The sequence below is a fragment of the Phyllostomus hastatus genome, unplaced genomic scaffold (assembly GCF_019186645.2).
Source record: "Phyllostomus hastatus isolate PE091 unplaced genomic scaffold, TTU_PhHast_1.1 phas_scaffold_21, whole genome shotgun sequence".
In the NCBI taxonomy this organism is placed as follows: domain Eukaryota; kingdom Metazoa; phylum Chordata; class Mammalia; order Chiroptera; family Phyllostomidae; genus Phyllostomus; species Phyllostomus hastatus.
The window spans coordinates 15044762-15166657 of NW_025334017.1; the positions used below are offsets into that span (position 1 = coordinate 15044762).

The 121896-nt window shown below is 40.8% G+C and overlaps 1 protein-coding gene across 2 annotated transcripts; it reads right to left on the reverse strand.

Moving 5' to 3' along the window:
- Window positions 1–55940: 55940 nt before the first annotated feature.
- On the reverse strand, window positions 55941–106661 carry TRPA1 (transient receptor potential cation channel subfamily A member 1). 2 transcript variants are annotated; one of them, XM_045861250.1, is made up of 28 exons: window positions 106582–106661; window positions 103199–103359; window positions 97232–97391; window positions 94647–94822; window positions 90490–90597; window positions 87523–87631; window positions 87181–87326; window positions 86576–86712; window positions 83834–83882; window positions 82388–82487; window positions 81625–81725; window positions 80457–80626; window positions 80207–80371; window positions 78532–78649; window positions 77229–77395; window positions 75522–75615; window positions 71724–71783; window positions 71094–71186; window positions 68460–68530; window positions 67732–67894; window positions 66881–66970; window positions 65261–65430; window positions 62973–63102; window positions 62384–62566; window positions 59596–59664; window positions 59030–59143; window positions 57351–57448; window positions 55941–56799 (listed from the first exon to the last, which is right to left on the reverse strand). In XM_045861250.1, exons 1-28 carry the CDS (start codon window positions 106601–106603, stop codon window positions 56601–56603), a joined length of 3423 nt encoding a protein of 1140 aa, XP_045717206.1. In that variant the 5' UTR covers window positions 106604–106661; the 3' UTR covers window positions 55941–56600. The 2 variants fall into 2 exon arrangements, with proteins under 2 accessions (XP_045717206.1, XP_045717207.1); XM_045861251.1 differs by lacking the exon at window positions 66881–66970.
- Between the last annotated feature and the right edge of the window lie 15235 nt (window positions 106662–121896).

Here is a 121896-nt window from a genome sequence, read left to right on the forward strand (position 1 = left end):
GGTTAAGGACAGCGTGGGCTCCACCAGCTTGGGCAGTGGCATGCCAGAAGACCCTATGCTGTTTTCTGAAGAGAGAAAGATAGTTTGGTTGAATTGCACCATATTTAACATTTACACACACTCAGCCATAGAATTCCTAAATGCCTTTCCCTGCCACCATTTCCTGAGGCAGGGAAGCATCCTTCCCAAGGCATCACACGGTCAGTGTCAGGAGCTCCTTCCCAGGCTCCTCTCTCTCGAAGAGCTTCTGTCATACTCTTTTTTTTTTCCGCTCTGTTTTTTTCTTTTTTTTCTCACTTCTGATGTAGATTAAAGTCTGCACTCACAGCTCCCTCCACTAGTTTAAGGATATTTGATCCTTCAGTATTTATCCATTATTGGCTCTGTTTACCCAAGGGAAAATTAAGTGCAGGGTCTCAGAACAGTGAGCGCTTTAATACGCAGATGCATACGCTGATCTCTGACAGATGTTGGTCCCTGGGAACAACAGAAGGGGAGCTACGTCATTGGCTTGGGAAGCTGCTTGTGCAAACCCTGATCCTGCAGGTGCCCGGGCAGCGTGGTTGAGCGGCAGCGATGCTGAGAAAAATGTCTGGTGCAGCGACAACTCCCCAAATACACAGTTTTTCTCACACATGCCCCAGCCAGCTGGTGGGGGGTTCTGAGCAGCACTGACTTGTAGGGAAAATAGTGGTTCTAAGGGGTTTTGAATTTAAGGATTTATTACAGGACTTTCAAGTTTAACTTTGTGTTTTCTAAAAGAAAAAGAAAGAAACCTTGTTTGTATTTGTCACTAGGTAATCTGATTTCTAAATCTACCCACGCGTGTTCCTTTTCTCAGGCTACAGGGAGTATGCGGCTGGATGACGTGGGTAAAGGGACTTCTGTGCATGTAGATGGGAGCTACATGTGAGTGAGTGTGTGTGTGTGTGTGGTCTTGTGTATATTTGAGACAGAAGAAAGCCCTGCAGGCAGGTTTTTTGGTAAAAACTGTTTGTTTCTGATTTAACTTTTTTTCTGTTTGCTGTTATAAGAGCTCCTTGGGACCAAGGCGTCTGTCATCTTTGTGACGGTGCCACTTTTCCGTGGCGCTGTGTGAGGCGCAGACCGCCCCGCTGCCCACAAAGTGCCTTTTGGGGACCTGGCTGTATTATTCACCTGGGTGTCCCCTTTACTTAGAATGGTGCCTGTTGTGCTGTGGGTGGCCACGCTCCCACAAAAGCACAGTCCCGACCCAGGCAGGGGTCCCACGCACCCTATGTACTTGCTTCTGTGGATCTTTTTCCAGAAGGGGAAGAAACCCTACATGGGCAGTCATGACCTTGAGAGTCAGTGTGAGAACTTTAGGAAAACATTCCTTTCAATGTGTGTGGACACTCGTGTTTTTAACCACCACTCATTATTGAGACAGCATGGTGGAGATTACCATCAACATCTCATCCGATGCAGGCACCCTCCCGGGATGATCGCCATTAGGGTCCTGAGATTTCACCATGAAGAGCAGCAGCCCTGGAACCAGTTGGCCTGGGTTCGAACCCACACTCTGCTGCTCCCCGGGTGACCTTGTGACTTAGCCTCTGTCTAAATCAGTTGTCGGTATGGGGATTAAATTAGTCATTGTGTGTGAAGTACTCAGAGCAGTGCCTGGCGTCTGTTATGTACCAACTACATATTAGTTATCAGGTTTTGATACTGAGTTTCCTCCAGTGACCCAGAATGTGGCATTGTCCTGGGTTGGAGCTTTCTGAGACTCCAGGTCTCCTCCCCACCTGCCTCTCCTGTCCAGCCTGGATCTGACTCGCCATCTCAGCTCCCCTCCACGCTGCTGCGGCCTGACTCCCAGCCTCTCTCCCAGTTTTCAGTCTGGACACCAACCCATATTCCCACCCAGGTTCCTGCTAGTGCTGATCGCCCACTCTACTTAGGTGGTGCAACTTCAAGTTGCTGAAAGGCTCCTTCATTCTTAACTTAGAGGACTTGAATCAAGTCTCTCCTCTCTCAGGGGGAGCCAAGGGCTCACTTTTTAAAAATATTGACTAAGTCCCTATTAACTGGAAGGCACTGTTCTTGGTGCCTGGACACAGCAGCAAACAAAGTGAAATCCCTCTGTTCACAGAGTTCCCATTCTAGTGAAAGGAACAGAAAAGTAATAAACATATTTAATTGAGTGTCAAGTTTCTGGTGCACCCAAATTTTCTTAGGGTTGCAAGGTAGGTACCACAATAATCCCTGCCTGAGGAATCTTTGGCCCTGTGAGTCCTCTGATGCCTGTAGAGCCCAGGACCGCCTCAGTCATTTGACAGCTCTTTCCAGCCAGCAACAGCCACCACACAGGCCAGTGTTCCTCCTTCTAGGGACATGTCTGCAGTGCCTGCAGAGGTACAAACTTGAGCTGGGGCTGGCGGAAGGCCGATCCGTGACTCCCAGGGCATCACATCCCCACAGCACTGGAAGTCAGGGGCCACGGCAGAGGTGGTGCAGCACCAGAGTCATGGGTTCAGCTCTGGAGGCACACGGAACTGCTTCAGTGTTCAGTTTCACCACCACTCACCAGCAGAACCACCATTGACAAGTTACCTAATTTCTTGAAGTTTCAGTCCGCTCCTCTTTGTAATGGAGACAATACAGGGAGGGGCAAAAGTAGGCTTATAGCTTTGTGAAAACTAAATTAGATTATGCAGACCAGAGTTGACACAGTACAAATAAAGTGTAGCTGATGTTTAAAGTGTATGACCCAACCCAGCTTTTCCAGGGAGATTCATGACAGGAATACTGGGTCTCCTTTTTGGTTCTTCTTACATTTGATAGTAAAATTTTCAAATATTTCCTCCAAATAATTGCTTAGTAGTATCTCCCACAGCATCATGATGACTAAAGCTCTTGAAGTTTGCTTGTATGAGAGTGATTTCACAGTAGGAGGGTCTCTGTTATTACGCCAGGGGCACGCACCAATGCATCGCAAGCAGGTGGAGGTCCTTTGCCGCCACGTTCTGAAGTCTCGGTCCTCAGCATTTTCCCTTGTGTCACATGTGACTGCTGACTTTCACATCCAGCATGTCCACACTCATACATAAGCTCTAATGTGGCAGTTATAACTCCTCCCCTTTCTATCCCGTCCAGCCCACATCTCAGACTGCAAGTGAACATGGTCTTACCATAGAAATAAACTCGAAGCTCCTCAAATTAACTGCAAAAAGCAATTTCTACACTCCAGAACCACTTGCAAGAAATCACTTGCAAGAGAATTTATAAATGAGTGTGATTTGTCAATGGTTTTAAATTGCTATTCCAGTCAAGTTTACCAGCCATGGATTTGAGTAAATCAAAAACAGTTCTTGAATAATAAACCAAATTAACTTTTTGAGCTTTTAAAGAAGTAAAGACACCCAAATAGAACTAATGCCTTTCCCTTTAAATCTTAGTGTGTATGACTTTAATTTAATCTAGACTCTGATTAGTATTTGCCTTTCTATTTAGTAGTCATAGCTATCAGCAGTGAACCCAGAGATACACTTATCAGGAGTAAATTGGTATGAATGGATCTGAAAGTAGTGTTGGCCCCCAGGATGTCAGTTAATCAATTTAGACCTTTTAAGAAGGCACAGCTTGTGCCCTACCTGGGCTGCTGCGAGCAGGTGGGGTGGTTCAGGAAGCAGTGATATTGTGTTAGGCCAGAGGCAGCCCCTGGGTTGCCTGGGAGTGTCCAATATCTTAGGCATCATCTGAGAATACGCGGAGCAAGGCTAGTCCTTAGGGACGAGGCACTCGGGGAGCAGGCTGAGGGTTGCAGAGAGTAGTTCAGAGCAGGTCTTTACTGATGGTGAGCAGCAAGCATGAAAGGGAAATCAGACTGACACAAAAACTGGGAAAGGGGAAATGCCAAACCCGAAGAGCAGGCAGATGCCAAATATTTCACCAGGGCTGGCTGGGCCCATGCATAAACCAGGAAATGAACCCTAGTGCTGGCTGCAGAGCTACCAAGGTGCGTCCTAGCTTAGACTGCCTTGACCCAGGGGCTATCTTACAGGTATAGCAGGATGCACATTCACTCACATACTGCTAAGCTGTACAAGGAAATGCCACATCTTTATTTTTGTCAGCTGATACAATCTCTGGACTGTGGGATGGTCAGGGCCTTATCATTAAATCTTAAGCTCACTCTCTTCCACTTTAATAGTTTGAACTAATAGTTTCTTTTCAATAATGCAATCTATGAGATAAACATTTCATTGAGAGAACTGTGTTAGTTTGTCTTTGGATGTGCAAGAGGGCCTTAAGAACTTGTATCCCTCCTCACAGATAATAGTGAACCAACTATATAATTAGGGCATCTCTACCAATACAGATGTTTCATGACTTCATTTCAGAATCCCCTTCTTCCCTCTTTCCACTCCCTGGAGCTTTCACCCTCCTCTCCTCTCCCACCGGGCTCCAGTCTCCATTCTTCATACAGGAGTCTGGGCTGGCACGTGAGTCCTCGGTACACGGTGGACACTCCTCCCAGGAGGACGTGCAAGAGGGGGCAGTCTGAGCAGACACAGGTTTATTGGAGTAGAATTTTAGGCCCCACGGTTCAAAAGTGAAAACAGTTTTTTTCTGTGCACTTCAAATGTCACTACAGAACAGTCTCACAGGCATAACACAGCCCTTGGTATCAGCCGCGCTCTCTTTATGTAGCTAGACCATATGTGGTCCGTATTAGGCTCCAGAACACCCTGGAAGGGCATTGGCAAAGATGGAAAAAAGAAAAGTCCCCAGTAACTGCAATATAAAATAATCTATACATAATATTATATACAATTATAAACACAAATATACACTATTTATTACCATGTTAAACTATTTTGCTTGTTTTTGTTTGTCTGTCTTCTTGGGCTCCTCAAATAGTGACCTTGGCCTGTGAACTGATTTTGACGAATGAGTTGGAAATGGCAGGTGGGTGAAGGTGAAGTGCCCTCTAGTGGAACAACTCACAGGAAAGGAAGCTAAAGAGGACAGAGCTGCACCGCCAGGGAAGGGTGGAGGCCCCTTGTCTGAAGCCCGGGGTGTGTGTGGCAGTCCAAGAGGGAAGGCCGGGAGGCAAGTCGGCAGCAGACCATGGAGGGTCTTACAAAACCCACCAAATTCTAAAGATGTCAGAAAGCCCCAGAACCATTTTTTCAAGGGAAGATGGCATACTTTCAAAACGCAGATCTGAAAATAATTCTAAAGGTGGCATAGATGCTGGGAGAATAATAGTAACTATTGATGCTTAGGGAATCCTCATTCTGTTCCGGGATCTAGCCTAGGCACTTGTTGTATGTTACCGTGTTTTATTTTTGAAGCAACGTAAGAGGCAACTACCAGCACTCCCTCCTTTACTAGAGCCCTGGAAAGAAGCTGAGATCTGAACTAGGACCAGCAGGCAGAAGAGTCCTTGTGTTTAACCACGGACAGAAGTGCCTCTTCAAAGGGAAGAGGGGCTGGACACCAGATGAAAATAGCTTTAGTTAAAAGAAATAGTAATCTAGGCCAGTGATGAATCAAATACAGGGAGAAATTTAAGAGATGTTTAGGAGACACAGTTAATTAGGTGTGGTAATACACTGGGGATTGGTAGAGAGTTAGGTTTAGATGTCTACCTTGGGCAGGCAGAGGTGCTCTTTGCAAAGACAAGGAACAGGAGAAGATTCTGGGTTTGGGATGGAGAGGAGATTTCATCCTGCATGGGAATCGACACAGAAAGCTAGTCATGTTGAACCGTGTGGCAACGTGATGTATCCAGAGTTGGGAATACACACAGGCAGGATCCTTTCTGCTTGAAGAGGACTCAGACAAATCAACTGAATTTGAAGGATATGTAGATTTCCTCCAGTTACCAAAGGAAAGGTTATTGTAGGTTTAGGGAATTGGTGTACAAACTCGGTGTCAGAAAAGCCAGGAGAGTTCCAGGGTGTGGTGAGAACCTGGGCAGGGTGCAGAGTGAGGAGCAGGGAGTGGGAGGCAACGAGGCTGGGAAGGTGAGTGGGGGGAAGGGCATGCAGGGAAGGGCCACTGCAGGTCTTCTAGCCTCTCATCACTGCAAACTAGCAACAGATATTCTCGTATAAGTCCCAGGGTCTGTCAGGGCCCAAGTATGTTGTACCTAGGGAAGGTTATAACTGAGAGAACATGCAAAAGCTTCAGGTGAGCTCTCAGGAATCAGAAGGGACCCTGAGGCCTGAGTTCGCAGGCCAGTCAGCCCCTGAGGAGCTCCTGGTCTCTGCTGAGGACTCCACCTGGCACTCTAGCCCCAGAATGGGCCTCGGTGCTGGCTGTCAGTCAGCAGGATAGCATTTTGCCTGGCAGTGTGCACCCTGGCTGAGAAAGTATGCATTTGGAGATCTGGTGGGCAACAGGAGTCACTGTTTCCAAACTCCCCTCTAGGTCATTGTGTCTCCTACAGAGTGATGTACACATAGAGCTGCCACTGAGGACACATCTAATTTATGGAGCACCTTATTATCCCCTGCAAGCCACCATGAACATCAATGGCACTTTCTCTTCCCAGTCCCACCTGTGCCTCAGTCCCTCACGTCTCAGTTTGGAACCTTTTCTGTATGTTTTCAAATTTCATAGCAGTGCTCTGTGCTGGTATCCCAGCACTTACTATGCTGGATTAGCCATCTCCTGGATTATATGTCCCCTTGTCCAGATTGTGATCTCTGTCCTCCTCCCAGCCTCTTGCTTCTATGTCAGTTACACCTGGAACATGACCAGCCCATAGTGGGCACTCGCTGCGTTGTTACTGGGAGCAGTGGTGTGTAAGAAAAATGGAAGCCCACTTATTTAATGCATAAATTTCTCTCAGTGCAGTTGTTAACCCACTTTCCTTCTCTTCCTCCCCGGGCCCCGTAGTCAGAAGCCCCTCACTGCAGGCTTTGGGAACACCATCCTTCCAGAGCAGCCTGCTTGGTTACCTGCACACAGGACAAAAACTGCTCCTACTCCCACATTCCAAACGACAAGTTTCCTTGGTTACGGATGAAATGTGCTTATTTGTGGAGGAATGGCTGCTATGGCTGCTCTCGGCATTCACCTCTGTGAGAAGAAATGTTTTAATAAGTAAGACACATTGAGGTCTATAATCTGTGAAATAGTTTTAGCCCAACTGGGGCTTTGTGTCCTTAGTTCATGGAGGTTGTGTGAAACAGGGCACACATATTTCAGTAGTGACTGTAACCCCACTGAGGAAAGGAGTTTTTGAGTTGTGTCTTTAACAATCACTATTGCATAGGTGAGGACAGAGGGAGAACACAGAGCGGTCACTTAACAGATGAGAAGGTAAAACTCTCTTCGCCTGAAATAGTGGAGTGCGTTTACCCCTCTTCCGTGTGTGTGTACACAGTTGTGTGAGGTCTGCTCCCTGTCCCCGTGTTCTCAATGAGAAAGGAATGCTGGCCCTGGTGAGGGGGTTCACCCCAGGTCATCCTTGCCTGATATGCTACTTGTTATGGATGGAAGACTTTGCAGGTTCTTTACCCGGACGTAAAGACACAGGGGAAGGCGATTTTGACTAGTAGTCTTGACAGTTAATTATTAGAAGGTGCAAGTTTTGTTCTGAATGTCTGAGTCATCTTAGATGGAGTGAAACAGTGGGATTCCCAAGGGGATGGCAGCCCAGTTGAATTGTGAAGCATGAGAAGCAGGTAGCAGGCATAGATTGTGGGGGCGAGTATTCTAAACATAGGGCACAGCATGTGCAGATACAGAGAACAAGAGACCAAGCTGTCCCACTCAGAAAAGTACTTCTGAGGTGCTGAAACACTGAAAGTAGTTTCAGTAGGACTAGAATATAATGTAAGGATGAGAGATACACCTGGAGAGGGGGTAAAAACCAGACAAGAAAGGACCTTACTCAGTCCCTAAGGACTGTATGATTTATTTTGTAGTAAAAGAGAAGCCAGTTGAAGATTTTAAGCAGGAGAGTCACATTGCTGAGTTTTTTATTATAGAAAGATAATTTTGGCAGTGGAGTGGGTGTGTATCTAATTGAAGCTAGACTTGAGAAGACCCAGCGATGCCACATCCAGGTTTGCACACCAGAGAACATTCTCCACATGTGGGAAAGAGACACAGGCAAAGAGATTCATTACAGCCTTCTCTTCAGTAGCAAAAAATGTGAAACAATCTAAATACTCAGCATCAAAAGATTAAATCTATCCAATGCTGCAGAGTCAAACAAACAAATGTATTAACACAAATAACATAAATGTGATCTTTTATGGCAATACAGACTGATTTTATAATAATGTTGAACCAAAAAAAACACAAGAAAAGTGAAAATTTTTACATGGTACCATTTATGTAAATTTATAAAACACACAGAACCAAATAACATCTGAATACATGTATGTGTAAGTTGCAAGTAAAACCTTTTGAATGAACTGGGAAGTTGTACACCAAGGTCATGCTAATGATTGCCTCAGAGAAGGGCAGGGAAGGAAGTAGGGTTGAATAAAGATGCTGAACAAAAGAATCCCTAGTTTTATCTGAAATTCGATATTTTCTTTTGTTTTTAAAGGAGATTATAGGATTATATTACATATGTAATTGTCCTTAAATTATAATTAAGGAAAAAAAATCTGATCGTATATATGATGCTGTGTTAATAGGTATTAATTCTGGATTGTGGGTGTTTGTCAATTATACTTTACTTTTTATTTTTATTTTTTAATTTTATTTTTAGTTATAGTTTATATTCAATAATATTTTTATTAGTTTCATAGTATACAGTATAATGTTTAGACAACCATATACTTTATAAAGTGTTAAATTATACTTTATATCATTTGTAGCTGAAAAAATAATTACCTCCTTATAAGTATTTAAAATAGTGAGTGTAGGGTGTTTGTGTCTGTGTGTGTCAAAGAGCAGTGGCTAGAGAAATGTGAGTGCCCTCAGAGTCTGATGACTGTAAAACCAAGGGATAAGAAAGTTCAAGAAGAATTATCAACAAGGTCAAGATTACAACCAAAAAGAAATGAATCAATCTGTGATTTGGCAGGTCCTTGGTGGCCTTGTTACAGGTGATTCCAGCATGGTGATGTGCGTGGAAGCCGTGTGGCAGCTGACTGAGAGAGTGGGAGGAGGTGAAGCAGAGGTGGCGGTGAGTTCCGTCTGTTCTCAGCAGCAAGTACCTGGAGAGAGGGTATAGGTTTAATGAGGGTGGTGGTCACTTTTTAGAGTAGGGAACCTGGATGTTGTTCATTTGAAACAGGAAAAATACAATGAGTAGGGCAGTCAGAGGTACAATGGAGAGAGGAGGTAACTGGTGGGGCCATAGGGCCAGGAGAAGAAACGGAACCTGTGGTGGGAAGGCAGAAGGGCGCCTTCCCGAGGAGTGGAAGTGGAGAGGAGTCAGTGGAAAATCAGTGTTTGCAGGGGAGAAGTATGGGATGATTTCAAGGAAATTCAGATCAACAATTTCAATTTTTTTTTTACCTTTTTAAAATTTAAGTATGGTTGGTATGCAATCTTGGTTATATTAGTTTTAGGTGTACAGTATAGTGATTTGACATATTTATACCTTACAATGAGACCACCTCACTAATTCTAGTAATCATCTGTCACTGTGCAAACTTATCACATTATTGACTCTTCTGACTACAGAATATTATCACTTGTGTAGAAAAAGTGTCTTCAAAAATGTATATTCTTGTACATAGATAACTGTGTAACTATCTTCTTGTCATTATAAGAAATAAGTAAAACTAGTAAAAAATATTCTGTTAATGATACCAATTGTTTTTTCTATAAGCATCATGAATATCAGAAAGACAAATTACCAAGTAAGAGGTATGCTTTTAAGTGATTGGCCCTTAGATCCTGGAGTTTATGCCTGTTCTACACTGACATGTCATGTAGGAATTAAAGCAAACATGCGGTGTCTGCCATTGTCATAAGAACGTGAAACTACTTGAGACAACTACAGTGTTGCAAACCCCTTAAACTATCTACAGTGCCTCCTCTTTCATCCCTACTGTGATGAGTTAATTTGGTATTTTACGTAATTATCTGGGTTGATGGGTATTTTAGCATTTTATTATGATTCCTTTCTCTTAAAATACAAGCATACTTGCAATAATTATCTATTGACTTCATTCAGGTAAGAATACTAATGGAGCCCCTAATATCACAACCTCTTATAACTTTATGTTCATGGGGTCACAAATTCCAGGATTGGAAGAAATGTTACATGGCTTCTACTCATCTACTTCAGCTTCCAATCCACAGGATGAGTCCTCCCCGTCTGCTGAAAACCTGGAGGGACATCAGATCCACAGCAAGGGAGTAAGGAACTGGCAACATTTCCCTCTTGCTCTAGCGAGGCAATCCTGTTTGACTTACTGCCCACTGATGAGTGTGCTAAGAGCAGCAGTAAGCATTTGTTTCTATTTATGCAGCCAGTAGTGGCTGGGCGTATATTTATGGAATAAATACAAAGTTATATAGGAAGTGGTTCCTTTCTTTGCTGACTAGGAGCTTTGAGTTAAATAAGGGAGAAAAGCTTCCAGAAATCCAATGAGACACCCAAATACCCAGTGCCAAGGTAGAGCATATGTTGGGAACCGCCCTGACTGGTATTAGAAGCTGAGACCCCCGCCTAGGCTAAAGCTAAGGGAACGCCCTTGGAACCGTGAGCCGGCAAGGAGACAAAAGGCTTATCTCCCTGGCAGTAATGCTGTTTCTGCTGCTGAACCCCAAAAAAGCTTGGTCGGTTAGCCAAAGACGGGTAAGATTCCCCACGGGGGAACAACCCAAGCCAGGCACGATCATTTTGGGAGGCCCCCCAAAAAGAAGGACTTGGGGGGCTGCAGCAAAAGTGGGTGATGGACCCTCACTCCTCGGCTTTGACAAAGTCTGAGTTCTCAGCGTCCGGAAGAAAATCTCCTTATCTCTCGGTGGCTTTAGTTCCCGCGCTCCACCTAAGCCTGAAACAATGACGGGGAAGTACAGCTCGGTACTGGGAAGTGCGGATTTCCCGGGGTGATCAGGCCTAAGAAAGAACATGTAAATTACTGTGAAACCTTCTTTGTCCAAGAATGCTCTCAGTTGAATGAGGAGGGTCTTAGGAGGAAGCTAGTTTGTTCCTCAGCCTTACAGCTCTTTGACCCCCAACTCAATAGACCGGCAGAGTTCTTTGTTTTATATGTTCCTTACTTCCCCTAATGAGTATTGTACGTTACCTGAGTTATTATGTAGCATGAGCCCAATAAAAGCAGGTATGGACTGTAAATCGGCGCGCTCCCCACTAGGGGGGTGGCCATTCTGTCCCTACTTCCCCACAGAAACTGGTTTGTCTCTGTGCATGTGTGTTTTTTCTCGCGTATTGTCGAGCCATCCACAGTGTGCCGTGGTCACTGCTAGCCGGTGACCCACGCGCAACATGCTGACTAGGAGCTTTGAGTTAAATAAGGGAGAAAAGCTTCCAGAAATCCAATGAGACACCCAAATACCCAGTGCCAAGGTAGAGCATAGCTCGTTTTATAGTCCTACAGCAAGTATGTATTTGTGGACACATACGTTGCTACAAATATGTATACCTGATGTTGGGGAATCAGGAACTCTTTTAAGAGGCAGTGGGATTTGAGTTGGACCTTGAAGATTGGACCAAATAGGTAGTTTGGACATGGAGAACTGTGGGAGAATAGCGTCCAGAGAGACCTCAGAGAGAACTAAGGCCCAGGGCTGGAGCAGGTCTGGGAGCAGAGAGGGCTGCAGCTACAGATCTGGAGAACTGTGATTGGAGAAAACCGAGCAGACATGGGTGGAGGTCAGACTCCGGAGGCTCAGGGATGTGGGCTTTATTCAGGAGACAGGAGAGATACCAATACACTTTAGTTTGCAGAATGACACCACGTACTTCCCATTTCATATGTTTTTTCTTTCCAAACAAAAAGGAAAGGTAAATTTCCCTTGCTCATTTACCCCGTATCGGCTAGATCACAAATTGGGAAGTGGGCACCGACTTTATCACACTCTTTGCTGAGAAAGGAGGGAGTGTAAGTCTTGCTTGTGCAGGAGCGAGCTGAGTGAGAGGGCCTTGCCCCGGGATGCGGGGTCTGCCAGGGAGGACGGTGTTCGTGCCTTGCCCACCCTCTCCACAGTCCGACCCTTGAGCTACACTCACACTTAATATGACTTTTTAAGTCAAGAATGTATTTATCTGTGTTTATCTGTGCTAAATCTGACTAACTGTGTTGTATTTTTGATTACTGCTTTTGACATCCACTCACCAAACCCTTTCATTCTCAAAAAGAGAATTTATTCTGGGGGTGTCTCCTAGTTTTTCTTGTTTCTTGGGTCTCTGAGTAAAGAGCTATGCTGAATTAACATATGTCATGACAATACCTAACTGGAATCAGACTGAAAATTGAACAGTTTGAGGATAAAATCAACAGTGACACCACAGAAAGTCACAGATTTTTTAATGTTTTAGCACAAAGAAAAAGAGCAGCAGCAGAGACTTTTAGGAGACCCACAATTCTAGCCCTGTCTCTGGATGTCCTGAGGATGTTTGGTAACTTGGGTTACCATTTCAGTTCTCTTTACACTGAAGAGGTATCTTATTAATTCATTAGTGAATGATGGACAATTTTACAGAGCTTCCAGCTGTTTGGAGTATCATTTTAGTCATAAGATAATCTAAATTGCATATTCTTGAGTGCTTCTGGTGAAGGAAGCTACGTGGACAACAGCCCTGCTGAGAAATGACTGCGCTTCCATCCTACCCAACTGCCTAACAGTTTCAGTTTCCAACAAGCACGTGCGTTGCTGTTCCTGAAAAGGAATCCGGGGGGAGGTGGAAGGCAGGAGAGCAGCAAGATCCTTACTTCGGGGGTTTAACACAGGACCAACATGTCTTAAAATAATTGGACTCCAAAACTTAAGTGTAAAAAAGTAAAAGTGAGTCAGTCAGATTTTCAGTTAAGAAGTTATGCTGTGAGTTGGTAACACACCAACTCGATTTGCGTACGAAGAACTAAATTTCTTATACATTAGTTTCAGCCAAGACCCCCACTAAATTGTGCTTCCAGTCCAATTGCATTGTTCTTTAAAGCAAATCTGTTGGTTTAGAGAAGCAGAGGTTGATGGCAAATTGCCCTTTTATTTGGAAAGAGATTTCATACTGTATTATTATAGAGGAGGTCTAGGTAAGTTGCAAGTTAGAAATTTTTTTCTGATTGTTCAGACATTTGATACAAAAATATTTTATTATTTTTTCATAAGAAATAAAGTTACCTTGTTAATAAAGGCTAATTAGTGAAGAAGGTGGAGATACATCTTTAATAAATCACTTTTTTAGGATGGAACAAAGATTGCAAAGCCAGGAGTTAATTGTGCACAAAAGCACCATCTAGTGATCAGAATGTGTAACTGCATGCATCCCTAAGACTCACTATCCATAAGAACAGAAAAGCAGAGCCCGTTAAAACTCCAGATGCAGGGTCTGGCTCCCATGTACTCACTCTTCTACCAGCGTCAGTGTCACTAGAAAATGGGAATGAAGAATAATTTGTCAGCGACTTAGTTTCAAGTCCTACCCTTTCAATAAATTCTTAGGGTTTTGTGATTTTATGTATCTTGGGTTTGTTTTTTAAGTTTTCATGCTCTTTTCCCCTTTTCAAATGAACAGTTTCAAAATCATCTTATAATCATATTAAATTTTAAATGACTGATAATTGGCCTAAATTGTTCTCTTTCCACGATCTGTTTGAATTTTGAAAGACAACAATCTACCAATCAATAGAGTGACTATGTGTTAGTAAGTCTGTAGCTATTTTTGATAAAGGAAAACTTCTTAACCATTTAAAATAATTAACCATTTATAGCATAATATTTCATCTGAAGGATGGCATAGTCATTAGAAAACCACTTGGAAACATCAACCAGGCATTTAATTGATGGCTATTAGTATATTCTATTGCTGAAAAGAGCATTACATGTAAAGCAAAACACTACAAAGTTAGTGTTTAGGCATATATGGACATTATGTATTATTATGTTATTTTCTTGTGCAATGCTGCAGCTCTTTGTTGCTGCTTCATACCCAAAAGTACAGCTTACTAGAAGCTAAAAGATGGCTTATGCCTCTTATGAAGAAGAAACAGATTTCATCTAAGAGTTCATCCAGACAAGTGTATTGTCACTTTTTTCCAGGCTTGGATTTTCATTTCCTACCTGCTGTACAACATGCCTATTCACGATGGTTCTATACACTTCTGTGGCTTAGAGAAGTGTCATTTTATCACCAGGGGACATCCCTACTATTTATTAAGAAAAGAGTATCCACAAACTAAATGTCCAACAATAGTGGAATGATTAAATAAAATACAGCATATCTGTATGCTGGACTACAGCATAAAACAAGTTGTCTAGATATTTAATGACACAGAAAAATGCTTCCAATATACTTTTGTGAATTTTTTAAAACCCTTACAACTGTATTTTAGTTTGATCTCAAGCTTGAAAACATAGACAAATTTTATATATCCATAAAAAATACTAGAATAATAAAGTAATTATTAATCATGGTTACCTTTGGATGGTGGGATTAGGAAATTTTTTTTGTTCTCACCTGTCTTTTCCTAAATTTTAGCTGCTATTTTGCAAAATTGTATTAATGTCTTCAGCACTGGTCTCTGTATTCTTGTACTTAACCTTGTGATTTTGTAGTTCTCCAAATGCAAAGGGATATGTATTTTGGCCATCCCTTATATTTGGGTTCACCCTTGTGACTTGCTTTGGTAGATGAAATGTTAGCAAGCATGTCACTGTGAGCTAAGCCCTGGACAACAGTTTTGTGGCTGGGCATGCCCCCTTGGACCATGTCCACAAGACTAGCCTAAATGAGCCTGTTGGAGGGGGATGATGCAGGCATAGAGCAGAGGCAAGCAGAGCTGAGACCAGCTGACCCCTGCCTCCCTTCATGTCTTAGTCTGCAGCTTAGATTTTTGCGGTTGTAGCATTATTGTATGAGTAGCTATTCAATTTGTTATTATTACAAGGAAAATGCTATGTGTGTGATTCAAGCCAGTTGTGTCCGGTGCAAATGTGGAGCAGAAAAGAGAGACCCAAGGATGGAACAGATGTCTCCTCACTGCAAAACACACAAAACAAGGCTTATTCTGAGCCCATCTTCCTCACTCCCTTACATGGTCTTCTTAGACAATGAGATCTTAAACTCTTTGAAATCTGTAGTCCAGATGTGGAGTGATTGCAAGGACTCTGGGTCAACTCAACTCATTTACGTGCTTTTCCTGGGATTTTTTCCTTTGCTTTTCCTTTTAGTCATTAGTGGGGCAATTTATCAAGAATATATTCTTTGTCAAAAACTTCACTGTATTATTTTTCTGTTTTTCATGCTCCAATTTGCACTTCACCCTTCCTTCTCTCTTTTCTGTCTTCTCCCCTCACTATGGTTTTCTTTATTACAATAGTGAAACAACACAAAGAGGCAGCAGTTCTAGAGGGTTCTTGTCAAAACACATTTTCTGGAACAACTCAATTTAATACAGGGCTACTACCCTACTTCCTTTTTCCCCAAAGGTGTTAGTCTCATGTGCCATCCTTTGGTTTATGGGGACTCCAGTGCCTTTACAACCAAAACTTGATGACAGTGACCAGCCATGCTGAGCGCACTAAATCCACTCACCAATCCACTTGCCTCATGCCAAAGCAAGTAGGGTTGTAGTAGAGGCAGAGGACTCAGAACTAAGGCAGCTTATCCAGAGTGGGTTTTGAGAGATAACTTCCCGCAGAGAGCCGGGTGTTAGTCCTGGTCCTGGGCCATCAGCTGATACCGAGGAACCAGCCATGAACCTCTATGCCCTTGACTCACAGAGGAAACTGTACGTCACTCAGGACAGCACAGAGAAGCAGCAGCAAAGGACAGAAAATGCCAACAAGGTCATCATGCACCTTGGAACATGCTTACACTATTTGGCCTCCCCTTTCCCCCCATGCACTCAACCTCAAAGGACTGAGTGCAGGGAAGGAGTCTATCCCGCCACTACTCCAGGCCCCTGCAGCCTGTGCTAGTTTGGGGAGGAGACAAACTTGAAATTAATATAAGGTTCAAGTTTTTAAAAATAAAATAAATGGAGTACACTTTAAGAACTAAAATGAAATAGTGTTAATAAACTGAAGTGACTTAAAAGAGGGACTCAGACTGGAACCATTAAGACTGCAAGCCAGCTGGAGCTGAGTTTTGACAGAACCCAGTTAAGAGCAGATGCTGGAAAACTATACCATTTCATGTTCAAACTTCCATCCAGTTGAGACAGGTCACTAAACCAGCTTCTGCAGCTTACTAACCAGAAGACTCGGGACAGGAGGAAGAAGACACACTCAGATGCTGGCTCTTTGACTGTGCAAGGCAAGATGGCCATCCCCTGCACTTCCCTGCCCCTCCATTACTCCACAGACAGGGCCACTACTGTCTTCCTGGGCCTCACTTGCCAGAGAAATGACAGATAGGAAGTGACTTTCCCTAACCAGTTAAACAGTTCACAACAATGATATCTGCATATTCTGTTGACAACAGCATGCAGACTATTTCTTCAATGTAAGATAAGGTTGATTCCCTACTGTGTGGGCAAGAGGTCTTCCATTTGGTGCTTTTTGTCCCCTGCCCCTTCTAACCCAGGGCCTCTCTGATGGAACCCCTCCTTTGCAGCTGTCTCTACGCACTGCCTCACTCCCCTCCAGTGGCTCACCTCCTGGGCGGTCCCCACTTCAGGTGACAATCAGAGAGGCCTTGCTACTGCTAGATTAGACCATGGGAAGTAGCCATGTTCTTCAGTCAAAAGTCAAGTATTGGCTTGTTTGTACGCTTTCACCTAGACCCTTTCACTGACCACACCCCAGAGCAGCGTGGTGGGGGTTTTGTGCTGTGTGAAATAGGCCACTGTACATTTAATCAGAACTGTGTTAGAAAATGTAACATTTTAAGAGACCTAATGAAAATCTTTTTATCACTTCAAGTTTCCTTTTATAATACGAGAAAGTACCTGTGGTCCATCTTTGTTTGGCAAACTGGGTTTTTCTTTGTTGTGTTTTGTTTTTAGCTGGAGTCAAGCAGAGCAGTGTCAGTTTAGTATAGTTGACTCTAAACTCACGTATCACATGAAATACGATTGCATGGTAAGTTGAAACATCAATAAAAGAAATAATATTAAACTGTCTTAAATACATACTAAACCCAAGAAACTAAGCCAGGAAAGTACTCACGGGCTTAGTTTCAAATACTTGATAACCATTGTTCAAAAGGAGCTACTTTAATTTACTTCAGGTGTTCTCAATTCTCAGCAATTAATGTTCTAAGTGAGAGAGAACAGAGGTTCACCTTTCAGGGAAAGTAAGTTCTCTGGAATAGGATAGTTCTCTTTAAAGGTCATTTAGCCTCAGCTTCCAAGTGAGCCCGTGTGCTGCTCGCTCCTGTCCAGTCCCAACTTGAAACACTTAGAAAGGTCTCTTTCCTTCTTGTTCAAGTCACACATCCTAAAATCCTGCAGCTGTTCCCCCAAGATTGCCAGCAAGATAAGAGCTATAAAACTCAAACCACGAGATACAAATTTTTGCACATTTTCTCAGTTCTAGCCCAGCAAAAATATCCTGCCTCCTTCCCTGCTTCCTAAGAGCTGTTGCTCTGTGGGGTTTTACGACTGTTCCCAGGGAAAGGAGAAGATTCTGCAGATGAATTGGGCTTACCCTGTGTCTCCATGTCTTTAGGACTGAAATTTGCCTGGAGTTGGGGGTTGGTGGTGGACTTAGTTTAGCAATGCTGTGTTTGTTTCAAAGGACAGCAAACGCAGGAAGGGCCATCTTTGAAGTGAGTGGACACAGAGCACCCTTTTGCTTTTGCCAGTGAACAAAAGGACAAGCTTTCTAGTTCTAATGGTTTGGGCTAATACAGTGTGAAAAACTAAATATAGAATACTTTTGTTAAAATCAGATTAGACTAATTCTATATGAAGTGCTTTAATGAAAAATGTTTAATGGTTGAAACACTATACCTCGGGAGTTAAAGTGCAGGTGCAAGAATGATATTCTACCCTCCCAGGAGAGCAAACTAGAACACACTGTGAAATATCAATTAAAGTTTATAGTTGCCTGTGTTGGCTAAATGTCTTTTTCATGGGAAATTTTCATTGTCTTATGCAATGATCATTTTGGGTTAAAATATGTGCTGAATTATGTGGGCATTCCAAGTTATTAAGAAATGGATTTATTTTACAAGCAGGCTGTAAGCATTCTTTGCTGTTTTTATGAGGTCATCGACATGACTTTTAAATGGGGCTCTAGGCCAACTCTGATTCTCACATCAGTTCATTAATTCACACAGCTGTCTTTGAACACTACAAGCATAATATATACTGTAGACAGAGGGCCAGGGAGGGGGTGGGGTGAGATTTCAAGGCCGTATTTCAGTCCGGAGATCCTGCTGACATCATAAACTATGAGAAGACAGCTTAAGCTGTTTGGGGAACCGCAGTAGCCCCCCTGATGGAAATATGGCTGGTTTAATTGATTCTTTTTCGTTTCAGAGTATACAGAGTGGGGACACCCAATCGTTTTTATTCTGAGCAAACTCAGAACATGAAAGGCAGGCACTGAGGGAATGCATTAGCAGGGAAACCCAAGGAGCAGCCTAAGGTGTGGGGATGGATTTGATTGTGTTAATGATGCATGAGCAGCCACGCTGACATGTGAAGGGCATTGGCGGGGTGTACCACACTGTGATTTTGTTTTATAGGCGATTGTGAACTCACCATCTCAATGAAGAGTTTTTCCAAATGACATGTGACAAGGATGATACGTAGTGTGAGTGAGGGGCTGGGAGAACTCTAAAGAAGGTTTCTCACCCTCTCTGCACTTCCTGGGTTGTAGCAAACATTGAATACGAATGACTGACATATGTGGTGGGACTTTTGGCAGCTTTTTCCACTTGGTCAGAAGGAAGCATTGCTAATATCTGTATTAAAAACTCCTCCTGGTATGTACGAGCCTACATGCGGGTGGGTTGGATACCAAACTGAATTTGGAGGCAGCGTAAGCAAAACTAATGTTTATGAGAATGTCCTGGTTTCCAATGCCTCCTTCAGCATTAATATGATATTTTTAAAAAGGATATCTGTAGTTTTATATCCTTTAGATTCCAAATTTGTTTTGGTTGCCATGGGAAGGTGGACTAAGCTTCTCAAAATAATTTCAGTTTCACAAATAAATCCAGCCACATTTTTGTGTCTTTGGGTGGAGAAAAGTTTCATGAAATGTGACATTTTAAGTATGCTGTTCAGTAACTCTCCATTAAAACATTGACACCTGTGTGCATGTGGGTATTGAGATTTGGTTGCTCTTATCTCATTTGTATACATAAATGCCTTTTTGTACCTGTCACCTGGAGCTCTGCATGAGAATCAGATGTGCCCTTAAAGGGTGTAAGACTGCTAATGCATGAGAAAGAGTGAAAAAATCCAAATTTACTTAAGAGATCCAGGTTGAATCTCCTCTAGACTTTCCCTACATGCTTTTCGTCCCCCTCCTATACTTAATTTTCTAAGAACAAATGCTGTGGATTTTTCTCTTAGAATCATGAAAATGTGTAAAAGCATGCCATGTTGAGCAGGATTGTCTCAGTCTGTTCAGACTGCTAGAACAGAATCCCGTAGACTGAGTGGCTTAGAAATAACATTTATTTCTCATTATTCTGGAGGCTGGAAGGTCCAAGGTCATGATTCCCACAGATTCTGTGTTCTGTGACAGGCGATTGCCTCACATAAGGCCTTCTTGCTGTAACCTCACAAGGGGTGAGAGGGATCTCTCCAGTGTCCCTTTTATAAGGGCACTAATTATATTCACGAGAGCTCTGCCCTCATGACCTAATCATTCCCCAAACACCCCCTTCTGATACCATCACCTTGAAGATTAGGAGTTCAACATATGAATTTGATCTATAGATGGAGGCTCAACCGACAGGTGACAGTCCCCAAACGTCACCTGAGAGAGAGATTTCAAGCTGGGAGCCACAGCTCCGCACACAGCAGCCCTAGCCCCATCACACCGCTACAACCCCTCCCACAGTGTGGCAGTGATGACAAGGCACTGGGGGTTCCCTGTGGAGAACATTTGAAACCTGAAGATGGCAGGTCCGCCCTTCGATAGGCTTGTGCTGAGAAATCCACGTGAAGTTAAATATGTTGAAACTTGTTTTAAAAATATGTTTTGTGTTACATTAGTGTACATAAAGTGTGAATACAACCTATAATGGGTTTTCATTTGTTAAAAGAATATTTTCAACGTTGTGTAGCAGAGTTGGCAGAAGGATGCACTAAATGACAGCTGTTGTGGATAAAAGAGACCAGCGGTAGGCAAAATTGGGCAGTTTTAATGAAGAAGTAGTAAACTTATAAACTAGATGAGGGAAAAGGAACTAAGAGAGAAAATTACTCTGAGTAAGAACTTTAAGTATTCAGCAACCAGCACTCAGAGAATTGGTTGAAATCAGGAACCAATCTTGCTAGGTTTCGGAGGGCCAAGCCCTCCAGAGTTAGTCATTGGTAGGTGTTTGGAGTGGTGTCTGTGTCCTCACCAAATTCATAGGTTGGTGCCCTTCTCCCAAGTGTGGTGGTATTTGGTGGTGGGGCCTCTGGGAGGTATTTGGTTTAGATGAGGTCCTGGGGGAAATACCATAATGCGATTAGCATGCTTGTAAGAAGAGAAAGAGACCCCAGAGCTTTCTCTCTCTCTCTGCCCTGTGAGCACACAACAAGAAGACAGCCATGATCTTGGACTTACCAGTTTCCTATGAGAAAAAAATGTCTCTTGTGGAAGCCAGCCAGCCTGTAATATTTTATTATAGCAGCCTAAGCCAATTTGTTCCAGTGAATGAGTCCTTTTTAAAAATATATAGTTATTAAAAAAACTTTCTCTCCCTTTCCATTCATGTTTCTCTAAAAATCAATAAGTATATCCTCAAGTGAGAATTATAAATAAATACATAAATACATAAATACATAAATACATAAATAATGGAGGATATTTTAGAACCTGTGGATCCTTAATGTTTTCACCTAGTAGATAAATATGGTCTTTACCTTGGTGAGTAAAAGTTGAAGGTATTAACGATATGTTATTTTCTTGTGAGAGTGTATTATACTTATTCAATAATGATTGAAGCCTGTTGTTGCTCCTTGGGTATTGATTTTTTTCCCCCGGATAGAAAACTGACCTGAGAGAAAGATTCTAAATATTGAATAGATTCATATTGTGACTAGTTTCTATTTCATCTATTTCAACTAAGGCAAATAAGTCCAAGTCTGATTTCAGATATTTTTATGTAAGTCAAAGTCTAAGATTCTTTGAGACTAGTAATATGTCCTACTGGCCAGCTATTCCTTCTAAGATTAGATTGTATTCCTGGTGATATAGCCCTCCGATTCTTTCTTAGGAAAAAAAAATAGGCCACTTTAGATAATCCCATTACTTTCTTAAAAGGATTTTCTATTACTGATTTTATTTATTCTCAGGAGCATCTGGAAACTATTCAACCATTGAAGGTGGCCACGCTGATCTGCTGTCTGCAACTGTGGTTCTGTGGCTGGGCCGGCAGTCCAATCACCAAGGCCAATGGGACTTCAGCCTCCACTCACTACACAGGTCTCTGTGTTCCCTTAATTACCTAGTGTTCTCTAGTGTTTTCATGGCTTCTCCTCACTGTTTCCTGAGCCATGGGGAGCAGTGTTAAGTAGTGGTTAAAAACATGGCCTCAGTTTAAATGCTGGTTCTGCTGTTTAAATATTCTGTAACATTGGGAATACCTTATTCTTCGCCTATAAAATGGGCATTGAAATGGGATTATACCTCATGAAATGGTTGTGAGAGTTAAAATGGACAGTGTATGTGGAGTACTTGCACACCGTCAGAACTCAGTAAATAACAGCTCCCTTCTATTCTCCATACCTGGAACCATTCCTTCTGTTTGCTTTTTCCTCAACTTCAACATGAAGCTGACCTCAGGTAGCAATTCCATTGGAACAAATATTACAAGTGTTCACACATAGATATTAATAATTAACAAAACTGAGTTTCAGGAAAGTTATGCAACTTTCCTAAGATGACAGAGTAAATGGCAAAGTTAAGGATCAAGCTCAAGGTGGTTTGACATCAGTGTCCATGCCCTTGACCACTATACCAGACAGCTTCCCTGGAGCTCTGCCAAGCCCACACACCATGGGGGATTTCGTCTCACGAGAGAGAGATGGCAGAGCGAGAAGAGTGGATGCCGAACAGCCAAAAATAAGCAAATGACCTTTATCAAAGGATTTAGAGAATCCTTCCTCAAGAACAGTGAGTGAGCACAACCATTTCTAGATGACACTGAATATTACTGACCTTTGTTATTTTTGACTTTCTGATGAATGAAAACTGTCACTTTGCTATTTGTATTTCTTCTTCAGAAAGTTAGGTTTGATGTTGACTGATTTCTAAAGCCCATTCATGCAAAGGAGTTTTGTAAAGGAAAGAGTTATCTTCTAGAGAAAATGAGAAAATAACTTACTAGTAAATGTTATTTAGATGGCTTAAAAATGGGATTTTGATATACCAATTATTATTCAGGAGATAGTGAGCAGCTGCTTTCTGACTAATGAAGTTAAAAGGACAGAAAATATATTTAGTATGTTTGTTGCATGGTTTTTTAAGTAAGATAAAAATAGAGATATTGAGAATCCCTCAACCTTACAGTAGGTTCCCACAGATCTTCACCAAATCTTAGGTCTCTGGTCACTGGAACAGTATTTGTGTCAGTCATTCTTGTCTTTTAGATAATTGTGTTTCCTGAAGTTGTGCCATTTTCTAAACACATTACGCTCTCATCACTGGGACCTGAGCAGACAAATGTGTATATTTTGGGGATTTGTTTTACAGAGCTTGAGGATGACACATGATGCCCAAGGTTTGAGACCTCATTCAAACATGCATATATGTTTTACACACTTGTGTAAATTAGTATGGATCTATGTAGATCTTTATCAGAGTGTCCTGTTGGGACAAATGTAACATTTACAGAAGTACTTCACATACTAGAGCACAAAGTGATCTCAGAAAATAAAAAATTTTTGTTCATGGAGATAGACTGTATTCTCTGAGTAAAGTGCAATTATGTAACTAATTAAAAGATGCTCTCCAAATACATTAGGACTTTTACAATTATGTCTAAGTAATTCCTAAGTCAATGAAAAGATTATAATTGAAATCTTACTTTTGAATATAGAAGAAATTCCAAATAAAATATTTACATATTAAGCCCACCCATGTGCTAGAAAAATATATCAGAACCAATTACTATTTATCATAGGAATACAAGGATCAATTAAAATTAGAAACTCTATTAATACATTAACAATTAGTTGGAATATTGCATTATTAATTAAGAAAAAATAGTGGCCTATTAGGTTAAAAATTGGGGGGAAATTGGCTATCATATGGAAAAAATAAAACTAAGTCCCAGATTCACACATATATAAAAATAATCTCCAAATTGTTCAAGGGATTCAACTCGAAAAGTAAACTTTAAGAGTTCTAAGAAAATACAGTTAATTTATTCATGACATCAGGATAAAGAAAGATATCTTGAATACAACGTGAACAAAACATAAAGTAATAAAGTAATAAAATTTACTATATGATTATTTAAAAAACAGATGAAATGAAAATATCCCACTATAAACAAACAGACATAAATAAGTTACCAAATGGGAAAGGGTATGCATGTAATTAGGAAAAAGGAATTCTTATAAGGAAAAACTTTTGAAAGTCCACAGCCCAGCTGGAAAACGGTCAAAGGGTCTGAATTTAATGACTAATGTGCTCATCCTCACTAATTATAAGGTACATATGAAATAAAATAGCATGTGATAAAATTTCACACCTACCAGTCTGGCAGAAATCTGATACTACTAAATGTTGATGAGGAAGTGGGAAATAGGAACTCGTTATACTGCTAGTGGGAATACAAATTAGTGCCATCACTTTGGAAGGCAATTTAGGAATATCCGCTAAAGTGCAGAAGTACATACCTCAGCTACCAGGAACTGGTATTTTTGTAATAAATCTTGTAGGACTATTTGATTCTCAAATCCACAAAAAAATACAACTTAATAAAAATTTAAATGTTAGTGAAAAATAAACAGAAAAACAAAGGAAGATGCCTGGAAATGTAGGCTAAAGCCAAACTTTGAAGCCTCTTAAATATCAATCTTTGGAATTGGGTCAGGTGGTAATGTTAAGCCACAGAATGATTTTTAACAATAAAGTAATAAAACCAAAGCTATTTTTGAAGACTCTCTTGCCAAGATGTGGAAGATGGTTTGAGGCAGTCAGTGACCAATAAGGAAGCGTTGCCTGCATTATTAGTCCAGGAGTAGACTGTAAGAAGCTTAACTGGGAGTGGTGGGAGGGGGGCGGGTGTAGGGGGTGGTGTTAGTAATTGAGAACATAGATATCGATTTCAAAAATATCTCACCCGCTGAGTCTACCTTTCTGTTTGCTATCCTGTATTATTGTTAATCTCATACCAGTCTGCTACCTCTGCCCCACTAAAGACAACCTAGTTCTCACTTGTCCTACGGTCCCCTCAGCCCCTAGAGCCCCCACACCATTTAGGACAAGGTTGCTTTTAAAATCATTGCCTAATTCACAAGCATGTCTTCCTGGCCTTTCCTGAGGGAGGCCTCTATGTCCAATATCAATGATCTCACTCTCTTGGAAGATAACTTTACTGAGGTCCCATGGGCATACCAGAGACAAAATTGACCCTTGGTTTTCTATTTATTTTGGTTGTATGAGTACTCTTGGTGATTTTCCTTAAGAACTTGAACACTTACATAAATTAAGGACAATCCCCATGATTAAAGCTATCACTTTCACAAGAAACAGTTAATATCCTGTGACTTAACAAATATATTTCTAGATATAAAATGAGTTTGAAAATATTCCTTTCTCTTCAGCTTTTTAGAAGAGTCTGTGAAACATTGGCATTAATTCTTTAAATGTTTGGCAGACCTTATTTTTAAAGATGTTATCTGCACTTAGCAACTATTGGACTGAGGAAGTAATAATAGCTATCTCACAGCTGTTATTATGAGAAAATATATCTAAAGTCCTATCACTGTATCTAGAATACAAAAGCACAATTGAAAGTAATTTTTCTTCCCCTATATCTCAGTAGGCATGAAGAAAAGCTCAATAAATGTTCATAGAATTTTTAAAGCTTATCTACACACACAAAAGTGATTTATGTATTACTGTAAGAATAAAAACCTTAATTTTCATTGGTATCTGAAAGTAAATAGCTCCTGATAATAAGCTTCCAACATTTTTACAAATAAACTACATAATTACTTCTTATTGTATAAAAAAGTGACACTAAAAATACTTTATAGTAATTTATGACATTTACAAAATTAAATTAGGATAATAGGTTTTTACTTTTTATTAGTACATTAACATATTTTCCAGGCTAGCCTTAAAACTTTAATAATGTGATTTTGTGAAAATACGAGGTCTTTCCAGAAGGTATCCAGTCATGTATTATAAAAAATAGAGACATTTATTAAAGAAGATACAAGATACAAGAAACATTGTACATAGGACAATGATGCCTCAGTCCCCTTCAAAGTAGGCACCTTGGGACCTCACATAGTTCTCCCAATCATCATCAGCTGCCCTGTTGCATTTTTCTGAATCTCATGTATGGTCTGAAATCTCTTCCCTTTTAAAGGTGATTTTAGTTGTGGGAAAAGCCAGAAGTCACAGGGTGCCAAATCTGGGATGTAGGGGGACTAAGCCACCTGGGTGATTTGATGTTTCACTAAAAAACTCTGCATGAGACATGATGCATCAGCAGGCATGTTGTCGTGATGAAGCCGCCAATCACCAGTTGCCCATAGCCTTGGCCTCCTGAATCATCCAAATAGTTTCCAGGGAGGAATGTTGAAGCTTAATGCACAATGTGATGTGGATTCATTGCTCTACTCACTCAGTAATTTTGAATGTGTCAGCCACACAGCACACACGCTCACTCAAAGCTGTCTACTGCCCCCACTGACTAATACAGTGAAGTCATCATTGTTCATGCAGGTGCACTCCAGTCCACTCTGCTTGGCTGCCAGGTTACATCGATGCCATCCTAAGCATTCTCATTATATTAATAAGTGCTGAACTTTTTCTGGATAGACCTCATCTATTGGAAATTGTTCAATAAATACAGGAAATACACATTTTAGCATTAGAGTCTACATTGCTGCAAAACCCATGAAAGCTCTTCTCCTGGAAGGCTTCAAATTAGGGTGATTCAGATCACTGAATGTTCTGATTTTAACAGCAGGTTATAATTAAATATTGTTCTTATTTGTAATATTTAGGAACTACCTAACAATATCAGTTTTATTAATGACTATATAAAATGCAGTATGATGAATGCTTTAAATTTATAATTTCTTTTATAATAGGATTGATTTATTTATGTCATTATTATAAGAAATTTGATAAATTTTACAAAATTTAAGTTGATTTTTTTAAATGCCCAAAATAACCAAATAAGCAATTTTTATTTGGTTATTTTCACAACTAGAATGTTTTCTAGATTATATTAAATTTAATTTGGATTATTTATAACATAGCTTACTCAGATAAATGCATTAAAGTTACATTTGTTTATATAAACACTCATTAAATTAGTTTTGATTCATTTATGGTTCTGTGTAGCTCTGTTACATTTCTCCTCACTTTTATAATGAGATGCTTACAAAAGAAGTGTTATTAAGATAAAACTAGAAAGAACCCAAGTGAAACTCACTTTATATGAAATTTGCCCTTGCCTTATAAAATTAATGACTGTCAAGTTTATGACGCTGACAGTATATGAGGTGTTGGCTGCGGAAAGGGCTGGGTGTTTTCACAGGTAGACGAAGGCACACACAGACTGGGTGTAACTTGATCTAAATGGAATTTCACACTGAAAGAAGTAATTTATTGCATATTTGACCCATTAGTTTTGATAAAGCAAAAGTATTCTGGGAAAAAAGCACTCCTATAAAAATACCTCCTATAAAAAATATCTTAGATGAATGTTCTTGCAATTTTGACTTTAAGCAAATTGCTTTTTCTTAGTTCCTTGTCAAATAAAATAATTCTCCATCAGAATAAAATGAGATTGCATGTTTTAAATTTTAATTGAAGACGAACTTACTTTGGGTCAAAGATTGAAGCTTATTTTGGAATTTAAATGCAAATTATGTAATTGAATGTAAAAAATAGTCTATAACTATGATCAAAATTGTCTCTCCAAATTAACTCGGCTTGTGGAATTTGACACAAATCCTCTTCCATATTGTTGGGCTGACTTCTTAAACTGGCACATTTGTCAATAATTTGAAAGATTTTAAATAGTCTTAATGAAAACTTTCTGCCCCTCAACTGTCTTCCATTAAATCTACCACAGCGATTGGTATCTATCATTATAGATCTTTCTCATTACTTTAATCAATGACTTAGTTAAACAAGGTGACTTCCTACCTTGCCTTCCCTGCTAGAAATTTGTGTCTCCTCAGCTCCTCTCTCTCGCTAATACTCTTTGCATTCAGTTCATCACAAATACCTCCCAAAGGCTGGCCTCTGCTCTTCTAGCCATTTTCTGGAGCCCCTGAGAATCACATCTCTACTCTTAGGCTGATAAAAGGCTCCTCCTAAGTTCTCTCTCCCTCACCTCCTCTTTTTGGCTGTACTTCTATTCTGCTTAGCTGAAGTGGGGGGGACTGCTCACCAATCAATATTCATCTGTTCATGTCCAATGCCACCACCTCTGTGAAGCCTTCCCTAGCTTTTCTGTGTTCCTGCAGTCTATTTCTTGCAGTATGTAGTATGTCGTAGCATTGTAACTGCACCCTCCCCCCACTAGACCAAGCTGCCTGAGAACATTGATAACTACTGAACTGGGTCACTGACATGGCTGCATTAAGTATCCCTGTGCCTCAGCACACAATACCTGGTATATAGCAGGTACTCAAAATATGTTTGCTGAATAAATGCTAGAACCACAACTCCAACATTGGGAGCAACTACCTCCAAATACTGTGTTTATCAGGTCCATTTCTCTGGCATTGGAAGTACTGAGTAGCAAGCAGGCATGGGGGTTTGGGGGACCCTGATGGAGCAGAGGAGAAGACAGCAGGAGCTGAGGAGGTCATCAGCTGCACCTCACCTTGCTCACAGTGGGGCAAGGTGTCAAATGAAAAAGAAAAAAAAAGACCAAAAGAAAGAGGAAGGGAGGGAAGGATAGGATATTGCTGGACACTCCCATCACTAGGTGACTGCTTCATGGATAAATACATTTTTAAAACAATAATCTATTGAGGTGAAATTCATATAACATAAAGCAACCATTTTAAAGTGAAAAATTCATGGCATTTAGTACATTCACAATGTTGCACAGCCAGGAGTGATGGAAATGTTTTCGAACCAGATGAGTACACAGTTTTAATCCCTCCTACCTACCATCACTTCACACAATGTCTGTCAGTAAATGAAGATACACCATGGCTATCCTCACTCTCAGTCTCAAGGCAAATGCACAGCCAAGGTGTAATCAATGCGTTCAAATGCCTGTGCAATTTGATTTCCACCTGGTATGATTCTGGTGTAATTGTGTGACTCGGAGAGGAGCTGGAAATGCAGATCATGGGACTACACTAGACCAGGACTGAAACCTACGTTTCTGCTCTGAAGTTTGGGACAAGGAATACATTCATTGTGGCTCTTCTCTGTTTCATGTCAGATGAGGGATGACACACAAGGAAATTCCCTTATTTAAGGGAGCAGCAGTGAGCACACAGCATGGGAGTAGTGTAAAATTATGCCAGGTTAACCTCCACCTGACCTAGGTGTGTGTGTGTGTGTGTGTGTGTGTGTGTGTGTGTTACAATATATAGCAACGTTCTCTCTTCATAAGGATGGCAAATGTCAGTAAGTCTAGATATTTGCAAATGTGTAGTTATGATTCTTCTTCATGTTCTCTATTATTAAAATACCCAATAATAGTTCCATGCAGAGACCAACATTGACTAGGGTAAATACAAACATACATAATTACAGTCTAGAAATCTAAATATCTGGAATGTGATTAGCGCAATCTGCAAGGTACTGAGATCATGTGACTATGGTCTGTATTAGTTGATGGATTCCGAACACGGTAAATGGTACGAGAGGGGGGATGTCAAATCTCAATATTACAACTGGCTCCTGTGCTAATGTCTTTTATTCTTTGGTATTTCCTTGGCTTTATATTTAGATTACATTTTTTTCTGGAAGAAATTTATTTTTTAATGTTTTTCCTGCAAGTGTGCATTCTGACACAAATACCTCTCAAACCACTAGGAGTATCCTGTCACCAAAGTAAGACTGGCCTCATCATTGTTCACAAATGCTTGGCCCAGGATAATTTTAAGCGACAAAAGGGAACAAGCTGCAATGACCCTCGTGGACAGCAGTCCAGTGCGATGGAACTAATGGGCTGTTAGGAGATTTATCCTGAGCCTCAGTATGTGGTTTCCTTCCAATAATGTCATCTGTTGCTTGCTCATTTAAAGGCACAACTTCAGCAGTGCTATCAAACCAAACCACATGTTCTAGCTCCTGTAAGAGTTCAGTGCCTCTGAGTATTCGCTTTGTTTTCTTAGTGACATCAGTTTGTTTCAACATTCCCATCAGGTCTATTTTGAGAGGAGACATAAATTAGGCTTTACCTGTTTATTCTGAGTTTCTTATGAGCAGAATGTTGATGAAATAATCTTTGAAAATCCACAAGATGCTGCACACTATGGTAGCACAATCAAGTTTCTCCCTCACTATCCCATCTGACATCCTTCTGAAAAAAAGAATGTTTTGGGCAGGAGACAAACACAAGGGAAAGGAGGGGTCTGGGGCTGAAATTAGGGACAGATGAGAACCCCAGCGCTGCAGTGAAATGTATCTGCTCACTCGCACGCACAGTGTATGTACTGGTTCTCAGTCTTCCAGCTTCCTCTACTTTCCCACCCCATTTGCTTCTCCCCGCAGCAAGGTCAGCTGCTCCGAGGAGCAATTTATAAACTTGCAGCTCATATTGTGGTTGCAGTTCCAGGACTGACATGAAATTAAATCAGTCCTGAGTGCTGTAGGATACGAAAGCTACCTTCCGTGTGGACCGAGCCCTCCAGGCTCCTAATAAATCTTGGAAAGGTAGCATTCCACCAGCAACTGCCCAGTTTCTCCCCTCACAAAAGAACCTTCAATGGAAACAATGAAGTTTTCTTCGAGGCCGAATTTCAGACCTTGGAGAGAAAGGAGTACAGGGAAGGCACATTCTTTTCAGCCCCCTCGACCCGCTCTGGGGCAGGCCCTGGTGAGACAGTGTTAAAGGGGCGTCACTTACTCCTCCTTGCTCCCATGCCAGGGCCACGCAGTGTGAAAACACCCAGAAAAGTTGACTGTACCCCCAAAGTTTCTCTATTGTCTTTCGAGAGCAGTCTTTAAAAAGTCAGTGAGCCTAGACCGTACCTTTGCTCCAAGCGTGTCACCCCTCAATTTCCAGCAACCCCGAGGCTCATTGCTAGAGGCTCTCCAGCGTGGCTGAGAAGGAACCTGAAGGAGATACTGTCAGATGGTTAACGCCAGGTTGTGCAGATGGTGGCTCCCGTTTTCTGCTGTTTTGAAATTTAATCTTGAATCTGTAGTCAAATCTGCCTAAAATCTTGGGACAGAGGGTCAGTGACCCAGTCCTGTGCAAAGTGTTTTCTAGGCACTAATATTTAACATTCTCCAAACCCCTCTGAGTGAGGTGTTATTATGATTCCCCACGATGGTTAATTTTATGTGTCAACTTGGCTAAGCCACAGTACCCAGCATACCCAGTTTTGGCCAAACACCACTCTGGATGTCACTGTGAAGGGATGTTTTCGATGAGATTCAGACTTCAGTCAGTTGACTTTGAGTCAGGTTACCCTCCGTAAGGTCCGCGAGCCCATCCAGTCACTTGAAGGCCTCAAGGAAAGAATGTCCGGAGGAAGAGGGAGTTCCGCCCCCGGACCAACCGCTTCTGGACTCAGGCCTCAGCATCAGGTCTCCGGCCTGCCGGTCTGTCCTGCGGTCTCAGACTTGCCAGCCACGTGGTCATTTGCATCAATTCCTGAAAATCAATCAATCAATCAATCAACTTCTCTTCACTCCCTCCTCCCCCCGCAAGAGATTTCTCTGGTCAACCCTGACTAATAAATACATCTCCATTTTTTGAAGGCTGGAACAAAGCCTCAGAGAGAGAAGATAACTTGCCCCGGCCGCACAGCCAGCTAGCCAGCTAGCGGCCAGCAGAGCGCAGGCTGCTCTTCTCGCAGTGCTGTCCCCCTTCCGATCAAACTAGAGCGCGTGTTCCCTCCCAGCCCGCAGCCAGCAACCACCTGAGGGGCATGTGAAGAGTGGGTTGTGTTTAATCCTGTCAACGGTTTATTGGAAAGCTTTTCACTGCAGGCCGTGTGAGGGAAACCGATTTGCTGGGATGAATGGGGCCACCAATGTGTTATTTCCCTTAATCTAAACAGAGCCTCAGGCACACTTCATTGATCACGCCTTTAAGCTGAAAGGTTGCCTTAATGCTGGCCAGCAAATATTATGTTTCTCAGGCAGCCCTGTGCTGTCAACCACATTTCCTGATCTACTCTGATTAGATATATAAACAGCTTCAGTAAAACAGAGCCCGAGCTTTGCTGTTAGAAATAGAAGATAAGGCTTCCATAAAGATTCATCAACAGGCTGACTACGTTAGGCCTGGGCCCTCAGAGCTCACAGCTGCTTTCTTTTTTTTTTTTTTGCTGTGTAAGAAGGGTCGGTGGGCAAATAACCATGATTTATAATCACCTTTTCATAGTGGCTGGTGCTGCAGCTAGGGGACACTTTGGGGAGAAGAAGGAAGGGTTAAAATAATTGAGCAGGATCACAAAGTGGTCTTGCATGGGTGACCCCGTATATGATGATATAAAAGTAACTGTCATTTTATGTCTGCTAAGAAGTATCACCCTGTCCCAGCTGAGGACGGGAAAGTGGACCGAAGGTTTAGGTGCACAAGGCTTAGGAAGGAAGAATCCAGACTCCCGGAAACTCATGAATTAGTCAATTAGGAAAATAAAGCCATCAAAGGCAAACATTTCATACCCGCATACCTTTATACCTTCCACATGCCTGTTTCAGATGCATCTTATACTATAAACAAGTACAAGGCGGGAAAAAGTTTAGGAATTTTATTATAAACATGTGTGTTTAATTGGTATGAGTTTCAAAATACTCTTCTAACATCTGTGCCAAGGATGGACTACGTGACTGAAAGGATTTTTTCCAGCTCCAACATCTTTGAACAAGAATATATATAGAGAGAAAAAATATGTATATTTTCTATATATAATTTTAGTATTTTTTCCAGAAGCATAAAAATGGTTACTACTATCAGTTTCAAGGAAGAAAAAGTAAGGTGAGAATTACAGAACTATTCAAGCTCTGGTCAGTGTGGCCCAGCTGGCTGGAGCATCACCCTGAAACCAGAAGGCTGTGGGTTCGATTCCCAGTCAAAGCATATGCCTGGGCTGCAAGTTCTATCCCCAGTCCAGGCACAAGTGCTTTCAATCCCTGGTCCAGACATGTATGATCCCTGGTCCATGTGCATATGGGAGGCAACCAATCAATGCTTCTTTCTTCCATCAATTTTTGTCTCTAAAAAACAGTGAAAAATATGTCCTTCAGTGAGGATTAAAAAAAAAAAACAACCATTCAAAATTGCTTGGTGGGAAAATGTAAGAAGTTAGGCATACTGGATGAAGTTTTAATGTGTTTTGCTCTTTATATGTAATTTCAAAAGGATGTTTTGCTCAAATAAAGAACGGATTACTGTCCACTTAATGATCACTTACGCATTTCCTAAATTAACCAATACAATTTCTACTCAATACTAAAAGTAATTACTAACATTAATTGAGCATTCACTGTGTACCCAGCACTATTCTAAGCACTTTATACAAAGTAGCTGAGAATTTTTTTCAGCAACCAAAGAGTTGCTGTTTTTTTCCCTCTTAATCTTCGCCTATAAAATTACACATACTAAATTTAAACACTTCTTGAAATAAAATAATATTGTCCCAGGTTAATCCGTGGTTTGGGTTAATGGCAAAGATAAATGTCTTTATTCTCCTAAAATGATAGCTTTATTTTCTTGGAATTATTGTAACCAGTGGTTCTTATGTTACTGTGCATGAAAATCATGTGAGAAGCTTTTAAAAAATCCTAGTTCCTGGGCCATATCCCCAACTGCTGACTCTCTAAGGGTGGGACTCAGGAATCTACATTCTAAAGAGGAAGCTGCTATTTTTATTTCCTTTCTCAGAAGAGGTAACTAAGTCACAGAAAGGTTAAATAACAGCCTGAAGTTGTACTGATAGTAAGTGGATTTGCTAAATGCAAACATAAGATAATTGTAGGTTTTTTAAAAAAAATTTTACTTTAGTTGGTCTTAGTGCTGTTTTTGCTTCTATGACAAGCAACATATTTTCTTTGCACAGAGCTAAATGTTACTTAGCTTTAAATAACATTTAGAACTAAAATGTTATTAGACTGCATTGAAGATACATGGGGGAACTTGAGCCAACCCTGAGACTTCCAGAAAAACAAGTGCATATGGACTGTCTTCCACTCCTTCCTTTAAATCAACTACCCTTAGGCCCGGTTTACACAAGCAAATGGATTTCTCCTCTTAGAATAAATGAGGGAGCCCCTCAGACCTATGTGGGTCCCTGCGGGTTTATGAAAAGGCTGTAGAGAGAAAGGTCTAGGACCATCAGTGTCTGGGAGGTACAGGCAAGCCTGAATGGAGAATCGGGAGCCCAGGGTGCTACTCCTGTCCCAGTCACTGGTCACTGCGCACAGCCCTGAGCAAACCTTAGGGCCTCTCTGAGATCACTTCTAGCATTGTCTAATGAGGAAGTCCACCGCTTCCCAGAACAAAGGCTCTGAGCAGAGGTTGGGGCAAGCATTTCATGAGCCCACTTGGGAATAAAGGCAAATTCTTTGAGAGAGACAAAGTGAATGTGATAAAAGTCAGGCGTGGAGAACCTTAGAAAAGCTTCTCACCTCTAGTTCAAACGGGCTTGTTTGATGTGAAGAAGACACAACGGTACAGCCGCAGGTGTGGGGAAGGACGGTGCACTGCAGAACCAACTTTCTGTTCAGCAAGTCATTTGTAAAGTGCCCACAACATAGTTTCCCATGTTTTCTAAGGCAACAAATTCCGTATTATAAACATCATGCTCAAGGCCTTTTCTGTAACAGTAAATTTTTTCCTTAATTTTGTCCTAATTCCCAAGTCCACAATGCAGAGATAAACAGATCTGGCCTTGGACCATTTAAAGCTCTGAAGTATTTCTATATAAACCCAGGAGCATTTTAGTGTGTCCTGTGCAGGGTGATACGGATCGGGTCCCTCCATGCTGCAGGGCACTTGTTGGTTGTAATTTCCTGTTGATTTAAGGTGGAAAGAGTCATGCTACTGCAGACTGGAATCAGACCTAGGCTGTGTGCACCCATAAGAGCTGAAGTTACAAGGGCCTTCTCCGTTTTTTAAACAAGCTGTGTTTACTCTAACCTCTACTGGGTTTAGCCCAGCCTATTTCCTCCTCATGTTTATGCTGCCTTGTGCTATTTACATATTTCTTCCAAAACCCTGATTCCAGCTATGCACATTGTGACTTTTTGCCTCTATAAGGTAACACCTTTTCCTTATATACCTCATCCCTCACAGTTGCTACCTGTGGTATGGCCAAATTCATTCTCTTCTACCATTCAGTCTGTTGACTACCTATTAACATCTCAAATGAAAGTGAAGTATACAAGGATTTGATTTATGAAAGAAATAGGACAATTTTCTGCATTCCCTCCTTTACAAAATGCAATTCACTCCACCCTACCTGTTAGGTTTAGTTAAATTGAAAGAAATGTCATCTCCCCAGCTGACGTGTGAGTAACTGGACTAGTGAGGCTGAGCTTTCACCATTATTGGCAGAGCTAGGGGCCCCTGCCTAGCTGAATGACTACGCACAAGTGTCTTTTTGCCCGGCTTCTTAATATAATGCCTTTCAAAATGCAACTGTGATTAGTGATTAAGGCTTTTGTCCTCAAATCACATACCCAAGAAGTGCTCCTTTTTGGTTTCTGACTAATCTTCCTATTTTCAGATGCAGTGCTGACTCATCTTGCTATTTTCAGATGCAATGCTAGGTGGACTTACAGAAATGCAAAGTACAGAGGTAGTTTAAGAATTAGCAAACAGTCCCTTAATGGGAAGTTGATCTAGCACCTAGGGCCATCCATGTCAGTGGGTAGAACACGTTGTGTGAAGGTATCTTATAATTTTATGACTAGCTCTGTGAATGAGCCCGTGCACAGTGGCAGGAGATACATAGACCAGAGCTTCTGGAAATTCTAAAGAGCAGTTAAGTGATGACCCTTCTTAGTTTCTATTTTTCTGTTTCTGTTCTGATTCAGTTTTAACTTTTACCTTAACTAGGGTATTATAGACTTTTATAGAGCCCTGAATATTGCTCCTCTAATCCAGTTCTTATCAGCCTCGGGTTCTGACATTTGGGAAGCAGTTCTTTGTTGGGGGGGCTGTCTTGTGCATTGTAGGATGCTGGGCACCATGCTCATCCGGTGTGAGTAGCATTTCCCCATGCCAGTTGTGACAACCAAAATGTCCCTGTCCCCCGTTCTTTTCTCCCATTGGGCACTACTGTTTTAATCTTATATTTCCCAGGTCATAGAGGGCAGTGTAGGGTGCAGGCTGCATCTCCACCAAGTGGGTAAAGGTAGGTACTTCCTATGGGCCACATGTAGACCCTAGAGAAGGAAGTCAGTCACTATGCGTTTTGTATAAGACCCCTCTCTGGAGGACTTCCAGCCCTGGATGAGGCACCTTGGCCAAAAAGGCTGGATATGTGATGTTACATATGGAAGGTAAGGGGAGGGAGACAAAAACCACCAGCACAGGAGGAGACATAGCCTGCACCAGTGAGCTGCAGTGAGAGGTCCCCAGTAGAGGCCCGAGAACTCACAGTAGCATCCCATGGAAGAGTCCACTTTGGATGTCCACCAGGGCACTGGTGTTAGAGCTGCACTTATCAATGAAAACTCCTTTCCCTGTCCCTGTGGGAACCACAGGCAGCAGACTGAACATGGAAGGACGGGCTGATGAGACCAGGGAGGAGGGACCCAGGATGACACATCCTCTCCACACCGTGGCCTTCTCAGGCCAGCCTGCTAGGACAGGGGAATCATGTTACATTTGGTGAGAAGCATTCATTTTCAGAGTGAACTGTTTACTACCTAAAAGCGACTAAAAGGTTTTTACCAATGAGGGAAAAGAAATGAGTCCTCAGTGTGCCTTTGTAGGGTCAGACAGAATTAATTACTTTCACCTTGTAATTTACCCAGTCTTAAATACTATGATAGCATGTTCCCAACTTTGAGGTCCTCAAACTAAATGAAAACGATGCACACTCTGCATTAAATTGCCATTATGAGATGGAACAAACATTCAATAGGAAAATAAAATGCCATAAAAAAATATTGACTCCTTTTCACAAACGGCCTGAAGTTTGCCCCAGCCCCACCCTATTTTGGCTTCCTCTCCTGTAAACCATCGGCTTTTCTGGGTATTTTGCTCTTGCTTCATACATTTCCTTTGATGTCTTTATCCTGTGGTGCGCAGTGATGAGGCACACTGCTGTTCCCTGCTCTTTCTAGACACGGTGGTGAGGGGTCAGCCACAGAGCTCCTGAATCACCATCATCATCATCATCATCATCATCCCCTGTGAGAGAACAAGATAATTTTAAGGGGTGTTCAGATAAGACATTAAATAATGTCAAGTCACACACTGATGAAGTTATTTCCTTTGAACTTGATTTCAGTTATTCTAATGACCTCCCGCGATAACCTCCCGAATGTTACCAAGCGTCACTAGTATATTCATGGACATTTAACCTTCAAGCAGATCTCAAGCTCAGAGCTGGAATTTAGTAGCGTAGTTTTGTTTTTGTTGCACTTATTTTATGATCATTTTCTATTTACTATAAACAATATTGATTGGATTAATGGCAGTGTTTAAAGTGTTATTTAGAACTGTGATTTTCAACCAGTGTGCTGCAAGAATTTTTTAAATGTACCATACCTGACTATCTAGACAGGGGCACTGACCTCTTTTCCCTTAGATTGTCAAGTAAAAAAATGACAACAGCCATCACAATAGCCGCCTCATGGGAATGAGTCAAAATTATACCTATTTTTCTTTTTCAGATCAACAGAAAGTATTTTTTGGTGTGCTGCAGAATTTTGGTAGTTTATGTGTGCCATGAGATGAAAAGGATTGAAAATCGCTGCTCTGGAATAATATTATTTATGCATATACAGTGAGTCAATTTAAAGAAATGTGAAGTTATTGACAGGACAGGTGGGAGATGAGGTCAGGCAGAATCCTGATGATGACTTCTGTCTGAAGTTTGGGAGAGTGCTGCGGGGCTTTTACTTGCGCTTATCAAACCTCAATAATCCACATGTTTCTGCTAAAAAAAATGCTATGCCACATGTCGGATCCCACCACCACTGGCTGGCCACCTGATTGACACAGATGGCCTAGCAAGTAATCCCTCCTGCATCAGTCGGATTACAGAAGGGGAGAAGAAAATGACACCCGCTGGTGACTACATGACCCCAGTGCCAATGGCTTTGATTCCCTCCCCTAAGGGCTCCCTCAACCTGGTTGGCAGCTGTTGTACCCTGTTCCGCAGCAAGGTGGAGCCCCTCCACAGGAGACCTGGGCTTATCTCCAGTGATGCACAGGTTAATGGCAGGGGCCCTGGGGGAAGGACTGTTTGTAACGTTTGTTGATTTCAGTGGTCTGATACTACCGCTTTAGCTGATTGTGAGATGGCTGTTTAAAAAGGGGCTGACAGAATTCCCGAGAATTTAGCAATTGCCTCTGGGGAGCCAGCAGCCGCAGGCTCCAGCACACCAATGTAAGTTAGCTCCACTGCCAGTGTTTGATCACGTGACCAGCCTCACCCTTGTTTGTATTTCCTTCTAAACTTTAAACTTCGGGAGGGAAAAAACCACATCTGTCTTATTCACGTGGTAACACCAGGGTCCCAACACCTAGCAGGTACCCCACAAATAGTTATTGGCTAATATGTACTGGTGGAGGATCTGAAGTTACAAGGAGTTCCCTCAAAGGCCCCAGTCCTACAAATCTTAAAGATTTCTTGTTTAGGAATGTCTGAGGTTTTTCTGCTTTTGTATTTCTTTTTTTCTGAACAGCAGATCTGCATGGCTCCACAGTTTCAGAGAGCAAGTGCCTGTTTCTATGAGCCTGCAGTGAACAGACCTGAAAGGAACTAGAGCAGCAGTGGCCAATCGGGTCCCTAATTCAAGGGCTCCTGTGCCCTGCAGCCTGCCCCACTTGCCAGTAAAGGCAACCCGCATGTAGGCCACCCTCCTATGTAGTGTCCTGCAACCTCTTCGCTCTTACAAGTTGTCCCCAGAGTCGGGAGCCTGGACTGGCAGCCCTGCCCCATTGACAGCTGGGGAGAATTCCTGCCTATGCCACCCCTGAGTGGGGGACTGGGCCAGGCAGGGCAAGGAGGCATCAGGCTCCAGAGAAAGATATGAAGTCACAGCTTAGGGACCAGGGAGGTGGTGCACTGCTCAGGTGCTGCAGCTGGCAAGCAGCAGGAGCACAGGTCGTTGGTCCCCCCAATCCCCCAACACACGTCATCTCCTGATTCAGTTGAAAGTTCACCTAAGGAGCCTAATCACCACAGATGTTGGTAGTGACAGCCTGAGGTGTACATAGCCTCACAAAGAGCCCTGTATTACCCTCCCCGTTCAATTGAGGATTGGTGACAACCTTTCCACTTGAGGGCAGCAACCTTCAGGGACCCACACTCACCCTTTGGAGGTAGTTGCTTCAGTGGCTTTAGGCAGCCTGTTCTTATCTCACCTGTCTGATTATCCTGCCCTAATTGCAGTATGTGATTCTGTGCAGCACTTCTGTCCTATCTGTCATGGCTTTGGAGTCACAGAAACCAGCTCACAGGACCTGGTGCTAGGCAGGACGAGTCCTCCAGCCTGGAAACCCAGCCTGGAGAAACCCACTTCTTCCACTCAGCACCTTCAGCCTGGCAGCTGAAGAAACTCTGATGCCAAGATACCTTGGTTTTATTTCCAACTCACTAATGGACTGCCTGACTTCGGGCAAGTTACTCATCTTCTCTGAAAATGGATGGAGTTGGACCAAGTGATTATTAAGGTCCCTTTCAGCTCTGATGGTTCAAGATGCTAAAATTCTACTTCTTGAGAATATAAAAAGATAACACAATCCCTTCCTTAGGAATATCATACACTTTTAGGGAACAAGTCTAACAATTAGAAAATAAATGCCACAGGCTTGCTTCATGTATGACAAAAACAAAACTAATAAAATATATATTTTAAAGATTCAGTATTTATTAAGAGCCCTCTAAGTACAAAGCATTTAAAGCATTTGACTAGGAATTGAGGACAGCAATCAAATAAATTTTTTAAAAAGGATAAGATATGACCCTGTCTCCAAAGAGCCCACATACAAGGTCTGTCTGGAAAAGGCCCAACCATTGCTAATATAATGAGAACGGTTTATGTGGCATCTATGTAATCTGGCAGCCAAGGAGAGTGGACTGGAATGCGCATGTATGAACAATGATGACTTCACTGTACTAGTCAGTGGGGGTAGTAGACACTGTTGAATGAGCATGTGTACTGTGTGGCCATTACATTCAAAATGACTGAGCAAGTAGAACAACAAATCTGCACACAATTTTATGTTAAGTTTGAACATTCCTCTGCAGAAATTATTTGGATAATTCAGAAGTCTTCAGCTCTGAGCAGCTAATGATTGGCAGCTTCATCACAACAATGCACCCACTCATGCATCAGGTCTCATGCAGTTTTTCTGAAAAACATCAAATCACCCAAATGACTCAGCCGCCCTAAGCCCAGATTTGGCACGTCACTTGTGGCTTTCCCCAAAACTAAAATCACCTTTGAAAGGGAAGAGATTTGAGACCATCAATAAGATTCAGGAAAATATGACAAAGCAGCTGAAGGCAATTGGGAGAACTATGTGAGGTTCCAAGGTGCCTGCTTTGAAGGGGACTGAGATATCATTGTCTTATGTACAATGTTCTTGTATCTTCTTCAATAAATGTCTCTATTTTTCATAGTACATGGCTGGATACCTTCTGGACAGAACACACACACACACACACACACACACACACACACACAATCTTTTTTTTGTAAGGACATTTGCACCATGGCATGTAATTGTAAAACATCACAACACAGGCAGGACCAAAATTAAATGAAGAATAGAGAAACTGATCGTGATACAGAAAATGGAGACAAAACTGTAGTTGCCCTTAGAGAAGGGAGAAAATATGCCCTTATATTTCATTTGCATTTTATCTGAAACAGTGAAACCAGGCAAGAGTGGATCAGGTGATTTTTTGGTTTATGTCAAGACTCAAGGCAATTTAAGTATGCCCACAGTGTTATTATTAATGACACCCAATTTCTGTTTTATGATAAGTACTATCATTCATTGCCATCTAGTGTTAACCAGATGAATGGATTTTTTTCCATATCATTTTCCTAAATTCCCTTCCCAGCTCTATATATTCCGATTCAAGTGGAGGATGCACATCATTTCTTATGAATATCTGGCCTTGGGCTATGATACCTGAGTCCTGAGAAACCCTATATTTCCTGCCCGCTCCGTGGCCCAGAGTCTCAGTTTATTCTCAGTTCATCTTCCCTGGCCCTTCATAATGGGTACCAGTGCTCTTCTACGAACTTTTCCTTCAGATGCCATAATCTCATAGAGCTAGATGTATTCATCGCTGGGCAGAAAATGTGTAGCAGAAACAGAAAGTCTATAGCTCACAAATAAATTGGGGAGATGACTAAGAACATTACTCCTTTTTTTTGCAAATGAGCTTAAACTTCCACTTTGATAAATTTTCAAGTCAAAAGAAGCCTCTCAACTCTATCTTGAATACTTCAGTTCCCAAGCCTCTGAAATATTTTGTAAAAACCAATAAAAGGTTTTTAGGCAAACATCAAGGGAGACATTCTCATATTTGTCTTGTAAGTTTAGTAATTACATCTCTACATACATACAGAAAAGACCTTTGTTTCAAAGGTCCCAATCGCTCATATAAAATTCCTATTATAGTTTTGGTGAACTTATTAAACAACAAAATCAACAAAATACCATACTTAGACAATTTATAAATAGAATTAAAAAACAATATACTCATAATATTCAAATTTAAATCTATATTTATAAAACACTGTCTTAAGAATTCTATCAAACTTTATTTTGAGTAATTTGTATAATTCCTTTACAGTAGTGAAACTAAAATGTAGAACATTCAAAATCACATTTTAAAAGAGATAAAAATTATTGCTGTGTTCCAGGATCTTCAGAAGTAAACATATCGGGAGGTTGAATGAACTTCTGTCCTCATAATGAAGGAACAGAAAATGGACCCAGCATTCAGCAGAAAAACATTTCCTGCTCTAACAGATGTGTTGGAGCAGGAAAATCTCTATTCTCTTCACTTAGTCCATTCATTCCTTTCCCCCTTACTTGTTTCATAGTAAGGAAGCTTATCTTTGTCGAAGATGGGGATTTTCATCCAAACTCTCTCTTACGGCCTCCTTAAAATGTTCTTCAGTCTTCTAACATATTTGTAAGGCTGCTTTGTCTCTAACCACTTGAGACTGGATTTTGATGCAACTTCTAGAACCTGGAATAAATCCTTCTTGTAATGCCATCCACTGGTTCAGCCATGGGTGGTGTGCTAGACCTTCCCAAAGCAGTTGGAGGTGTGATGTCAAGCTTTCCAGAATTTTGCAAGCATCCACCTACTCCCCACTTTTTTCTCCTCATTCTCTTTATCCCTGAGATTACCAGATCACAAAAAAAAGTTACTAACTAGTTCTTTTTTGGTTAAGCATATCGGTGGCTGTGAATCAGCAGCTACTGAATGGTTCAGGGGTTGAGCAGAGAAGCTGTGGTCTAAGTACTTCCAATAAGCATAATGTAGGGAGAAAAGGAGAATGCTCCAGGAGTGATGGGTAGGCAGGAGAGGTGAGGTGGCTTCCTCTAACCTTTCTCTCTCTCTGAACTTCCAGACTTTGCTGCAGGAGAAGTTCTGCTAATAGGGAAGGAGAGGGTGAGGGACCTGACAGTGTCACATCTGCCACGAGAGAACTGACTACTTCCTCTACCGCACTGGCCTTAGGTGAGCTCTGCTTCATCGTTTAAATATTCTGGCCTAAGTGTAAGCAAAATCCCTTGACTCAAAAACTGGCTCACAGCTGAAACAGGAATAAAATGTCCAAAAATAAACTATAGTAAATTCTTGGGTAAAAAGAGAAACAGACAGAGTACCGTAAAACTAAATAATTTGGCTTGCAAGAAAAAAATGCTTGCTCTCTGGGGTCTTTCAACTGTTATCCCATTGCTCCTGAACTGGCAGAAAGAAAAGAAGACCTTGCCTAGAGTATGTCATTGACCAGCGTCCACTGAACTTCCTGCAGACTGGTTTTCTCTTTAAGACTGGCAGGCAGTACAGACATGGGCCTTCTCTGAGGTCCTGCTCTCTCTGTCCCGTTGTCATGTGTGTTACCCACTGGGTCCCAGACAGGAGTTCGTTTCTTTCTTCATTTCTAAGGTACAAATATAACTTTATAAAAGGGTCCTTTTGAGTATTCTTAGAAGTTGGGGCAGGCTTCAGCTCATCTAGAACTTTTGTCTCTCTTAAATATTTACTCTGGTAGTTAGGAATATGTATTTCTCTCAAAAAGTGATAAAATGTGACCCATGTTCGTTAAAGAAAAATTTTAAGCTGAGGAATTTACTTTTGAAGTAAAGTAAGTTATTCATAGTCCTTTCTTTATCCACCCTGTGAAAAATGAGCGAATGATAGAAGAAACATTTGTATATTTTTTCCTTATCTATCTACTTATCTAACCATCCGTCCATGTATTCGTGCACCCGTGCATCCACCCACTGCTTAGGTGGGAGAGCAGACATCCTTCCTTTTGCCTGCTTGGCCTCCCCTTGGCTCTGACAGGAGTTGATCACAGGGTATCATTGTCCCCGTGGAACCAGACACGTGAAGCAGCCTGGCCAGTCACAGTTATTCATCACCCTGGCCGCAGTGAGCGTGACCGGTTTTACTAAATACACATTATTTTACTACACATTGTTTTATAATGTTTTAATAAACATTACTTATCTTTGTCTAATAACTTAAAACCATATAGTATACTTTATAATACATTGGTAATAAAGAGAACCATTTAACATGTGATTTTAATGTTTTTATAATATGCACACCAGAAAAAATTAAACACTGCCTATTCAGGAAAAGAAAGATTTTAAAGGTGTCTCAGAGACCCGGTCATTTCCCTTATGGCTTCTGGGGTTCGTGTTAAAATAATAAAAGTGGTCCCTATTCCACGATAATGAAAATATTTATATTGGGGTTCCATTTTTCACACATAATCTTTGCCTACCAGGGATTTTCCCTTTTAATAAAAATGTTAATTTTACTAAAACCAAAAAACACTCAGTCTCCTTTTATATTATGTAGTCAGACACAAAAGGCCACATAGAGGTATAATTTCACTTACATGAAAAGTCCAGAACAGGTAAATCCAAGGGCAGAAAGAGACCAGTGGTCTCCAGGGACTGAAGCTGAGGGGAGTGAGGAGTGACTGATGACTGGGTGCTGTGTGTCTTTGATGAAAATGTTCCAGAACTAGACAATGGTTGTGATGTGATGGTCGTAAAAAACTGTGAATACACTCAGGGCTGCTTCAGTGTACACTTTGAAGGATCATGAAATTAAATTATATTTTATTTAAATTAAATTATATTTAAGAATAAAATTTATTTTAGTAATTATTATGAGAAAAATCTAGGAAACCTTTAAATATATGTAAGATAAAAAAATTAATGAAATTATAGGGGAGGGGGAAAGAGCTCTCTGGTGAGGCAGCTCCTCAAACTGCAGTTTAGGGCTGGGTTCTGAAGGCCTGCGGGAGCTGAGGCTCCTCGCTGCTATGACGTGGATGCTCTTGAGCCTGACTGGAAGCTGTGTCTTGAGCTTGCTCTGGCTCCAAAATTGGAGTTGGCATGTGTGCTTGTTCTATCTCTTAAACTTGAATGAAAACTCCAGCTTGATCCTGCTCTTGCTCTGTAGGTAGAGATGGTGCAGGTGGTTGTTCCAGAGCTTGACCTCTGATGAGAACTGTCCTCTGACTCTAAAAATGAAACTAATGTAGTTGCTTATTGTAGCTCTTGAGCATGAACGAGAGCTGTGAATTGAGCCTAGTCTGGTTCTGCAATTTTATCTGGCGTATGTGTTTGTTCTACCCGTTAAGCTCAGTGGAGAGCTCTGATTGAGCCTGCTTTTGCTCCAAAGCTTGAAGTGGTGCAGATGCTTGTTTCAGAGCTTAATCTTGAACAGAAATATGGCTTGAGTGTCCTCTGAATCTAAAGATGAAGCTGGGATAGTTGCTTGTGGCTTGTTCTAGCTCTTTAGCTAGAATGAGCATTCTGGCTTGAGCCTGTTCTTGCTCTGACGCTAGATAGAGATGGTACAGGTGGTTGTTCTAGCTCTAGGGGTTGAATGAGAGCTGTGGATTGAGCCTGCCCTGGCTCTGGAAACAAAGCTGGCATGTGAGCTTGTTCTGGCTCTTGAGACAGAAAGATAATTCTGGCTTGAGCCTGGTTTTGAAGCTGCGGGTGGATCAGATGCCTCTGTTTTGTTCTTGACCTGTAAGGAGAGCTGTGGCTTAAACTTACACTGGCTCTGAAGGTGAGGCTGCTGTTGTTGCTTGAGTCTGCTCTTGTTTTGCAGTCTGAGCTGGTATAGTTGCTTATTCTAATTTTTGAGTTTGAATGAGAGAGATTGCCTGAGCTTGCTTTGGCTTTATGTGGAGCTGGCATGAGTGTGTATTCAAGATTTTGATCTTGAACAAGAGCTGTGGCTTGAGCCTATTTTTGCTCCGAAATTGGAGATGGTGTGGATGACTTCTTTACCTTGTCAGCTTAAATAAGGGCTATTGCTGCAACTCTAGAACTATAGTGGGCACTAGAATTGCAGTTGGCATTAGCTCTTGAGATCGTTCTTGATTGGGATCTGGAGCTGGTTCTGTAGCTCCAAGAAAAGAAAATATTAACAATATGACTGCCTTTGATGTGCCTTCCACAGAGAGAAAATCTCTCACACCTATCAATGATGTCTCAGTTCAAGAACCCACCCCCAGGAAGTAATCTGAGCCTGCTCATTGCTCCTGGCCTAACCCCTGCTTCTGAAAGCTCATCTCTGTGTGGCCCAGTGCCATCCCCTCCATACATGCCCATATCACCCACCCTGAGTCCTTCCCGTCCTCTCTGTGGACGAGGTACTCAATGGATTCAAGGTACTCCCGCTGAAAGGAGAAACCAGGCCTGGTGCTCCAGGGCTTTCCAAGCCTGGAAAGCTGAGCTCTGTGTAGGCCAACATCAGACAGGGAAATTCTGGAGGCTGGAAAAAATCCTCAGGGCACTGGTCCAGCCAGGTGCCCAGGATGGAGGAGATGGCCCTGGAGATAGACGAATGGGCAGCAGTCTGAGGCCTGGCATTTCCCTCTACACAGCCCTCACAGAGCATCTCTGTGGGCCCAGGGGCCTGTGTCTCCTGCCCCTGTGAACCCAGAAGCCAGTGCTATCTATCTTATACCCAGTAGCCTTATCTACCCTCAGCCAGGCAGTCCCAGCAGCTACAAGCCTGGCCACCCAAGAGGGGTGTAACTGAGAGCTGCTGATTAATGGAGTGACCACTTGTCTGCTTCTTCAGAGAAGCCTGACACACTTCTCTGTTGGTCTTCCTGTATCCTCTCCACTGGAATGTCAAGTCCATGAGGGGAGGGAGGAGGGGTGTCTGCTCTGTTCATTGCACTCATTGGCATACAGTAGGTACACCATGAAAATCTGACCAATGAGAGAACAATGGGAGACCCTATCTCCTGCCCAGACTTCCAAGGGTCCTCCTCACATCTGAAATTTTAGTGCCTGTGCCTGTGCTGCCTAATTCACTAGGTGCCCTGTGTCCATCTCTTGCTCCCACACTCATCTTTCAAGTGGGGGTTGGCTTGCCTCTGAGCCCTCACCTAGTGCCCTGTGTGCCAGCTGAGCACCCACTATTACAGTGTTACCAGATGGTGAGCAGAATGTTTTCCATATCTCCTGTTCTGGGTGTGGGGTGGAGGCAGGATTGGGCAGGGAGAGGATGGGTAAGGATTCTCTTAGGGGCTGACTCCATCCTCTGACCTCCCCAGTGCTCTCCTACAGCACCCAAAGCCACAGGCATAGCTCCCTGGACTCTTCTCCTCTTTTCTTGGAGAAGCCCTAACACCTCTGCTCTCCTGCAGAAATCCTCTGATGTGTGGGATGCAAGTTCTACCAGCACTTCTAATTTATAGTCCCCACACTCCACTCATAGTTCTGATCCAAAGCCCACCCACTTTTTCAGCTGGTCCAGCAGTCCACTGTCGTCATCAGAATACAGAAGACACATTCCTGACAAGAGGAGGGCACAGGGCATCACATCAACTCTTCTGTGAAGAGTGCCTGCTATGAAGTCCAGTGTAACTGTCTCCAACTAGAACAGATGCTCTAGAGGGGAGTGTTGTCTGCTCTGTGCACCGGGTTAGGGACAGTGCCTAGAAAAGTGCCTGAACCCAGAGGGGCTTCCCATGTATTTGTTGAATGAATGAGCCACATCCAGCCCCAGTGAAGATATCTGAGTGAGCCTGGGGCCCCACTGCTCACCCTAAGATTTCAGATAGGGACTTATAATGGAATCTCAAATATCCTTTACAAATGAGAAAAGGGGCCAGCCCAAGGTCATGGGGACAGTGAGGGATGAGGCAGAGGTTTTAATATGGGGAGTGGGAAAATGCTCATTAGCATGCCCACAGCTCCTCCAGCAGACCTGTCCCCAGGGCCAGGTACCCAGAGAGCACTTTCAGGGGGGATTCCACCAAGTCCCTACAATAACTCTATGAGGTTGGCCCACTGTCCAGAGAAGCAGACTGAACACTCCCAGGTAGCAGGTGGCCAAATAATCACTGTGTTGTGGAGGGCCAGGCTACTCAACTTGTAAATAGTCCAGTACCTGTTAGGTGGTGGCAAAGGCTCTATAAATGCCCATAAAAATGGAGATGAAGGTGTGGTCACTGTCTAGGAAGGTGGAACCAGGTATTCCACCAGCACATGTAGCTGGCATGCCGGAACAATACCCACACCCAGCAGTTCTCACTCTGAGCACATGTGATGCACCACCCCTCCTCCCTGCGTCAGGACAGAGGAGGGCCATGCAGTCAGAGGCAGCACCATGGACCACCAGGAAAGCTAGGGTCTGGAGCCCAGACTGAGCATCTGGTGGCAGAGGTGGGACACGAGGGCTCCCAGGAGGAACGCCCTTGCCATTAGAAGTAGAACTGGAGGAGGGCAATGTCGAAACACATTCGTGTCTGTGGTCATGTTTTGTTAGCTGAGGACTGACAGAACCTCCCCTATTAACAATGTCACCTTGTGATTTCTGACAAATCGTCCCATTCTAAGATAAAAACACAGAGGCTTTTTCTGTGGTGTGGGTTGGAGGATCAAGATATTTGGCCATGTGGACTATTCAGGGCAGTACCATTGAACTGGCAGCAGAAGGGAATCATGTGAAGGTCAAAGTCCCACAGCAGTAAAGGGCTGGATCACCATGGTAACCAGTTCCCCTCGGGGTTGCTGTGCAGCCCAGGGAGGCCCAGCTCCTGAGCTGGGGGCGCCTCAGGGATCTGTTCCTCAAGACAGCAAATGACAGAGCCACAGACATGGTCCCACAAGCCCCATGTCCTCTTGGGTGAAAGCACCCCCCGCTGAGCATGAAGATGTGGGAGACTGGGAGAAGGGGTGCAAGGACTATCAGGCCAACATGGTCACCTGGGGACCACAGTTAAAACAGGAAAGTCTACAGAAAAATGCAAAAATATTGTTGACTGAAAAGGAGGTGAAATGGCAGAAGAGGCACTTTTCTGATATTCCTACCAATATGTGAACAGTGACCGTGAATCCGGACAAGCCAGGGGCTGGGAGGTGAAGGAGGGTTAGGGACTCAGACGCTTTTACAGGCAGGACTGTAAGTGGGGAGCCCAGGGAGCAGCAGTGCTGTTTCAGGCACCCAGGCTCCCCTTTGGCTGGATGGGGTCTGGGGTACTGGGCCAGCTCAGCACCTGCACTCACCCTGAGCCTGTGCTGAACTCTGTTGGCGATGTGGGCACCTGCCCCTCCCGCAGGAAGATGGGGGTGTAGACCCCATCATCGGCTTCTCTCCAGTCTCTTGTCTGGAGCTCAGATAAGGCCCAGCCACCAAAGAGAAAGCTTCAGGGCCCTGTCTTTCCTGGGTCTCAGACCTTTGTGACTCTCTCCACTCCAGACCACACGCAGCACAATCTGTTCTGACCTCCACCAAGGACAGAAAGGACACAGTAGCCCAAGGGCCCAGGATTTCCAGCGGCACAGATGAGACATTCCTCAGGAAGCCCCTTTGCACCCAGCCAGCCTTGTCCTGGGGTGTGATTTTGATGGGACCACCAGGTTACCCACCACCCTCTGACCTACCTGTTCCTGACTGGGGGGCCCACCCTGCATGTCCCTCTCCCCCCGACATGAAGAGGAGGGTGTGGGGGCTGCCCAAAGGAGCTAACAGGGATGGCCTTACCTGGACTGGGCTGACCTAGGCTGCTTTGTATAAACGTACGGGGCCTCTGGAGAATGGCCCTGGGCATTGGAGATGAGGGTTCGACCCTCAAGGCTCTCACTGGGGAGTTTCCTGAAGCAATAGCCCCACTTAGTTGGAACATAACAAGGAACAATCTTTCACGACCAAGTGTCCCCTGCCAAATGAGAGAGCGATGGGGCTGTGGCTAGAATGTACCAGGGTATAGGTTTCCAAGTTCTGTTGGGGTCTATTGTCGAGGAAGTGACTTCACTTCCTGTGATCCTTTATCCGAGGCCCCTCCTCAAATAACCCATATCTAGATAGTCCTCTGGGCTGCTGACTGCTCACCACCCTCTCCATGCACTTCCCTATCTGTACACAGTGACACCAACAGCCCCCTGGAGGGTCTGGGTACAGCCAGGCTCCCAGCTCTGAGGAGACAAAGCTAGATTTATATTTGGCTGTGCCTTCTGACCAGTGCGTGCTTCTGGACAAGGCATGAACTTCTTGGGGTCTTCCCCTTCTCCCCTCAGTGTTTCCCCACAACTCCCACCTCCTGGTAGACACATCGCCTATGATCCCCTCCTCTTAAGTGTGGAATGCATTAGTGACTCCACAGAGATAGCAGAGGGATCCTGTGCCACTTCCAAGATCTGGTTGTAAAGAGTCACCACGTGCTCACTCTGACCTGTGTTCTCTCTGGCTGTCTCTCCATGTCTTTGTCTCTCTCTCAGGTCCCTGTCTCTGGGGCACACACCTCTATGTGATGGGTTGCGATCTCATATGGCCGAGTACTGAGGGGACCAATAGACATAGTGGAGGTCAGGCCCTCAATCCAAATGAGTCCTGCCCTCCCCCTGAGTGAGCTCAGATCCCAAATGACAAGGATGCTGCCTCAGTTGAGACCACAGCCCCCTGTCCTAAGGGACACTGTCCTCCCAGAAGCACCCAGCTGAGACAAGCTGGATTCCTTGTCCCCACAAAGGGGGAGAGGTTGTGTGTTTGTTGGTTAAGCCACTGAGTTTGGGGTAATGTTGTCCCACAGCCACAGACCACTAATACAGTTGTCTCCACGCCAGGCCCTGGGCCTGAGCCTTCCCCCTCTCTCTTCTTACAAACCCTGAACTTCTTACAACCCCTGTGGGTATTTGTGCCATTTCAAAGAGCAGACTGAGCAAACTCCTTTCTTCCTTTTAGCTAAGACTGACCCTCAGTAGCTACCACTAGAGATGAACAAGCCATTGAATCTTTTATGAGAACTTGGTTTAGCTACCTTAAAATTAGCAAATTGCACCTTCAAGTGTTGTTTATTATTACAGGTCTCATCAGAACCTTTATTAAACCAATGTGCATGGGAACTTGGAGTGAGAGTGTGAGAGTACGTAGCATTTCCCATATTTGACCATCGCTTTTTTGTTTGTTTGTTTGTTTTTTTAATTGACGTATCCAGCAGTAATAGGGTGAGGCCATCACAAGAGCAGTGCTGCTCAGACTGTGATGCACGTGTGAATCACGACTCAGGCCATCGGTTAATGCGCAGGTTCTGCCTCCGTGAGTATGGGTGGAGTCAGAGATCCTGCATTCTTAACAAGTTCTCAGGATGCTCATGCTGCTGGTCCATTTTGAATAGCAAGGCTTTAGAACCTGCTAGAGTCAAGGAGAAATATTTGGCATCCCAGTGAGACAGCAAAATGACACTGCTGAAGCATACCCTGCTCCCCGTGAGGACCACTGTTTAAACAAGGATACTATTCAGCCCTGGACACTGTGGCTCAGTTGGTCAGTGTAATCCCATGCACCAAAAGGTTGGGGGTTTGATTCCCGGTCAGGGCACTTGTCTGGGTTGTATATTTGATCCCCAGTCGGGGTGCATATGGGAAGCAACTGGTCGGTGTTTCTCAATCTCACATCGATGTTTCTCGGTCTCACTCTCTAAAATCAATAAACACATTAAAACATTTTAAACAAGAATACTATTTAGAGGAGATGAGAAAATGTGGGACAAGCCCACATGAAGAGCAAGCCTTGGAGGGAGCAGAGAGCCAGAAGAAATGTGAAGGAAGAGCTTATGTAGGGCAGTTCTCATTCAGCTGAAGTTCAGGTGGTGAATTTTGGGGGGAAGGGCTAAGGAATGTTAAATAGTCCCTCAAATGGCACATGAACAAAGGTAAGGTGGCTTCATTTTTTGTTACCAAAACCCAGATAAGGGGGAAAGAAAGCCAAGCCCAGTATAAGTTCAGATTTAGTTTACCCAGAAACTCAAGTTGCATGGTTATAATGATGCTAACTCCTTAATTTATTATTCAGGAAGGGATATTCATGTCCTAAATTGGAAGGGGAAAAGTGGGTTGGCATAAAAAAAGAGGTGAAGCTGGGTCAGGTAAGGGGGTAACACCACAAAACATAATCAGAAACCCTCCCCTCTCCTACACACAGACCCATCTCCTGACCAGGCCTGTTCTTGTCTGGGAAACTAACTGCAGCCTTGTCCTAGAAGTCTCTTCTCTCCTGGTTCCTTGGCAACTGTGTTTTAATGAACTCCGTGGGTCACAGAATTCATAAATGTAGAGCTGGGATTAGCCTAATGACGGTGTGTTAAGGTTCTCCCACAGCATTTCTACCAATGATTCCTTTCTACAACTTATAGCTTGGCATATTTTGATAACTTATTTGAAACAAAAGTGTTAATAACTCATGCCTTCCTAATAGATCAAAACCTTTATCAATATAAAGCAATATTTTTGTCTACTTTCATAATTTTTCCTTTGGGTTCTTTGTGTTAAGTTTCTTTCATCACTCCTGTGGTGTACATTTTAAGATTAATTTTGCTCATCTTTCTGTAATACTAGTTTAGATTATTCTCTAGTTGTTAAAATTAACCTGAATGGAGAGTATTTTGCCTTCAATGATAGTTGTTTTTGTTGCCGAGATTTATAGGCTTTATTCATGTAGTTTTGATTGTTTTTAGATTTTTGTGGGTCTTTTGCTTTTCTTTTTTTAAAGCTTTTTTTAAGAAACATTGTTTCTTTTCTTTTTTAGTGTACTGAGAGGTATTTATTCTGTTTATATTTATTACAATTTTTAAAAGGAATTATCAAGTCTATATTTCTATGTTTCCAATGTCAGGTATGAAACAGTGTCTTTAACTTTGATTTGAATAGAATTGACTCCTTGCTGTGAAAAATGGGTGATTTAGTATGTTTATTATCCCATTCACCACTCACTGCTGTAAAACGCAAACAAAAAGTCCATGTAAAATGGACATTTTTGTAGCTGTCAGAGCTGTCATTGAGCTATACTGAAGGTATAATCTACAGTTACATAGCACTGGCTTGGTCTTTGAAATGTACACAGTGGAAATTTATGAATGGGTGGGTCATCTCCCCATAAACATGTGTGTCCTGCATCATGATCATTCACATCCATGCTAGTGTTCCTGGCCTTTTGGAACTTCTGTTGATTAGTGAGAATTCATAGGTGTCTCTTCTTTCAAAGTTTAGGCCCAGGCATGATCAGTTAAAAATAAGCTTAAAAGTTATCATAAAACAACAATCCAGTGCCCAACAAAATATTAGAAAAACATTCTTTCTATGTTTCAGCTTTGTGCTTTATGCTCTTGACTTATCTAGTGGAATTGTCATGTATGTCAAATGGTGCTCCTCATTATGGTGAAAAATGAAACAACAGGTGTTATCCCCCATTACCTATGTCCTGACATAGCCAAAATGTATATACAGAGGACCAGAAGGACTGAGTTCACCTTTTTCTAACTTGTTGGAAAAGTACAATGTAGACAGGCTAAATCCAGCTGGGAATTCTGTGGGTCACAAATGTCATTAGCAGTGCAGAACTGAGACCCTTGTCTAGAGCTGACTTTTTAGAATAGTTACATGGTAAGGCTAAGTTGATGTGTATTTTTGTTTGTCTCCTTAAGTCTTCCCCTTTTAGGGCTATGAAAGCTTAGTGACTAAGTAGTTGTTTTCTTTTCCTGTGATACATTTCTTCTCCAGTTGCAAAGCATCTGATACTTTTCTCAATCAAAAATCATAATTACATACATAAAAAACTCTGTATATTATCATAATAGCCAGAATTTGTAGTCCTAGTTTGCTGTTTACCCAACTGATTCATGTAACTAACATTGAACAGTCATTTCAAATAGTATGCACACTGCCTTGTGGACTTCAGTTCTGCAACTAATTAATGCTTTCTGATACTTTGTGTATACATACACAAAGTATTATTTTATTATTTTTATTGATTGATTTTTTTAGAAAGAGAAGAAGGGAAAGGGGGGGGAGAGAGAGAGAAATTGATCTGTTGTTCTACTTATTGAAGCATTCATTGGTTGGTTCTTGTACATGCCCTGATGGGAATCAAACCTACAACCTTGGTGTATTGGGATGATGTTCTAATCAACTGAGTTACCTGGGCAGGGCCTCTCAAAATATTTATTTAAAAGCAAATATTAACAATAAATGAAAACATTTAGATTTGTACTTATTTTTTCAATTGCCGTACTAAATGTTTTAATTAAAGTACTCATCTTGACTTTTTCCCACTTGTCCTTTTAAAGCAGAAAAGTACATGAATATTGGAAACATTTCACCCAGGCAGTTAAACTATGCCCAGCATGCAAGGCCCACTAGCTTTATAGCATGCTTTCCAACTTAAACAAACTTAAACCCTGAATGCAGAAGAATGACTTAGCAATTCAGCAACTTTCTCCTATTTTATTCTGTTTTCAAAGTGGGTTATATTAATTGTATTCCTACCTTGGGGAAAACTACAAGCAGCAATTCAGCTTTTCACAGACTCTTTTCTTAGCTAAAGATGGACTTCACATGCCAAGTCCATCATCGAAGCCCTCATGGTATTATATTAATAACAAGAAAAATTGCCACATTTTGATGATCCTAATTATACATGCTAGGACTTAAAATAGCAGTATCATACATGTCTCAAAATATTTTCCTAGAATTTAGCTTTTTCTCCTACTGTCTATTCTTCATACTTATAATATATTGAAACCACTTACAAAACTTAAAATTTTTTAAAATTTGATCTGTCTCATAGGTAGTACACTTTCTGTTATTCCACATTTTTGAAGTTCTGTGGACTACCAATTGCTCGTTTATGGAAATTTTCAAAATCCTTGATGTGCTTGGTCCTTTTCTTTCTGTGTCATTTACTAGTTTGGGCCAAATCCATTTCAAGGCAAGATGTAACAGCCGAGGAAGGGCAGCAGCCCCCAAAACCAGTGGGAGCAGCAGGAGAATGCAGTATTGGGAGTGAAAGGAGGAGAGGATTTCAGAGCTAAATGATGTGTCACTGAACAGTAAGCTGCTTGAGAAAAGGTAAGATTGCTTATTTACATTCAGTATCAGTATTCCCCACGACAGGTGGGGGGTCGTGTTTCACACCCTCTTGGTGGTAGAATGGAGACCTGTCTTGTGCAATGCCACCCAAAGTGCAAGGACTGTGAAGACAGTGAAAAGGTTATTTGCTGTCATGATTGTGACATCCCTGTTATTTCTCTTGGATTGTAAAGTTCCAGGCTTTCTGTTTTAAGGAAAACAAAGGACAAAGATTTTCCACGTAGCCAAGATTAAGGCACATACATACACCAATGACTCTAGGCCATGTCATATGCTCTGTTGGACCATGAGTGAAAAAATGTCTGGCTTTCTTCTAGTGCATATTGTCACTCTGCATTCTGTCCATTTGTGTGAGTGTGAGTGTGTTTGAAAATGTGTGTGACAGTGGGGGGTGGAAGCCACCAAGATGTCTGTCTCTGGGGAGATGAGTGCAGTGCGGGGGTTACACAGTGAGAGTAAACAGCAGTTGGGAGCTCTGTACGAGATGGACAGATGGCGTCACAGCTGCATCTCACAGACACAGTGTCCATTGTAAAGAGGTAAGAAAGAGAAGAGCCATAGTGTAAAAGCACTTATATAAAAAAACATACCCCCAACCACCCCGTTCAATATAACACAGGGGTACATACATGGCCAGAGATTCCTGAGAGTGGGTGTCTTCTGGAGGTCATGAGGGAATAACCATGAAAATTGAGGCAAGGGGGAAATGAAATAAATCAAGAGGAGCACCTTGAGTGAGGTGAATATAGAACACACCACTTTCCTCCCTGCCCTTATTCATGGATCACAGTTCCACCTGCCTCTTGTCTAAAATCAGATGCCAGTTGTTTTATGTAGTTTGCCCAATTTTGTAGTTGTATAATGGGGAGGTAAGTTAGTCTGAAGTCCATTATTTACCACAGCTGGAGAAAGAAATGTCTCTTATCTTTTAAAAATTATTTTAATAAGTTTTAAATTTTGGTTTTGTATTTCTTTTGCAGTATTTTATCATTTTTACACTTGGCTTATACATGGCAGACAAAGGTCATGGTCACAGAGAATGGTAAATATTCTTTTCAAATAATTTATAACTTATTTGTCATTTTCTATGGCCTGAATATTTGTGCCCCAAACCCCCCCCACAAATTCATGTGTTAAAATCCTAAACCCCAAAGATGATGGGACTAGGAGGTGGGGTCCTTGGGAGGTAATTAGATCATGAAGGCAGAACCCTCATAAGTGAGATTAATGCTCTTACAAAAGAGGTTCCAGAGGGACCCTTCTTTCTTTTCACCGTTCGAGAATAGAAGAAGTCTGCGACCCTGATGAGGCCCTCACCCGACCATGCGGACACCTCATATAGGACTTCTAGCCTCCAGCACAGTGAAAAATAAATTTCTGTGGTTTATTTGAGAGAGAGCTAGAGAGACCATGAATAGATCAATGAAGAGGCATGTGACTGGCACTGGGCATCAAAAGAAAAAGGGCATTTGTGATGGAGAAACTTCTGCAAATCTCAAAGAACTCAGTGCAATGAATGGCTCACACAACAGTCATGGGGTGACATACAGGTTTTCTATTTATTATGATCATTGGCAAACAAAAACCACAGAAACAACACATGCTACCTGTAGTAAAATTCAAGCATCGCATAAGGTCTGTTGATTTGAGCCTCAAGTCAGAGTGACATCAGGTGCAGAGGGGTGAGGCCACTCATTATGATCAGAATAGAGCACACAGGGTTCCATCTATGGGATCTTCCCACACAGAAAGCATGCCCAATGGGAGAACCCAATGTAATCCTTCACTGCTTAATGCATTACATATTATATAATTATTGAGCAGGACTCTAGTATTGACATTTGTATTCTAGCTCAACAGTTACATTTATTACTCCTTATCATCAAAAATGTGTGTTCCAGCAAATGACTTTCTACCTATTCAAATAATGAGAGGTAAAGTCCAACTTGGGCATATGAGCAAGGATATCTCCACTACAGAGTGATGGCAGAAAATGTGACTAAGGAAAAGATAGTTTACTTATACACAGGATACAGGAACTATGGTTTCACATGGAGAAAAATAGAATCAGCTTCGTGCTTTTTCCTTACTAATTTCCAAACTGGAACTCAGACCCTGTGTGTCCATCTGTATATATTTGTGTTTAAGACACAAGAAACGTGCACGCAGGAAGCCCTGCTGCATTAGGCAGCTACTGCTGAGGTCACGGCGTTTTGGTCCTTACTGCTCTCAGCACAGAATTCCATTTGCTATTCCTTTGTTCTAACTGCTCTTTTTTATACCTGTCTTGAAAAGAACTATGGTTATCTTCATCCTCTGTCTCTGAGATGATTTCCATCTTCTGAATGATGAGTTTAATAAGCTCGTGCTGTTTTTCCAGAAGAGAAGTCACGTCCTTCAGCCTAAAAGGACAGACGGGTTTCATGAATTTACTTTAGCTCTCCTGAGTACACGAAGGCCTTGATACTAGAAGCGTTCTGCATCAGATTACCTGTGCACAGGCTATACAGACTCATGGCATCAGAATCCTTCTAAGTTTAAGTGGTTTTCCTACAGTTATTACTGTTGGTTCATGGCTGGTTTATTTCTGTTCCCATTTTAAAGACTAAAACACTGTTGCACAGAAAGGTTAAGTGGCCTCAGCTCAGGTAGAGGAAGCCTAAAACCCTCCCACTGAGCCAGCTTCTCCAGGGATCCTCAAAATCTTTCAGAGTTTTGATGTACCAGTTGATATAGCTCAGGGGGATTTCAGCTTAAGATACTGACCAGTGAACAGCAGCAATAAGTTGTTGGGTCTAAAACCTCATGATTCTCAATCTACTAGCAACATCAGTGAGTTAAAGTGTGCCTTAATTCATTAGATAAACAAAAATACATAGCATAACCTTATACTATGCATCATTATTTAAGAGTTTTAAGTTTCTCAAATGCAGGTAAGAAGAAAAATACATACCGGTATTTCTGCTTCAATATTTCTACTTCTAAAGCTGTATCAGTATTTGGCATTTCTTGTCTTGCTTCATTAGTGCAAAAGACATACTGAAATATACACTATGGGATAAAAGATTAATAGTTACTCAAGTTAAACTCAATTCAGGAACCACTGCTTGAACATGCGCCATAACTCAGCTGCCGAACTGGGGTGGGCTGGCAGAGTCCCTGGGAGCCACGGCCCCCAAGGACCTCACACTCTGCTTGAGAGAAACAGGCACGCAAAGAGATATAATGGAATTACATACATTACAACAGAGGAAACTACAAGATGTACAGGTAATGCAGAAAGAGGAGTGAACTGGAGTGGAGGATTCTTTAGGAAAAGGTTTAAATGAATCATTTTTATGAGAAAATTTTCATGAACAATGCTTATCACAAATGGTGGCATTTCATCCAGTTTGAGTCCTCTCAAACCGTTCTGCACTGTTATTCAACAAAACTGAGTTTCACATGGGGAAATTTCTGAAATGCTATTTTAATGTATATTAAAAATGGGTCGTCTTTAAACCAGTAGTGGGCTGGAGACAGTCGAGGGCAGATGTGAAGTGACCAGGAAAGAGGTAATTCTAGGAGTCCAGGCAAGAGGAGACGGCCGCTTGCACAGGCCACCCAGGAAGTCAGACGGCCTACCCCTGTGATTGACTAGGCCTGAAGGGTCAGGAAAAGGGAGCAGAGATGTCAAGGCTGACATCTTGCACAGGCAAATGAATGGCATGGTCAGTGACTAACATAAGGAACTTGAGAGAAAGGTGGGCTTTTTCACCCCTTCCCCGTAGGGAATGTCGGGAGGGAGTGACACATGGGAGGAGTGAAAGTCATGAGCTTTCACCTGAGTTTGTTTTGAACATGCTGAATTTGAAGGACCTTTGAGACACCCCAGGGAAGAGGTCAAGTGCCCAGTTGGATATATAGGGGCCCAGAATGCAAAAGAGAGCTCTAGGCCAGAGAAATCAATTGCTGAGCTTCTGCATTAGGAAGTAATTGCAACCATGGATATGAGCAAAGTCAGGGAAATAGTGTAGAGTCTGAATAAAGCCTAAGCTTATACTTAGATGGACTTTATCATTTTATGACTCTACAATGGAAAATTAACCTACAAAGAATATTTGTAGAGATCAGAGGAAGCCCAGAGACAGTTAGGGTTAGTATCCAGTACTCTTAATATCGTCCCTTTTCCATTATAATGGAATGCCTTGCTTAATCTTTGTGTATTTTCTATATGTATATTCCATATGTGCTTGTGAATATGTACCTGTGTGTTCTATATATGCACATAGACACACATACCTACATATGTATGTGACATGTGATTATGAAACACAAAGCATATCTGCACTGTGAAAAGAATAATTAAGGGATATGGCTGGTCCACCCATCCAATGCTCTCACAGGGATGAGGCACATATTTAACACTGAAACTGGCTGAGCCACTTGGAAACAGAGACAAATGTCTCCCTCTGCACTGCTCATCATTTTATCATCCTGGCTCCATCCCACACTTTTTTTGAGAGCACAGTTATTTCCTTCCTACAGGCAGAGTGATTCAAAGCATGTAAAAGGGCACCCTTAGGGATCCACAATGAATGAAAGTTGAGCAGTGTCCCTCTGTCTAGATGGATGTTTGATACATGTACTTACTAATAGCCCTCTCCTGTATCTGGGTCTGTTGGGATACACGATGGTGGATTTCTGATCCACTTTGCGCAGGAACCAGAGTGGCAGCTTCTTCTCTAAGTTGGTATGAAGTTCCACCTAAAGCGCATTTTGGATTTAATGGGTAGAAATGCTTAATTAGCAACTGGAAATCATACTCTGAACAGACACAATTGTTAATACAGCCAATTGAAACTGACTTCACGTACAATCAACCGGGCTGGCCAGGTCTCCTTCACCCCTACCCTGCCCCTACCTTTCACCTCACCCACTGACAAGATGGGAGCGAGCTACCTGGTTGGTTGCCTGTTAACATGGAAAGAGACTCAGGAAATTTCTCAGTTTCTCTGCTGAGATTGCTGTAGGAAAATTTTTTTCATTTTTGTTTTCTGACTACCAGAGGTACACCAGAGAACACTCACACCAGGCACAGCATGGCTATTCCCTGTACTAAGAAGATGCCATTATTCAACAGCTTGTTCTCAGAACTCAGCTATTTTTACATGTGAACAGTCAGGATGGTGCTGATTTCAAACAAATACTATACTTACCTGCATAGCAATCCTCTTCAGAAGTGCATGCTTCTGGACCTCAGCAATGTCACCAACCGCCAGGCCAATCTGCAGCACAACACAGCACTGAATCACTACCAGTTTAATGGCTGATGTCACAGTGCCCTCGAGCTCTCCCTGGGCACTGTGGGAGTGGGTGTGACGTTTACTGGCAGTGCCCCTGAAACACGGCTTACACGCCTCACACGAAGCTGCACAACCGATATGACTTGGCAACAGTGACGGCCATGTTGGTGGGTCTGGTAATCTTAAGTGTTATCATGAAAAGTGAAGACATGCAAATTAATCTGAAATTCATTTTAATTTAAAGTAAAAGTATGTTCTTTATGGAGAGGACAGGTGCAATGTGATACCAGATGCAATGGGTAACAGCCATGCCACATGGTTGGAAGCTGCAGGTTAGCATCTAAAGTAGACAAGTGTGACTGGACAACATGGCAAAGTTAAAACAGTGAATTGAGGCAATGAAGGAATTTCTATGTTACATATGTTTGGCAGGAAAAGGTACATTTTAGGGGTGGGTGAGGCTCCAGTAAAACAACAGCCATTTAGAAAACCACGGTTAGAGAGAATTAGGTGAGGGGAAGGGGTCAGTTCAGTCCTCTTCAGTCCAAATTAAATTGCTTACATTCACTCTCTCACTGTTAGACACTCAGCACCTGTCTATGCTGAACCAGCCCTCACTTGCTGCGGCCTGAGAGCAAATGCCAGTCCCTGTTCTCATGGAGCTCAAAGTCAAGCAAACTCCTATGAGAGGGGCTCTGTCTGTCCAGGTCACCACTGTGTGCCCAGTGCTCAGAATAGTGCAGGGCACATAGTAGGCACACAAAATAGCTGCTGAATGAATGAACAGTGAAAGTATATCCCAGGGTGTGCAAATGAGCATTGAGGAACAAATATAGTCGGCAAGCAGGTTTTATTTGGCAGGATAATGTTTTTGTTTTTTAATTTGCAAATCCTGAGGTGGGCATTCTCTCTGGTTTAGATCAGGCCCCCTTAAAGCCAACTATCTTGTAACTGCACCTTCATACATCAAATGTACTTGCCCGGGCTCTGAAGACATCTGAGCTTGTGAGACATACGCTTATAGCTTGTGAGTCATCTAAGCTTGGGAGTGTCATTATAACTTATTCATATAAAATATAACCTTGTGAATCTCATTAAAATTTACTAATTTAAGTAATAAATTAATAATAAATATTAATAATATACTATTAATATTTAATTGTAGCTAACATTTATTAAATGCATATCATCATGTCTTAAATGCTTTGTGTTAGCTCATTGCATCTTTTTATTATTATCTTTCTCTGATTTGTACAAGATCTGGATAGGATCCAGAGCACAACTACCCTTGCATGCTATGCTCATGGGTTTAGACTGGGCTGAAGCTTTAGAAGAGTCATAGAAAAAAAGTTAAAAGAGCCACTGACAGGCTCAGTTTTTCATTATCAAAACATCACCGTGGTGATGATTTGCAGGAAGGATTAGACAGAGAAATGAGATGAGATGGAGAAATTCTTCAGTACCCTGCAGCAATATGGATGAGGAACCATGAGGCTGCAAGCTAGTAGGGAGTGGCTATGAGAGGGAAACATCGGGAAAAAAACTGAGGAAAACGGGGGTGGGTGGATGGAGACTATTTTCCAGTGATCTGAGACAGTTTGAGGGAAGGAGAACATTGTCAGTCTGCACTCTGTTGGGTTTGATCTTGCTCTGGGACATGCAGGTAGGGAAGCTTAGTGGATGTTGGACATGTGGATCTTGGGTATGGCACTGACCTATGCTATTGCTCAGCCAAATTCTCCTCCTGATAATGATCTTCCAAAACATAAGTGATTCTAAGAGAAGAAGGTGGGCTTTGTGTCATTCTCTATTATTCTTAGTGCCATCTTTTATTTTTCTAGGTCACCAAAATGAAACTCTGGAGTTGTGTCAAGTAAATGAATCAAAACATTAAGTAGTCTGTATTATTTTTTCTTCCTGGAAACTGCCTAGCACAGTCCCTGGTGCATAGTCAGACTCATAAAAAGTGTGTGGAATATGTGCATATTTGAATCAATGAATAAGGGAAAAATATGCCCTGTAATGCCAGCTAGGACTCCCCGTGGACCTGGGGTATATTCCTGCCTGTGCCAGCCAGCATGCTGGTAGCTGAACAGGTTATCTGTGGAAGGGCACGGTCGTGTCTGCTGGGGGTGGTCAGCCTTGGAGTGCTTTAGAGGGGGCACCTGAAAGCTGCAGATGCCCTCCCCACTTAAATCTCTGGTTCAAGTGCAATTCAAGAGATGAGTTCCTCTTCCTGCATACCATGAAGGTCTCTGCTTAACATTTGGCTTCCCCTCCTACCCCCCAATAATTCCAAAGCCCATCATTCATTTTCATTCCTTCCTCTGCCTTGTAGTTCTTCATAGCATTTACCACCCCCAAGCCATCATGCTGCATATTTCTTTGTTCACTACTTAACTTCATGACAAATTTATAATTATGTAGAGACTGAGTATTAATCTGCCTTGCTCACTACTGTTGGCTAGCACTTGGGTCAGTGAAGGGCATTTAGCACATTCTTGATAAGTATTTGCCAAATGAATGCATTTTTGCATCTCCTGGGCCCCATCCTGTGCCTGGCACACTCCAGGCACATTGAAAGAATGAATTTCATAGGTGTCCCATTTTTCCTTCATGGAGGGAGGTTAAGGAGGCTAATAAAAATTATTATTGAGCCCCAAATGATCAACAAACAGGAAATACAGGATAAATTACTTACAAGTAAATTCATGAGGATAATTGGGACAAATATTGCAAAGGTAATAAGTTGTATAAAGGAGAGAAGTGGATATGCCAATTCATTTCTCAAATATGGTTCTAGAAAGGCATCACGATAATTAATGTCTCCTAGCATCATGCAGAAGGTCTGGACTATAGAAAGCAATGGGGAGCTGAAAGCATCCTGAGGAAAGATAGGGAAAACAAAATGCAAAATTCATTAATGAAAAAAAATATCTCCTGGAGAGTAAAATGATAAAATCATATTTAAAATATTTTAGTCATAGGACTATAGCTACTAAAATACAATGATAAAAACTACTAAAAATTGGTAGTGAAGTCATCAAAATGATCTTTTCTGCACATAAAACATATCATCATGCATTACACATAAACTTTTGACAATGGAAAAAGTCATTTAATAAGACTATACTTTTTCCTACAATGAAAATCACTTGAATATTAAATATACCAGATAAACTGAAAGTATCCAAATATTGTTGTATTATTGCTGTTATACATCACTAAGATTTAAATATAAATGCATACTCCTAATACTTCTAGCAACAAAAGGAATCACAGCTCCTCACCTGTATGTTCAGGAGGACGTAAAAGCTGAGTCCAAAGGCCAGAAAAAGGAACACAGACATGACTGCGGACCTCAGCAAAGTCTTCATGATTACCTCCAACATGACAATGAAAATGCCACAGTGTTCAAATCTAGGAAAAGTTGAACATTACAATATTTATTCACTTTTCTGGTCCAGCGTATTTCATCTGGTGTCAGTATTTATCACACACTGAGCACTAGTTTTCCCAAGTGAGATAACTGAGGCCAGCCACTTCCAAAAAGAAGACATGAGGATTCATGAGGGGTCAAGCTGTCTTATTTTCAAGCTGTTCATTCAACCTGCTTTGTTTCTCCTTGTTTCCCCCTCCTGACCTTTTGGCCAAAGTAGGAGAGAGAAATCACAGCTCCCCAGTACCACAGACAGTGCCACCAGATGGGGAGGGGATGAGAGAGATGAGTTGTATGGTGTGTCTGTGGGGAGTGATGGGATGTGTCTCTGCACCTGAAGGCACCTGCCACTGGGCACAGCCACGTGCTTCACATTCACCCTCCTTACAGCTCCCTGAGCTCTTCTGTGTCACCCCTGTCCACCTATGCTGTAAAGTATTGGGTAGATGATGGGAGTCATCTGGCCACTAGCTTGTGCTTTCCCTTTGGCAAAGGTACCCTGTTACAAGGGGAGTCACAAGATTTTACAGGTGAAAGGGACTCCAGAGGCCTTAGAAACCAAGTTCCCAGAGACATCCAGTAACTTGCTAAGGTCACTGATAATGACAAAACCAAGAGAATGGCACCACCTGGACTTCTTGCCTTCCAGGCCATTGTTCTTCCCACCAGATCGTGTCTTTTCTGGGGGGTGGGAGGGGACAGGGTTCAACCCCAGGGTTGGAAAGATTTTGGTAAAATGCTGACATGTGACTTATGAGCTGAGATCTTGGGCAAGTTACTAAATCATTGCCTCAGCTTCTTCTTTTGTAGACTGTGAGTGATAACACTTACCCCTTGTTATTATTAGGATTATGTGAAATGATATATTTAACCCAACATTAGCAATTGTGAGAGGCAGGGGAGATTAGCCCTTCTTTCCCCTCTGGAATTAGATTCTTTGGGTTTGCTTTTTCCCTTCTATCAGTATTCCTCCCCATACCTACCACTTCATTTTGATTGTGTTAATCTAAAGTGAATAATTACCAGATAATACTAGGCAAAACAAGAATAGCCAATACTTTTATACCCATTGACTCCCACAGATGTGTCTATACCAGTGGTTCTTGATTCAAGGTGATTTTGCCACCTAGAGGATAGTTGACAATATCTGGAAACATTTTGTTGTTGTTACAAATGGGAGGGGATGGTAGCTACTAGTATGTAGAGGGTAGAAGCCAGGGATGCTGCTAAACATTCTACAGTGCACAGCACAGAGCCCTACAACAAAGAATTATCTGGTCCCAAATTTCAGTAGTGCCATGTTTGAGAGAAGCCTGGTCTACACTCTGAACTCCATACCTCCCTCCCCTTTTCCTTAATAGTATATAAAAGATAATCTTCAGCCCTGGCTGGCATGGCTCAGTGGATTGAGTGTCAGACTGTGAAGCAAAGGGTTGCTGGTTCCACTCCAAGTAAGGGGACATGCCTGGGTTAAGCGCCAGTCCCCAGTAGGGGGCACGTGAGAGGCAACCATACATTGATGTTTCTCTCCCTCTCTTTCTCCTTCCCTTCCCCTCTCTCTAAAAAAATTTTTAAAAAATGTTTTAATCGCAGGTTCGATTCCCAGTCAGGATACATTCCTGGGTTGCAGGCCATGACTCCCAGCAACCGCACATTGATGTTTCTCTCTCTCTCTATCTCCCTCCCTTCCCTCTCTGAAAATAAATAAATAAAAATCTTAAAAAAATACTTAACCTAATAAATGAATTTGGAAAAATTATAAAAAAAAATGTTTTAAAAAATAATATCAAAAGGAGAACTATTGTAAGCCCCATAAATGCATAATTAGCTTATTCCTTATCCAGTTTTTATAGACTGTGAAGATATCTTTTTTAAAAAATAAAGATTGTATTTATTTATTTTTATAGAGGGGAAGGGAGGGAGAAAGAGAGGGCTAGAAACATCGATGTGTGGTTGTCTCTCACACGCCCCCTACTGGGAACCTGGCCCCTAACCCAGACATGTGCCCTGACTGGGAATTGAACCAGCAACTCTTTGGATCACAGGCCGGCACTCAATCCACTGAGTCATACCAGCCAGAGCCTTCTTTTGATATTAAACATGCCTAAAAGATATAGAAATCATTCAAGCTGGTTTTACCTCTGAAGATACAATAAGAAGGTCATCCAATAACAGTAAATAGCAATTGCTCCACATTGCCACTGCACATGAGCTGGTATACCAACGAACAAGGGCAACACAAAAATGATGCTTGTTGTGTAGATAATCCACTCAACTCCATTGTTAGGGTCCAAGAAGTAATTCCTTTTCTGGTGTTGAAAAGAATGAAGAATTACCACATGTAGAGATCAAGACCTAGCATCTTACGGATGGTTATGTATTGTAGATAGCCAGTCACAATAGTTTTACATTTTTTGAGCATTGTAGCTGGGGAGGTTAGGACCAAGAAGCCAGCTCCTGCCACCCTGGACTGAACTCAGAGTCTTGGGTCCCTGTCATTGTTGAAGGTGGCCCAGCCTCTTGTGTTGACCTGGCACTTAGGGAGTCTGATGCCTAAGGAAATTCTACAAAGTTCTGGGTTTTCCCCATAGAATCCACTCCATTTTGAGGAAAACTTGGGGGGTAGGAGGAGGCTGGAGGTTGGTTTAGTAATTCCTTTCTGCTTATATGTGGAAATACAGGATATAAAGCAGCTAAGGCTGCTTCAAAGGAAGTTTGAGACCTGTGCTAAGAATCAATTACCATAATGATTTGGTATATTTTCTATTCTTAAAAATGTCATGCAGAGTAAATCATTTAAATGGCAATAAGGAAATGTGGAGACCAAATCTGTAATTCTAGTGTTTAAAAAGTGAAATTGATGAAATACTAAATAATATGCCCTAAATCATTTAATGTACAATGGAACAATACAGTCTAACTCTCAGAATTGTGACAATTTACTGAAACTATATATATAAGTACTTGCAATGTATATTATAAAACATGCAATGTGCTAGTATCGTCAGGCAAATACCCATGTGCTTATATCATATAATGAGGTTAATTTTCACAGAAAATAAGATATTGTGTAAAAAGTATATAACTTTTAAAAGCTAACATGCATAAAAAATATACCCCCAAAATGAATAATAAAAGTCTTAGAAATAAAAGATTGATGCCATTCATCAACAAAACAAGGACCTGCAGATAATTTCCATACCTCTTGCATCTGATCTGAACTTGGTTCATCCATTTTTAAAAGTAGAGTAGAAAGTGAAAATTATGCTACCAAGTTCCCAATTTTTATTATAACTTGAAATTTTATACAATAAAGAAAAAGATTCCTTTTAGGAAAAGAAAGTCAAAGAAAAACACATTTGAGATGAAGTCTTGGCCCAAATAAGTCTTTATAAACGGTTATATTCAAAATGATCAAATTCAAAATATGTTAGCAAAATATTACACTAATATCACAGAAAACACAGAAAAGTCTTCATAAGTTTACTTGTGGCCGACTGGCCCACACGGACTTGTGAATCTGGGACACCACTGCTTCGGGGGTGTCACCGGGGCACCATCCAGTGCAGGGAGAGTATATCTGAAACCGTGTGATTTCTGCGTTTGGAAAAGTTTATGCCTGGTGTTTCCAATCTGCTCATTTGTCAAGGTATGTGATTTTATTCTGACATACAGTGTTTCAATAAATATTTAGCAATTAACTTATGTCCCACATATTAAAATATTTACAACTTTAGAGATGTGAAATGCATTGTTTACCTGTTGGAAAATTTGGACCACTTCTTTGCAATATCCAAATAAACTTGATAAAAAAACTAAAATCATACAAACTTTTATAGAATATGAATTCTGAAACAAAAATCATGTAAGAAAGCACATATAAGGAGATACATTAAAACAACATTTCTTAATTTCTACTATTAAGTATTTACTTTGTTTTTCTTTTGCTTCATTTTATGTACTATCTATGTTTGCTTTAAGCAGAAGATTACTGTAATGCCAATATAAAGATGACACATACTCATTTCATAATGCCCTAATAGAAAGAGGTTCAAAAATTGCCAACTGAATTCTGAAGGAATATGAATCTGAAGACTCATGTAAAAATTATTTTGCTCTGGTAAAATACACGTAATATAAAATTTATCATTTTAAGGGTTTTACATTTTTTACGTACACTTACATTTTAAAACGTGCAACTCTGTGGCATTAAGAACATTCCCAGTGTCGGACATCATCAGTTCACCCGAATGGAGAACCTGCACCCACCGAGGACCACTCCCCTCCCTCCCCAGTCCCTGGCAGCCGCAGAGCTGCTCTCTTGCACAGCAGTTTTCAAGTTCTATACTTCAGCATTCAAGCTAAGATCTCATTCATGTCAATTCGTTTAACTTAATTTACAAACTTATTTACTAACCTATGTGATTATATTCCTTCTCTCCACAAAGGATTCTAGGAGAAACTGCTACCACATGTGAATTCTATAGGCTGTTTATAATAATAATAAAAGTCCTGATATTTCAGCCTTATTATGGGATCAGTATTCCTAAGGTAAAAAGCATATTTTTAATAATCTTTTACTTTAAAAAGTTGAAGTATGTAATTAATACCTTGGTATCTAATATTTCTAAATGATCACTGGTTTCATTGATGATTCCAGTTGAGTTGAAAGCCAGACCTGGCTTGATATTGACAATGAGAAAGGTCATAGGCAGGAGACCAAGGCAGTAAGATCCCAGGTTCAAAATATGGGCTCTAAACCCATAAGCCAACCTACAAATAAATAAGTAAATGATAATTGAGAAGTTACAACAAAAAAATATTTCCTCAAGGTACCTGTGGAAAAGTAGTTAGGATCTCTCTCAAAAATCTATTGGGTAAATGCACTGAACTTTTGAACCAAGAAGATCTTTGAATTCACCTTTTTCATTTCCAAAAAATTAAGCTTAACTCCCCAGTACACCATGACTTAAAAATCCCTCATCAATTAAAGAAAGAACAGAGACATTAGCTCACATCCTCCAACTCCAAGGTCATCGCTCTTCCCAGGAACAGCCTCCCCCTTCACTCATGCCCGCTACACTGCAGGGCCCCAAATGCCTCTCCTTGCAGCGATTTGCCCCCACCCCAAAATATGGTATTTAATATCAAAAATAACCAATCTCATCATTTTAATATCAAAATATGCATACTTTCAACACATTTCATTTTTCAAAGTGTAAAACATTAAAATAATAAAATCAAAAACTCGAAGATTCTATTAAAACAAAGTCATTTAGAAGACTTTCAATGCATTTAATGGAAATATCATTAAAAAGAAATATTACCTAATGCTTACCATTTCATAAGTAAATACTCCTTACACACAGGATGGTTGAGAAGCTCTATGCGGTTATGTTGTACCATCATCTAAGAAATAAATGATCAGTAAAAACAAAATTATTAAGCTAGCAAGTATAAACAAAGCTTTTTGTTTGCTGGTTTTATCATTTTATTTGATATTATAAAAACAACAGCTGTTTATTTCAGAAAATTTGAAAAAACAAACATTATACCAAGAATGTATATTTTTAAATCACAAGCTCGAGAGAAACATTTTATAGAGATGCAAGTATTTAATTCACTCTGTCTCTTTCAATTTCTCACTTGTTGAGCTAGCATAAGCTTTCCGATCTAACACAAATCACAACCGGAAAGGGCATTAAAGAGAAACAAGTGAGAGCTACACCCTTGGTCTTTGCTTGAAGAAACTCAAAGCTTATCTTTCTAGAAGGATTTATAATAGTAGTTAAATTAGCCTGTATTTTATAAGTTTTCATGAGTTATTGGAAGCTACTAGTATCTATTTCAAAATTAATTTTAAAATTTATTAAATTCAAATTAATTTGAGATTCCATTTAATTAATTTCAAAATTAATTAAAATTTGTTGCATTTTTCCATTACTCAAAACTAGCATTTTTATTCAATAAATACATAGGGGGAGTGATATTGGCCAGGATGCCCCAGACTCTCCTTCACCCACTGGAACTGGAGAGATGAGCTTAACAACAACACACGGACCAACTGCCTTTGTGAGAAATCCAGAAAACTAGGTGAAAGGTTCACCTGCACCACAGGTGAGCCCTCAGCCTAAGGCAGTAGGAAAATTCACAGCATTTACTTGCTATAGTCCCTCCCCCAGCACAGAACAGTGAGCTTGAGAGGGAGAAAACTCAACCCCTTGGCTTCACTGAGGAGGGGAAGAGAGCAGTGGAACACCCGTTCAATGTTCTAACTTTTCGGGGGCTGCCGAGGGTCTGTCTTCTGTCTTGCCTGAGTCTGAATGCCGACAGATCCATCTAGACTTCCAGACTTCTGTGCACAGTAATCTCCTATAGCAGACCAGCTGTCCCTCCAGGAGACCCTCAGCTGTCCTGGAACTACAGCAAGGGTTGCTGTGTTATTAAGGCACTACATACTCATGTGCTTACGTGCTGCCCCCTGAGTGTGGTGTTTTTATTCAGGTGAGCCTGTTTCACATAAATGATGCTGAGTCTGTATTATTCAGTCTATTTCTTTTTAAAAGCTGCAAATATTTTATTTCCTCCTATTCTAGTGGTGGAGACATTAACTCTTTCTGATGATAAAGTATTGCCTGTTCTTTCCATTACAATGGGGGAAAACCCCACACATAGACCAAAATTCTCTAAGTATAACTGTAGTTAGTTACCTTTGGGTGCTGCTATTGAGTCTGAACTATTAAGAGATGCAGAACATAATCTAGTTCGGCAGAAATAAAATGCTTTGCAGAGTCATTGCCATCACCAGCCCTGTGGGCGTAACATCCATATGACTGCTTCCTTCACATTCCAAGGGCTCAGTAAGCCTTCCAGACTTTCACTTTAGGTGATGGTGGACACCATGGTCTGTACCAAAGTCTTTCAGGTAGAGAAATGAATTCATTTAAGTTGAATGAACATTCTGAATTGGTCTAGACCAGTGCTATCCAGTGAAACTTTCTGCAGTAACAGAAATGTTCAATCTCTCTGATATCGAATAGGCAAGCCACAGACTGCATTAGTTTCTGAGGGCCAGAACAGTGGCTACGGCAAATGAACAAATGAGTTTTTCTTTATCTAATTTTAATGTTAGTAGTCACATGTGGCTCATGTTTACCATATTAGCACAGATCTCGGTCCTGGACTGCAATTTACAGATCCAACCCTCAAATATGTTTTATTTTGCTTTCTCGCGATTTTATTTGTTGCTAATATTTACACAAGCCTGGGTTGCCCTTCCCACATGGCAACACTTTGTTGATACAATAGCCATTGTCCTTTTACACCAGGAGCTCATCACACAGCTGTTACCTGCTTCCTCTGCAGTTACTCTGAGACCCCTGGTTGAGACTGAAGTAAACGTTGCATGGCTTCTATTGCCCTATCTGCTAGAAATGTACAAGCACCCTTTGGAATTGGTTTGGAGCAAGTTTCTTAGGAAATTTGGGTCCATACTGAGAATTTAAGGCCTGCTCTCAGGTTGTGTTTATTCTTCCCGAAGGTTCTAAAAGCTTCTGAAAGTTCGTTTACTGTGGAGACCAGTGGCCAGATGAACTTGGAAGCTATGATTGTAAATGTTGAGCCCTGCATTTTCCTCTGGTTTACACTGGAGCAAACTCTTAAATATGTAGTTTGTCTGTATTGAGATGAACAGCCTGTGTTATCCATGGTTTATTGGAGTCTGGGTTGGGATAGGTTTAGCATGAGCATTACAACTAAAGCGATCAAGAGTATGGAACTTTAAAAAGACCAAATTGTAGCAATTGTAGAAAATGACTGCCTTCTTTACTAAAAAAATAAAGGGTTGGGCCACATGGCAGATAGACATAAAACTATAAATCTAGAATTCTCTCGAGTCCCCTTCCCAAACTATGGTATCAAACAGTACAGAGCTAGGGTAGAATCCACCTGGACACGCACACACTAGACTTACATTGAGGGCTGTGAGAGGCTCATATGTGACATCCTGTGCGTTTTTTTTCGTGAATTCTAGTGGACACTGAAGATATTTGAAATTATACTCGATCTGTAGAAGATATAATTTAAAAAAATTATAATCTAGTATAGACCCCAAAACTGTTCTTGACAAATCACATACACAAGCCTACAATTCTACTGAAAACGAAGTGATTCAAATAAAGTTGAGTCATTTCATCTGAACAAAAGAAAATTAAGTTATTATTGTATATTAGTTTCAAAAATAAATATTCTAATAAAACAAAAAATAGATATTCTAGAAAGCTGATATTCAATTGATTTTTAACTCACAGTCATGGGAAAAGATGAATTCTTAAAGAATCACTTAGACATTTTAGAGTCAATACTAGCAAGAAAATGTAAGTCTAGAAGCAACCTTAAATAACGCTATTAGAAACTTAAAATATTGGGGGGAAACTGAAGATCTAAAGGGGAAATTGTCTTATAAGTAAGTAATGTAGCAAAATGACAAATGAAAACAGTAATTACCACCTTTTGAGATTATGAAACTCTACTAACACTTTTAATATTCTTTAAAGAGGTATAATAATATAGACTTCAAATGATTATGGTAAAATAGGCTTACATGGTAGTTTCGGCAGGACTTGTCTTCCATGGAGGGTGTCATGCAGCAATCTAAAAGTTCCTTTGAGAAGAAAAATGGCTAAGCTATTGGGCAGGAGAATAGGTAAGAGATAGGATTTGATCCCATTTCTAAAAGAACACCCAGACATTCCCTTCCCTTCCTCTGCTTCTTGTGCCTCCAAGGTAAACTGTAATCCACGTCATTCAGAAACAAAGACAGTGACCAGAGGGGAGAGGGGAGGGGATTGTAGGGGAAAAGGGTGACGGGTTTGCAGGAACAACTATAAAGGACACATGGACAATAGCAAGGCAGGGTGGGAACAGGGGAAGGAGATGGGGAGGGCTGGGTTGGTGGGGAGGGGTGGGGGGAAAAGGCAGAAAACTGTGCTTGAACAACAATAAAAATGTTAAAAAAAATAGATTTGCAATTACTTTGTTAAAAAATAATAAAATAAAATGTAGCATCTCTCACAGCACACCTCAGAAATGCAAGGGATTCTGAAAAACATCATGAGCTTGAGAAAAAGGTGCATTTACTGAAATTTGAGTAAGAAATATTTCACTAGTTCTGCCTAAGATTTGATGTCTTTCTGGGACTGTAGAGAATATATAGATTATTAAAGATTTCTTTACTTAGCATCTTTTAATGATAATTTATTGTCCCTAATCAGCTCTCAGCTGAGCCCTGGGTCTTTCTTCGGCGGAGGTCTCATCTGCATTGCCTGAGCCTGAGGTTCTGTGTTTGCTCCTGTGCCTCGCTTGCTGAGCAGTAGTGACCAAGTCTTCTTGCAGAGGAGCATAGACAGGATAGTGGGGGACAGCTGTTACAAGCAGAAATACTGCAGGCTTTCCAGATGCTTCACAAAGAGAGAAAAGACTTAAGGGGTTATCAGAGCCTCCCTTAGGTTGTATGGGAACAAATATTTTTGTGGGGCTCCTGTCTGCATAAATGATTTGCAGCACCCCAATCTGTGTGTTGGTGCTTTCCTCGTGGCCCAAATTCACATCCCGAGAAAGAAATACACCTAGTCAGGTGCCCTCCTGGACTCGGATTTAGACACAAAGCCCCAGATGACCTCATCGGTATGTCGCCCAGACCTCCTGAGGCATCTGGCCAACCCTTCCTGAAAGACTCAAGGGTGAAGAGTTGGACAACTCCCTGAAGGGGAGAACCAGGGAGCCAGGCCCCACTGGCTGGTCTCGATACCAGAGGGCCTTAAGAAATAGCAAGGAAGTCTCTGTTGGTGATGAGGTAGTGACACTAGGGGTCATAATAGCCATCACGAAAATAAAGCCACAACTCATCCGTAGTGCTAAGCAAGCCAGAACCAGAGAGGCAGGTCTGGCTGTTAAGGTTGAGAGCTCTGATAGGCACAGTGAAGGATGGGCTGGGAGGGGCAGGGCATGGGCAAGGGCTTCTGCCAGTCACTCAAATGTATGGAGTAAGGCCAAACTACGAAATCTTTAAGTTACCCTATTTTAAAAAGATTTCACAATACTTAAATACAAAGTCATTACAGAAAACTAGAAAGTATATAATAGCATAAAGGAGAGAAGAAAAACCAGCCATGATCCCCACACCTGTGATAATTCTTGTTGATATTTTGGTATATTTTTTCAATTCTTTTCTATGTTTTGTATATGTAAACATTTCTAACACTTTTTTATTATTATTAATAATGCTGCAGGAAACACCTTTGTATATAAATCTGTCTGTCCCTCTAATAATTCATCAGGACAGATTCCAACAACTGGACTTGCTGAGTAAGAAAGTCTGACATCATTGTCTTTTTTTATTCTTGAATTATTATTTATTAATTATTGTATTACTTTCCATAAGAACTATAAACCAAGTTTTTTTACTTTTTTATTGTATGTTTTTCATGATCATTTATCCCCCTTTTCAATCCTGAATATTTATATGCCCTTTGATGAAATTTGTGCACCTAAAATGCTCATCTATGAACTGGACCTGCTCTGATATTCATTAGATGTTATAAAGAAAAACAGCACATGCAGTACTTAGCACATACTAAGTGCTTATTGAATAAATAAAAACCATTAATAGCACTAATAACCATATAAGCAGTATAAGAATAACAGGATGGGTAATATTGGATAAGCACTATCCTACATACGTTATATAGTTTACCTCTACCTTTTGTGACACTTTGCCAGATCAGTGTCAGCACCGCTGCTTTAACAAAAACAGAAAATGGGGCTCAGAGAGGTGAAATGACTCGCCTAAATCGAGAGGCAGAGCCAGGACTGAATGAATCCCAGGGCTGCCAGGCTCCAAATCTGTCTCACTGCCTCCTCCAGTATTTGAATATATTTTTCCCTGTGAATTACATTCAAAGTCATTCCTCTTCTCTGAATTATTCCCTGTCTGTCCCAGTCTTTAAATCTCAGCTTTGCCAGGAGGTCTTGTATCTGCATCCTTTAACACTCACGGGCTCAGCATCTGTAGATGTTTCTCTCGCTGTGGATGCCCGGTTAGGTGCTGGGCTCTCTCCAGCACAGCCACACTTTCTGAGGTCCACAGAGGCCAGGCAAGCAGTGTGACTGGGCGAACAACGCCAGCCTTCAGAGCTTTCCCATCATCCTCTAGATGCTGGCTGTCCTTGTGCCTGCTATTATCTTCACAGTTTGGGGTTTTTTATTTATTTTACTTTTTAAATTAATTTTTAATTGCTTTTATTAGGGTTAAATTGGTTATAAAATTATATAGGTTTCAAATGTATGACTCTATAACACATTGTATTGTCTGTTCACCACCCAAAGTCAAGTCTCTTTCCATTACCATTTATTACCCTCCTTTCCCCTTTGCTACTTGCTCCCCACCCTCCTTTTCCTCTGGTAATCACCATACTGTTGTCTGTGTCTATAGTTGTTTTTTTTTTTTTTTGCTTCATCCCTTCACCTATGTGACCCATTCCCCCAACGCCTTCACCTCTGACAGCTATCAGTTTGTTCTCTGTATCTATGAGTCTGTTTCTATTCTGTTTGTTTATTTTGTTTTAGATTCCACATATGAGTGAAATTATATGGTATTTGTCTTTCTCTGATTGGCTTATTTCACTTAGCATAATACCCTCTAGCTCTTCCCATGCTGTTGAAAAAAGTGAGATTTCCTTTTTTTTTTTTTACTCTTCACAGTTTGGATAAAAGCATATTTAGAGAAGTATCACTCTACTACAAGGAAATCAACTGCACAAGAATGACAATACCTGGCAACTAACACTGGCATGAGAGCTGAATATACAAGAGGAGGAGGTAGGGGGTGAGAGATGGGAGGTGCTGGCCCCATGGAAAGGAAGCAGCTGCTACTCACTCACCCAGCGATTCCTGCCTTGTGAACACTAGACCCAGTCACTAGATCTGATTTTTACAGGAATCCAGATATCTAGATCCTTATGGGAGCCCCCTCATTTTAAATGTAAACAACAAATGCAAATTTGAAACAACAACATGCATTCCGTTAAAAAACATATCTAGAGAAATTGTTCAGCCAGCAACCACAATTAGTAGTCTCTGCTCTAGACTTGGATTATTTGAATAAAGAACCCTGTTGCCCATATTCTCTGTATTCCACACAACAACTAATAGGATAGCCTTCTTTAATCCAAGTAGGTTCTTCTTAAATACTGGTTGGCTAAGTTCCCTTAAAGACTGTGTACAACTAGGAACTTTATTTAAAGATGGAAATTACTATTATTTAGGTAATGATTATAACAATAAATCCTCACATTATATTATATAAAATATACTCATAAGGAGTTTTGTTTGAAGAGCTTACTTTCATGCATTCAGGGAGGTATTCTATCAATTCCGTGACTGGACATTTATTGCTTGGAGAATTATGACTAAAAACCCCAATACATTCTTCCCATCTGTAAAAAAAAATAATAAAAAAACAAGTTTTAATTCTTCTGTTCTGTACAATAGCAAAGCTATCAGTTGATACTCAAGATTATGTCTTTACAGGAAACCTGACTTGATCCCAATGAAAGCAATATTTGAACCAAGATGCATCCATTAGTAGGGTCTTTGTCCATTAATGGAAATGAGAAATGTGGGCAAATTCCAGGAGGGCTGTTATAATCACTGTTCTCTTTCTCTAAATGCCTTTAAGGAATGTAGGCTTTGCCTTCTGTTCCCCCTGAGATCAGGAGCTGGTCATGTTGGGTAGAGATATTCACTTCCACATACTATTTTAGCAACATAGAACTGGGCACAGGATATTTACAATTTAATCCATGTATACATCATATATTGAATTAAACTACAAAATAACGTGTGTTGAGTGCCTTAACAAGCACAGGTTCTGCCAGCACATTGCAGAGTCTGCCCCCTTTTCATTTCCATCCAGATGAACAGGATAAAAAGATACAGATGATACCAAGGAGGAAATAGATCTACAACAGGAAGCAGTGAGTCCATTTACCTCCAATGGCCCATCTATGTCACAGGAGGCTGGTCCTAAAATCTACTCAGACAAATTTTCCGTTAACCCTATCAGTAAAATCCATCTAGAAAATGTGCGTAATCAGTAGACAACTTCTGCTTGCACACTTGAATTGGCAAGTGCTTCAAAAGAATGATCAGAAGGAGATCTTGAGACTGTGCCATGCTCAAAAACACAGGCCTTATCTGCCTTGAACATGAGATCATTTACTTCTGTGTCCACTACTGGGTGACGTTGGGACCTTGCACATATCTGTCTGTGATTCTATAGAAAAATTTATGCACAAGAAGTGGGACAAACTACTCTCCAACTTCATCATTAAAGCTCCTGGGAGTCTAGTTCAAAAAATCCTCAACCACAAAAGATCCTGTGTTAATGGGAATTCCATAGACAGCACTAGTGACAATACCCTTGGAGAATATTTTCACCAACATCCAGTTCTGGGATTTCTGTTGGCAACAGAGTGTCGGGGAAGTTCAGACAGGGCTGGGCAGAGTGTTCTCAACAACAACTGTGGTGCCAGACACTACACATCTCTGAAACCCTGAGTCTCCCGAGACAGCCACAAGGTGATCCGAGCCCCCATGACTTAGAAATGGAAACTCAAGATCAGCGAGGTCAAGCAAAATGTCTGTTGTTACCCAAAGAGTTCATTAAAACTTTCTGTAAAAAACTGACATTTAAAAACTGTTTAAAAACTGTAAGCCCTGGCTGAATAGTTCAGCCGGTTAGGGCATTGTCTCAATACACCAAGGTTGCTAGTTCAATCCCCAGTCAGGGCACATATAAGAAGCAAGCAATGAATACATGAATGGGTGGAATGACAAAATCGATGTTTTTTCTCTCTCCCTATCTCTCTCCCTCTCCCTCTGTCCTTCTTCCTCTCTCTCTCTAAAAAGAAACTCAACAAATAAATAAAAAATTTTTGAATGTTGATTAACAGCTGAAACTTACTCTCTCTTCCTGTTTCCTCTCAGTCTGTGAATCATCCCTCATGCCCGGAGACACTCAATGACAGTGAACAGGAAGAGAGCATACCTCTTGTTCCTGATGATCGTAAGAACCACCTCCTTCCTCCAGTTGTGAATGGCGAGGTGCAGGAAGGAGGCCTGCTGCTTGTTCAGGACGATGTCGGCGCCATAGCTCAGAAGGAGAGCAACAGCCTTGGCGTGGCCTTCCCTTGCAGCAAAGTGAAGTGCTGTGTTCTTTTAGAGAAAACAGGACATGGAAAGCCAGTGGCAATGGCTAATCATGCCTTAGCTATGTTACTACCATGTTTTATTATTGAACTGCTTCAAAGAAATTACTAACAAAACTAACCATTTAATACCCAAATACCTAAAATGTAAAACTGGTGTTCAGAATAAACCTTCAAAATACTGAGTTTATAGTTTAAACATGGTGTGTGTCCATGAATTCCAAGTGGTTATTTTGCTTTGTTTTTGCAGTGGGATGATTCCATGAGAACTAAGGACAAGCTGTCAGCGTAAGGATGCTGAAATTACCACGGGAGAGAATACTTCGGGGAAATTTCTCATGCTACAGAATGGTGGTTCCCAGATTTGGGGTTTTCACAGGCTTGTAAAAAAAAAATCAGAGCTTCAGCTCTAGCCGGGTAGCAGTGGTTAGACTGTTTTCCTGCTATACCAAGGTTGTGGGTTTGATCCCTGGTCACAAGAATCAACCAATGAATGCATAAATAAGTGAAACAACAAATCGATGTTTCTCTCTCTCTCTCTAAAAATCAATCAATAAAAGCAATTTAAATCAGAGCTTCTCTGTGATTGCCAATCTTTTGTTTTGTTACACAAAGACATTTTTAGTTTAGTTTGCAAGCCGATGCTCAATCCACTAAGCCACATCAGCCAGGGCTGACATTTTTAAAAAGCAATGATGATCTTCTATCTCCACCAGTTAGTGAAAGAATTTACATTTCAATACCTGCCCTACAAAAAAGGAGGAAGAACATCCGATCAGAATAAAGGACAGTCCTTCAAATCAAATACACTGAGTTTTATGAAGACTTACCCCTGCCCTCTTCATTTTTCTCAGTTCACCGGGGTGGTGGAAATTTTGTCATCAGTCCACACAGGCCTGTAAACCAGTCTCTGCAAGACTGAGGAGGCATCCTCAACATGCCCCCACCCCTTAGCATTTTCCATATTCTTTTCCCCTTTCACCCCCTCCTCTCCCTAAGGGTCTGCAGAGTAAGAACCCAGTAAGGATCTATGAACAGGGGAAAGGAGGGAAGAGACTGGGCTAAGAAGAAGGCTTTCTTGCAATTTTTGAAGCTGCTTGTATGCCAAGACTTGGGGTAGGTATGAGGAATGCCAATACGTACCCCTTCTTCATCTGGCTGATCTGTTGTGCACCTCAAATTAGTGTCAAGAATGACCTTCATGGTTTGCGTGTACCCACCCAAGGAAGCATGATGCAAAGCAGTCCAGCCATTGTGGTCACTGTTAAAGAGTTAAAAAAAGACGTGTGCGTCCCCCTTACAGATGAAATGTGGGATGGCATACCGCCATTGACAGGTAGGTCTTATGACAAAGAAAATGCAATCTAAGTTTTGGTAACTAAATATGTATTACATATTCATAACAAATGAGCTAATTTCAAACCAAATGGTCTTAAATGATCTACCTGTAATAGGATTCATGCATATTTTTTAATTTAGCAGAATAAAATGTGAAAGTATATAAATGCAATATCAAAAACTTGGGGACAGGTAAGACTAGAGTTAGCACGTCTATGTCATACATATTTTTCCCAAGCTGTAATGTATTACATGCGCTATTTTAAATCTTGTTCTGTTCTTTCACTGAGCATGATATCAAAAATTTCCATGATGGTAATATTAGTCTTCATGGCCACTACCTATTACTAATAAAAAGTGATAAAAATAATATCATCATCTTACAATATGTCACTGTAAGATACTTAACTTAGTACCACTTTGTCTTCTAAGAGTTAGATCTGAAGAGATCTTTCCTCTGTGCTCTCCAAGATGCTTACTTAATCCCTTTGGAAAATGTTAATCTTTTCTCACAGAAATTTAATATTAAACACAGTGAAGTCTTGATATTTTTCCAAATTATATATACAAAAATTGTGTGAGATCCTGACACAATTCAATTTCAACACTGGTGAGCGACTGCATTAGGGTGCAAGAGCCACCTCGTTATTTCAGTTCCGATGTAATTAAGTAACAACTCTCTGGCCTGCGTCCACTGGGGCCCCTCTGCAGGTTGCTGCCTGGGTTCCCATGGAAGCAGGAAGGAACTGAGCCAAGTATGCAGTTCCCAGCTGCCTCTGACGTTGCTGGGATGGGCAGTCTGATAAAGAAATGTGGTTTTGAACATTAGCCTAATGAGCTCTTTGCTCACTCACCTGGTTGACATTAGAAGATAGCTCATCATACATCTATAAAACTTCTGGGCGTTTATCTTCCTTTTACCAAAATGTCATTTATTTATACTACCTTTTTATTATGCATAATTATTTTACTTTGGTTTTGCTCCGTGTGTTAGAGTTAAGTGTAATGAAATTCAGGAATATTTTATATTTCATGTTGCAGTTTAAAGGGTGCTTTTTATCTCTGCCATGCATCAGATGGAATGAAAAGTACAGTGTGCATTTGTGCAGGGTGTCTGTACATGCACACACAGGGTTTTGCATCTGCATTAAAACATGGTAGCATAATAAAGTACAATAAAATATGAGCGACTTTATTTCAAAGATCCTGGGAACTACTCTGCACAAAGCCATTTAATCTGTGACCCTGAACAAGGTCTTCAGCTCTATAAATCTCAATGTCCTCATCCATCAGTTGGCAATAATACTGACTTTTCTTTTAATATTTCATAAGTCACATATGTTTCGAGGAATAAATGAGATAAAAGTCCTTAGGGAGATAGAAAGTTAAGTACCATATTTAAAAATAAAATAGAAACATAGCCTGGAAATGGCTAATTAGTTAAAAAGAATATATAAATATTCTTATCATATATCCTTACCTGAGAAATAAAGCCCCCTTTTTCAGAAGAAGTTGAACTACTTTATCGTGCCCATTTTTTGCAGCCAGATGGAGAGGAGTCATTCCATAAAGGTCACCTTCATTCAAAAGCCTCGTATCACTCAAGTCTTGCAGGAGCCTCTGACAGGTATTGATGCGCCCGTAACTTGAAAAAATTAGGTTTCATATGTTCAAAGCACATATCACATAAATGGATGACATGCTCCTGTGTCACATAAGCTAGCCCTTACCTGGCTGCAAAATGTAGGGGTGACTGCTTATCTTTGCTTTTGGAGTAAATGGACACATTAAAGCCAAGCAGGTTGTTTACAGAGACAGGGACCCCCTGTCTGCATGCATAATGTAGAGGAGTACACCCATCGTTGTCTTCATCCATTACCAGCTTTTTAATATGCTGCATCTGTGGGGAAAAAAAATCAATATTCTAAACATAACTCTGCTATCATGATAATTATAGTGTTTTTCAAACTATTCTATAGGATAGTATTTTCCAACAAGGGTCAGCATGTATCCCTTGAGGACAAAAACATAAATAACCTGAAGGGTAACAGGAAAAGAAACACAGATGACGGTGCGTGCTGTCCCCCTACAATGTGTGTGACTACAACGTATGGAGGCACTGGGCAGCGTTGGGAGCAGGAAATGTACTTAACATTTTTAACCTAGCAGTTTCCGAATGTACTTGACCACTCACCACCCTCCAGAGCGCTCCCTTCACTTTTTCTCCCCACAGTAATGCTAACGTGTTCTATTAGGACAAAGTGATGAAAGATGAACATTAGGTTTACTTTATATTTTGCATGAAAATTAAATTAAAAATGAATGTCAAATGAGCAGCTTAATCCAGTCAATGAACAAATATTTCATTAAAGATATTCAAATACATACATTTCTCATTCTTTATTAAAGATATTGGCAATATGGAAATCTATTATAAAAATATGATGTACTTCAGATACACCTAATGGTCACTTAATAAATATTAATCAGTGAATATAACTATGGAGATAATGCTTTCAATGTGTCAACCAGTGAGTATGATGAACATATTGTTTTTAAATTGATGATGGTGTACTGCTAACCCACACATGTGCTTGGCCTTTTCACTGATACCCAATTCCTAATGGTCAAAGAGTGAAGGAGAGCTGATTCAATACATACAGACAGGGAGATGTGGGAACCCTCTGTCACTCGGAAAATTCAATCCCAATGTAATTTATTATTGCCAGCACCACTATGTTGTTAGTAAACATTTAAATATTGCATCTTTACTTTAAAGTAATTTTTAAATTCCAGAACCAGACTTCATAATAACAAAAATCACAATAAGCAAAATCACTGTACTCTCTGTCGAGCCAGCCCAGTTTCTGGGAACCCGCACGCGTGCATATGTATTACCTGCATAAACTCGGGTTGCAAATTTTTCAATCCGTACGGTTGCTGCACAGTCAAATGCAAAAAATTACGTCCAAGATGATCTTTTATGTCTACCTGTGCACCTAAGAGAGCACAAAATGAATGTAACTTCTGCTCACTTATTTAAAACATGGCCTATGGTGGAGTTTTAATTTAAGAAAATAAAAAAAAATTTAATTTAAATCTCTCCCAACCTTTAACCTACAGGAAACTTTATTCAGATAAAAGAACTAAATATAGTTAAAAATGGGTTTACCTTACCATGTGTATGCTGTGTGTGTGTGTAAAGGTGGGGAGATAATATGTGATTTATTACATCAATTAATATATGAGGTCTTACCTTTGAAAGTATAAACTATAAAGATAGAGAGACTAGAGATCAAGGAAGAAGAGGGGACGATACATCTCTTCTTTGTTACTATCACATCAGGTTCGTATGTAAAATGGGACAGTGATAGTACTTACCTCGCATAAAATCAGTCATTGAGAAAATGTAGATAAGATGTTCAGCAAAATGCCTGGGACATGATAATTGCTTTATAACTATTATCTGTTATTGTTCTGAAATTATCATTTTTAAGTGTTGATCCCTTATTAGACTGAATATTTTTCTAGACATGGGAAATATTCTATTTATCTTTGTATTCAGGTACCTGACCCGATGCCTGACCCCCAATAAATGGTTAATAAATGTTTAATGAATTAAGTAGTAGTTCTAAAGGTTAGGTCTGGTCCCTAATGGTACCTTTAGAGAGCAGCAAATTCACAGTATTCCAAGATGCAGAAGCAGTTGCTAATAAAAGTGGAGACCGTCCTTCAGAGTCGGTGCTATTAATATCTGCTCCCTAAAACACAACAAGTCATTCAACAAAAAGCTTATAAAAGACAAATCAACTTATATCACAATCTGTAAATAATATTAATTCTTTGGGACAGAGTGCCTACAATATGGCTAGCACCCAAACATATGCCTAACTATAGGACTGCCTGAAATTTCCCTATAATTTGTAGATGGTAACATCAGAAAGCAAGGCATTCTTTTATAATTTTAATAACAAAAATTATCCTTACATGTTAATCTTGTGACTGACATCTGATAGTAATGGATCTCTGTTACTACCTAAAGTATAAAATAAAATCTTTTGCCCTGGCTGGTGTGGCTCAGTGGATTGAGCATGGGCTTGTGAACTAAAGGGTCACTGGTTTGATTCCCAGTCAGGGCACATGCCTGGACTGCAGGCCAGGTCCCCAGTTGGGGGCCTATGAGAGGCAACCACACAGTGATGTTTCTCTCCCTCTCTGTCTGCCTCCCTTCCCCTCTCTCTAAAAATAAATAAATAAGGTCTTTAAAAAAATAAAAATAAAATCATTTGACCTTTAGCAATAGTTGAGTTCCAACTTAAGAAAATATTTTTAAATGGGAGGGAAGTAGGGAGGGTTGGGAGGGTGGGCTGGATTGGGAGTAAAAGGGAGAAAACTGTACTTGAACAATGATTAAAATAAAATTAAAAAAAATATTTTTAAATGTTCATATAAAAATCTTCCAAATTTATTGCATATGAAATTTAAAAATTCACAAAAAAATTCTCTTTTTAAAAATTATCTGAAATAGATGTAACTATCACCATATCAAGAATTGCTATTGACAACAAACATGTTAAATACTAGGAATGAAAATACTTTCATTGCTGATATATTAGGACTTAAATAAATTCATCATATATTCATCTGTATAAATGACTTGTTAAAATTTAACTCAAAATTAGTTCCTCAGCTTTTCATTATTGAAAGAGAGCGCCGGGGCAGCTGGAGGTAGAAGCTTACAGTGGCTGGTGAAGGGGCTGGAGCCGCCTGTCCCGCCCCCACCAGAAAGCCTCATGTACTGAAGAAGGTCAGCAGAGCCACCAAGCCTCACACTCCAGAGCTTTTCTTGCCATGTACCCACCCACTCCCACATGAAACACATTAGCACAGGCATCAGAACACCCTTTGGTGATTCTAACTTCATGGTAATGGAGTTTGGTTGTTACGTATTCATGCACAATGTGTACTTGCAAATATGTCCATCATCTTTTTGTAAACATCCGCTGATAAGCAAAAATTAGAATTTGGTTTATTTCTGAATTCATATTATGTAATTATATGATTTTCAACTGTACATAGTAATAGAAAAACTGAATGGAATAGTTACCACTGAAATTAAGTAGTCTGCTAGTTCATGGTGATCAAATAATGAGGCCCTGCAAAAGGAGAATTATAACAGTTTAAGCTACTATTGATATAAAATAAAGCTACCATGTTCAAAAAGTCAATTTAAATGGCCATTTAATAACATGATAAAATTCTAGACAATTAAGAACATTTAAAAATCTATAACTGGTTCTGATTAGGGTAATATTTTCAAAGCAATAATAATAGAGAAACATCAAACACATCACAAGATTTTCTTCCTTATCTTTTAGTAAACCTGTTTTCTCCGTGTGAAATCCTCCTGAGGATGTTCTGAAATGAGTAGTGACATCTGTCCTAAAGGCTTAAAGTGAAAGATAACAACTGATTGTTACCAATGTTGACCCCGGGTTTATAACAATGGTCCTTGCACCTAGAATTCATCAGCAGGGTTCAAAATGCCCCCCTTTTTGGCAAAAACTAACCAGGCACAGTTAGCTTTCCTGAGGTTTTGTGAAGCTAAAAAACAATTATGGCAAGAATTGAAGTCATTTTCATATTGCCTTGTAGCTAGTCATAAGGATAATGTTAATAGGCGCATAAAAGTTTTCCACTTACATCAAAGCACACAACAAATGTTAATGCTTTAAACCTTTTTGTTTCCTGTGGCAAATCTTATTCCTCGTTCCTGTTCAAGATTATCTTAGCTATTCTTAGCTCTTTGTATGTAAATCTCGGAATAATCAGCTTGTTCATTTTGACCCAACATTTGCAAGAAGTTGCACTGTATTTAAATTATATTAAACGTATTTAGTAATTTTAAGATATAATGGCATTAAGGCCCCACTTGATTTGTTCTTTCATCTCCCAGTCTAGGACATTGCTATTCAACATGGGAACTGCAGATCAGCTAAACTGGCACCACCTGGGAGTCCATTAGAAATGAAAATTCTCAGGAGATTTGGAAGCTAAGGCTCAAGAGGCCAAAGGACATGCCAATGGTTACACAGCCACCCCAGTCCTCTGACTGCAGAGCTCTCTGTTTCAGCCAGAACGAACACAAGGAATTCTAGTGCAAAGAGCAAGTTTTCCTTTGAAGCTCAATATAAACTCTAAACATCACTGGCTATTTATTAGAAGGTCATTCCAAAATTCTAAACCAATATTTGGTTAATCAGAATTGGACTGAACTGGCCCAAGAAATCTTTAGCCAATCCAAGTTGAATATGTCTAGTTAAGTTAAGGATACTTATGGGTCAGGGAGATGGATCTATTTTTCTAAAATAACTCCTTCTTATGCATATTTATGTATGTAATAATTATATATATTAAAACTGAATTGTAAGTGGACATTTTTAACTATATCCAGATCATTGTGTTTCTAAATTGGCTAAACACTGGAATCATTTAAGGAGTTTTAAAAATTCCTGATATCCAACCCAAAGATTCTAATGTAATCTTGGATATGAATTGACATTGGGATTTTATAAGCTGCCCATGATACTAATGTGCAGCAGTTGGAGAACCGCCAGGCTGGTAGTTAGTCTATCTATCGAAATACATTATTTCAAAGGCTTTTTTTTTTCATTTCTAGGATTTCTAACTATATTTTTTCATATAACAATCTTTGATTCATACATGCCAGTTTGTTTCTCATAATGTCATCTGAATCTACTTATTTTTATGTAACTGATTTCCTTTATGTTTCCTTTAAATTTCTCAGTCTTAAAATAACATCATTTTAAAATTATTTTCAGAATACCATATTATTTCCATTCCCTTAGAAGCAGTCTTTTGTTGATTTTATTTTATTTTTTTAAATCTTAAAAAAATTGTTGTTCTTTTGTTGATTTAATTGTCTTCTATGAGTCTTCCTTTATGCTAGGAAAGTTTAGTTAGCAAACTTATCCTAAGTGGGAGTTCCTTTCTACCCAGGCAGATGCCACTGTGCCTGGTGGTTTTGCTATTGTACATTCATCCCCCACCTCCCCAGTTTAGAATCAGATCTCATATTGGTAGATAAAATTTCTTTTTCCCTGAGGGATATTGCAGATTTCCCTGAGAGACAGCGTAGGCTTCCAGCAGGATCACAGCTGTGTGTGTGTATCAGAGAGACAGACAGAGACAAAGAGACAGACGTGGCTCGTCTTAGCCACCTCTTTCGCTCACATAGGAAACATTAAGTCCTTGTCTTCCCAAAGGAGTTGTCCTAGCATCTAGTATGCCGGCAGTTTCAGATGCTCTTTTCTCTCATATGTATTCTGTTAAACTCTGCAGGAATATTTATCTTGTTTGGAGCATGACTATTATTTCCTAAAATGATGTTTTAAAAGCCTTTATCTATAATTTTGGGGGTGGGGAGAAGGGGGAATAGGGTGGAATGAGTGGAACATCCATATGTATCTACTCGATTAGCTTCACTAAAAATGAGGGTGAGACACAGAAGGAATTGTAACAGATTAGAGAGGGTGTGCAAAGCCATGTATATTGACCTCTGGAGTATATAGGCTCATACCCACTAGGCTAAAAAGTGACCCAGATTATGCCACTGGTGATTTTATTCTTTCAAAATCTATTTAAGATTCTACTTTGATTCCAAAGGAGCATGTAGTTTCCAACTGAACCCCAGGATCTCTGTTATCTCTGTCCTTTGCTTTTGAATTGTAGAATCGCTGATGTGTAAGGGCTAACTTCTCCTTGCAGGATATAATTTAACATCGGAACACTAAAAATCTGTACACAGGATGGTAAGCAGGACACTTGCCTGTGAAGCATTGTCTCCTGATTTCCGTCCACTGAGTTAACAATATCGCCAGTACCAGAGTAGGAAGTTATCATCAGTTTCACAATCTCCATGGCTCCCTGGGTGGCAGCAAAGTGAAGGGCTGTGCACTTCCCATTCTATAACAAGTTGGGATACCAGAATCAATGCCTAAGTCCCAGTTGAAGGATACACCCTAAATTCAGCTGTGAGTTTTTTTCTTCCCAGGTCAACCAAGCCCAGGAATATAGAATTTAAGGTGATAAATAATAATCAGTTCTATCTACCAAAGAGTATCAGTAGAAAAATCATAGCTGGCAATTTTCCTTCCTTGCAACCTGACAGGTTTTGAGAGCTCTGACAATACTTCTACCACTGACAGTGTCATTCTCTTTACCGGGCCTGCATTTCTGTTTGCAGTTGTTTTTGGTGGCTCTCAAATTCTTTATGTAGATTGAAAGGTGATATATTCTCTTGTTCTGCTTCTGCACAAACAGCAGAAAATACCTGTTTCAATCTAAATAAGTGTAAAAGAGCTACAAAGCATTTCGGAAAATAATTTGTGACAGCTGAAAAAGAAAAGCCTTGTGTAGAACAGGCGCAGTCACCTCCATCAGCTCCAGCTGTGCACCGTTGTCCAGACACATCTTAATCATCTCCAGGTCTCCACTCTGAACTGCCATGTGCAGGGGGCTAGCTTTCCCATTTGTCACAAAATTAATGTGAGACTGTCTGTTAAATCCATGTTCTTCACCTTGAGAAGAAGATACAATTCGAGATTACAAGTATTATAAATAAGTAAAAGGAATGTTTTAAAAGAAAGGATGCTTAGCCTTACTGAAAGGCTCACATACAAATTCTATTAAACTCTATTAAATATTTCTCAAATTATTAGCACCCACCAATATAGACTTCTTAGTAGTATATAATGTAGGAAAGCCTCTACTCACCATACTTTAGTAATATTTCCATGCATTTTTTGGCACCTGAAAAGGCAGCTTGGTGAACAGGAAAACATCCCCATTTGTTTGATGTGCATGGCTTAGCTCCATTTTTTAACTGGAAGAAAAGAAAGAACAGCAGCAATGAAAGTCTAAGGACACAACTCAAACCTGTCGTTGCAAGGATGGACAAGGGTTTCCATGCCTCTCCAAGACCACTGTATTATTCTGTAATTATGTAAAACTATATAGAAAAGCTTCAAATCACATAAAACCTAGGTATGAAGGTAACTTTGGAACCAGGCTAAGATTCTGAAATAGAGGCATTTACTCCATATTTTCCAAAGATGAGATAACAACATAGACACAAAACATCATCTTGATAGCCCAGAAAACTAAAGTGCACACATTTTACAATGGGATTAATGAGATATTTTTAAACATTAACATGACTCCTCCTATATTTATTCTCAATCCCTATGCAAATAAAATAATATGATAATATTTCCCAGATTCTTTTCCTTTAATTTATGTAAATTAAGAAATGATTAGATCAGCATTCTTGTTAACTATGAAAATCAGGTGTTTTCACTGATGGCAATTCTCCATTAAAAAAGGTATTAGGAGAACTGAATCACACCTTACCTTGACCCCTGAGTCAATTGTTATCCACTCTCATTTTCTACAGATCAATGAACTTGGTTTTGCTTTAAGAACCTTTTATAATCATAAGAGAAAAGATTTTGAAAGAGCAGGAAAGTGTGACAAAGCAAATATTACCTGTAATCTCATCTTCTAGGGACAGCAATGGTTTACATTTTAGAAGACAATGCACTTTTTTGTTTTATTTGCAACGGTAATTTTTATGTGTATACTTTGTGATCATACTGTTCAGAAAAGTTTTTACTTACTAATATTCTTTAAAAGTGTAATTTTATCAAGTCCATGTTTCATTTTGGGGTATACAAAATGTTATGCAATGAATCCTTTTAAACAAACTTCTATTTTTTCCAGTTTTTCCCCCTCTGATATATACAATGCTGATGTTAACATCAGTGAAAGCTTTAAATATCTCCAAGACATATTCCTAGATTGGAATTGGTTAGTCAAAAAGTATTCACACCCACAGTGAATGAAATTCCCCATCTCATGAAAATTTCTCTAACACTATACATCAACACGGTTTTATTTCATCTTTCCAATTTAAGTGTTAAAAAAAACTCATCGTTTCTCATCTCTCTTTGATCATTTGAGAAATTAATTAAACTTTATGTACCTCCTTGCCAATTTTCCATGGAGTGTTGTCTTTTCCTTATGGATTTGTAATACCTTATAGATAAGTTTGTATCCATTTAAAGATAAATACATAGAGTCCTATGCTTTGTCTGCTCAGGCCAACGGATGTGTCATGGTCCAGCACTAGCTATCGGTACAATCTGCACAAGGCTGACGTGTACTTCATGTTACTCTCTCAGTTACTCCAAGGAATTAATTGCTAGTACTTTTAAGATTTTGCATCTGTACTTATTATAGATATATTGTGAAATGCATCATAATATAACAGCAGGAATAATAGCTGGCTCCAGAACTTTGATAACACACTTTTTAAAAATGTTTTATGGTTCCCTACAGGCCTTTAATTTTTTAGTTAATTTTGAAATTTTAATTATTTTCAGCTATTAATCCATTAAAAGTGGATTTACAAATTCTTTAAGACTTGTGCATACTGCTATTTCGTCATTTAAAAATTATCATCATATTCAGGTAAAACCCTTTCTAATTTCTAATTTATTAGAATTTCTAATTTATTAGAAATTAGAAATTAGTTAGTTATTTCTAATTAGTTATTTCTAATTAGTTATTTCTAATTTTATGTAATTATTTGTGCTTTATCTTCTCTTGTTTTAGTTAGACTTGCCAATCTTTTTCTGTTCTATTATCTTTTGAAAGAAATAACTCAATTTATCAAATAATTTCAAAATTACTATTATTTGTTTTAAACTTTACTATTTAGTCTATTTTATTTTTGGTTTCTTTGAGGCTCTTTTCTAAATTCTTCACTTGAGTGTTATTTATTTTTATTCTCTTTTTGGTCTAATCATGAAAGCTTATAAGAATATGCATTTTTCTCCAAGATCCAGTAAACACATTAGAACATATTTGTAGATTTAAATATTAGGAAGATATTTTAAAATTACTTTAGTTTATTTTCCTACTCTCTGGGAAGGCAGAGGGGGAAAATCTAGTAGTAAAAACACAGAACATGGCTTGAATAACATACAAGTGATTAAGGAATATCTGGGAAAGGCCGTGTCCTGGAATCCTAGCACCACACTCAGTGGGGCACTAGGTGGAGCAGGAGTCTGTTGGTCAGATGGGTGCGCCCAGGCACAGGGGGCCACCCCAGAGAGAAGTGGCTCTCCTTCAGGGCTGTGGCCAAGAAGGACCTTAGCCATTATTGTCACAAAGAGCCCCTTTTCTGAGAACCCATGGCAGCAACTTCTTCTCATCTTGGTGACATGAATGGCTATGTTTGCCTTGGCTTTTATTTCATGGGCCTGCCTGACAATAAGTCTGCAATTGACTATATTTGTCTTTCCTTTGTCTATTTAAAAGTTCAAAGTCAAAAGTGTGACCCACTTTAATCAACATACAAGCTGTTGTACTTTGTATTTCTTATTCCAGCCTGATCACCAGCTTCATCTTAATTTACCTGTCTAAACTTTCTTTTCATTTTGATCTTCTCACATTTTCTTTAATGTTCTCCTGTTAGTCTTCTGTAAGCAATCTCAGATCCATTTGAGATTTAAGGTGTGTGTGTATGCATATATAAAAACACACAGAACAATCTTATTGACATATTTTCTGTATTTCATATTTTGCTAAAAAGAGAAACTAAGAGTTGTAAATAACAACAATTCATGTTGTACTAATAAAAAAGGAAAGAAAACAAGAAAAAAAGATTAAAATACAAACCAAAATCTGCAGTGCTTCACTGTTATCTTTGGAGCATGCGATTAGCACAGCTGTGTTTCCGTTTTCTCCTTCCAAATTAACATTCGTACTGCCGTGCTCAGTCAAGACCTGCACGAAAGGGGGGAACGATTGTCAGAAGTTAACCTGCAGCTTTCCAAATGTGGTAGTTAGGTTATAAACTCTCAATGCCAGGTGCCATGTCCTTACTCGTCGTTTTTCACCTCTCTCCTATAGAAGCTTGCATGAAACTTCACATATACTTGGTGCTACATAAATTTCTCAAACAGAGGAGTAGTGAGCATTTCTGTATCACCTCAATTAATGCAATACGCTGTTGTGGAACTGGACATAGAGTAAGAATTGTAGGTATTAGTTAAATTAGTTCATTTAATATTTCTCACTTGTATTAAGTAACCTATGTTAACTAAAGTCTTCAAAAAATTAATCCATTGAATGTGTAGGTTAGGGAGGAGGGAAGGAGGGAAAGATGAAGGGGGAAAGGAGATGGGAGAATAGGAAGAGTTTTTTTTTCCTTTCTAGTCATTTTTCTTTTACCTAGATTGCAAGCATTCTGGGAAATGTCAATTAAAACTACATTTTCTTCAGTAGAGAAAAGAGTTTCGTGTAACACTGTTATAGCTTAACTCAGTCAATTCAAACTTAGTCTGGAACAGAAGGTTTTTCTATGATATAAGAAATTAGCATTCCTGACAAAATGGATAAGCAGTTTTTCTGATGAAATTTAACTAAAGACCTGTTACCCCCACACACCTAGTTTGCCTCCAGCTGACCACTGTCCAAGAATCTATAGATCTTTAACCAGTCTTTATTTTATATTCAATCTAGCAACACTTATCTCATATAAATGTTCTTCCCAAGAGAGAAATCTTGGGATTGACCTAGAGGTCTTTTCTCCTGCAGCAAGCATGTTATAATGTGCTTATAATTAAATTGTTTAAAATGAATTTATTAAAACAAGCTGTTTCCTAAAAGCTTGACTTTTTAAAAAAGTACACAACCTCCTACCAGAGTTCCCTGATAATAGAATGTGTGCTGATGTGTCAGCAAATGAATTGAGCTTACTAAGTTGCTCCTAAAAGCACACTAAACTGAGATTTTCATTCATAAGAACATATAGGAAACTACTACTGGATGAAGGGAAATGAGAACACAAGGTCCACTCAAGGGACTTTAGGCACACTCACATTCCATTCTTAATAAATGGCAGAACCACACGCAAAGTAACCTACTCAAGTCTGTAAGAAGAGATTATCCCTTCTCTACCCTCTTAGAACCACAGATCGTAGATTCCCAGCAGATAGTAAGGTATTATTGTTGGGTTACCATAAGCACCACCTTTCATAAAGCTGAGTTTCATTATGTGTGGCCGGGGTCCCAGGAGAGCAACTCCTGTGGGAGCAACTACACTGTGCACCCACTTCAGATTCACTCATGACCAGGCAAGTTGGAGGTTCTCAGGTGAGCTTTCCAGATGCCCCTTTGATGAGAATCTGAGAAGCCTCATGGGATGGTCAAGCCAATGGATAGCTGAGGTTAAGCCCCAAGGACTAACGCCTGCAGATAATTGAGGAACAAGGCTTCCTCCTAACTACCAGGCCAATGCACCCCAGGGAACACTAAGAATGTCAACAGAGTCTGCAAGAACTGCAGGTGATGATGGATAATAACTTTCAGTTTGCAACTAGGCAGATCATGGTGGAAGGTTTGGGGAAAGGCTGGCAGAGCAGACCATGGGAAAGCATTTTAAACTGGCCAGAACTGGTGGGGCATGGGCCTGACCCCTGAGGGTAACCGGGAGAGGCGGAGGAAGACCGTTGGCAAGCACGTGAGATACTCCAAAATCCTCCTCCTTCTTCTATTCTCTTTGTCTCAGATGAAGCAGAAGGGTCTAAACATATTTTTTAGAGGAAGTTGTGGTTGGTAAGACCAAGTACAGGACTGATGATGTCATTCTCTTATAAGCCATTTCTCTTCTTGTTCTGGTGTTACCCAGGAACATTTGTTATACCCTCTGTTCTAATTTATAAATCACTTATGGGCTTACTTCTAAACTTCCTTTTCCATTTCTGTGTGATACCTACCTTTCTGTATTTGTTGGCCTGAAGAGTTTTAGTTTCTAATTAGCAATAGCCTTTCAACTGTTACCTGCCTTTGAATTCCCAACTCACACTTTCAGAGCCAAGATTAATTAAGTCAATGGGCATTTATTTCTGAAAAGAGCTTTCAAGGGAAACCCAAGGGTGCCTTGGAAAAACATTATGTGACACCTTTGGGTGTTGGGCTGGGGCCCCTGAAGTCACTAGTGGCCCCATTTGGATGATACCGAAGCAGCATCCAGTCCATGAATGATGCAGACATTTAAAGAACAAATAGGCCACTGGCAGAGGCCTTTCCAATAATCTTCCCAAGGGGCCACCCTGACTCCTCTTAAGTGCTGACACCTAAGCTCTCCCCTTCTCCTTTAGCCAGAACCCCAATGTACTCATTCATTCTTTTACTCATTCATTCAAAATTCATCATTTATCAGCGGTGCTGAGAACACAAGATATTGAGATGAGTCACACAAACCCCCTCCTCCAAAGGTAACCAGCCAGAGGGGGAGAGAGAAGCACATGAATATATGATTACAATACCCTGAGCTAAGAATCAGGACAGACCTATATACAAGGTACAATGGGAAAATGGAAAAGGGGCTCCCCTCATGACCTCTATGCCTGGAGTAAAGGGACCAAGAACTCAGGGGGCTGAGAGGACGGTGTTTGGGCTAAAGGGAGTGGGAAGCTCATGGACACCCTGAGACCTCTCTGGTGATTTATAGACAAAGGTTTCAGTGTGGTGCAATGAACTGAATGTCTTTGTCCCTCAGAACTGAAGTCCTAACCCCCAACATAATGGTATTAAGAGGTAGGGCCTTCGGTAGCTGATAAAGTCTTGAGTGCAGAGGACTCATGAAGGGAATTAAGAGACCGAGCGAACTCTCTTGCCACCTCAGACATGTGAGGACACAGCAAGACAACAGCCATCTAGGAACCAGGAAGCGGGTCCTCTCCAGACATGCAGTCAGCCTGTGTCTCACTCTTGGACTTAGCAGCCTCCAGAACTGTGAGAGATAAATGTTTGCTGCTTAAGCCACGCAGCCTATGGTAGTCTGTCATAGCAGATCAAGTGGACAAAGACACGTGGCTTGGCACAATGGTCAAATGACTTATAATATTGTTTCTGCAGGAAAATTTATTCTAAGTTCCAATTGCCTACCTTAGAAATGAATTTCTAGAACACGATGCATTTATAAATTACAGTCCTCTTTAAGTCAGTGTGTGTGTTTCCGAGGGTGTCTAAGATCTGAGATGCAGTTTGAAAGCTAGGGCCTAAACCTTACCTGTTAGGCACTTACCACAGTTTCCTCTATTTGACCTAACTTGCCAAGAAAGAAAGAGAAAGAGAGGGAGGGGGGAGGGAGGGAAGGAGGGAGGGAGCGAGGGAGGGAGGGAGGGAAAGAAAGAAAGAAAGAAAGAAAGAAAGAAAGAAAGAAAGAAAGAGAGGGAGGGAGGGAGGGAGGGAGGGAGGGGGGAGAGAGGGGAAGGAAAAAATAAAAGAAAAAAGAAAAACCTTGGATAAAAACAAGAAATTTCCCAATAACATTGTAATGTCTTCTGCTAAGATTATCACATATCATCCACTTGAACCAAAATAGTAAATTATAATTAGGTTTTCTGTCTTCACTGATATGCTTATCACATTCTTCCTTTTAATCATCAAACCAGTCAGAAAAAGGTGATAAGAGTATTAGCTTTCCAGCATCAAAATAAGAACAGAACTCCTAATTGTTATTTAATTATTAGTCTCACCAGTTATCTGATAGTAGGCAAGTGATGTAATTTTCTTTGCCTCAGTTTTTCCTCAGCTATGAAATAAGAATAACAATAGCCTTCATAATTTTTTAATGAGGATTTTAAAAACTAAAACATATAAAGCCCTTAGAAAAATGCTTGGTAAATAAGGACCATTTGATAAAGATAAGACTGTATCCTCATCATCTTTGTCATCATGATCATCACTGTTACCACTAACATGCCCTGGCAGCTGAGGTTGGCCACTCGGCCCAGGCAGGGAGAGCTGCCATGGTCCCAGCTTACCTTCACCACCTCGTTGTGCATGCCCTGCACAGCAAGGTGGAGGGGCGCCATCATGCTGATGTTTCGGAGGTTTGGGTTGGCTCCTTTGCTAAGAAGAAACTTCACACTTTCAACCTGGTTTTTTTTTGCAGCCCAATGCAGAGGAGTATTTCCATAATTGTCCATCACATTCAACACTAGAAAAAGATGTCAAAATATGGGTAAGGTTTTGACTGGACAGGATTGAACACCGACCGCATCCCTATTCACTTCAAAGTTCAGTGCCAGGTGCACTGTGACAGGCTTCGCTTTTGCCATGAAGAATAAAAATACACAATGGACCCCTGGAGGGGATGCATAGAATTGACACTGATTTTGTCAGATGAGTTGAGATGTCCACCTATGGCATCGATAACAAACAGATTCTCCTATTGTCTCATGTTTTTATCTGTGGTATGAATTTGGGGGTTGCTATATTGTATTGTGCTTAATGCGAGCAATAGTTATATGCCAAGCACTCTACTAGTTCCCATATAACCGTTATGTCATTGAACCCTCCGACATCCAACTACGAACAATGACCGTCTTTCACAGGGACGAAGCTGAGGCCTAGAGAGGCTCAAAATCTTGCCAACATCATACCACCAGTAAGGGGTTCAGTAAGTTGCCTTACTTCTTTGAACCTCAGTTTTCTCATTCAAATTTAGTTACCAGAAAGAATATATACATGTATGTTTTGGGGAAGAGAATATGAATATAAATATGTCTTCATGCAGAGTGCTTGGCCCATAGTAATGGTTCAAAATTTGCTAATCAGAAAAGACACAAGACTCCACTAATAAACCACAAGACTGGAATTACAGCTTGAGCCTCTGATGACATGCATGGCTTCCATGTATTTCTACAATATGGTGATATATTGTACTGTTTTCTCTGTGGCCTCACCATAGGAGTGGGCAGCATCTTGTACCTATTCTCAAACAGACATGACTGTCTGCTTTATCAGCCTTTTAATTAGTGGCAGGGTATTTTTATGTCTGAGGAGGGAGAAAAGTACTCACTCATGACAGTGATTTGGAGACCATCTACAGCACGTAGAGCCATGCTACAGCCATGTCTGTCCTTTTAAAAATTGATCCCTGCACTATTTCCTTTTATTCTTTCAAATGCTGCATTCTCAAAAACACACACATATACTCACAGACTCCCACAACCTGAGTCTCACTTATAGACACACACACACACACACACACACACGCACGCACATCTCATCCATTGTGTCTGATCAAGGTTGAACACTATATTGAGCACTGCAGTCAGCACCAAACCTGGTTAAACAGGGGCCTAAACTTACACACTTCCATGCACTTATTAAGTAATCTCCACACTTTTCTGAAATCATTTTTACAAAGGTCCTGAGGCTTTCTAATGTAAGGGTTTATGTACTGTGATCTTCTTCTTCCTTGATGGCTTTGTGGCAACTGATCTCCTAATTCATCTGTCCCAGTAACATCCCTTGTCGTGCGTATTATCACTCTCTTATCTACCACTCTCTTCACTGTCCTGCTTCTGGCTTTTCTGGGCCATCTGGCCCTTAATATTAGTGTTTTCTCCTAAGCTACCTTTAGGGGCAATTTCACAGTCTCATAAATGATTTCCATGCATTTACACAGTCTCAGCTCCTTCCTACGCAACAGTGGCTTTGCAGGGTTGGCTGCTTTCCTTCTGCATTTCTAGTTGTCTACTGGTTATTTCCAAGTGAACATACCCTGGGCCTTTCAAACAGTATGACCCAACAAATTCATTATGCCCTCCCATGTCACACTCACTTTTCTTCTGTTTTCTTCAATGCCCCTCTTCGGGGGTGGGGCGCGGCGCGCGGTTACTATTAGCCTCATCGCTTTAAGAGTCTCACAGTCACCTCTTGACATTTCCTCCTTACATTCAATCTTTTACAGAGCATTGTTGACTCCACATGCAGAACAGCTCTCAAATCTCTCCCTTTCTCCTCATCCCAAGCTCAGCACCCTGGTGTCCTCTCATCTTCTCTTCACACTAAAATAGCTTCCTAGTTGGGATTCCACTTCCGATGCATCTTCCACAATATTGACAAAGTTACCTTAAATTATGAAGGCTTTAGCACACTACCTCAATACTTACATCTCTGCGGCACCCACCTTCCTCATTTGACTGCAGCTGAGTTACTCAGATGAGGCTGGGTGCACGAGGCTGGGGTTGTGGGAATATGCTCCATCTTCTTAGAGCATCAGTTTTATTCATTGACAAGCAATTTAAGTGTAGAATAATCTCAGTGGAAATAGTACAGAAGGATACACATAATGTGTATGAGTTTTTATGACCTTTCAGAAAAATTTAAAGAAAACCCCTGTTTGCTATGCAGTCCCAGATCTCTGCACTATCCTTGGCAGTGTTTCAGTGGAAAAAAATTAAGGAAGAACAGCCTATAGGGAAAATCACACTCCAAGAGAGCTATTCAGGCCCTTTATAATCTGGAACTAATTTACCTTCAGAGTAACTTCACACCACTTTTTCAATAAATCTAATGGGGTCATGGATAGGGAGCAATCATTGTAACATTTTGTTACCTTCACAAGAGGAGTCATTGAGGATCATCTCCATCAGCTCAACTTGACCTTCTTCTGCAGCACAATGCAAAGGGGAGGGGTTCACGTCATCATATTTCTTTAACTTGTTTCGTCTCCTCAAACAGCTTTTGAATTCATTTGCGTTTCCTTCAAAAAGCACCTAGAAGTAGATTTTTAAAATGTTATCTCAAATAAACATGCAAGACTTAGTATACATTCATCATTAAGAGTTATCATCCAAAACTGCCTATCATGCTTACAATAAGGTAATATTTTTCTGAAGAACACAAAATGCTCACAGACATAACGAAAGGGTAAGCAAACACCTAAACATTGATAAATACACTAAATAAATGATTTTATTTTCACATCATAAATGTGTATCTACTATAGAAATAAAGGTCTTGAGAAAAGTTTTGAAGCAAAAGTAAGGAATGTCATCTGAAAAAAAAAGTAATGTAGTGAAACTATAGAAGAATTCTCTTTGCCAGATGAAAATGTAAACTACAGTATGAGGGATTTGGGTAAAATAAAAAGATTTTCATGAATACAAGAATTAAGTCCAGGTATCCAAATTGCTGTGCTCCCTTTGGCCTTCCTGCCTACAGTCAGTTCCCATCCGACATTTCCTTTCTCATATCCCAGAGCCGGAATCGTGAGCGTCAGCACGTCACTCACTTGGTCAGTTACCTAGGACGCTTCCCAATCAGTCCCAGGAATGGGTACTCCTATCATGAGGGTCCCGCAGCAGTCGGGTCAGGTCAGGCTCACCTCCTCATGGTTCTTGGTGTGCAGGAAGAGCTAGTATTATTTCCATTTTCTTAGGGCCATGTATCAGGGCATCGAGACCTTATATCATTTGCCCAAAGGCATAGTAAGTGGACAAGTCAGAAATTTGAACAGGAGATGCATGGAATAAATATTTTGGCTGAATGATGAATGCTAAAACTGGACATACACTAGAAGCTGAAGTCAAAACCACCAGCATACAATGAACCACCACTCACTGATATAGTAAAATGTTACAAAGCCCAGGGACAGACTCTGTAGAGTAGGCTCAGCAAGTTTTGGCGGCATCGGCTGCTCTCACCAACCTGCAAATGTTTAATTCCAAACAGATGCTCACGACCAGGGATGTCAAGGGAGGAGTGAGAGCTTTTTTAAATATATCGTTTTTCTCTAACACGTTATTTTCTTCATGCTTTTTGTAATATTATGACTGGACTGAAAAAATTTATCACATATGACATTATGTTTCTTCCTTATAAAATTTTAAGGTGACAGTGTAAACATTCTGAGTTTGATTCATTCTCACAAGATATGAAGAAAAATTCCCAGATAAGCCTTTCTTTTGAAAAGCTCATGACATAAAAAATTAACTTACTAAAAATTAAATAAATCTTTAAAAATCATTTTATTTGGTATTATTAATGTTACTATACCAAACACAATTTTACAGAAGCCTTCAGTCATAAACTTGTTTCTGTGATTCTGCCTTGCATTACAATTTAAATTTTTACTAAATATTTTGGATCAAAAAGTATATTATGTTCCCCAAAAAATGAATTCGTCCTTTCTTAATATCTATTTAATTGACAATCTAGTTCCCTATTCAACTACTTGAAAATCTTCATATGTGTTTTACACAGAAAATTAAGAATTTTCAAAATCATTATTTGTAATCATATTTAAGTATATTTGAATTGACAAGGTTTTTATTCAAATTGCTTCTAGAATTTCTGCCTGTACTTGAAAGTGAATATATTTAGGTATTACCAATCAATATGAATGAAATACCTTATTCTACTGCAAACATATTTACATTGTTTTATATGATGTTATCCCTAATCATTCATTAGTTCAGAGACCCTGGAAATGGCATCAAATTAGGTATTTTGACAATGGGCCAAAGGCAAGGCCAAAGCCAAAATGAACAGCAGATTTTAACGCCAATTTCAGGCTGAAAAAGCCAGTCTCAGCCATATCCCTGCACTGCGCACCGGGGCCTGATCCGGAAGCCAGGCTCCCCAGCACCACACCGTGCTGCCCTGCGCGTGCGGGCTTGACCTTCACCGGTTTCCACCTGAATGACGCACCTTCTCTCTGACCTTGTTTCCAGTCCACACAACTTCCCATAGCCCTCCTAAGTCTCCTTCCTCCTGCAGTCCTCCGGGAGAGGTCTACGATCCCACCCTCCAGTCCAGCCTCTCCAGCTCTCTCGTGCATGCACAGTGGAATATTCCAGAAGCGACAGATGTGTGGTGACATCACAGCACTCACAGTTACTGGAAGGCACACACTGTATTCTCAAGTTTTTAATGTTTCTAATATGGTAGATTTGGTAGCTATAACCTCATTGGGAGTCCTCATATTATTTAAGTGTAAATGGGTTCTGAAACAACAACAACAAAAAAGTTTGAAAAACTCTCTAGTTCTTTCCTAATGCTATCTATGCTAAATGTGTACTACACATTTGTATACTTATTTGCTATGATACTTTCATACATAAATAATTTTTCAAGAAGGAGGGAAGGGAGGAAAGAAAGAAGGAAAGATGGAAAACCCAGAGCTCTTACAGAGCAGCAGGTGAGGACATGTGGACTATTAGACACACCAGAACTTCCCCGACCACCTGGTGAATTTCAATTCCCTCCAGGCTTAAAAATCAATGGGAAAAGTTAATGGAATCTCACTCCAATCCTGTGACAATACAGAAACTAAAACTTTTCTCAATGTTACTTCAAGCTCTGCAAATATGTAACCAAAAAAACACATTTGTCTGAAATTTTTCCAAAGCTGTTTCTCAGCAAATATTTCATCATATGAACCCAAAGCAAAATTCTCTACAAGACAGTAGTTTTTCAGGGAACCCACTATAAAATGACTACTTTCTGAAAATTCAGAAACCTCTCCAAACAAATGATCTAGGCACTTGCGTTAATTCTACTTTCGACTGTGACTGGTCAAATTGGACACGTTGTAATATACGTGTCAAAACCCGTGATTAGTTATCTTAAAGATAACTAGAACATTTCTCATGACTAAAATTGTTTAATTAAAATAAAATGAAGAGTTAAAATACTTAATGTATTTTAATGTAGTTAATAAAGAATTGAGGATTTAGGATTCACATATAAATGTCAGGTTGAATAAATAAAACAAAAATCTCTTCAATTTTGATCTTTGATTTTTGCTTCCTTAACACAAAATAGTACCTAAGGAATCACTCTTCTATGGTAGCTCCTTAAATGGAGATGTGTTTCTTCTCAATTACAAAATTCTATATAAGCTACATATACCTTCCTTTAGTGAACACAGGGCATGACAATGGGTAATGAATCATTTCCAAATTTACACACATTCAGTAATAAGTTAAAAAATGAGCTTCTGACAGAAGTAGGCTTTCTTAATACCTTACCCTTTCAAAGAAGCGTTTACCTAAATCCATTTGGAAGTATCTCAGCACCTGAATGATATGCTCTTCCAGTGATAATAACGGGATTATATTGCTCACCTCACAGAGCCAGAAAGAGCAACCTATGGGTCTGATCAGCATTGCGCTGTTAACACAATCCCAGTTACACACTTGGGAACAAGTACGAGGTTCAGATGCTCCCCAGGCACTGCTGAATCCAGGAGCGCATCAAAATACTTTATACAAGCTCATCAGAGGCACTAAACAGTCAGCCTTTGAAGGATTTCTTAAGGAAAGTTTTGCAATTAGCAAAAAAATGTGATTAAAACAAATTATTACATATCCATTCAGTGTAGTTTTGTAGTATCACAAGCTCACTTTAGATTCTTTTGGATTCTAAACTATATGGCTACATACAGAACACAATAACCTGGATGACCTTTAAAGAAGCAAATTCTTTAAGTTAGAGATATCAGATAATATCTGTTTCAGGTTACTTTAATGAAATGCATGTAAGTGATAATGGGGCAAAAAGGAGGGAAGCCAAGGGGAGACATTACAATAAATTAAGGGTCAAATGCTGAAGGGTTCACTCTTGCAGAAAGGTCACTGGGAAAGGACAAAGGTGTGTCAGATGGTTTTATTCACATTTCTCATCTTGTAAGGCTTCTGCCAGCCTCCAGTGGTTAGTATGCCTGGGACACTATGTGTGTGGAGAGAAATATTATATGCAATGTCTTTTGAATCAGGAAATCCTTAAAGCTCAGAACAATTGGGAGAGTTATATGTGTTGAGTTCTAATTCATCTCACCATTGAGATTTCTACAGAATGACCTGGAATTACTGCAGGTAGTAAAATAAAAGATATAAATTCATCTAGCTCTACTGTGGTGTCTACAACAACATAAACAGCTCTACTTAGGTGAGCAAAGAAAGTATTTCTGGTGTGATTTTCAAAATTTTATAATTCCTTCTTGTCCCATAATATTAATTCCACAGACACTATCTCAATGCTTGAAATCTGCTCATGACCTCAGTACTGGGGATTCAGCAAAAGACCTTGATGAACTTGTTAATACTGAGGAGGAGAAAAGTAGCCAGTGCTCCGTCTGGACGTGCAAAGACACTCAGCTTGGGAAGCCCAGTTTGAGGGTTACGTGATGTACTGCACATGCCTGACTCCCACAGACGATTGGCAAGTGTCAGTTCGTGCTACCTGTTTAGAGGGCAATTTGTCAATTTCTACCAAAATTAAAGTTCTACATACCTCTTGATCCTGTTAGGACTTTAACACACAGACACATCCACTAAGGAACCAGTGGACGGAGAGACAAAGCCACATCTCTCCTCACAGATTCATTTAATCACATGAAATAACAAAAGAAAACCAAACCAGACACAACCTAAGTGCCCATGGATGCAGAATTGGTTAAATACATCATGATACATTCAGGTAAGGGAATGCTGCACCGCTGCTAAAAAGAGTGAGGTACATCTCCAGGTGCTGATTAGAAAAGCATTCTGAAACATATTTTGTGAGGAAATCAGAGGACAAACCTCTGTGACATCCCACTTTTGTGAATGAAAAGCTATGAGCTATTAATGTATGTCCTAAGCAACCCTCCTCCCCCACCCCAAGAAAACACATAGACATTGTTACTATGATTCCATTATGAAAAGGGATTTGTGGTGGAGGTTTAAAGAGATATTTGTAGAGATACGTTAATGTCTAAAAAGAGCCCCTTCTTCCTGCTGACAATCTCAGGAAACCCAGTTCCATTTCTGCGCACCTACAGCCTCTGCCCTCGAACTGCGCCATCGGAAGGTGGCAGTAGCAAATGCGAGCTTCAGAGCAGATGTCCAGGAAACTGTTTTAAGAAACAGAAGCCCCATCCTAGTCTTTGGGACTCTCCAGGGACCACCTACACATCTTCAAAGGGTCTCCCCCTCCGCAGAGTCTATCCCAACCACCCACTCTCTGCGGGATTCTCCAATCCGGCCATTCCCGCAATCTTCCATTACAGGTGCGGTTTCTCTGGCCCACTCCACGGGAAAAGTGTGCTTCTGACCGCTAATGCACGTCTGGAAATCCGACTACCAGGGACACAGCCAACTGGCTCCTTGGTTTGAAATAAAATCTACAGAAAGGTCTAGCAAAACAGCACACGCTCCAAAATTGTCCTGATTTTATGCGGTTGCCTGATTTTGCCAAATGTAAAGGATACATTTTGGGAGTCGGCTCCCCACGCTGCCCACGAGCAAGAAAAGGTTGAGCAAACGAGCAAGCAGCCAGAACAGAGCACGCACAGTGTAGGCGCCTTCGCAAAGCCGACCCCCGCCCTCGACCACCCACCTCTCCCCGCCCCCGCCCCGTTCCCAGAAAGTGCCCTGTGCAGCGCACAGACCCCAAGCCCGCAGCTCTCACCTGCCATGCTCCCTGCGCATCCATCCCCTGGCTGCCCGCTAGGAAACCTCGAATCCAAGAGGGCAAAGGGAAGGAGAACCAGCACCGCCCTGACCTCGCCCTCCCGACCGCCAGTCGCCCAGGATACCATAAATGAGTCCTTGCAGTCATCCAAGACATCCTCCACGCCCTGATAGACCACGCCCTGGGGCTCCTTCTTCGCCGCGGTGCGCAGCATGCTGCTTAGGTTGCGCCTCATGGATCGCACCCTGGATGCCACCTGCTGCTGCAGCTGTTCGCCACTGGCACCTGGGGTAACAGATCGCTGTGAGCGGGTACAGAGCGGAGGCCTGAGTCCGGACTGGCGGTCCCCGGACTGCGGAACCCTTTCTCTGCGCGAGGCCGGGACACTTTTGCGAGGAGTTCCTGGCACTCCGCTTGTAATTCGGGAAGACAAAGGGGTCCAGGGTGGAGGCGGGGAGGCGGACTTCGTGGCCGGACGCACGGAGGGGGGCGGCCGCGCGAATGTCCCATGGGCTCACTGCTTTAGGCTGAAAGCGCGAATTTCCTGTCCCAACCTCCCACCCCCACCCCACCCACTACCACCACCACCCTAGTTTGGGTGTCAGGTCAGGGTAGATCCAGCTAAAAAAATAAACATTAAAAATCCCCACCTTTATACCCCACCCTAGCCCACAGCCGTAGCGGAGGAGAATGAGAAAATAACTGGGTACATTGGAAAGGTATCTATTTTTTAGAAATTTTTTCCCTAAAAGCCATTAAGCTTGGTTTTTTCTTGTCCATCTTGTTTTAGAAACCTCTTTGATTAGGAGATACAGTTTTTAGAAAAACTTCCATTTTCTAACAGGTCTCATTTCCTCTGGATAACAATACTAATCCACTTAGGGTTTGTTATTTTTTTTTAGAATGGCTAATAAAATAACTGTTAGGTTAAGGTAAGTCAAGTTGTTGTTTTTCTTCCGCGTTGTTTGGAAGGTTTCTGTCCGTGGGCCCGGACTGCCTTTATTAATTGACAGCTAGGTGTTAGTCGTGGAGTGGAAGGTGAGTCCTCTCAGTTGGAGAGGCTCGATTTTCATTTACGTACAGACAGTGGAACATCTGAAACATGTTGCCACTATGTTTAGGTCACAAGGTTAGAAAGCAAAAGACCTCCTTCCAAAGCCTTTGCACACTTTGCGCAGGAGAAAACATTGCCACTTTCTTACTCGGCCTCTGTGTGTGCTCCTTTGAGACCGAGACACAAGTCCAAATGGATCCAGGCTCCGGCATGGGGCCCACGGTCAATAAAAGTGTGTGGACTGCCTGACTCAGTGGCAGACCCAGGCTGAACTCAAGGGTACTAGAGTGACTATGATGATATTGAAGCACTGTGGGAAGGTCCCCGCAAGTCTTCCAATAGATATGACAGGTTGCCGTCAATTCCACCCCTGAACTGGAATTCCGTAGAAGGTTAATATTGAAGCCATCACCAGTCATCAACCCCTGTGGCCTTCTGGAAGATTAGTGAAGGGTACAGCTAGTATTCGACTTTACCACCTGTAGTTTTCCCTTTAGCATTGTATTCATGAAGTACAGACCAGGCATCAGTTGCATCCCTGGCTGTTGTTAGGTTGAAGTGGGAAATGTATTTGAAAAAAGTAATTAAAAAAAAAGAGATAGGGAAAGAATAATGTTGAGTCACTCTTGTCTGCTGGGATTTTATTTCTATTAGGTCCTCATTTTAAAAAGAAGTGCCTCAGAGGAATATTAAGACTTTTTATTTGTTATTGTCAGTTTACTTTGATCGATTGCTTTTCTCCTAGCACTTAGCTGCAAAGGGTCATTAAGGCCAACAGAATAAAGAGGAGTCGGGAAGGGGTCATTCTGGAAGCCTGGCAGAGGGCAGGTTATGGGGGCAAGCATCAGCTGCCCTTGAGAGAGGGGTGTGCGGACCTGGGGACTCAGCCTTGGAGGGGTGCCGGGAGGGGGGCTCCCAGGAGGTTGACACCCTCCTTCCTCCTCTGTAACTCGCTGGCTTCAGCTGTCAGCACAGATTCCCTGCAGAGGAATACCTTCTACACTGTTGCTTCTAAATTAAAAAATATACAGAGAGGGGAGGCACTTACTAGCCCCTTTCTGATGCTGCTCCCCAATGAATACTTGCACACCATCTCTGTACCCCTGTAGTCACGGGTTCCCCCACCATTCGTCCCATCACAGCATGCCTTTTCTACGTGTAGCTTGAGTTTTCCTTTATGTTTACTTATAGTTCTGTAGATCTGGTCCTGTCTGCCTCCTGTTTTTCCAGAAGTCTGACATTTCTAGACTGTTGGTAGTGTTGTTTTTTGTTTCTTTACCTACAAGCATTTTTTTTGCCATCTCCTAGGATCTCAGATGGGAAGGAAGATAGGTGTGTGTACCCAAACACCTATCTTAATCAGATCGCTGTTTTTTAGGTCATTTTTTAAAATTCTACCCTGTTTCTGCCAAACTGCATGGAAAGGAAAATTTTTGTGTACAGCATGTCCTGCAATATTTAAGTTATATTAGAAAAGGATTGAGTCAGAAGGCAGGGAGAAAACTGATGTTTGTGAGACGCTACTACTCACCAGGTCATGTTTTTACTTTGGTGACAACTGAGATTCAGATGGAAAATTCTGGTTCATATGCATAAATCGTGAGATATATTACACACGCATATCACTGTGAAATGCCTTTTTTCCTACCAGGGAAACTCCATGTACTTCATTGCAGAAAGTCCTGAAACAGATTCTGTCCTGTGTACTTCCCACAAGACCAACGGATACCGAACCCTTGGCAACCATGGTTTACAAAGATTATTGGAACAATTAATAAAAACGCAAATCTGATTTGATTAGTTAAAATGTCATATATTTAAAAAGCTAATTAAGTAGGCCCCCCAGATAAGGGAAACCTTGCCAAAGTTAAATAATTGTGTCATGGCAAGTAGTATATCAAATTTTAGAATGAAGTAAGGTATAAAATTTATTTTATTTGTATTAAATTCTTACAAACATGTTATTCCTTAACTTAATCCGATGAGGGAATTAACCTTTATGTTGTAAATCTCTGTTTCTAACTATTTTAACTGAAGCAACAGCCACAATCATAGGATGAAATTAATCTTACACTGTGAAGTTTTTTACTTCTAATTATTTAACTAGAGCCAAGAGCCAAAATTTAAAATTTGTTTCAATGCTGTCTGCCAAGCCTCTCAGTGAACTCTAAACAATCATAGCTTGAACAGAATTTGATGTGAAATAAAGTTATATTTCATCTGATTCATGATGGGAAGAAACTAGGACAGACAAACTAAATAACATCAAGTATAAAATGAGAATCTACATTCCTCACAGTTGTGACCTAACCTGGCATTTCAGATGTATAATTAGTATCAGAATTAACTTAATTTCTTATGTCAGAAACCTTGACTCATGTAACATCTGAAATATATGTATTGTTCTTTAAAACTATAAAAGTTACAAGATATTGAATAAAAATTATGCTCACCTTCATGCATGGAGATTGACATCCAGTTTCTGGTGCTACACACGCAAAAGCACCCAAGAAGAGAACAGTTCCTTTCCTCACCATCAGTAGGTGGCACCCACTTTTATAGACCCGTGTAGTTATACAAGAGGCGGTTCATTCTAAGAGTCAATATTATGCTTTTTTATTGGACTACCTAATGTAAATGATGAGTGAACATTAAATTTTCATAACTCGAGCTTTGAAATCTCATTACCAGCTACTGAAAAGGAATCACCTAATTTAATTATTGCTTGTAAGTTTATCTCACCTACATGGCCTCTTTTATAATGCTTACCACAAATCATAATAGTTAATAGCTAGGCTTAGGAGAATTAGCTAGCTATTGCAGAAAAATAATGGCCATCCTTCTACTGAATAAAAGAATGGTTGCCAAGAAAAGTCAATGAAGGATCACAACATTGTCATTTACTTGTTTAAATCTGTTACATAGCAGTAAACTTCAGACAAGATTGAGTTATTCAACAGAAAATTATCAGTACAAATGTCTCATACCATAACCATGTACCTGTATCTGACACAGAGAAGATTCAAAGAAAAATAAATTTCTAAAAAGAGTAGTTAACAAATTACCCTGTGAACATGAATGTTTTAAAAAGTAAGCTAACTTTGGACAGCAAATATAACAGCTTGATTGAAGATACCTCATCTGATGCATTCTCTGTTTTCTGACCTAAAGCATTTTTATTCACTCATTCAGTTATTAATTCAGAAACATGTATTGAGCAGTACCTACACACTAGGTAGTCTAATTATTGTAGTAAGGATTAGTACCTCAGCCCTGGCTGGTGTGGCTCAGTGGATTGAGTGCCGGCCTGTGACCCAAGGGTCATGGGTTTGATTCCCAGTTAGGGCACATGCCTGAGTTGCAGGCTAGGTCCTTGGTGGGGGTCACAAGTGGCAACCACACATTGATGTTTCTCTCCCTCTCTTTCTCCCTTCTTTCTCCTCTATCTAATAAATAAATAAATAAATAAATAAAATCCTAAAGACAAAAAAAAAAAAAGAATTGGTACCTCAATTACAAAATGTCTGAAACATATTTTTAATCATCCAGAAACTTTTTTTCAAGTGGTAGCTCAGAAACCAAGGTCCCTCCTATACAGTGACCTCATCTTCTTCATCTCACAACTTCCCATGTGGCCGTGTTCATTTGTATGAAGCCACAGAAGAGGCAAAGGCCTGGAGCAGCTGGAGGGGTGCTGTTCTGGGCCAGTGAGGGGGCCGGGAAATGTGCCCGGTGCTGTGCTCTGCAGGTGCTGTGGGATCAGAGCTATGGGTGGGAGGTTGGTCAGGGAAGGCTCCCTGAAAGAAGCAAAGCTCATCTTATTTGATGAATGGCAGCTAACCAGGGGGAAATTGGGGTGGCAAAGGATGATGCATGTGAACAAGATCACTGTAGACCGGGGGAAGAGCATAGGCAAATCGTGGAAGTGAGAGAGGATTGTGAAGGAAGGACCCATAGCAACATGGGCTCTCCTGAGGAAGCAGAAGGAAAGGACTGTGGGTGCTTTTGTAATTGGGTTGTCCATGTTATAGAGTTTCACATTTTTTTCTAGCTCCCTCCAATAGCATTGTCAGGAACGAAGCAAGCAGGCCAAGAGCAGGGTTAGTAAAATCAGTAAGAATGGCATAGTGATCACACAGTCCGAAAGCATGGAGCCCTGGATGGTGGCAGTGGAGATGAAGAGGGAGGAAGGATTCTCTGGGCCTCTGGGACATGGACACTGCTAAAGGTGGAGGACTATCTGAGAGTAAGACAAGTGAAGGGTGGAGGGTCTAGAATGACTTGGAAGTTTGTGATTTCCTGGGGAGGAGAGAAAGGGAAAGAAAAGTGGGGTGTATTCAGAGAGAAAGGAGGGAAAGATTCCATCCCTCAGAAAGTCATGAAATGAGAGAGTTTCAAAATGGTAAAAAAATTTAACTTTCCTCCAATATCTGCATAAAGATGAAGAGAATGAGGACCAAAAACTATCCTTTCAATGTGGAGACTAGAATCTCACTGGTGACCTTGCTAAGAGCAGTATGAGAATTTAAACCTATAGCATAATAATAAACATTTCAATAACATTGGAAATGATAGCATATCATGTTTATTATAAATGACAGTACAGTTTACTTGAGTGTTTAAGTGATTCAGTTATAGGAAGAAAGGGCTTTGATAGTCATCACAATAATATTGGGTAAAGTTTAAGATGAATTTGAATACATTCTGAATATTAAAAAATTATCTCTGGTTCATAACTACTGAAGCTCCAACCTTGATATTTCTCCAGGTGAAGACTTTCACCTACACCAACGTTTGTTCAGAAGTCTGTCGGTGATAGTGCACATCATTGTTACTACTAAAACATCATGTTAAGGGTTGCAGTTTGCCATAATGTTGTCAATGGTTCGACATCAAAATGATAGAAAATGATGCGCTAAGCGAGAGTGATGACTTGTGGAATTTATAACAACAGAATTTCAAGGTTATGCTGAATGTGAAAGGAGTTTTCAAAACTTCATACTGAATAATGATTTGCTTATGTTATTATTTAGTTGTCAAAAATAAACATTTAAAAAAGTTCCATATGCAGTATAAAATCTCAAGGAAAAAAACTTATAGAAATTAACAGAACTGGAAGTGGTAGAATGAAAAAGTGTGGTTTTACTAAGAAAATAACCTCTCAAAAAGAAATACTACATTATCTGCAATGATAAAATCTCAAGAAATAAAAGTGCTGCAGAAATTTCACTATTAAATATATTTGGTTATTCAATCATTGATAAAGTGAAATGGAGTTCTTTTTTCACTACATATTCTTTGAGAAGCTCAAAAGCTTAAGTGAAGAATGACCTGCATTTATTTTAAATGTATAATATGGTGGGTTATTACAAAGAAAAAGAAAGGAAGTAACCTCTCTTTTACATTTGATTGTTTTTGCTTATTTGCTCTGTGTGTGTGTGTGTGTGTGTGTGTGTGTGTGTGCATGTGTGGGGGAGGGGTGCTCACCAGGGATGAGGTAAATACAATCGTCCATATTACAAAGTAAAACAATTAGGCCAATATAGAGCACACTCCAAAAACTGGTTTTCCATTATGAAATCAGCAAACCCACTCCCAAATTACCATCTATCCACAGAAGCTTTCACAAATGTTCTGCTGAACCAGATTCTTCCAAACTGAGAGACCAAAAGATCAGACAGTGACAGAACTTGAACCAGGAGGACCACAGTGCAAGTCCCTACCTGCCATCTGGCAATGTTGTAACCTTAGGATGGTCATTTAATTACTCCGAATTTCTAATATCTTAGATACAAAATAGAAATAATAAAGCCAGTGTCATTAGGGTGATATTGGAAACAAATTAGACAATGAAAGAGAAAATGTTACTAAATGGTAAAGTGCTGGGTTTTACAAGCAGCATTACAAAATGCTTATTTATTATGCTGATGACCATTTGTGTGCTACAAGGAAGCATTAGGAGTGCAGTCCCAGAATGAACATTTATGGGCCTGTCAGGTGGAGAAACATTAAGTCTTGGACTTTTCTAAAGTCAAAGGTACTTTATTGTGGTTCTTGGGAATAACATAAACATTTGGGGAAATAACTGTGGGGTAATTTTTTTATTGAGTCACTGGAATAAAAGGGAAATAATGCTTTGTGGTCCTTCTTCATCCCAGAGTCACCAAGACACTTACAGTAATTACCAGACACCGTCCAATCTGCTGATGGTGAACATCTCCTGATAATCACGAACAGCCAGGGTTCATACTTACTATCTCATTTAAGTGCTTCACATTTACTACCTCATCGAATTTGCATGGCAACTTAGGAAGCAGGTCCTTTACTTTCTTCATTTGTAAAATGAAGACATTTTGAAGACATTTTGAAAATCAAGACTTTCTTGATTTGTAAAATGAAGGCGTGTGTTCAGTGGCAGTTCCCAGTCAGTGTGCAATAAATAGTCCCGCCTTATTCGCGGTTTTGCTCTCTGCAGTTTCAGTTACTTGTGGTCAACTGCGGTCTAAAAAATGACATGGAAATTTTCAGAAATAAACAATTTATAAGTTTTAAATTGCACACTCATCTGAGTAACTTGAACAGCATGATGAAATCTGCCCACGCTCCCCGCCATCTCGGCGAGAGGGTCTCCTGTCGCCCCAGAGGACCTGACACTGCGTCACAACACCTGTGCCATCCTCCCACCTCATCTCATCACAGCAGCATTTCATCATCTTGCATGGTCACAAAGACTGTGAGTATAGGACAATAAGATATTTTGAGAGAGATGGCATGCTCTTAACATTTGTCACAGTATATTGTTATATTGCTTTATTAGTCATTGTTAATCTTTCTATGCCCAATATATTAAAAAAAAAAACCTCTTTACTGTAGGCTTGTGTGTGTAGGAAAAAAAAACACATATTATATGTAGGGTCTGGCACTATTTGTGACTTTGGGCATCCACTGGAGATCTTGGCATATGTCCCCCAAGGATAAGGGGTGACTGTCCTGTGTGGCTTTTAAGGGCTGTTAAGGATAGACATTCCATAAAATCTTGGTTGTTGATGCTAACATTTAAACCTCTGACCATCAACAATGTACTCACCTATTCCCTTCATTGCTTGGCTCTACACATATAATTGTTATTTTTATCTGTAGCACTGAGACTTGATAGTCTAATTCATTCTGAATATGTTTCAGAGACACTTCAGACAAAATGCCTGCCCAAGAGGAATCCTTCTAGACATAAATTTCCTGTGTTGTAGTTAAAGAAAATAAGAACAAATTGTAATTACTCAATTGCTCATTAAGGTATAAAATTAATCCAAATTAAGGTTAATGTTGGGAGAAGACATAACCACAGAGCTGAGGGAGACAACCAGTTAACCTTTAGTAAAGGCCAAATGGAGAAACAGGTACACAGAATCACCCTCTTTCTTTAAAGTTTGTGTTACTACTATTGAAAATCTCAAGGGAGATACCAGGTTTTTAAACATTAAACAACATTTATACTAAACCTCAGTTTACATATTGAAGTAAAATATTGCAATGAATACATAGCCAAACATTAATCCCTTATTTTAAATGAGATGTCCATTCAATTAACACTGGCTGAAGACTGCCTAGGTACTGGAGATATACAGAAAGAAAGATAAGCTGCTGGCCTGAAGACCTTCTTCTAGAGAGAAAAACACTTAGGGGTGATTGCAGGAGTCCAGAGATGTGGAGAAGGCATTTAAGGGAGTAGAAATGCCTTCAGCAGAAAATGCTAGAGGGCCTGGAAGTCTGCTGTAACTTCTTTAATGCTCTTGAGAGCCTGAAACTGATTAGGTGAGTGGCTGCATGGGTAGGAAGTAGTGAGATTGTTAAGGGCTTTATCTCTCATCTTATAAATTGTGTGAGACATCGAAAAGGTGGAGCAACACTCAATTTGCTGTTTAGAAAAATCAGTCTGGGCTGGTGTTAGGAAGGGGTTGAAGGCTGTCTTCAGCCTGTCAAGGCCGGGCAGATTCACTCTGGATTCAAGCAGATGGAAGAAAAGTCACAGAGCTGTGGGAATGCCTGACAGGCCTTTATTCATGGGTGGGCGAGCCATGCACGCTGCAAGCTGTGTGTCCCCCAGCCAGAAGCCCCTACCTCTCTTATATGCTAAATGTACCCAAAGCCGGCAAGGAGCCAAAATATTGTATAATGCAGTGTGATTCTGCACATGTGAGCCCACTCAATGTTATAGGAATAATTTATCGGACCCAGTCTCAAGACTATGAGAATACATACAGCTTATCTTAGGTCCACAGACCCCTGGGTGAGGGGGCCAGACTGACTCTGTTTACTCTACAAGGCACAAAACCTAAAAACAAGGAGATGGTTAGAAAATCCTAACAGGCAGGTGATGATGTGGGTCTGAGGGGAGGCAGGCCCTTATGCAAATAAGAAGGCCTAGAGAATGGAAAGGCTCAGTGAAACGAGTCAGAAATAGTAGTAATTGTAAGCGATTCATGTGGATACATGAATGGGAAGTCTGTCTGAGATGGCTGTTTCTGGATGTTGCGGGGGTATCATTCCTCTGAGGTTCAAGAAAGAAGTCCAAAACTTAAGTACTGTTGAAAGTATATTGCAGTAAATGAAATCAACCAAAATGAGTAAGCAAAGCAAAGATTGCAAGGCAGACTAGAGCTGTAAATAACTAGGGATTTGTGGAGAAAGAAAAAATGCTGTGCGAGTGAGTAACATAAACAAGAGTGGCAAAACAGGGAAGCCGTCCCGTCCAAAGCCTGCTACTCACTCACAGTGTGCCCCATGCACTGTCAGCACTGACGTTCCCTGAACGCTTGTTAGAAATGCAGACTTTCCGGCTAGGCTCACAGCTGCTGTGTCCAACTGTTCATGTCAACAGCCAAGTTTGGGAAGCTTTAGTCTAAAAGATTTAATTGTTTTCCTGCTCTAGATCATTGTTTTGATGGTGGAATATGGGCCTGGTATCATCAAGCCTTCTAATTTTTCAAGAGGCAATCTCCCAGTTTCAGGAATCTTCCATTATGATCAACAGATTCGGTGTTTATATTGCCAAATGTTGCCTGATTTTCTACTAAGTTGCCTCATCGCTATTTTAGTGTTGTTTCCTAGTCACAAGGGTGTGTAGCCATATGAAAAATTTAAAACATCAGGAGAAGCATCTTAGCAAATGCAATAAATATTTGGGGAATAGATAAACTCAGATGTGTTTATTCCAGACTGGTAACCACCATGTGATCTCCATCTTCCTCTGTTGATTTGTGTGTGTGTGTGTGTGTGTGCGTGTGTGTGTGTGTACTTTTGTGCTATCTTTTGGGAAGCTTTGATTCATATCACAGTGTTATTTTGATTTAAGGAAAATAACTTTGTGATCTGGTGTATCAAGATGAAATATCATCAAAAGTGCATCTGCTTTTAATGACTTGTGTGGTAAACTCTCATTCAACTATTCACACTCTTTTCTTTACTGAGTTACTGTAGGATTAAAAATATCTGCTCAACTATTATCTTCATTTCAATTTATTTATTTAACTAGAGGAGGTGTACAAAAGTGACCTGACTTATGAGCTTCCTGTTAAAAATGTGTATATAATATATGTGTATACATATATATAGGACATGTAAGTTTTCATTTGTTTTTCTTGTTTTTCATGTTGATATCTGTTGGCCTACATTGGGTCAGCTTTCATGTAACATGTATTACAGAATACAGTGCTGGCAAACCTGTGTGAGGACGTTTGTTGAAGACAGTGTGTGGAAGACGACCGCAGTGCAGCCCAGGACAAATGCCATTCCTTGCCTACCTGATGTCCACTTCATCGTTTTCTTTGATAACAACTGTTTTGTGTGATGAGCCCCACGAACTAAGCCATAGAAGGTCTACACTTATCGTGGAAATCCCATCCTCTTTGCCAGTGATTGGATTCGACATGAACGCCTAGAGCTTGAGATGAGGGGAGCAGTGGCTTCTGAGAATATTTTTCTCCGTGGTTGAAAGAGAAAACCATCTGGTGAAAAGCCCTTTTCTACCTGCCTACCTCATTGTTTCATCTTTGGACATTGCCAAGTGAAGATTTAATGCCCGGATCTGCAACAACTATTTTGTGACATGAGGCAAACAACATGAGAATGGGAGTCGGTGTGCTAAGAGTGATACAGAAGGATGAGCAGAATCTGTGTCTGTGACATGGTTACTGAGCTTTTGAACCAACTCTGGAACTACTTTACTCTGTACTTTGTACTAATAAAATAATTAAGCCTCTGTTTCTCTTGCAGTTAAAAACATTCCTTCTCCTTAGGTTCTGGGACCCAATAGCCACATATGTGTTGGGAACTGCCCTGACTGGTATCAGAAGCTGAAACCCCCACCTAGGCTAAGGCTAAGGGAACACCCTTGGAACCGTAAGCCAGCAAGGAGACAAAAGCTTATCTCCCTGGCAGGAATGCTGCTTCTGCTGCTTTATTCATAACTGAACCCCAAAAAGCTTGATCAGTTAGCCAAAGATGGGTAAGATTCCCCAAGGGGGGAATGACCTAAGACAGGCATGATCACTTTGGGAGGCCCCCCAAAAGAAGGACTTGGGGGGCTGCAGCAAAAGGGGGTGATGGACCCTCGCTCCTCGGCTTTGACGTAGCCTGAGTTCTCATCATCTGGGAGAAAAATCTCCTTATCTCTTAGTTGCCTTAGTTCCCTTGCTCCACCTAAGCCTGAAACAATGACAGGGTGGTACAGCTCTGTGCTGAAAAGGGTGGATTCCCCGGGTGATCAGGCCTAAGAAAGAATATGTAAATTCCTGTGAAACCTTCTTTGTTTAGAATGCTCTCAGTTGAATGAGAGGGGTCCAAGGAGGAAGTTAGTTTGTTCCTCAAAGTCTTACAGCTCTTTGACCCCGACTCAAAATAGACCGGTAGAGTTCTTTGTTTTCTATGGTTCCTTACTTCCCCTAATGAGTACTGTACTTGAATTATTATGCAAAATGAGCCCAATAAAAGCAGGTATGGATGGTAAATCGGTGCGCTCCCCACTGGGGGGGTGGCCATTTCGTCCCTACTTCCCCACAGAAACTGGTCTGTCTCTGTGCATGTTTTTTCTCGCATGTTATCATCAAGCCATCCGCAGTGTTCCGTGGTCACTGCTGGCCGGTGACCCACGTAACACATATGTGTTGGAGGAGGTTTCCCCACACCAACAAACAATTCCGCAGACACCAACGAGATGTCCTATAATTCAACTCAATTCCAACACTAGAGACAACATCCAATTCCACAGATTAAGGGCTCAGTCCCACAAGGCTAACCCTTCCCTATTTGGATGCCAGAAGAAAGTCCAGGTCGTTACCTGTACTTCAGACGAATTGGTTATAAATCAGAGGTTCCCACCACCTCCACCTTGGCTTCGACTAATGTGATAGAGCAGCTCAGAACTCAGGGAAACATTTTTCCTTACTAGATCAGCAGTTCATCATAAAAGGATAGAACTCAGGAACACCCAGATGAAAGAGAAGCATAGGGCACGGTGTGAAGAAGGGTACATCATTCTCCCCAAATATCCATTTGTTCACCAACCCAGAAACTCTCTGAACCCACTCCTTTGGGGTTCCTATGGAAGCTTTATTATGTAGGCATGATCAATTAAATCATTGGCTATTGGCAATTGCCATCAATCACTCAGTCTTCAGCCCCTGTGCCTTCCCAGGAAGTCAGGGGGTGAGACTGACAGTTTCAACCCTCTGATCACAGATTAGCTCCACTGGCAATTAGCCCCCATCTTTCAGTTAAGATAACATTAACCTAATGTTACCATTATGTTAATGTAACATTGTTATAATTATTAAAACAACATTAAAAAAGATACCTTACTATAGGGCTCTCCACTTTAGAAATTCCAATGGTTTTAGGAGCTCTCTGCCAGAAAGGGGGATGAGGACAAAATAAATATTTCTTATTACAAATCACAACATCACACCTTCTCATACGTAGCCTCTCCCAATTTCTCATTGAAATGCTAGTGATGACACAGGGAACGTACTGGTAACTCATTCTAAAGACCAAACAGCTACCACATAAAAGCCCTTCTCACTCCCCTTTTCCTTCTATTAAAATTGACACAAATTTGGAAGATGTCTCTTGGGTGTTGGAAGAGGTAGAAATCAATTAAAATCCAGCAGAAATCAGTCCAAAAATGTTGGCTTTATTTTTTTATTGGGGACAGAACAACTCACTACCCTTATGGTCAAGATAAATAACTAGCAGGAGTTTTTTTCCTTGACCTGCTTCTCTGTTGCTGAGGCCAATTACATGCAGGAAGAATTAGTAGTGACAATTTTGCTGATGTACTCCTGCTTCTATCCATTGAAAAGTTTTCCAGAAATGCACCATCATATGTCAAGAGTTTAGGCTCACTTCCTCAGTGATGACTCAAGGCTCTGAACAACAGGACATTTTAGTAAATATAGGTCAGGGTAATGTAAATCCCTCTTACCATCATAATAGTTCGTATCATCCATTTAAACATCCTGTGCTCAAAAAGCACTGTGATTCCTTCGTATATTCAGCCCACAGCAATAAACATGGCCAGTGTACTATTTTAACACCACTGGAATCCACAAAGCTATAATTTGTCGTAGAAAGCTAAATCTTTTTTGGCCACTTGAATTATCTTATGACCATTCTTATAATTGTTAATTAAAATAAGGATTTTTAAAAGCAATTTTATTAAATGTAGTTGCTCATATGCATCATTTCAAAATAAAATGTAGTAAAAATCATTTACCAAAACTAGAAAACTTTATCACAGAGACCCATAAGAAAGCCCCATTTTAAACATAGAGTTTAAGACTGTGACTCTGTGTGTGTGTAACATTCAGGGAATATTGCCATTTATTCATTAAATAAAACAGTAACTAAGTAAACTTGCTTATATCTGTGTAGATGTTCATGGGGTTAAACCAATAGATAAAAAATAAGTCAGGAAAACAATAAAAGTAATATGGGAATTAGATCTCATATTGAAGGAATGTTACAGAACAGACAAGGGGGGCCTGGGACAATATACTATTATTGAAAGAAGGCCCCGGGTCCGTTATGTCCGCCGCCAGAGGAAAGACGTCTCTCAATGCCAGAGATTCGTGAAAAGGAAAGGAAATGTTTATTTAATGCTATACAAACTTAAAGTAGTGACCTAATGTCTTTATCAAAAATCCCAAAGTCCCTTAAAACACCCACAAACACAGTCACAGTCCTTCCTTCCTTCCCCCTTTGCCCAGTCCAGAGTACCGTATCTCAGGAAAGGAAATAGAAGTCCATGGCTCAGACTGTCCTCTGGTTCTTAGTTAGTCCTCCATCTTGACTGGGAGACCTCCCTGGGTTCCCGGCACCCTCGGCTGAGTCGCCAGGATCTCTGCTAACACCAGGTGGTGGTTCCCCTTCTAAAGCTGTGGGGGTCCCCGCTCTGTCCGGGCCTCGTGGTTCTCCTCCTCAGGGCTGAGGGAAGGGGAGAGTCCCCACTCTGCCAAAGCCGCGTGGTTCTCTCTCCTAAAGCAGCACGGTTCTCTCTGGGATGCAGGAGTCTCCACTCCGTCAAAGCCGTGTGGTTCTCTTCCTCAGGGCTGCACATGGCTCTCTCTCTCAAGGCAGTATGGTTCTCCTTCCTAAAGCACCACGGTTCTCTCTCAATGGCTGAAGTCCTCCCTATTCTGCTAAAGCCGCATGGTTCTCCTTGGGATGCAGGAGTCTCCACTCCATCAAAGCCGCGTGGTTCTCTCTCTCAGGGCTGCGGGAAGGGGAGAGTCCCCACTCTGCCAAAGCCGCGTGATTCTCTCCCTCTCAGGGCTGCACATGGCCCTCCTTCCTAAAGCAGCATGGTTCTCTCTCGGATGCAGGAGTCTCCACTCCGTCAAAGCCGCGTGGTTCTCTCTCAATGGCCGCCAAGTCTCGGTTTTTAAATCCCCGCGGCCAATCTTCCTCTGCAGGCTCATTTCTGACTCCTCCCACACTCAGCTTCACTTGCCAGAATTCATATCCTTCCAGCTTTACTGGGCTGCCATCTTGAGTCTGGGCAGGTGTGGCCCCATGTCCTGGAGCCAATCTTCTCCGAGCTCCCATGCAGGCGCTGTAGCTTGGGGGATCTGCCCCCAGTCACGTGTTGGTGGGGAAGTTACTTCCATTCCCCTGGCTCAGAGATGATCACAGCTATTTAACATATCTAAGCGACCAGCTAAAGGCTGTAGATATGTTAAGTGACCAGCCAGAGGGTAGCTGCAAGGCTGTTGCTATGCAAAACAGATCTCAATGGCCCTGCTCCATCTGTCCCTTCCCCCAACCCACACCCTGGGGGGGAGGGGGGTGGAGACATCTTAAAATCTCCTGGACACCTTAAGTTCTGGACCCCATTTCAAATGTCCATTTGGGGTCCCCCCTCTTGGCTGCACCCTGTAACAGGAACTTCAGAAAAGAGTGAGCTTCTCTTGCATTAACAAAAACTGTGTATGTGCTGTGTTTGGAAATTTGAATGCTAATTGCATTTTTATAATATTAAGGGCACATTACCACCAGTTTTTAGGATAACATTATTGTAGCTGTTTTTAAAAGAGTCTTACAATTTAGAGATGCCAATGAAAATTTGTACAGATGAAATGAGTGATGTGATGACTGGAATCTGCTTCACAACGCTGTGGGAAGTGGGAACATTCAGAAGGGCGTTCAGCATCCCCAGGTCGCCGTTGCTGAGTACTGTTACGTGGTGGTTCATTTCGCTATTATATCTACATCTTAATCAGCCTTGTAAGGGAAATCTCAACTGATTTCCACAAATCGAGCCCACCTGTGTAGATGGCACCCACATGCAGACAGAATATTACCAGACTCTCAGAAGACCCCACTTCTGCTTCCTATTGTAATACCCCCACTTTCCCAAGGGGGAGCCCCACCTGGCTTCTCACATCGTATCTTTGTCTATTTATGTAACTTTATATAAACCCAACACTCCTTCGTAGCTTGGGTGTTTGTTCAACATTAGGATGGGATATTTCAAAATCGTTTTATGTAGTTGTAAATCATTCATTCTCACTGATGCGTGTTCCCCAATGTGTGAATCTACCGCCATTCACCTGTGCATTCGGTACTGATTGACCTTTGGAAGTCTCATGTTTTTTTGCTTTACAAACAGTGCCACTGTTAAAGTCTGTTTTATGTCCTGTGGCAATGTATAGTCATCCTTTTTTTGGTTGTTATTATTTTTGAGAATATATCTGGAATTATTGGATCATGGGGTATATATATGTGCAGTTATAATACATGCTACTAGACTATTTTCCAAGAGGGTTACACCAACTCATACTCACACCTGCACTGTTCTAGTTTATCCATATCTTTGCCAACACTTGGTATGGTCCATCTTGTTCATTTTTTTATTTTTGGCAGGAGTACTGGGTATCATGTTGTGGTTTAAATGTACAATTCCTTGATAACAATGAAGTTGAACAACTTATTATAGGTTTATTGACCATTTGGATATCTTCTTTGGTGATGTATCTGTTAAGATATTTTATCAAGATATTTTGGATATCTATGTTTTTCGATTGACTGGTAAAAGTTCTTTCTGCTTCCTAGAGAAGACTCTTTTTTCAGTATACATAAGAGAATGTCTTTCACTCTGAGTTGCTTTTATTATCAGTGGCATCTTTTGATATACAGATAGCCTTGATTTAACATATCCTTCTTTGCCAGCTTTTCCCTTTATCTTTAATGCATGCTGTGTTAAGTATTTTAAGCAGTCTTTGCCTACCTCAACTCACAAAGGTGACTTCTCGCATTTCTTACCAAAACCTTTGGTATTGTATCAGTCCTTACAGATTGACAGTCTATATGGGATTGATTTTACATGTGTAGTGAAGTGGGGAGTCAATGTATACTTGTCCCTCGTGTGAACATGTAACTAACCCAGCACTGCTAATTTTTTTTATTTTTATTTTTTTGCAATACTTAATCGTTTTATATTTTATCTTTTTTGGGGTGGCAGGTTAAAACAAAGGTTTTATTTTTTTAATGGTTGTTCAATTACAATTGTCCCCATTCCCCCCCATTACTCTCTCCTGCCCTGCCCACCCCCACCTCCCACATTCAACCCTTCCCCGCCCTTTGTCCTTGGGTCCTTTACACACGTTTCCTGACTTGACCCTTCCCCTTCTTGGCCCTGTTATCCCCCTCCCCGCTCTCCTCGGCTCGCTGTCAGTTTGTTCTTTATTTCCATGTCTCCGGTTCTATTTTGCTTGCTTGTTGCCAGCACTATTATTAAAAAGCTGTTTTTGTCTAGTGCATTTTCCAGGTCAGCTCTGTCATAAAGCAGGTGACTAAGTAGCAGTAGGTTTGTTTCTAAAGTATCTATTCAGTCCTTATGTTCAGTTTGCCTGTTGTTGCACTAATGAAACACTATCTCAGTGCTGTTGATAGATATTTAATGTCCTTGTCTGTTAACACCAATATCTAAGTCATTCATGGGTCAGTTGCCTGTCTAGTAATTGTTGACTCTGTGTGAGAAAAAAAAATACTGTGAAGAACCATATGGGCTCTAGTTAAACGAACCACAAAGGCTGTGGTTGAGGTAATTTTCCAGAGGGGTGTATGTGTATGTATGTGTGTGTGTGTGTGTATATATATATATACATATATATATATATGTATATATATATCCACTTATAAATACACACACACACACACACACACACACACACACACACACATGTTACCCTCCTTGGGAAGAGAGAGGAAAAATGAACACCTCAATTCAGTCAAGGATTGTGCTAAGTCAGGACTGGGTTGCAGTTTCAATAAGACTCATTCTAGGTCTGATTCATATGTATTTTTAAGCCATGTCCTTTTGGGAATGTTAATGGAGATGATTTTGGTGCATGCTTCCTTCATCTTGGAACATTGTAGATTTTTGCCTTTGGAGGTTCTCAGGTGATACTCTTAAATCCTTACCCCACCACATACATAACTTTACCTTCTGTCAAGAATCTTGAGGAATCCTGGCTGTGTTGTTAGGCAGTGAAATTACCCAGCATCCCACTCTGCTTTTTAGAAGTGTTTTACATTTTTCCTCAGGCACCTCTGCAGACCTGTGGGAAAACTACCATGCACTGAAAAACCTCAGGTCTCCAATTTATTACTCCAGCCCCATATCACCACTAAAAGCTTTGCTGGTCTCTCCTTTCTCCTGTAAGATCCCTCTATGTGTTATAAAGTCGATCTTTATCCCAAAGGAAAAACATGACTGCCATCATGTACTTTGGCAGGGTGTCATCTCACTGTAATTCCATTTCATCCTTTTTGCTTCTGTTATTATACAATTTGAGGAGTTACGGCTCAATGGATGCATGAAACCCAAATGGATTTTGGAGAATCTGTGAATCACCAAAAATGGTATTATTTTATGCATGTATTTGTGTGTATTTTTTTCCTTAGGGAAATAGTGTATAGTTTTTGTCAGGTTCTCAGGGGAGTCCATGATCGAGTGAAATTCAAAATAACCACTTTAGCCACCATTCACTTAACTTTCTTTGATGTATTTTGACATGGGCGTTTATTTTTTAAGTAATTTTATTGATGATGCTATTACAGTTGTCCCTTTTTTTCTCCCACTTATCCCCCTCCACTTTCCACCTGCCTGCCTTCCAACATCTCTCCTGCCTTCCAGTATCCCGCCCCTCCCCACTTAGTTCATGGGCTTGTGCATATAAATCTTTGGCTTCTCCATTTCCTGTACTATTCTT

Coding starts and splice junctions, on each gene's coding strand:
- TRPA1 (XM_045861250.1), bottom strand. CDS start 106,603: ATGTCAATCTCCATGCATGAAG. Junction 71,187..71,723: donor AGTCCTGCCGAAACTACCAT/GTAAGCCTATTT, acceptor TATCTTCTACAG/ATCGAGTATAATTTCAAATA. Junction 68,531..71,093: donor AGCCTCTCACAGCCCTCAAT/GTAAGTCTAGTG, acceptor TTTATTTCTTAG/ATGATGGTACAACATAACCG.